At 39.7% G+C, this 142,025-nt stretch overlaps 8 protein-coding genes across 14 annotated transcripts; 3 read left to right on the top strand and 5 right to left on the bottom strand.

Annotated features, from left to right (window-relative positions):
* Positions 1-34,653: 34,653 nt before the first annotated feature.
* prpf38b (pre-mRNA processing factor 38B) lies at positions 34,654-40,412 on the bottom strand. 2 transcript variants are annotated; one of them, XM_059345147.1, is made up of 7 exons: positions 39,977-40,412; positions 38,857-38,925; positions 38,459-38,610; positions 37,975-38,035; positions 37,441-37,458; positions 36,536-36,771; positions 34,654-36,080 (listed from the first exon to the last, which is right to left on the bottom strand). In XM_059345147.1, exons 1-7 carry the CDS (start codon positions 40,184-40,186, stop codon positions 35,399-35,401), a joined length of 1,428 nt encoding a protein of 475 aa, XP_059201130.1. In that variant the 5' UTR covers positions 40,187-40,412; the 3' UTR covers positions 34,654-35,398. The 2 variants fall into 2 exon arrangements, with proteins under 2 accessions (XP_059201130.1, XP_059201131.1); XM_059345148.1 differs by lacking the exon at positions 37,441-37,458.
* A 911-nt stretch (positions 40,413-41,323) lies between these two features.
* Positions 41,324-49,338, bottom strand: LOC131980070 (EEIG family member 2-like). 2 transcript variants are annotated; one of them, XM_059344217.1, is made up of 11 exons: positions 49,172-49,338; positions 47,405-47,525; positions 47,082-47,111; positions 46,486-46,602; positions 45,937-45,983; positions 44,155-44,255; positions 43,730-43,825; positions 43,453-43,630; positions 43,208-43,344; positions 42,535-42,598; positions 41,324-42,285 (listed from the first exon to the last, which is right to left on the bottom strand). In XM_059344217.1, the coding sequence occupies exons 1-11, from the start codon at positions 49,315-49,317 to the stop codon at positions 42,243-42,245; spliced, it is 1,080 nt and encodes a 359-aa protein (XP_059200200.1). In that variant the 5' UTR covers positions 49,318-49,338; the 3' UTR covers positions 41,324-42,242. The 2 variants fall into 2 exon arrangements, with proteins under 2 accessions (XP_059200200.1, XP_059200201.1); XM_059344218.1 differs by lacking the exon at positions 49,172-49,338 and adding an exon at positions 48,788-49,084.
* Positions 48,643-59,295, top strand: LOC131980069 (mitochondrial adenyl nucleotide antiporter SLC25A24-like). Of its 2 annotated transcripts, none has more exons than XM_059344216.1 (10): positions 48,643-48,837; positions 52,302-52,428; positions 52,563-52,650; positions 52,782-52,893; positions 54,468-54,626; positions 54,732-54,884; positions 54,993-55,100; positions 55,243-55,410; positions 56,219-56,369; positions 56,607-59,295. In XM_059344216.1, exons 1-10 carry the CDS (start codon positions 48,778-48,780, stop codon positions 56,786-56,788), a joined length of 1,308 nt encoding a protein of 435 aa, XP_059200199.1. In that variant the 5' UTR covers positions 48,643-48,777; the 3' UTR covers positions 56,789-59,295. The 2 variants fall into 2 exon arrangements, with proteins under 2 accessions (XP_059200199.1, XP_059200198.1); XM_059344215.1 differs by lacking the exon at positions 48,643-48,837 and adding an exon at positions 50,650-52,136.
* Positions 59,296-60,129: 834 nt separating this feature from the next.
* Positions 60,130-67,011, top strand: prkab2 (protein kinase, AMP-activated, beta 2 non-catalytic subunit). Of its 2 annotated transcripts, none has more exons than XM_059345117.1 (8): positions 60,130-60,694; positions 62,173-62,352; positions 62,472-62,623; positions 62,821-62,914; positions 63,321-63,435; positions 63,547-63,680; positions 63,791-63,859; positions 64,894-67,011. In XM_059345117.1, the coding sequence occupies exons 2-8, from the start codon at positions 62,194-62,196 to the stop codon at positions 64,969-64,971; spliced, it is 801 nt and encodes a 266-aa protein (XP_059201100.1). In that variant the 5' UTR covers positions 60,130-60,694; positions 62,173-62,193; the 3' UTR covers positions 64,972-67,011. The 2 variants fall into 2 exon arrangements, with proteins under 2 accessions (XP_059201100.1, XP_059201099.1); XM_059345116.1 differs by having other exon boundaries at positions 60,131-60,694; positions 62,170-62,352.
* Positions 67,012-67,729: 718 nt separating this feature from the next.
* LOC131979968 (myomegalin-like) lies at positions 67,730-123,792 on the bottom strand. The gene is made up of 48 exons (XM_059344057.1): positions 123,573-123,792; positions 121,528-121,574; positions 121,358-121,425; positions 111,729-111,839; positions 104,153-104,229; positions 100,685-100,808; positions 100,445-100,602; positions 100,199-100,355; positions 99,430-99,483; positions 90,718-90,855; positions 90,503-90,622; positions 90,332-90,424; positions 90,000-90,224; positions 89,757-89,915; positions 89,563-89,664; positions 88,956-89,093; positions 88,568-88,747; positions 88,173-88,367; positions 87,500-87,682; positions 87,298-87,414; positions 87,138-87,206; positions 86,777-86,883; positions 86,551-86,690; positions 83,568-83,692; positions 82,737-82,888; positions 82,363-82,618; positions 81,269-81,473; positions 81,057-81,173; positions 80,697-80,956; positions 79,990-80,204; positions 79,742-79,859; positions 79,496-79,613; positions 79,314-79,368; positions 77,576-77,823; positions 76,339-76,500; positions 75,942-76,199; positions 75,647-75,778; positions 75,454-75,570; positions 75,173-75,362; positions 74,964-75,085; positions 74,082-74,312; positions 73,856-73,957; positions 73,410-73,630; positions 73,168-73,311; positions 72,732-72,870; positions 72,511-72,557; positions 71,630-71,696; positions 67,730-70,660 (listed from the first exon to the last, which is right to left on the bottom strand). The coding sequence occupies exons 1-48, from the start codon at positions 123,620-123,622 to the stop codon at positions 70,530-70,532; spliced, it is 6,744 nt and encodes a 2,247-aa protein (XP_059200040.1). The 5' UTR covers positions 123,623-123,792; the 3' UTR covers positions 67,730-70,529.
* Positions 123,793-126,788: 2,996 nt separating this feature from the next.
* Positions 126,789-127,602, bottom strand: LOC131979875 (uncharacterized). The gene is made up of 2 exons (XM_059343943.1): positions 127,500-127,602; positions 126,789-127,188 (listed from the first exon to the last, which is right to left on the bottom strand). The coding sequence occupies exons 1-2, from the start codon at positions 127,576-127,578 to the stop codon at positions 126,953-126,955; spliced, it is 315 nt and encodes a 104-aa protein (XP_059199926.1). The 5' UTR covers positions 127,579-127,602; the 3' UTR covers positions 126,789-126,952.
* Positions 127,603-128,484: 882 nt separating this feature from the next.
* Positions 128,485-135,457, bottom strand: LOC131980044 (small integral membrane protein 44-like). 3 transcript variants are annotated; one of them, XR_009395172.1, is made up of 3 exons: positions 134,680-135,457; positions 131,922-132,016; positions 128,485-129,268 (listed from the first exon to the last, which is right to left on the bottom strand). XR_009395172.1 is itself a non-coding variant. In XM_059344186.1 (2 exons), exons 1-2 carry the CDS (start codon positions 130,857-130,859, stop codon positions 128,970-128,972), a joined length of 558 nt encoding a protein of 185 aa, XP_059200169.1. In that variant the 5' UTR covers positions 130,860-130,920; the 3' UTR covers positions 128,485-128,969. The 3 variants fall into 3 exon arrangements, 1 of the variants encoding a protein (XP_059200169.1); XR_009395171.1 differs by lacking the exon at positions 134,680-135,457 and adding an exon at positions 133,339-133,725; XM_059344186.1 differs by lacking the exons at positions 131,922-132,016; positions 134,680-135,457 and adding an exon at positions 130,601-130,920.
* Positions 134,447-139,615, top strand: tm6sf2a (transmembrane 6 superfamily member 2a). Its single transcript, XM_059344181.1, has 10 exons — positions 134,447-134,897; positions 135,828-135,931; positions 136,016-136,113; positions 136,423-136,526; positions 136,609-136,691; positions 136,772-136,896; positions 138,060-138,161; positions 138,275-138,367; positions 138,462-138,581; positions 138,659-139,615. Exons 1-10 carry the CDS (start codon positions 134,806-134,808, stop codon positions 138,866-138,868), a joined length of 1,131 nt encoding a protein of 376 aa, XP_059200164.1. The 5' UTR covers positions 134,447-134,805; the 3' UTR covers positions 138,869-139,615.
* Positions 139,616-142,025: the final 2,410 nt, after the last annotated feature.

The following is a 142,025-nucleotide window of genomic DNA, read 5'->3' as shown; positions in this document are numbered from 1 at the left end:
AGAAGTGTGGATTAATGAGGTAAGTTTCTGGTTACTCCCTCCAGATAATAACACATCTTTTTTAGACCACTTCCAGTTATGTAACAAACCCGAGACAAGCAACGTGCTTTTCTTGACAGTACAGTGTTTTGCGATTGTAAACACATGAGAGAAATTGATGAAAGACGGTTTCACAGGATGCATCCATTGTGCTGCTTCACAGCTTGAAGGGTATTCTGTGACAGCATCACAAACATCCATAAATTGATGGTGACTCTATAGTGCACCGGTGTAACAATAGGTGTGAATGTTTTGAGTGGAAAATATAGACAAGCATAGGTGAGGCTGATCTCTATCTGACTTTACCTCTGGGACTTACACGTGTTTGTCTTTAAAACATGTGGAGAAGAATGAGGGATGCGTGACTCAGGTAAATGAAGATGGAGAGCTGCTGCAGGAACGTGACACTAAGCTGTTATTGTGTCTGAGATGATAGATAAGATAATGGATATTTAATAGCCTGACTCAGTATGACAAGGCTGAATTCTGCTTCTTTTTGTTTTGCACAAACAAAGTACACATAACAAGCAGTAACAGTGTGATGAATCAGTACTGAAGCTAGGATGAGATTTTTTGTAAGAACTGGTTTTTCCACCCAGTCCAGGTTAATAATTTCTGTCTTTCTCATCTTTCTCGCCCTGCAGTGAACACACCTCCTCCTCATCAACACCAACCCTCCGACATGGACAGAAAACTGTGTTTACACCAACGCTTACTGTAAAGATCCATTATACCCAGATGAAATATCGCTCTTGTTTAGGAATATCTTTGTTTTATTGCTGCTGTTTACATGAAAATCTGTATAGAGCCGTTTCCTGTTGAATTAATATGACAAATTAAAAGTGAAAACACTGAAATAAAACAATAAAATACACGGGAGTCCATAAAGTTGGAATAATTTGGTTAATTGTGATTTCATTTTTTATGTGATATGTTTGGAAGAGATTGATTAATAAAGTTTTGAGAAGATATACACTATCTGTCAAGAATAAATCACATTCCCACTATTACTTCACGGAAAGAGGCAAAAAAAAAAAAATGTATTCCAACTTTATAGGTGACCGTGTATATAAAAGAGGGCTTTTAAATAAAAAACTGGGCATTTATCCAATGTAATTGAAAATCAATCTCCATATTGCTGCATTTTGTAATAGGCTTTATGTTATTTGATCCTCTGCTCTGCTATTCTTCATGTTTAATTAACACAGTTGCCCTTTCATGATGACTTGATGTAACCCTTTACATGCAATTATGTCTATAAAAAAATGAATGAAAGGATGAGAAACTTTACAGTGAAACCTGCCACACAAATGTATCCTGGCAAAAGTTATTGGAAGACATAATTAATTTAAAAATAAGACTTTAGGATTTCCCCAAGTAGATGACCTCCATACAACGGCCCTATACATAAGCATGACATGTCTCTGGGTGGTAAAGGTGATTGTTGACCCAGAAATGAGTCGGTTAAAAGTGGGGCAGCAGGTATCCATCATGTTAGCCCGGAGTCATGCGTGGCAAGTCTTATGGATGATACGTCTGATCAGATTGCTGGAGATAGATTCAGTGTTGTGCTGCAGTGTTGCTTTCATTGGATTTGTTTTCGCTCCGTTGACAGACGACAACAATAAAAAAACGCATCAATTTGCATTACAACATTGTGTGCTGTCATTTTTCCTGTTTGGGTTTTCTTCATAAAGTAAAATGTATTTTGTTTGGGTCTGTGTGGAGCTATATTCATTCCTACAATATAATCAAGAAACAGATCAGAGAAAGTTCCTGAAATAGGTTTCCCTCATTCAAGAGACCTGTTGACTTGCACTGGTCAGAGTTGGATAACTGACCCATATGACTCCGCTCGGGCTTACTGCACATGCGTTATATGCAGTCATGGAAAAAATTATAAGACCACCTTGTTTTTTCATGCCTGGTACAACTAAAGGTACATTTGTTTGGACAAATATAATGATAACAACAAATATAGCTCATAAGAGTTTAATTTAAGAACTGATATCTAGCCATTTTCCATGGTTTTCTTGATAAAGATTTTGGTTATTATCAAGAAAAAGAAAATGGCTAGATTTTTCCATGGCTGTATTGATCCGCTGCTGAAAATATTTATTTTATTTCTTTATTTCTTTATTTCTATAGCACCTTTCAAAACCAGGGTTACAAGGTGCTTCACGAAATACAATATCATTGAGGCAATATAAAAAGTTAAAACAAAAATAAGAGAACATCATCAAAACAGTGAACAAGCATCAGATAAAATAGTAGAAAAAAAAACAAGAGCTGATATCTGGTTATCTTGGTCATAACCAAAATCATTATCAATAAAACCATGGAAAATGGCCGGATATCAGCTTTTAAATTAAACTCTTATGAGCTATTTTTGTTGTTATCATTATATTTGTCCAAACAAATGTACTTTTAGTTGTACCAGGCATTAAAATGAACAATAAAGTGAAGAAAACAATGGTCTAATATTTTTTTCCATGACTGTATATATTCCATTGGTGGAAGATCAAGTTATGATGGTGAAGACCACTCTGAAAGCAAAAGAGAAAAATCTCAACAGGTAGCTTATTATTGAATTTTACAAAGCACCAAATAATGATTTGTTTGGTTAACCACGAAAAACTCACATGCCCACCGGAAACGACCTCAAGCTATATATTATATATAGTTACCTCATATAGGGTACAGTATAGAGTATTGAGTATTGTAGAAAATTTCAGCTCAGGCAATGTTTTTACAACTGAATTATCACTGTATATACTGTACAATATCCAGTACAATGAAGCTTGATTTATTTGGTAGGCATTCTGATTTTTTTCCCTCCCAAACAAGCAGGGTGGCCCGAAATCCAAAAGGTGCACTTTCGAAAGTAATCACTTGTCTGGATTTACAAAAACGTGCATGTGTTCAAGAACATTTGGTTCCCACATGTGGCGTGTACGAGCTACTCAACACTCAGATGGATACATTTCAGTGGGAAATGTGCATGCTCCCTTTGGGACAAATATTTGCATACTCACAATGGGACGTATATTGCTGAAGACGAGCAGCAGATGAGAGGTCAGAGAGGAGCCAGAGGTGTGGAGCTATTGTTAGCAGCTCTCTTTGTCACACAATGCAACACGCAACATGCTATCACATTCATTTATGTAACAGCCTCAGCAGAATGCAAAGAGCTCGAAATTGGGAAAATGTATATAATTATGAACAAAAAACTAAAGGTCTGATCCATAATGGCATGTAGCCCAGATCAATATCTTAGCTTACAAAAATGATCTTTATTCATCATATAAAGCATCAAACTCTATTGATTAATAAACTTGTGAATAAAATAAATTTGACTGTTTTCTTTGGGTATCATTCCAAAGGATGTCTCTCTTTGCTACCATAATAAACAGTATAAAAACTATTGTAACTCAACTTTAAATAAAGTATAAATTAAATAAAATTAAATAAATAGCTAACATCATTTCTAAATAACTTCTGGCAATGTTTTCTGTAATATATTTTCATAAAAAATTTTTTTTAGTGCATATCAGACAGCATACATGTTGATACCTTTGATACATTGAAACTAATCAATACATCTGTCAGACTCTACTGTAAAGTGTTTAGTGACTTTAAAGAAATGTTTGCTTGCTTAATAGTAATTTATTGTTTGATGGCTTTAAACTGCCCTTAAGTTTTGTTTGTTGCATATTTTTTATATTATTTTTATTTGTATTTACAAGTTATTTTTATTATGTTTTTTTTAATTGAAAATAGATTTTTTTTTTTAAATCTCAGTGAGACACACCCTAACCCTAACTACTTACAATTAAAATATTGGGACTTTTTTTTAACGTGGCACAAGATTTATAAGGGCGGCTATGATGTAATATATAATGACGGAATATTTCCAAGAAGATTATTCAATCCAAGAAGGATGCAGCAGAGGATTCAGTTCTCTTTCCAGTCACTAGATCACACAAAGGAGATTGTATTCCATTACAGCCAGCAAATCCAGTTCCATATAAGGAAGTCAGCTTTAATCATTTTAGTATCTATATTACATATATTTACAGAAAAATCACCTCTCGGGTCAAGGATACAGATTATGTTTTGCCCTTGATTCACTGCCACCGACTCCAGATTCCCAGAAATTAAAATATTGCGGGCAGGAAGTACAGTTTAAGCGTAATTGGGTGGGGGATTGAAGCTCCTCCACCTCCACCTTACAGGCCACATAGTTTGTTTCCTTCTCATGATGACAGGGAGCCCACAGGCACTTACCTGTCCTCATTTAGGGCGACCTGATTGGTTCCCATGGAGTTGATCTACGGTGCTCAGCCTGTAAAGATTTCAGACGAGCTGCTGTGTGCAGAACCCACATATGGATTTAATGCACTGAAATGCTGACAATTACAATGGATAAGATGTGGATGCTTTATTCGTCAGTCATCCTATTGTCTGTCATACAGGTAACTATACTTTTGTTTAATGCTTTAAGTTCACAATTCTGTATTTTTATCATATTTTCTAATAGTTTCTAACTAATTTATTTTGTCTTTATTTTAGACACAACATGTTTTGGCTACAGGTGAGTCACTACATGCTGACAGTGATTTTTAGATGCTTACATTTTTTCTTTGCCCATCACTGGTATGGAGAAATAGATATACAATACCAATATTTGTATTTAAAACAGTTTCTCAGTGAATCTTTACATCTTTATAGTTGATTTTGACTTTTATATATTGGATGATGTATAACAGTGCACTTTGCCAGGGGGCCATGAAAAGTTTTTCAGATTAATAAATTAAACTAAATGGTGATTGTTTTATTAAAAAAATAACATTTGTAATTATTTATTTGTTTCAAAGGGATTCATAGTTTTTTACTCTATGGTCTAACAAATCTATACCTATTACAATCTGCATATATTTTTTAACATGTCTAATATCGCGGTGTAAAGTGCAAAAATAGGAGTCCTCGATATATTGTCCTGTAAGGTGTATTTGGCTGGAAAAAAGATTGAGAATCTCTGTTGTATAACATCTTATTTTCCTAACTCTGGCCTAAAAATATATCAGAAAAAATAGTTTTTGATCAAAATTGATTAAAGATATTATCAAAACTAATATTAGCTGCTGCTAACCACTAGAGGGCCACCGCCCCGTGACTGAGAGATCTTCTTATTGTAAACTTCTTTCTTTCTTAGTTAATCCATGGAATTATATGTGTACCTCAATCAGATAAAAATATATTTTGCAAGCACATACAGTATATCTTTATATTTATTTCATGATTATTATCACACAAGAATTTTCCCCCTATAATAAAATCAAACTAAAAAAATCTAAAATACCATGTATTTACTGCACCTTTTCATCTCAAAAACTATGAAAATTATATTCTAAGACAGATAATATTCTTGTTCTGCCTTTTTTTTCAGGATGTAATATTGAGTCAGTGACTTCACCTTCAGCATCAGCATTGAATGTAATATGGAGCGAATATGCTGGAGCTACGTCTTATTTGCTGGACTTGAGAGTTGTGAACTCCACCAATATCGCCCCAGTGGTGGTGTCGCAGCCTGCACCCAGCTCACAGAGACTGGTTCAGGGCTTAAGACCCGGACGTGTATATCAAGTCACACTGAAGGTCTTTCGGTTTTTTAGCATCTTGTGCACAGATGTTGAAACAACCTTAACAGGTAAACCACACAGTTTTTAAAAAAATGTCAAAAGTTTAATAAACCAGGAGAATCTCTTTGTCGAATAATGTTCTTTGTCTTACATCCCCACAGTGCCTCCTAAATCACAGATCACCTTTTCTGAAGCTATTTCCAGTACATCTATAAGTTTTGGGTGGTCCTTTGCCACCGGGGCAGACAACTACATCTTGTTTGTGACTGAGGCTTTTAGTTTGAACCCCATAACATACAACCAGACCTTCACAACTCTAACGGGACAGGTGGACGGCCTAACTCCCTCTACAATTTACCACTGTTACATTCACTCATCAAACAGTGCTGGAAGAGGTGCCAGAAGTAGTACAAAGACAATCCGGACATGTAAGTGCACGTGAGATGCTGAATTTGAAGCTTGATGGTGATGATCAAGTGTGAGCTAATCCCTTACACTAACACTTGTATTTTCTCTTGGAAGTGGTGCAGCCACCAACTGGTGTGAGTCTGGTTTCAACGGGAAAAAGCACAGCTACAGTGACGTGGAACCCTGTCAGTAAAGTCTTGCTTTACCAAGTGACTGTGAGTGACAGCGACAACCCCAGCAACACCCCGGTCATCAGGACTACTTCTACCACATCAATGGACATCAGTAATCTGGAGCCCTGCTCCACCTACACAGTGGGAGTATCATCAGTCAACGGCTTCCAAATTCCTGGGGAGGCCTCCAATGTTACACACACTACCTCTAGTGAGTATTGTAGCAAATATGTAGTTATATAGCAGTGGTGGAAAGTATCTAAGTACATTAACTCAAGTACTGTACTTAAGTAAAATGTTGAGGTACTTGTACTTTACTTGAGTATTTCCATTTAATGTAACTTTATACTTTATACTACATTCAGCTGCCAGCTTTAGTTACTTTTCAGGCCGAGATATCACATAAACATGATAAATTTAAATTTATTTGACATTTGAAATTAAACCTCATAACAGTACGTTAAGATGATAAAATGAATCCTACCTTGAGAAAATTAAAACCCTGCTTACATAAATGCACCAATAATAATAATAATACAATAATATATTTGGGATATATAAATCAATCTGAGTGGGTTCATTCTGCATAACGAGTACTTTTACTTTTGATATTTTAAGTATATTTTGATGCTGATACTTTTGTACTTTTACTGAAGTAAGTTTTGAATGCAGGACTTTTACTTGTCGTGGAGTAATTTCAGTAATTTCAGTACTTAAGTAAGAGATCTGAATACTTTTTCCACCACTGTTATATAGTTATGCTAATGTTAAACACATTGACTTCAATTCATCACGACATTTCTTCGTTAGGTTTAAGCATGAGAGGAAAATACAATTTTCTTCAAGAATTTAAGGTAACAGTCTGAATAACAGACACACAAATGGTCATTCTAGAGGTAAAGTATTCCTTTAAAACAGACGAAGCATATAAAAATCTAACCCTATTTTAGTGACTAAACAGAAGTAACAAGCCATTCTTGGTTTTCTGACTTCTAAAATATTTTTAATTTACAAAAAATGTTCCTTAAATAGGAAAAAATATAAAGTATTAAGCTGACAAAACAATTTTATGTGTGTTTTTTAAGCTACCAAAAAGGACCCAGGGCCCCGGGGGTGTGTCCAAACAGACCATTACAAATAAGATGAAGAAATACTTTGAAATGTATCTTATCATCTGTTTACACATTTCTGTTCAGCCATCAACCCGGTGACTACCATCTCTGTGGACTATAGCTGCTCCAGTGGCATGGTCACAGTAACTTGGGATTTGGTATTCGGGGCCAACTCGTACAGGGCCACAGCTGTCGATGGCACCGGCGCTTCCCTTGAATGTACATCGACCTCCACCAGCTGCCAGATCACCTTGCTCAAATGTGGCGAGGTGTACGTGGTCTATGTGACAGCTATGTCTGACGACTGTAATGCCACCTCCAACACCACCGCCTCGTTCGAGACAGGTGAGCATGTGACAACTACAAAACGTGGCTCCTATTGTCTATTATTCTCTTTTTAATGCCCGTACTGTCTCCACATTTCCCACATTGCCTCATCACCTGTCTGTAATTGTTTCCCTCATGCACACACGCACCTTCATCATGTTACCTCTCAATTCTGGACATACTCTCTATACGCTCTATATCGTCCCCATAAGTCTGTCCTGTGGGAGGCTGTTTAGGTGCCTCCCATGGTGTCCTATGGTCTTTTCTCATGATGAGCAGTGAAACACACCCTGTCATTAGCCACCAAGACCTGCCATCCAACACCCGCCAGTCTAAAGATCTTTACAGTCTATTGAAGTCAGAGAGCTATCTCAAAGGTCAGCGATCCCGTCAGTCTGGAAAGTGAGAAAGTGAAGGAGACTCATAGAGCCTGCCCAGAGATATGATCTAATGTCTAGCACCGCTGAGTGGTAAATGCTACAAAGCTTTACACACAAAGGGAGTCAAATCTCAAGTTCTTTGAAACAAACAATAGAAAGTGAATTGCTGGCCTGTGAATCTGCTGTAAACACCTGCTTTAAACAAACATCACAAACCACACCACAAATAAACTGCAATCTTCTTTCAGTGTTTTTCTTTTCTCCTTCTTCTTTTGGGCATATTCCCCCCCATTGTATTTCTTCGTCACTAATTGTGCTTTAATGTCTGATTCCATCCTCCTAGTCCCCTGTGCCCCAGCTTATCCTCACACCAGTCACGACTGCTCCAGCAATGTGATCGTCTTTAGCTGGCAGCACACCAACAACACCAACTACTATGTGGCAACGGCTGTGGACCAGACGGGCAAAGAGACAGAGTGCAGGACGGCAGACAACACGTGTTACTTCACTAATACAGGCTGCGGTCAGTTCTATACGTACAAAGTATACGCTGTCAGCGATGGATGCGACAGTGAAGTCAGCCCACCTGAGTTTGTCCGGACCTGTGAGTAGGATTTGAATTGTTGTGTTTACATATTTTTCTGACATTGTAATAGAATAATGTTGGTGATATATTTCTTATAATTTTTATGTCAACAAATCCCAGGAACAACCCAACCCAACCATAAATGAATCTCTATAAACAGATATCTGCATATAAATGCAGAATCTGTAGGCAACGAGGAAAGATTTTTAGTATCTTAATGTATTAATCCGCTGCTGAAAATAATCCCCAGAAAATGCATGATTTCCTTTTTTTTGGTAACCTGTGCTAAAAACTACAGTGCTCAGCTTTTATGTGGAAATATTTAGCCTTAGAACAGACATGATTGAATATAATTTAATAAAATGTCAACTACTGATGACAGCCATAAAATGATCAACCTTTATCTGCATAATCACAATATTTAAATATATTAGTACATATTGTATTAGGTCAATAGTTAGACTTCTACAGTACTGGCATACTTGTTCTCTGATAAGATGGTATGATTATGAATTCAAAGCTGTTGCAAAAAACTTTTAATATACACATGGAATTAATGTGGCATAATGTTGGAATACAAAATAATATAAATTAATTAATCTGTATTTATTTCTCTGCTTCCTTGCAGCTCCTTGTCTACCAACAAACATAAGGACAGGAGCTGGGTGTCACTCTGACAAGCTGATCACAACCTGGGACTCTGCTGCTGGAGCTCTCTCCTACACAGTAGAAGCACAGGGGAACATTGGAGAAACCTTCAACTGCAGCTCCTCCACCAACAGCTGTATGGTGACCGGGGTGCCGTGTGGCGAACACCTCAGTGTGTGGATCGTCGCCTCCAATGACAACTGCTCCACTAACAGGATATTGGGAGACATTGCTCAGACTGGTATGTGCTGGGAGCTCAGTGAGACACTTACTGACATGATGTTAATGTTGCTCTGTTATTTTTTACTTGTTTAGAGCCTTAAACATGTTTTATTTCACTCTCTCTAGTTCCCTGCACCCCCATCAATGTCTCAGCATCAGTGGACTGCAGCCTAGACTCTGCAAGAGTTAACTGGACGACCAGCATTGGTGCTATATTCTACATTGCGACTGCTGTGGATGAAATTGGGAATTTGCACAGTTGCAATTCAGTGGGCACCAACTGCTTGATTGAAGGCCTGAGCTGTGGGAAGAATTACACCGCCAGAGTTGTTGGCACTAATATGAATTGCAACAGCAGCACCAGCAATGACATCCCCTTTATGACAGGTAGGTCAGAGGGTTAATAACATCAAATTAGCTTTATGACATAGATTCCTGATGTTATCAAGAAGACACTGCAACCATAGACCATATAACAATAATGGGCGCACAATTATAGCCTATGGATAACTGTGATATTGTAATGCTACTTTTTTGTACTTTTTGCAATAATTTGAGTTTTTTTAGGTGACCAAAATGTTACAATTAACTTTCATGAAACCAAAACACCCTGAAATAATGACATATACACCTACGGCTGTTACAGAACTAAGGTCAAAGTGCAATTAAAGGGCCCATCCCCTTAATTAAAAATAAATAAAAATTAAAAGTTTAATCCCATACAGTTATTATGAACTGGGAAATTAATAACAAAGCCATGTTTTGTACCAGGCTGTAAACATGTTTATTTCAGCTACAAACTTGGGCTTTTTAACATGAGGGTCTGTGGGGATTTACTCCCTTTTGGAGCCTCAAGTGGACGCTTGATGAACTGCAGTTTTTTGCACTTCCACGTTGGCTTCAATTTTATCCCATTTGCCATTTGACAGGAAACTGTTGTTATTCATCTTGTTTAAAAAAGTTTTTACAATAATATAAAATGTAAAAAAAAGTCAGAGGCACCAGAGTTTCACCCACCATTTTTTGTGCAGCACTTAAGCTGTTTTGGGCACCACCTAAGTGGAAATAAATGTGGATTTAATGTGCATTAAATTCAAATGAATGATTTTTCCCACATCTAATGGTTGCCAGTGGACATGTTTTGTATTTAAGCTTTTCAGTTGTTGTTCACTGCTTGTCTAGCTTTTCCAAATTTTGTACACAGTTACATACATATGTGTGCACCCTGTTCATCTATCCAATTAATATCCTCTGCCTCTCCGTCAGCTCCTTGTCCTCCAACCAACATTGAGGCATTTAGAGACTGTGACGCCAACCATGCTGTGATAGTCTGGCAAAACCATCAGCCCACAGGCCTCTACACAGCAACCATAGAGGATCAGACAGGAGCTCAGCTCATCTGCACCAGCAACACGGTCAACAACTGTAAAATCACCTCTCTCCCCTGTGGAAAAAGATACAACGTCTCTGTCACCTACAGCGATGGAAACTGTGCGTCCACCTCCACAAGCATCAGGATGGACTCAGGTAGTAAATTAAGAGGGGTGAACCTGGGAATACGTCTTAAAGAATAGAGAAAGTGACTTTTGATGTCTTGTCCCCTCTTTTTTTAGTGCCATGTGGTCCTGAGGATGTGAGGGCCAGTGTTGCCTCCATTACCGGTGAGCTGGTGGTCACCTGGAACATCTCAGTTCCTGCAGAGAACTACACGACCATGATCTCGAGAGGAATGGGTCAGCCTCTGTACTGTAACTCCACAGAGACGCATTGCACCATGGAAAGGTTGCTGTGTGGAAGCTCCTACATGGTGACCGTCTTCTCCGTCACAGGGTTGTGTTACAGTCTGCCGAGTACAGTGGTCACCGTGCAAACATGTGAGAATTCATCATGTAGGATGTAGACACAGCAGCAGGATGTTCCTTGAACGCAGTCTCAAACTGTCTCCTTCCTCTTTATTTCCATTTAGTGCCGTGTCCTCCCACCAACGTCACAGCCATGCACATGTGTTCTCCAAATCCTGTTCCTGTGTCATGGGTGGCCAGTGACAGTGCCAAATCCTACACTGCTGTTGCTGTGAGCGGCGGAGGTCGTAGGTCAGAGTGTACGACCAATACAACTTCCTGCAGCCTCTCTGGACTCCACTGTGGAGAGGTCTACACCATTGGTGTTTCAGGAGTCGATGGCAACTTAACAGGTCAACTGAGTGACACGGTCTCTTTGAACACAGGTAACATAACTCTGACAAACAACAAGACTCGATGGAAGTGTTTTTATTAATTTCAAAGTGTACAGACAGTCATGAAGAAATAACGTGTTGTTTTCCTCTCCAGAGCCTTGTGCTCCCGTTAATGTATCCACCCAGCTGATGTGCAGCACTGCCACTGCCCATGTGTCCTGGCCCTCCAGTGTGAATGCAATGAGCTATGCTTTGAAAGCCACTAGCGGAGGAGATACCCTCCACTGCAACAACACCAGCCCCAACTGCACGCTGAGTAACCTGGTCTGCGGTCAGACCTACAACATCTTTGTCACTGCCACTGACGGCACCTGTGTCAGCCCATACAGTGCCGCCTTCAGACAAGATCCAGGTACTGAGAGCGTTCAACATTTGATCAGACTTACCACACATCTTCTGCAACCAGCACCCTTTGCTTTCCCTGAAATAAATTACCCTCTTGTTAGCTTGCTAAATTATTTGCCTCGGTGGCTTCCATATTCGCTCACAAATTAACCACTTGAATCTTCTGTCTCTGTTAGTACCATGTCCTCCAGAAGACTTCAATACGCAGCTTATATGTGGCACTGATGATGCGACGGCCAGCTGGAACAGTTTGATTATGCCCCACAACTACAGTGTCACTGCTGTGCCGCTGGCTGAAAGCATCAGCTCAGTCGCGTGCCAAACATTCGACAGTGCCAGCTGTCGGCTGATTGGTCTTCAGTGTGGACAGACTTATAACGTCTCTGTCAAATCTTCCTCTGGAGGCTGCAGTGGACCGTCCAGCCTCCAACAGACCGTTCAGACAGGTAATGAAGATGTTGATGATGTAAGAATGATGCTTTCCATTAACTTGTTACTTTGATTTAATTTTTTGCACTGTGATATCTTCTTGCAGCACCCTGCCCCCCTCAGAGCTTAACAGCAGTAACGGACTGCGGCACAAGCTCCCTTCTGGCCTCCTGGAACGCCTCTCTTGGTGCCACCTCCTACACAGCGACAGTGACAGGCCCCAACGGCTTCTCTAAAACCTGCTCCTCATCAAACCGGACATGCTCTGCCTCCGGCCTGCAGTGTGCCAGTCAGTACAACGTCACAGTGACATCCCAGGGAAACTGCACCAGCTCTCCCAGTCAAACCGTTATAACAACAGGTGACATATTTTGTACCTTTTATGTAAAGCGTTTTTTTTTTTTTAAACTTGGATGACATCATTTGACATATATCTTCACTCTATCTATTCCACCAGGACCATGTGACCCCGTCAATGTGACCAGCGTCCTCCAGTGTGGTTCAGACATGGCCTTGGTGTCCTGGGGAGCTGCTGCCGGGGCCGTGGCCTACACTGTACTCGCTCAAGAGCACAGCTCTCAGCATTACACTTCCTGTAGGAGCAATACGACTTCCTGTCAGCTGAACCAGCTGCAGTGTGGGAAAGTTTACAATCTGACTGTGATGGCAGAGGATGCCAACTGTAACAGCACTGGACACAGCAGTGCAACCCTGATGACAGGTATAAAAGTGGAAACCTGGACACACCAAAGAGAAAAAAGATTATTTTTGTTTCTTCAGAAAAGATGAACTCATTCTCTTTTTTATCTCTTCCTTTCAGCTCCTTGCTCTCCTTCTATCCAGAACAGCAGCCTGATCTGTGGCAACAATTCTTCCTCTTTGTCATGGACGCCAATGGCTGATGCCACAGCTTACGTAGTTAATGCGACAGCTACAAATGGGCACAAAGTTTCGTGCAGCTCAGTTGTTCCTACATGCACCCTGACAGATCTCCAGTGCAGTGAAACCTACACGACTACAATCATTGCACTAGGACGTGAGTGTGACAGTGCACCTGGCTCCAGCACCAACATCACCACAGGTGAGTGTATGCACGGTGTGAGAGAGAACATTATGTGTGAAAAAGGGAAATTCTTCTATACTGTTTCCTCTGCTTCTTTTCAGCCCCCTGTTCTCCAGCCATTGTATCTAAGGAATACATGTGTGGCACCAACACAGCAGTGTTCAGTTGGACTGATCCTGTGGGACGCCTCAGCTTCCTGGCTCAGGTAGCAGGAGGAGGATATCAGGATAGCTACCAGACCACAAATACCAGTTGTGGGTTCCAAAATCTTCCTTGTGGCTTGGATTTCAATTTAACAGTCCAGGCTCAGGGGGCGCAGTGCGACAGCATCCCAAGTGTCAGTGAATCTCTCCAAACAGGTAATCCTCACACCACTGTAGTGCTATTTTGGAAAATACACTTATTTCTTTGAAGATTGAAATAAAGGAAGCTGCCTTCACATGCAGCTGGAGATGTCAATATCATAAAAAATGCCCAGACAGAAAATAATAATTGTGAAATATAAAGTCTACTTGTGCTCCATTAGAGGGTTATTGCCACTACCGCACAATCCTGCAGTGTATCGCTGCACTGCCCGATCTCATGTAAGAAAAGACATAATCAATAAGCTTTTGAGGTTAAGACGCTTTTGAGAACTAGACTAGCTGTTTCTCCCTACGTTCAGTCTTTGTGTCAAGCTAAGCTAATCGGCTGCTCTTTCCATCTTTATATTTAGTGTCCATTAATTAATCACATTAACCTCAAAATAACACCCCCCCCCCCCCCCCCCCCCCCCCCCAAAAAAATGATTTATTTTCTAAACCTGACAAAATGTATGTATGTATGCAATACTGTATGTTGTTAACTAATTTGTCTCCTTGTCTTTTTTTTTCCTTTTCACTCCCCAGTCCCGTGTGCCCCGCAGAATGTTAGCGCCACTCTAGTCTGTCTCAATCACTCTGCCCTGGTCTCGTGGGTAGGAAGCACCAGTGCTGTGGGATACAATGTGACACTGACGGCCCAGGATGGACACACACACCACATCCACAGCAACTCCACCAGCGCTCAGCTACATGACATTCACTGCGGTGAAACGTACAGCATCACCGTCACACCATACTCTGAGACATGCACAGGACACCCAAGTGCAGTTTACAGCTTTAAAGCAGGTGCAGAAAGATTATGTTAGATATAAAATATCTTTACATTTCAGCTTAGAGACACAGCATTTAACCCTTTTTTTCTACTCTTCTCTCCAGGTCTTTGTGCTCCCAGTGATATCACCGTGTCTCCAGCTTGTGAGGACAGCACTGTCTCTTGGTCTCATGTACCAGGGGCTGAGACGTACATAGCAATAGCTACTGCAAATGATGGACACAATCACACTTGCAGCTCAAACAATTCCACCTCATGCAATTTCACTGATCTCCACTGTGGGGAAACCTATGCTGTTACTGTTGTTACTGTGGACAGGGGCTGCTGGAGCGAGCCCAGCTCAGCCATGGAGCTGAAAACAGGTAATAGGAAACTGTACTTTCAAAAATGCTGATGTAGCAATTGTGCAGAGTGACACTTTTCTGATCAATATCTATATATTGTATTCTCCTTGTATTCTTCTAGCTTTGTGTCCACCTACTGACTTGACGGGTTTGGTCAGTTGCGATACCAACACACTGGACCTCTCATGGTCCCCAAGTCCAGTGTCTGCGGTCAGTTACTCTTTACAAACAGAGAGAATAGGCGGCCAACTCCCTCCTTCAGTGCACACCCCTAATATCTCACACACATTAACCAACCTGCTGTGTGGACAGAGATATCGTATCCGCATCGCAGCACAGGACGGGAACTGCAGCAGCAGCTACAGTCCACACATAGAAATAAGCACAGGTAGGATGTGTTTCTATGGCAACATCTGCAAGAGTTTAACCTGCTGCACCAGAGTTAAAATCGATCATAATATAAAATCATTTTCCCTCTTTCAGCCCCGTGTCAGCCAACCAACCTCGCTGCTCGAGTGGACTGCGGCACAAACAGAGGGAATTTCTCCTGGTCTGAGAGCAGTGGAGCTGGCTTCTATACTGTTGAGGTGACAGGAGAGCACGGCCACGTAGCGTCCTGTTCCTCCAACGACACCTCATGTGCTGTTAAACTTCACTGTGGACGATCATACACAGCTACGCTGCTGGCTTCCACAGAAAGCTGTAACAGCAGCAAGCATGCTGACATTACTTTTGACTCTGGTAAGATTTAAGGACAGCACCTTCTTCCTATAGATTTTTAATAAAGAAACAGTCACAGATGAAAACTCAGTTGACTACATAGTCCCTTATAGATCAAGGTGAAGATGATGGCACTAAACATATAATGGGGCCACTTATGTATATTTTCTGACCAAGTGGTTATGACTAAAACTTGTTTTGTCACTCATGTAGCAAACAGCAAAATGTCAACTTAACATTTCTATGTATCTATGCATGTAAGACTTACTGAATGGGCACAGTGGCTTCCCTGGCCTTCACTTTCAAGTGGGCATGTTTGTGCCCAGGAGTCCACTGTTTTTATGAATATTGTTGTATATGCTGTGGAGTGTGCTCTTACCTGTAATCAATATCTCTCCCGTAGCTCCCTGTCTCCCAGAAGATGTCTTCGCCAAGTTACAGTGTGACACTAATGTGATGAATGTTAGTTGGACAGAGACCCCAGGCTCAGACAATTACACAGCCTGGGCCATCAGCACTGATGGACACAGAGCCTACTGTAACTCCACGTCCAATTCCTGCTCCATTCATGATCTGCTGTGTGGCAAGGACTACGAGGTGGCCGTCACCTCCTCCTCCGTTCACTGTAGCATCATTGCTGGTTCTGACTACCATGTCCAGTCTGGTCAGTGCAGCTCTTAATGTGCGCAACTTCAGTATATCATTGTAAAACTAAATTATGCTTATTTGATTTTAATGACAATTTTCCTCTTCTTTCATCCCCCTGTAGCTCCTTGTAAACCTGAGAACACAACTCTCGACCTGAACTGCAGCAGCAATGTCATGACAGTGAAGTGGAGTCAGAGCAGCACAACACAGAATTACACTGTGATGGCGACGTCTGCTGCAGGTGTTAACTCCACCTGTGACTCCACCCAGAGCAGCTGCTCCTTTCTGGACCTGAGCTGTGGACAGCTCTACACTTTCTCTGTGATGGGACACACTAATGTGTGCATGAGCGAAATGAGCGCTCAAATGATGAAGCTCACTGGTACGCTGAAAGCTAATAGGGATGGTTTTGGGTTGTTGTTTTTTTAATTTTTAATTTTTCGCTTTCCTGATAAGAGTTAGCTGAGTAGAGTGATACCACTGTCATGTTTGTATGCTAAATATAAAGCTACAGCTAGCAGCTGGTTATTTTAGCTCATCATAATAACTGGAAGTTGCAGGGAGCAGGGAGACATAATACAGCCAGCAAATTTTTTAAGTTATGTGGTACCTTTGTTGTTACAGAATTACAGAAATCTACTGTACAAGTTATTACAAGTTACAGAAAAAGAGCTCATCTGGCGACAGCAATATGGTTCTATTTATACTAATTAATCGGCAAACTACTTGAGAAGGGTCTAACTGCAGTCTTACGGGCTACCGGACAAGCCCACTTTACAACAGGACACACCCACTTTACGATATAACACGCCCCCATATATTAATTTTGACCATTACTAAGTAGTTTTGGTTCCTAAACCTAATCAAACTATGACAATTTAAAGGGAATAGGTATTTTCTGTTATTGGCACCCACATTTAGACCTACTTGGACTAGTTAGCTAGCTAGATTACTTATTCCACCATACTTGAGTACCAGCCAACTGTACAGTAAAAAAAAGTGGAAGAACTAGGCGTGAATTAATTACACAGAAGTTGCTGCACCAGGCTAAATTATTCAAGGCATTTTTACACTCTAGCTTTTGTATAGATTACACAAACAAGATATAACATGCTCATTTGTTAGCTTTAAATAGGCCAGGCTAGCTGTTCTCCATTTGTCTGTATGTTAAATTAAGCTAACTGTAGCGGTAGCTTTACATTCAGCATACAGATATGAGAGTCGTAACAATCCTCTCATATGACTTTCATCAAGAAAAAAAAATTATTTCCTGGAATGTTTAAAAAAAAAAAAAAAAGTGTTCCTTATCTTCACCCTTCACTTCTTCAAAACTGTTCCTCTCTCTCTTTCTAGCCCCATGTCCTCCCACCAATGTGTTAGCTGAACTGAACTGTACTACACGCAACACTCTGGTCAGCTGGAATACCGAAGCTGCAGACATGGCCTACATCGTTCAGGCAACCTCAATGAATGGACACACCGCCAACTGCAGTGAGATGGGCACATCCTGTCACCTCAATAAACTGGTCTGCGGAGAGGAATACTCTATTGTTGTGGAGTCAGTGTATAGTGGCTGTCCAGGACCCACCAGTGCACCTGCCAGGCTCAGCACAGGTGAGTATATAGCTCAAACCTGGCACTGTTTTAACACAGATCCAAGGACCACGATCTAATTACTGCTTTTGTAACCATGAAACAAGAATGAAGTTCAGAAAGATAAAGACTACAGTAATCCAGGCATTTTGCTTGAACAAAACTAAAACTGAAAGGGTTTTTTTTTCTCCCTCCAGAGCCCTGCGTCCCCTCAAATCTCTCTGTCCACTACAATGTGAGCACTGCCCGGGTGATGTGGGGGGCGGCAAGAGGTGCCAGCTCATACTCTGTCCAGGCTGTGACTGATCAGGGTTTGATGGCCACCTGTAACACCACCAACACCAGCTGCTCCCTGAACAGCCTGCAGTGTAGTCAGATCTATAACGTCACTGTGATGGCCCGAAACCAAGCCTGTGACCGTGTGATCTCTGAAACCCATCGCCTCATGACAGGTTTGATTTCTGATCGGGAAAAAATGTGTGTGCAAGTATCTGGTGTGGCTTTTTAAATTCCTAAATGAGTATTTTTTTAAAAACTTTTCAGAACCCTGCCCACCCACGAACATTCAAGCCAGTATGGCATGTGAACAACATACTGCGACTGTTTCCTGGCAGCAGAGCGACCTCGCTGTGGGTTATGTGGCCTACTTTGACAACCAGAATGGCCACGACACTTCATGTGTTGGCACAGACACAGATACCCAGTGTGTTGTCACAGGACTGATATGCAGTACAGTGTACAACGTCTGGGTCAAGGCACTTGGACAACCGTACAACAGCTCTGACAGCACAAAGACCACTCTTACCACAGGTGAAGACATACTCAATATATTGATTTACAATATGCATGGATGTTCATTCCTGACCTGTGGTGCTTTAGTAGGAATATATGGTTTTCTCTTCACTATGTATTGGTATATATGTCATGACTGTAAATGTAAACTCATGTTGTTCTAAATCCTGAAGCACCTTGCCAGACAAGCAGCATCGAAGCCATTATGGACTGTGAGGCCCACTCTGCTATCATATCCTGGCAGCCAAGTGATGGAGTCGAGTCCTACGTTACTGAACTTACAGCTTCTACGGGCCACACCATCAGCTGCACTACCAACTACACCAACTGTGAGCTGGGCTCCCTGCGCTGTGGAGAGGAATACAATGTCACCGTGAAGGCTGTGGGAGATACTTGCAACAACACTGCTCAAATGGAGGGACACCTGACCACAGGTATAATATGTTCACTTTTAGCATCACATCAGCCATTGTGTTTGTGGGAGACCAACTATTATACAACCAGTAGGAAGCCATATCATTGTCACATCCATCTCAAAATGTCATTGAATGTAACTGCCACTAAATTTACCTGTTCTCCTTCCAGAGCCCTGCGTCCCCATGAATCTCTCTGTCCACTACAATGTGAGCACTAACAGAGTGATGTGGGGGGCGGCAAGAGGTGCCAGCTCATATTCTGTCCAGGCTGTGACTGATCAGGGTTTGACGGTCAACTGTAACACCACCAACACCAGCTGCTCTCTGAACGGCCTGCAGTGTAGTCAGATCTACAACGTCACCGTGATGGCACGAAACCTGGCCTGCAACAGCACTGTGACGTCTGAACCCCACCGCCTCATGACAGGTTCGTCATCTGATTAGTAAATTAATAAATTACATGTGGGTATGGCGCTCTACGTGTCTTTCCCCAATGCTTAAATGTGTACCTTTTCCCCTCATCAGAACCCTGCCCACCCACCAGTGTTCAAGCGAGTATGGCGTGCGAACAGCTCACTTCAACAGTTTCCTGGCAGCAGAGCGACCTCGCTACGGGTTATGTTGCCTACTTTGACAACCAAAATGGCCACTATGCTTCCTGTGTTGGCACAGACACAGATACCCTCTGTGTTGTCTCAGGATTGATGTGTGGCACAGTGTACAACGTCTGGGTCAAGGCCTTGGGACAGGCGTACAACAGCTCTGACAGCACAGTGGTCTCCCTTACATCAGGTAAATATGGAGGACAAAAGCTGCCAAAAAATGTCATTATTTTTGCCATAAGCAATAAAATAAATAAGTAAATGTAGGCATTAATCACTTCATAACATGTGAAATGAATTATTAATGTATTTTGCACCGACTTGTATTTATTTTTTTATTATCTTATTATTATAAGATGTATTTACTAATTTTAAATGTATTATTTATATATGATTGCCCTTTTGCATTTTTCCTTATGTATTTTCCCAAACCTTTTTATTTCTAAATTATTTCTATATTCTTTATTTTTTGCATTTTGAAATTAAAGCATAAATAAGAAAAACATTTTTTTTTAAATGTGTAAAACAAAAACAGCAATGAATAAATAAAATGGAAAATAAATAGGTAAAAGAAAATTGTGAAATTAAGACAAAGGTAAACTAATCCAAAAAAGCAAATAAAAAACAACAATTTCTATGTATGTCTCCTTTTATCAATTCATTAATGTCTACATTTGTTTTTTTATATTATTTTTTGGTATATCTAATGGCATATTCATTTAGTTATCAAGTCAGTTATTTATTGCAGCTAATCAACACATATGTCATTTTCTTGGGAATTTTTTTAGTTGTTTTTTTTTGTGTGTCCCTTCATATATTTACTCATGGTGTTTCTCCAGCTCCATGTCTGCCCAGAGAGGTAAAGGCAGAGGTTGACTGTAGCTCAGACGGGGCCGCTGTTTTGTCCTGGAATGCTACTGATAGAGCAGCAAACTTTTCCCTGACAGCCATTGTCAGTGGAAGTCCCCAGACTCTGTGTAACACTCAGGAGAACAGATGTAATGTGACAGGCTTAAGCTGTGGAGAAACCTACAACATCAGCTTCACCGCAACCAACGAACAGTGCAGCCTCACAGCGCCAATGCACACTAACCTCACCACACGTGAGTGTCTACAGCAAATCCTAATAAGTAGCGCTTATACGTCTGGGCTGTTATTTGTTTAAGATCTAACCCTTTTCCTTCAATGCCTTTTTGTAGGTCCTTGTCCTCCTCAGCATGTTGCAGTCAACCTGCAGTGTGGCTCCCGCACAGCTGTCTTGTCCTGGGAGGAAGACTCGGATGTTGACCTGTATGTAGCAAGTGCCACCAAGGCATCAGGAGGGGCGGTCCAGACGCGTAACTCTACAGGTTCAACCTGTCAGTTTGACAATCTGGACTGTGGCGAAATGTACAACTTTACTGTAACAGCACGCAGTCAAGGCTGCCGTAGCCGGGCCAGCAGCACTGTGTTCATCCAGACAGGTACTGCAGGAGCTATACACTGTGATATGCCTTATTCAGGGGTAAAGAAAATAACTGAGTTCACTAAGTCTACTCAAGTACTACACTTAAGTATATATTTTTAAAATAAATTCTACTTGACTCTAATATTTCCACTTAATCCCCCTTTATACTAATATACAGTCATGGGGAAAAAAACATTAGACCACCCTTGTTTTCTTCAATTTCTTGTTCACTTTAATGTCTGGTACAACAAAAAGTACATTTGTTTGGACAAATATAATAACAAACAAAAATAGCTCATTAGAGTTTAATTTAAGAACTGATATCCAGCCATTTTCCATGTTTTTTTTTTATAATGATTTTTGGTTATTATCAAGAAAACCATGGAAAATGGCTAGCTATCAGCTCTTAAATTAAACTCTTATGAGATATCGTTGTTGTTATTATTATTTTTGTCCAAACAAATGTACCTTTGTACCTTAGTTGTAATAAATAAGTAAGAAATTGGTGAAAACAAGGGCGGTCTAATAATGTTTTCCATGACTGTATAAATGTTTTAATTTTTACTCAATTTTTTCCATTTTATTTTGACAGCTATAGTTACTTAAAAGATATATGCAGTGCTTCAATTAAGGCATCAATAATAATTAAACATTAATATTAAATACAAAGAGTTCCTTTGTAAAAACACAAAAGCCATTCTTACAATGAATAAAGGAGCACTGATCTTTTTCAGGACACATTAAAAAATATATTTTACATAAAAAAACGTTTTTAGATATCTTATCAAAACAACCCAATGCCAGTTTGATAGATCTCTGTTCCCTGGCTTGCACAAAAAAATGTTTTTGAAAAAAAGTGTTATTACAAATGAACCCTTCATAAGCATTTTTTTCTCAATTTAACGTTAAATCATTTGGCCTATAAAATGACAGCAAAACAATTAGTAAAACAAAGAAAAGCAGCAAATTTGCATCCAAATCCCAATAAATGAATCAACTTATTGTTTCAGCCTTAGTAGTATTTCTTTTAATAAGGCAAACCCTTTTTGTCTCTGGTAGACTGATGATCATCTTAATAATTTTCTTCTTTTTTTTCCTTGGCCTCCCCTCAGAGCCTTGCCAGCCTGTGATTGTGTCTGCTCAGGCGTTCTGCCAGAGTGAGCAGGTCCAGATCTCCTGGCACCAAGCAGGAGGCGTTGTGAACTACTTAGTAACAACCACTGGAAGCCTCGGATACGTGGAGAGTCAAAATACAACCCAGACCCTCCTGACAGCTGCTTTACCATGCGGACAGGACTACAATGTTACTATACAAGGAGAAGGCAGCGAGTGTTACAGCATGCCCAGCAGCCCGGCCTTCTTCAAAACTAGTATGATTTCATATCTCACACCACAATACACACATACCACTTTTGTCGCGCACTTTGAGTTCACCACCTTCCTCTCTCTCCAGCTCCATGTGTCCCCCGTGATGTGACAACCTACGTACAGTGTGAGTCTAACATGGGCTCTGTCAGCTGGGGACCCAGTGATGGCGCTGAAAGATATGTTGCTGTAGCAACTGGGCTTGACGGCCACATCCACCATTGTCTCACCAACACCACATCCTGCACCTGGAACGACCTCCACTGTGGAGAGGAGTACACTGTTGTAGTAAAAGCAAGAGATGGCAACTGCAGCAGCCTGCCCAGCAACAGCTCTGTCATCTATATGGGTATGTTATAGATGACTATTTTATTATTATTTTGTTAAAGCAAAACAAAATGTATTTGGTGCCAGTTAAAAGAGAAATATAGACAACATTAATTAACATGCATCCAATTTTTAACTCTAATTAATTGCTTGTGTAACCCAAGTTTTAAGTCAGTGAACAGAAGGTCAGCTGATGCACAATTGTGTAGTTTGTCTCAAGGCAAGCTTATAATACCATATATTAGGGCTGGGCGATATGGACAAAAAGTCATATCCCGATATATTTAGGCTGAATATCGATATATAATATATATCCCAAATTTTTTTAGCGCAAAGTGAGAGCAAATGTTCAGTCAAAGTCAAGGCCAAATATGACATGTCACGAGTAGTTTTATTGAAACTGTTTATTTAAGTTAACATAAATACTGTTTAATAACAGGAGTACCTTTAAAAAAATCAAAGCTCCATAAAGTGCACATTTAAATGAATAAAACATATCTTAAAAATAGCTTATGAAAAAAAATAGGCCAATCTTTTTCTGAAATAAATATATTTATATGAGAAAAGAATAAATAACATTACAAAATAACTAAATATGACAAACCCTATTAAGGGCAGCATTTATATATAAAGAAATAAAAAAATTGAACTATATCGATATGCGATATGGTCTAATTCCATATAACATTTAAAATATATCGATATATTTTTTATATCAATATATCGCCCAGCCCTACCATAAATGCATAAAATAATTAATAATAAATTAATATTTGCTTAGATTTGAATCACGTTTTTCCTTCAAAGGCGTTCCTACAGAGAGGATTAATATTATATAGCATAGTTCTTTTCAACAAACTTTCCAGTAAATTATTAGGAAATTACAGACGCATAAAATGAAGCGTCACCTAAGAAATGTTTAGAAAGGGTGACCCGGTGGCTCACCGGTAGAGTACATACCACTAAGGCTTAGTCCTTGAATCAGCAGGCCCAGGTTTGTCTCTCTGCCACTATAAAATAAATATTCTCTGAAGAACATACATTTACAGACTTATTGAAGCCAGCTGGTACTAAAACCTAGACGTGGACAGGGGTCTGTGTTTTAACATCAATTATCTTTGTTTCTTCCAGATCCCTGTGTGCCTCAGAACTTAACTGCCACTGTGAACTGCAACATGAAAGTTGTTTCACTGAGCTGGGATGCCAGTAATGGTACGACATTGTACACGGTGTCAGCTGAGGCAGGAAACAAAACAACTGAGCTCAGCACTAATGTCACCTCAGCTCATTTCTCTGACTTAACCTGCGGACAAGACTACAGCCTCACAGTCACACCTCTCCACCAGCACTGTCCTGGAGACTCAAGTGCACCGACTTCCATACAGACATGTACGTACCGGTCCGATATGAGTTTAGTTCACTTTTCAAAGTAAACAGATGAAAAGATACTAAAATTTTTTTGTAGAAATGAACTCAAACAGGTCTGAAATGACTTTTTTATGTTGCTTTTCACAGGGCCGTGTGAACCTTCAGGAGTATCCAGCATGCAGGACTGTCTTACTGGCATTGTCCTAGTAAGCTGGCAGGCCAGTAATGGATCAAACTACTACACAGCCAACATGCAGACTAACACTGGCATCTCCAAAATGTGCATGTCTGACTCTAATGAATGCAGCGTCCCAGGCCTGACCTGCGGGCACAACTTTGCAGTGTCAGTCACAGCCTCCAACCAGCAGTGTAACATCACCTCCAGTCAAACCACAAGTCTGCAGTCAGGTGAGGTTTAGAAAAGGGTCACTACACTTTGTCATTGTAATGAAAAGTTACTGATATAATGTATTTACTTTTCTCTTTTTAATTAATCCTGAAGTGTTTACGAACCAATGGATGCAGCACAAAGTCTAAAACCTGTTACATCTGACCAGGACAGCTTTCAGAATTATCTATCCAGCTACATATTTCACAACCAGCGTGTGCAGCATTTTCACTGTTTGTTGTCAAATAATTTGATTTTACTTAATTTGAGGATCATGCCATATTTTTAGGGGGGGTATTGTGTGAAAGAAAATAGATTTTTATTCTCCTTCTATACTTGGTTTGTGATTTCATTTGTTTAGATGATATAGCTTCAACAAAACTTAAGCAAGTTAGATCGACCATAAGAACTTATTCCAAAATTATGCAGTATAATGCAAAAAATGTGCAACTGCTGTATACAAGTAGATACACCTGTAAAGAATATGATTTATGGTCATTATATTTGCAAACAGTGGTACAATGGTATGTATTAAACTAAATATAACTTATATGTGTTCTAATTCAATTTAAAAAGTCTTGTAATATGGCCTTTTTAAAACTTAAAAATGACAATTTTAGTGAATTGTACTACTACTACTTATTAGGATTATCTAAATTGTATCACTAGTATACACATTAATTGAACACATGAACAAATACATGAATCATTTACATTTACATTTACATTTAGTCATTTAGCAGACGCTTTTATCCAAAGCGAAGTACAGGAAGAATAAAAGCAAACAATCAAGGTATAGTGCAATAAGAGCTATTAGTGCATCAATAAGTGCTAGTGACAATTCTTTGAGGAGTAGAATCATTGCAGAACTTTGAATTCAACATGACAAATGTTTTACCCATCATGCTCTTGTCTGCTTCGTACCTACAGTGCCGTGTGTCCCCACCAATGTCTCAGCGGTGATGGACTGTGCCAACAACACTGCTGTTGTGTCCTGGTCTGCCAGTCGCGGTGCAGTAGAGTACTCAGTGACGGCCAACAACAGTCATCACAATGTCAGCTGCCAGACCTCTGACCTCAGCTGTAGCCTTGAAAAGCTCGCATGTGGCACCCGCTACAGTGTAATGGTAGCGGCTATGGATGACAACTGCTCTAGTGTCCCCAGCTGGGCTATGATGCTCGACTCATGTAAGAGAAAAAATACCAACAAATATACTGTACATTTTTAAAAAACTATGTATTTGTTGATTCACTTCATCCATGCATGTATTTTACTGCTGTAATATTTTTAACTTAACAAATTTCCGTATTCACAGCCCCCTGCCCGCCTCATAATGTGAGTGCCGAGGTCAGCTGTTCGTCAAACGACATGACAGTTTCTTGGGATGCCATCAGAGACGCAGACCACTTTTTGGTGACAGCAACGGCGGAGAATGGAGGAACCAGCGAGTCCTGTAACACCACAAACACTGCATGTTCCATCAGCAACGTGACATGTGGAAATACATTCAGCGTTCAAGTCACTTCTGTCAGAGGGGCCTGCCGCAGCCAGCACAGTCAGACCCACAGCGTCCTGTCAGGTATGGGGTGGGCAATATATCGATATTATATTGATATCGTAATATGAGGCTAGATATCGCCGTAGATTTCTGATATCAGTATATTGTCAGTTTTGTTTTTTCCTGGTTTTAAGGGCTGCTTTAAAGTAAAGTCATGTTATTTTCTAAACTTACCAGACGGTTCTAGTTGATAAATGATTTCCCTTTACCCACTTAGTTATTATATCCACATGACTAATGATTATTTATCAAAAATCTCATTGTGTAAATATTTTGAACCCATATTCAACCCTTTAATATTGTTGCAATATCGAAATGGAGGTATTGAGGGAAAAAATATTGTGATATTTGTTTTCTCTGTCGCCCAGCCCTAATGGAAACTTCAAAATCTGTCCATGCTTGCATAAAGCCATCCACCCAGTCACCAATTTAAATCATATCGTGTTTACTTTGTAGCCCCCTGCCAGCCTCAGGGAGTCAGAGGCAGCATCGACTGTGTGACCAATTCGGCCTGGATATCATGGGATGCTGCTCCTGGGGCGGACAGTTACACTGTGTCAGCTGTCGGTGAAGGAGACTATAAAAACAACTGCACCGCTTCCTCCAACACTACCTGTGAGGTGGAAGACCTGGCCTGTGGTGCGCTTTATAATTTCAGTGTTACTGCTAAAAACAGTAAATGTGAGAGTCAGACAAGTGCTTTCATCAACTTGCAGACAGGTAACCGATTTTTGACTTTGTGAATATGCTGATGATTTTATGCCAATTCGAAATAATGCCCAACACGCTGCAATGACAGTTAATGATATCTGTCTCCTCCTCCAGCCCCCTGCTCCCTCTCTGCTATCACAGCGGTCTCTCAGTGCCACAATTCTTCCATCCTCGTCTCGTGGGATCTGATGGAGGGTGACGATGGAAACACTGAGTACAATGTGACAGCAGAAGCCAGCGACCACACTTACCTGTCCTGCAGCCACACTGGCACTAGCTGCTACCTCCTTGGAGCACAATGTGGGCTCCATTACACCATCATTGTTTCTGCTTCACCAGACGAGTGCAGCAGTTTGAGAAGTCCACCGCACAGAATTACCATGGGTATATAATCTTTTGTTGTTTTCAGTCATGCATTATGAAACATATTTACAAATATGAGCTAGTAATAAATGTAAAGCTGCATAAAGACTGTCAACAGGAGGAAACTGCTTGCTTGGCTTTGTCCAAACATGACAAGATCCACCTACCTACACCTTCCCAAGCTCATTAATTAACATGTTAAAGAGGCAATGTGAAATTTCTGGCCACATGATCCCAATATAGGGGGCAGCATTTCCTCTTGTGCAAGAATTGCATGATTTACTTACTGCAGCATTGACACTGTTCAAGATTTTGTACAGCTAGACTTGCAATAAACCTTGCAAAGTCATAGCTTACATATTGCAACCTTAAGTTTTTTTTACAAGAGGTTATGTAGAGGATTTTTATTTGTTTCTCTAAAGCCCCTGAAAATGTGGTTTAAAATCTTTATCATGTTGCAACAATATCAACTGTTCGTGACTAAATAGGCAAAGTTTTAGCACAGTTAAAAAGACATCTGAACGTAATTGTCATTAAAAAAGTGGTAACGCTTCATATTAATGTCCTTGTAATAACCATTAATTAACAAGTAGAAAGGCCCTTGTAAGTCCTTACAAGATGCTTATTAACATTATTGTGTGTTTATAAGCTTATATAAGTGTTAATAATGGCATTACAAACACCCATGACCCACCCATTATGTCTTTGCCATGCCTTTATTAATCTTATTTTGTTTGCTTATTGATATTAAAATATACTTTATTGCTCATCTATTATAAGTTAACTATAAGTTAACTATGCTTTTTGCAACTACCGGATCTAAAGCGAGAACAATGCCTTATTACTTGTTAATTAATGGTTATTAAGGACCTTTTTATAAACAAGAAAAGTTTATAAGTCAAAAACCCAATTTATCTGCATCATCAGATCTGTGTTGTTTAAATGCTGATAAATCCTGATAGGTGCACTGCAGTTCTAAACACAAACTATTCACAACTTTTCCACAGAGCCGTGTCCACCAGGGAACGTGGTGGTTAACGCCGACTGTGAGGACAGCAGTGCACTGGTGTCCTGGAGCCCCTCTGCTGTAGCTGAAACCTATCACGTGGTAGCTTGCGATGTTGATGGATGTCTTGATAAACATACTTGCAACACCAGCTCCAGTAACTGCAGCTTATCAGACCTCCACTGTGGCCAGCAGTATGCAGTGATTGTGACTGCCAGACACGAAAACTGCTCCAGCAAGGCCAGTCCAAATGTCACACTCAGCACAGGTATTTGACTTTTTATACAAAGACGCTGAGCATAGGTTAACAAAACATTACTGAATATGAGTTTCAGCAGCTTGTTCATTTCTTTCTGTCCAGGTCCCTGCAAGCCTGATAATCTCTCCGTTAGTGTCCACTGTACCCATCAGTCTGCACTGTTATCATGGACATCGAAAGATAACGCTGTGGGCTATTATGGCTGTGCCCAGGCTGAAAATGGAGACATGCTGTACTGTCACAGCTCAAGTCCCAGCTGCACCATAGAGGATCTTGATTGTGGAGCAGTTTACAATTTCTCTGTCCAGGCTTCAGATGGGACATGCAACAGCTCCTTCAGTGACCCAGTGGAGAGTGGAGCAGGTATCAGAGCTGCATTAAGACTAAATAACTTTGTAACATGTGCACCTACATGGACTAACACTTTAAATCTCTCTCAGCTCCCTGTCCTCCAGACGCTGTTGAGGTGCAGCCAATGCCAATGAAGATGGAGATCCAGATGTTGCACTTCAACTGGACACAGATCACCTGTGGAGACACTGAGTACATGCTGGAGTTAACAGGAAGTCTGCTGGGAGATGACCAGGCCCAGTTCCAGGTCTCTTCCTACTGGACAAGTGTGACGTACTATGAGATTCCTCTCCCCTGCGGTTCATCCTACTATGCTACAGTAAAGAGCAGGAACGCTGCCGGTACCAGCGACCCATCTGTGCCTCTCAATGACACAACAGGTGAACTACACTAAACACTCAAGCTACTGTACATGTTACACTTCAGGCACTTTCTAACATTGGAGTTATTGTAAACCAGTGCCTGAAATGGGCCAGTACTCACCAGTAGTGAAAACTTCTGATTTCTGCCTACGAGTACACTTACTTCTATTTTTTCTTAACAGTATTATTAATAGGCTGATATTTATAGAAAAATAAGTTATATACCATGATTTACTGGGAGAAATGCAGCAATTCTGAGTGAAATCAGACATACGTAGTCATCAGACTATTATTTCATTATATTATTTATTATATATTATTCATTATTTTCCCATCACTGCAACAATTAACCTGCAAGGTTGGCAGTCAGCTCAGGCTCCCTAAATTGAATCATCGAATATTTGACTATTCATGTCGCCCCTAGAAGACATTATGTGTATGCCTTTCTATCATCTCAAACCAGTCAGGCTATACTCCTCTGACCTCTGGCATCAACAAGGTAAAACCTTCTCTGTAAACCCTACACATGGTTGTGAGTGAAAATCCCAGTAAATGAGCAGTTTCTGAAGTACCCAGACCAGCCCGTCTGGCTTCAACGACCATGCCACCTTCAAAGTCACTTAAATCACCTTTCTACCCCATTCTGATGCTCACTTTGATCTTCAACGGCTCCTCTTCACCTTCTCTACATGCCTAAATGCAGTGAGTTGCTGCCATGTGATTGTTTGATTAGGCATTTGCTTTAATGAGCAGTTGAACAGGTTAAAGTGCCCAGTGAGTGTAAATACAGTCATGGAAAAAAATATTAGACCACCCTTGTTTTCTCTTTGCTTTCTTGTTCATTTTAACTCCTGGTACAATTAAAGGTACATTTGTTTGGACAAATATAATGATAACAACAAAAATAGCTCATAAGAGTTTATTTTTTAAGAGCTGATATCTAGCCATTCCCATGGTTTTCTTGATAACGATTTTGGTTACCATCGAGAAAACCATGGAAAATGGCTAGATATCAGATGTTGTTATCATTATATTTGTCCAAACAAATGTACCTTTAGTTGTACCAGGCATTAAAATTAACAATAAATTGAAGAAAAAACGGTGGTCTAATAATGTTTTCCATGACTATATATCCTAGACACATGCAATGATCATGTCATGCAACTGATGGAACAGGGTACTGGCACCTTTTTTGGTCCAATTCAGGCTCTAATTTTACTTTGAACATCAGCTGGATTCTCATGATATCACAAAATCATGTAAGAATCTTGGGATTACGAGTTCCCAATAAAATATAAAAGTTTTTATGATTATAAGGAAAAACATGAAATGTTTCATATGTTTAATTCAAACTGCAATTTCTCTTCTCCCAGCTCCTTGTCCACCATCAGGAGTGGTGTACAGTGGTAACAGCTCCTTTGCCACAGTCTCGTGGAATGCCTCTGTGTTTGCCATGACGTACACAGTGTACGACAACAGTGAGACGCCAAAGGCCCAGCTGTGCAGCACTACAGGGCTGTCCTGCTCTCTGTCCAACATCGCTACCAATAACATGGTGATGACAGCCAGCAACACAGCTGGAGAAAGTGAAGAGACAAGTGTCCCTATTGGTAAGAAGTGATGTATATGTGTATGAAGATATGACTCATTTAAGGAGACATTTTTACTCTTTTTCTTTTTTTTTTAAAACAACTTAATTAATCCAAGCTTTTTCTTGTTAGTGGGAACACAAGACCGCAGGAGGAGAGATCTGAGGGAAGAAGGGCCAGACAGTGGTGAGTTTGATGAGAAGTTAAAAAACACAATTGTATTATAGTGACCCAGTCATTCCTCCTTTATTGGACGAACAAGTCTTCAGTCAACACAACTGACTTGTTTTTCCCCCCCAACAGCTCCTGTGCTGGATGTCCTAGATACAACGTCGTCAGCTATTGCCGCTGAGTGGTCTAAAATAGAAGATGCTTCTTATTATATGCTGGTTATCATCAGGCATGGCAGCTCTACAGAGTCTCAGGAGATGATGGTGTACGGTGAAAGCATCATTCTCACTGATTTGAGCCCGAACTCCATCTACTGTCTGTCTGTGTCGGCCTCGTACTCGGACGTCTTTAGTGGACCAGAGTCAGAGCCTGTATGTACACAAACAGGACCGTAGCTTCAGCAGAAGGAAAACACTTGTGTTGACGAGTCTAGAGGGCTGCACACGTCTCCTGGTTACAATGTGATGGTCTTACTATGAAAGTGGCAGTGCTTTAAACATTTGAAAGGACAGGTCTGATTTTTTTGTTGTGGGGTTGTATGAAGTACTCATCCAATGTCAGTGAATTCCCTACAGTAGATGGTGGTCGACCAAAAGCTAAGAAATGTACGACAGGTGACATAATGACTTAAAAAACAAACAAAACATTAGACCACCTTTGTTTTCTTCATTTTCTTGTTCATTTTAATGCCCGGTACAACTAAAGGTATATTTATTTGGAAAAATATAATGATAACAACAAAAATAGCTCATGAGAGTTTAATTTAAGAGCTGATATCTAGCCATTTCCCATGGTTCTCTTGATAATAACCAAAATCATTATGAAGAAAACCATGGGAAATAGGGAAATACAACCCCATTTCAAAAAAAGTATTCCGTTAAGAAGGACAAATTGTGTCTCAGTTACCCATAGCACACAACAACTTTAGGTCTGGTAGAACATGGGAATTAGCATGGATTTCTCATGCTTGCTTAAAAAACAATTCTTAAATGAACTTTTGTCTGCTGTTGGTTGAGGTTATATATTTTGTATCTGTGGTTTTGTTTCTCTTGTTTTTTTTTAAATTATATTTTAATCACATTTGTAAATTACGTGTTAGTCATCTTAAATTTAATATATCAGGAAGTGTTTGACTTTTTACCATTTCTAAATTTGTATTTAATATGGAGATTATTTTCAGATTACATTCTAATAAAAAATATCAAAAATATTGTTTGCTTTGTTTGGTTCCTCTACCTTTTTCCAGAGTTTAATTCAAGAGCTGTGGTAACATTCACATGTACACTAGTGTTCAAAATAATAGCAGTCCAATGTGACTAACCAGATTAATCCAGGTTTTTAGTATATTTTTTTTATTGCTAAATGGCAAACAAGGTACCAGTAGGTGCAGTAGATTCTCAGAAAAGCAACAAGACCCAGCATTCGTGATATGCACGCTCTTAAGGCTGTGCAATTGGGCAATTAGTTGAAAGGGGTGTGTTCAAAAAAATAGCAGTGTGGCATTCAATCAGTGAGGTCATCCATTTTGTGAAAAAACAGGTGGCCTCTATTTAAGGATGAAGCCAGCACTTGTTGAACATGCATTTCTCTTTGAAAGCCTGAGGGAAATGGGTTGTTCAAGACATTGTACAGAAGAACAGCGTACTTTGATTAAAAAGTAGATTGGAGAGGGGAAAACTTATAAAGAGGTGCAAACAATTATAGGCTGTTCAGCTAAAAGTATCTCCAATGCTTTAAAATCAAGAGCAAAACCAGAGACACGTGTCAGAAAACGGAAGACAACCATCAAAATGGATGGAAGAATAAGCAGAATGGCAAAGGCTCAGCCAATGATCAGCTCCAGGTTACCTGTAAGTGCTGTGACAGTTAGAAGACGTCTGTGTGAAGCTAATCTATTTACAAGAATCTCCCGCAAAGTCCCTCTGTTAAAAAAAAGGCATGTGCAGAAGAGGTTACAATTTGCCAAAGAACACATCAACTGGCCTAAAGAGAAATGGAGGAACATTTTGTGGACTGATGACAGTAAAATTGTTCTTTTTGGGTCCAAGGGCCGCAGACAGTTTGTGAGACGAGCCCCAAACTCTGATTTCAAGCCACAGTACACAGTGAAGACAGTGAATCATCATGATATGGGCATGTTTCTCCTACTATGGTGTTGGGCCTATTTATCACATACCAGGGATCATGGATCAGTTTGCATATGTCAAAATACTTGAAGAGCTCATGTTGCCTTATGCTGAAGAGGACATGCCCTTGAAATGGGTGTTTCAGCAAGACAATGACCCCAAACACACTAATAAACGAGCAAAATCTTGGTTCCAAACCAACAACATTGATGTTATGGAGTGGCCGGCCCAATCCCCGGACCTTAATCCAATTGAGAACTTGTGAGGTGACATCAAATATGTTGTTTCTGAAGCAAAACCAAGAATTGTAAATTAATTGTGGAATCTTGGAGTGGAATAACAGCTGAAAGGTGCCACGAGTTGGTTGACTCCATGCCACACAGATGTGAAGCACTTATAAAAAACTGTGGTCATACAACTAAATATTAGTTTAGTGATCACAGGATTGCTAAATCCTAGAAACAAAAAAGTTTGTACAAAATAGTTTTGAGTTTGTAAAGTCAACGGCAGACACTGCTATATTTTTGAACACACCCCTTTCAACTAATTGCCCAATAACACATCCTTAAGAGCTGCATATCACGAATGCTGGGTCTTGTTGGTTTTCTGAGAATCTACTGCACCTACTGGTATCTTGTCTGCCATTTAGGGTTAGGGTTAGTTACATTGGACTGCTATTATTTTCAACAATACTGTATATTCACAGTACTTATCTGCATAATTTGTTCACTTCACATTAAATTACATTATCCTGCTAACCCAAAATGTTCAAAAAAAAATTTCCAGCACCCATAGGAATTTTCAAAGTTGGAAACTTCCCATGGGAATTAATGGGAATAAACCATGTATTTATCAAAATTGAATGTTGGCCCTTAACAAGGAACTTAAATATAGTTGGGGGAAAATATATTTTAGCAAACTCTTGACTAAAAGAACCAGATTTCATGCAAGTAAACTTGAATATGTCTGCTATTCCTCAATCACATGCACATAGCACACTGCTTACTGTAGGGCTGCTGAGGCCACGCCCCTTACATGCACTGTGCATTCCTCCATCACATGTTCAATTCAATAGTTACATGTTGGGATTTTTTGAGGGGGAACACTCAATTTACTTACTTTTTGAATGGGTGGGGATCAGTCATTTTTATTTTGATTGTACTGATGCCTTCTTATGACAAAACAAAATTTTAATATTCATGTTTGGATATTTGTTTAAATTACACCAAATTTTCAGTTACTTCCTATATATTTACATAACTCCCATGTTAAGTTCCTGGAAATTTATCAGACATTTTCCACCCCTCTGCAACCCTAATGGTGATATCCTTCCATTTATTTAGTAATCAGTGCTTGTATGATATTTGAGTGTCCCTTCATTTCAAAACAAGTGCAATATGTGTTGTTTGTAAAAGTGTTTTTATTAGAAAACAAAATGCAACAGAGCAATAACCCAAACACATCACAGGCAGGGCTCAGTGTGTGTGGTAAAAAAATTACCCTTTGCAGACTGCCCTTTAGAGGATTAAAACATTCTCAGGCTGTCTACACACGACCATGGACAGAATTGCTTTTTTGCTGAGCCATTGTCGATCCACATCGCTGCAACTCTCAATTTTGTACTTCAGCATGTTCAATCAGAATACAGCTGACCAAGTCGCTTAAATATGAATAAATTGCAGAAATATGCACTGTAACATTAGTTAAATTTAAAAATGTTTGGGGTTTTGTACCTCTTGAAAATAAGTTAGTCTTTATACATTACGTAAGTTATATGAAGACCATGTTGCGCTGCACCTGACCCAGGGAGCAATGCATCTCGGAACATTTATCGTGTGTAGACAGCCTCCGAAACGGTATGTACAAACCCACATTTTTCTGGGGCAAATGAACGCACCATAGAAAATTAAAATGCCATTTTTTTCCCACTTTTCAAATTCAAGTGAATACTAACAATGGTCTAATGGGGAGCGAAAAAGGCAGAAAAACATAAAAGTAAAGCAACATTACATTGGCCAAAAACAACAGCTCCAGATGTCTAATGTGCTGACATTCCTTCTCTTTAGCACGAGGGATGGACCAGACAACTGTGTAGAAATAGGGAAGGAAAACACAGGAGTAGAAGTAATATTGCTGGGAGGCGACATTTACTCAGTGCTCTGACTCCTTCTGCGTTCACTATGTTTACTGTGGTCATTACTGGACTGATGATGGCTTCTCTCTTTGCTACCACTACGTTTGTGAGAACGCTGATCTCCGTCTCTCTCCCTGTCTCTGTCTCTGTCTCTGCTGTGGCTGCGATCTCTTTTCCTGCTCTTCTCCTCTCCCCCGCTTTTGTGCCTCCTCTCCCTGCTTCGGCTCCGACTCGACCTTTTGGCCTTCCTCTCATCTCTGTGCCTCTCCCTGTCGTCTTTATGCCTCCTGTCATCGGTCTCTCCCCTGTTCTTTTTATCCTTGGACCTCTCCCTCTCCGCGCCTCTATCTTTATGGTGTTCCCTGTCCTTCCTCCTGTTCCGGTCTTCCCCGCCGTCTCTATCTTTGTCTCTGCGTTCCTTCCTTCGGTCCTGGCTGCCACTGCGACTTCTCCTACGTTCTCGCCGGTCTTGGTTCCTGTCTGCACTGCGGGACCGCCGTCTCTCCCTGTCCCCTCTGTCTCCTCTATCCCTATCCCGGTCTCGGTCCCTGCCCTCCCTCTCCTTCCTCTGGCGGTCACGCTCCCTTTCCAGCTCTCGGTCAAAGCTGGGGCCGTGCCGTTCTTTCTCGCGGTGGTGGCTCCGGCTCCTCGACCGTTTCGGCGATCTTCGGGGGCTTGGAGTCCGTCTGGGTGTCCTAGATTTAATAGTAATAATGATGATTATTATTTGTATATCACTTTTCAAGCTGGGAGCACCAATGGCTTCCCACAGACAACAAAAACAACCACAAATAAAACAAAAAGCAACAACAGCAAAATACAAGCACGTATTTCAAAGACTCACTCACATTACAAATAAATCATCTAAAATAGAACAAGTGAAACTACTAAAATAAACCAACACACAACAGACCATTTATCAGGAAAAAAAGGCAGGTCTAAAAATAAGCCTTAAAAAGAGATTTTAAAGGAGAAACAGAGTCAGCTAGCTGAGTATGAAACAAATACTATATGCAACATTAGCTTCAAGTAATTAAACTTCCATGAACAAAGCAATGTTCCATATTTTTCCGTTTTAAATAGTTGAAAACTGGCGGAGCTAGGCAAGATTAGTTGACACTAAAATAGCTTGAATCATTTACTGGGTTACCTGGAGCGACGTCGTTCTCCTTGCCTTGCCCCCTCTGCCACTGCGGGTTCCTCCTCCTGCACCTCCTTCACAGCAACTTTACGAGGCCTAGCCTTCATCTGCTGGTCAATTATCTTCTGTACAGGCACTGGGATACGGGGGAACAGAGTGGAGAACCACTCCAGTTTGGTCAAGAATGAGCGCAGCATCTCTCCGACTGTCATCACACAGCCACCTCCTGCCTTCACGTCCAGCTCCTAGAATCAAACAGCGAGAGAGAGCCACAGAAACACACAATTAGCACACAAAGGGAGGACGCTGGCAAATGTGATACCGCTTTTTCAATTTTGCCTCAAAAAGCAATTTGTGATGACCAAGTACTGAACCTTCACCTCTGTTCATCTAGCTTAATCTCTCATATCAATCAAATGTGTTCTAACTGTATTTTAGTAATTAAGAAGAAACAAAACTATAAATATACAGAAAAGCTTGCCTCATCTAAACTGTATGGAATTTCTGGAATCTGTATTGACAGTGTGAGCTTTAATTATATTACATTAGGAATGTCCACCCCCCAAACCTTCACATCATCTGCTCAAAACAGCAGGCTCAAAAAGTGCTTGCATTTATTTCTTTTTTACAGACCATAAATGAAGGGGAGGGAAGTGACCTCTAAAAACATAAAGACATATCCTCATTGAGCTGAAGAGACAAAGACAGAGAAGCCATTGCTTCGTTCTTTAGTCTCCCAAAAGCACAATGGGCTCTTAAGGCGTCGTAGGAACATAAATAATTGCCCACAGTGTAAACACAGATTGGAGCAGGTAGACAAAGTGCACACCAGATGAAGAGTTATATGGTAGAGAACAGCCGCTTTGCACTCACACACGCAACCCAACAGTGCTGAGATACAATATCCAATTCACCTGCTGCACAATGGGCATCTAAAGAAAAAAACAGGGGAATTAACCAGATGGGTAGGATTTCATATGATCAATTCAAACATAATGCAACAGAATATGAAAGGAGACCTGGCTGCACAGCCTGGTGTTATATCAAATGGTGAAAACACAATAGATTTATGCAACAGTTGACACGTGTTATATAGTTTGTGTTTGCCCGTTTGTGTGTGTATCAATATGAATGTTACAATTATCACACATTTAGTTTTGTGCAACAAGTCCTAAAAAAGCTTGTCAAAACAAAGGGCATGCCTTAATATTACACTGACTTAAGAGATTTACTCAGCATCATATATGGTACTTACCCTGATAAAAATCAGCAGCTCAGCAGTGAGTAATCTAGCTACTTGGGTTTACAGGACAAAAACTGCGGACTATTAAGCCAAATGAAGGCAAAGGTGAAAAATCAGCTATGAGCATCACAAGGGGTGGAGTGTTGTGTAACTGTGTGTTTAATGGAGAGAAAGAAACATCAAATTATTACCCGAGGTGACATACCTCCTCATCATCCAGGAAGTTGTCGTACCATTCTATCAAATCTGCTGGGGGTTGAGTGTATCTGAAGCACAACAAAACAGAGCACAATATGAGCATTTTTATCAGAGAATCATGTTGCACACTCAAAATTAAATTATGTTGCAGGGACGTAAGGTGAGGTTAATACAAGCAACGAGTGCTGCATTAGATTTCACTTAAACATTAAAATTACATTTCTCTTATATATACTAAAATTGTCTATGACAATGTCTGTTATCATCTATTTACTGATAATTTACTAATGAGGTCCTGCCCCAACAAGATATTTCCAATAAAAATATAGCCGTGAAAAAAAAAATCTATCTTCTGCAACAAGTGGCTATTTCATCAAACAAAATGTCTTGACCAAATTGTGCAAAAAAGCCAGAGTCTAAAAGAAAACTACTACAGAGAAATTATGGTAGTCAAATTTGAGTCTTAAACAAAAAATAAAAATAAATCATACCTTATGTACATGAAGCCAAGTGCTCTGATGTATGGAGAGTCTGTGTGAGTGATCAGACCCATCAGCTGTTTGCGAGTCAGCTTGAGAGTAAACAGTTTGTACAGAAGACAGAAAGCAGTAGACACAATACCACCAGTTCCGACGCCACGCACCTAGCAAGGATGAAGATATATTTGTGAAGCACATCATTGTACATAATTCAAAGCAACCATATTCACAGTGACTGTCCCTTTGGCAGCAATTCTCAGTGGGTACAAGTACAGCACAAGAACTCAGGACCTAATGAATCACATGAATGTGTCATACTTGTAAATCATTATCCTCCAGAATGGTAAGGGAAATGTAGAGGGGGGGACGGGGAAGACGGGGAATATAAAAAGCACGTACTTCTCACTTACCCCTCCGCACATTCCAGTTTGGCCTGCGGTCTTTCTGCTTCCTTTTTCCCAAGGCTCAGCATGAGTCACCTGTAGACACACAACAGTATTAAGCTAGTTCACATAAACTCATACATGTCTGCAAGGCCTTATTTTAACTGCCATACACAGTGACACCACACAGCTGAAACATCCAATCCATCTCTCTGATAACAGTTTGGAGACAGCAGGCCACTGGGCCTAGTCTTATTGTGCTCTTGCCTCTGGAATAATCTTCTTGTGGACATCAGACTTTTAAATCAAAAACTCATCGTTTTGCCTCAACTTTCAATTAGTTGCTACTTTTAAATTATCTGCTTGGAAAGTCTGTCTCAATCCCAATGTATACTATTATAATGTGAAGGGTAGGTTATGTGGCTCGGGGGTCTAGTCGTTTGGAGCTGCTCCTCATTTTCCTGGATCCATCTTTTTCACATACATTCACATTCTATGTATCACTTTCTTGTGTCAGAAATGTCTAAATTCAGTTTACTATGTTGGTCTATTCTGTACACACAACATGTATTGAGTGTGATGTGTTATACTTATTTTAAAGCCGCTTATGGCAAATGTGTGCTTTGGCTGTATACATTTTTTTTTAATAACACTGACTTGAATTGGAGGCTTCTTACAAAATACTGAAACTGTCGCCTCTTGTCAAAATTAATAAGATACCTTGCAAGTATAATTATGAAGTTTGCTGATACGCTTTTCAGTTCTGGTGTATTGTTAGAATCAAAAGAACATTATTTACTGCAGTTCACTCATTCTTAGTAAACCAAGCGGGAAACTATTCTGAATGTATAACGGCCACCTCTATGTACCGTATTTAATTTAAAGTTAGCTTAGTCGCTAACGTTACCCTAGCTTAACGCTGCTATTACGAACACACACGGTACATGTTGGCGGCAATTAACGTAATGTGAAACAAGCGGACATCTATTTTGGACCTAAAGTAAGGCTAGTTAAAACCATCTCCGTCTGTTTCCAGTTTCCCTCGTTATTTGACGACTGCAGTGCAGTGCTAGCACAGTAGCGCTAGCTAGACTCGACAGTGGTTATCTAACCAGCTAGCATGCGGTTTAGCATTTGCTAACATTACCTTAAAGTAGATTTCGTCCACAACTTCGTGGTAGGTCTTTAGTTCATAAAGCTGAACTTTGAAATACGGCGAGGACAGCACATTTGTAAGAATCATTGGGTTGAGGTTCATAGTCTTTTCGTTGCCCCACAGGGGCAATACATTTCCATGTTTTCCTGGTGCAGGCTTGCTGACGGCCTGTGCCGCTAACTGGTTTCCTTGGTTAGCCATGTTAGCTGGATCCCACGCCGCTCCGCTCAGTGTACAGTTAGCGTATCTCCGATTACAGATCCATCAATATACGATGGTGAAGTATCGATCGGTAACAATTTCGTCCGTTGGCTTGTTGGTGATTTTCCTCAAAATAGATAATAACAACTTCCCGCCGTCGTTGTAGCTAAAGTGCTGTTGCGAGGTGGAACCGGAACTGTAACGTTAGTGGTGCAGTGTGAACACATAGACCAGGGAGGGGCAAGTGGAGGCCCGGGGGCCGCAGACGGCCCGCACCCTTACTTGAAGTGGCCCCTAGTATGACTACATGCATTTGAGCATGAAATCTTTAAAAAGTGCATTGTAAAAATGAAAACAAAATTACTTCTTGAAATTAATGTTGGTCTGCTGCTCTTGCACTGAAAAGAAAGATATCACAGTAAGTGGTTATTTTTTATTTGCTTCAAACCTTTTGTATTCCTATTTATACTGTTATACATGCATTTGAGCATGAAAAATGTTAAGTTACTGCTCTGTAAACATATTTAAAGTTGCAGTTTCACCATATCTGGTTAAGTGCACTGTCCTATATGTGGCCCTGTGGTAGTGTCGATGAAAAATTGTGGCCCCCTCCAGCATTTAAGTTGCCCATCCCTGCCATAGACACACATATATATATATATATATGTGTGTGTGTGTGTGTGTGTATATATATATATACACATATATATATATATATGTGTGTGTGTGTGTATATATATATATATATATATATATATGTGTGTGTGTGTGTGTGTATATTTATGTACACATTTATCTCAGGTTTGTGTAAAGATAATGTCTAATTATTATATCAGTGTATTTCAAAATATGTCAACTTCTCTCGGTGTCTTTTTTTTATGCTTTTCATACTAACATACTCAGTACTGATTTACTTTGAAATGTTTGTTTACCTAAACCGGAAATCAAATTCTCAAACTTTTTCAGTTTAAATTCCACTTTCTGACTTTAAAATGTTCCATGTTTCTATTTCATTTTCTGTTTTGGTCTGATTATTTTTTAAATAATTTGAAAATTATCTTTTAATTTACTATTTTCTCTCATTTTATTGCTGAATAAAAAACTTCTCAACACCCCTTCTGCAGAAAGACTAGTGAAGTACATCACAAAAGTAGCTTTATCCAGTGTACACATGCTTTAAATTTACTTTTTTCTTTGGCATTAAATACAACATCAACATTCTAACATCTTAAAAACATATGGATACATATCTTAAAAACATCATTGGATTTACACAGTAGACTTTCAATGCATACACAGTTAACATTCTTAATATATGACTTATTTAGTGGCAGCAAATGTACATTTTTTACTAAGTTTGGCACATTTACAAAATTTGTGTTAAAAATAAATTCATTACTTCTGACTTTACAGACAACACACATACCCACAGGCACACAAAAAATAGACGTTTTGAAGGAACAAAACATAAAAATGTCATGGTATTTGAAATGCAGTCATCCTCCCTCACAACCAGGTGAACGAGCTATAGACACACAATGGTGTTGTACTTTTTTACAATGTCAGTTTTCTATTACTTTAAATATATTGGACTTCAAGGAACAGACACAGTCCACTCCTCCAGCCAGTTTACGCTACAGTAAAAATGGTGAAACAAAATCAACCATACCAAAGTAAAAGCATGTTGAATACTTAAACATGTTTTTTTAAATAGCAGAGAACAACCTATCAGCTTAAATGTCACCAAAATGGATGAACAATTTGTGTAGTCTTACAGTATTTGTCTTACAGCTTTCATAGTAGGCCCACAGAAATGTCAGTACACCAGTCATCTCAGTCACTAAAATGTTCCAATAATAGGGCCTTCACCTCCACTTCTTGAACACTAGGGGGCTCTCCTGGTCAACAAGACACTGCAGGTCAGATGTAAAGGGATTGCGTAAGAGAAAATAAATCTCCTGGAGTGATTTCTGTTGGCCTCGCCACAACTCAGTCTTGTGTTCCCCGCATCAGTGTAATATGGCACCCTTTATGACAGGCACATGCTTCCCGAAGCCTAGCGCTTGATCACCACCTGCTCAAAGGCTCCAGCTGCGACCCTGAAAGAGAATGCCACAATGTGTTGCATGACAGGAAATGAGGCTCATTATCTGATTTGGCTGCTGCTGTGCTGCATTCTTCAATATGCAGAACTATCACTATGTTGCGAAATTAAAAGTATCTGAACATGTGGTGGTTAATAGATTCCATGCTAGAATCCCAATTTAGCTCATGTGCAATGCATTTAGATTAGTAGTAAATGCTTGCTGCGTGGCGCCCACAATCCACAGTTACATAATCACACCCACCTCATATGCTGGCTTCCTAAAGCTGTACTCCCACCAGGACCAACAAACAAGCTGAGTCCCTCCTCTGCAGAATTAGACACACAAACACACACACATAAGAAAAAAGGATACTGCTAATCAGTGCACAGTCAGGGTTTGAAAATGGCTCATGCTTAGTTTCAAGAAATTCTAAAACTAAATGATAATTGATAGGAAGACACTGTAGCCAAGCTTAAGCTGATGAACTCCGTGAAAACATCCAGGGAAATAGGTGGAAAGATGCACTTTATAGGGAGAGTCACCATTTTTTAATAAACAAATGAATGACCTCCACATAAATTTAACCTTAAATGTTAAGGACAGAGGTTTGTAATAGGGCAGCCACAATGTGTGCTTAGCTATCAGTGAGGTTAAACTGCCCTTGTGGTATTCATAGAACCAACTAAACCTCTGTAATCCGTAATCAAATAAATCTTAATATTTAGGCTGGTAAGTATGTTCTAAATGTATGTCTAGTTTATGATTAGCCATCATAAACATCTAAGCATCATACAACATTTGAAGGAGGTTCTTAAAGGCGTTCTGTTGTTGCATTGCAACACCTAAAAGTAATCTGACTCCATCAGCAGGATGGCAGGCATTTTTCCAAGTCAGCCTTCATAAGTCCACTAAGTTACAGATTAGTTGTACACACCCTCTGCACTTGAGTCCAAAAAGCCGTGGCTGAAATCTTGGCTCTGGAGGATTTTCTCTATTATGTCATCCGCATCCACCCTGGTGGCATCAACTCTCTTTAGCTGATTCTCCATTGAGTTCTGCTTAACTGGATGTCTGATGGAGAATCAGAAATAGCATGGAATATCACACAAATGTCCTTCATAGAGAAAAGAATAGACAAAGTATGTTACAAGGACAGGTGGAAGAAAATAAAAACACTACCTTGGGTTTTTAATAGGGGTAGAGGGATGTTCAGTTGCAGAGACCGGGGGAGTGGTCCGGCTCTCCCCCTGCTGATCACTAGGTTCCAGGATGCTGCCGATGCCTGTGGAGGCAGAACCTCCTGACGCGCTCCTCCGATGGCACAGATCTGTTAAACTGGAGTGATTTGAGCTGTAACCTACAATAAAGGAGGGGAGAAAAAATTTTAAGGTTATGCTTATGATTTGTGTAACTGTGGTAGTAATGTTGTGAATAAATATGTCTCTGTGTTTGGTACCTGAGATTTTTGACTGTTGACTTGTATGGCTGGGTGTTCTAGAGTGACCATACGCTACCAGCTCCTCTGGAACTGATACAGACTTTACTGGAGTCCCTAAATGAAAAAAAAAACACACACACTCAAATTTTAAAACAATAAGTTTTGTTTTTAACATTTTGTAAATATGTACTCAGTTTAGTTTCTGTATGATGATTTTCATTCTGAGGTTTGTTAAAAACAAAGATAATGATATTTTTTTTAAAAGTTACATTGACTCCTGAATAATCATGGTACCTCATGAGGGATGGATCTTTGTCGAATCTATTGTCTACAACAAGAGCTTCTACTTTGTTTCTTTTCAAGAACTGAGAAACTAAAATCAAAATATTACTATTGTAAGGAAGAGCAAAATCTTCTAAGCCTTGGAGTCTGTAAGTACATACCAGTGAGTGAATGGGATATGTGTATGCCACCCTTTCTGTCCTCAAGGAGACACTCTGCTTCAGACTGTGGGATTCCCAGAGTCATGGCTGTAGATGGGGGACTGAACAGAACAGACAGAGGAAAGACTGAAGTTAATGAGGATCAGGATGGTTCCTAAACTATCACTTAGTGTTGTTGGAAAAGAGATCCTGCTGCTCTGATCTTTACATAGACATTAAAAACTGTCCTTAACCCAATTAAAGCCTCTATGTGTAGGAATGACAATTTTGCACTTTAGCAAATCCTTGTGGTAGAATACAGAAAGACATGGCAGCGCACAGCAATGCATGATGCTGCCCTGAGAATGACTCCTATACACATGAACTTTAGCCCACTATGGATGTTCCTGTTGACTAATTTACCAGATTTTCAAAAATATATTTAAACCTAGACTAGTTGACAAGTATAAAAGTAAAAAAGACAAATTCATCTATAAAGTTAACCATTTCCTAAAAATGTTGCATGTTTAAGTCATTTGGCTCACACCTCATGAACCTGGTGTGTGGTGTAATATTTAATGAAACGCCAGCAGGGACGCTGGTGTAAGGAGAGTCATGGTTTGGCATCACTTATATAATTAGTGCCTTAGCGAGCAAGTTTGATTCATTAAGCTCGCCAGTGTTAGCATAGTTGACTCATGGCATGCTAAGTCCCTAGCTTTATGCTTGTCTGTAGCATATGTTCTCGCTGGCTGGCTAACTAGTAAGCTAGTTTCAGGGTGCTGCTGGTCAATGTCAATCAGGACAAAACCAGACTAACTGCTGGACCCAGCTGCTTGGAAAGATGAGGTTGAGGCATGCATTGGTCAGGAAAACGCAATTAATATTGCAAAGGCAAAGATGGTGATTATTGCAATATTAAAATCAATACATTGGACTGATCCACAGTTAAAATGTGGTGAGCCTTTAGCTGCAAAAATACTGGGTTGGTTTTAGCTTGCAGTCTTTTAACATAATTCAATGTATTTGATGAAGTTATACATTAGTTAGTGGATAAGTAGTAAGTCTAATAAAACAGAGTAACAATACATTTTTTAGCAACTCCTTGACATTAACACAAGATACCCCACTTGTGTTACTGAGAGTCGTTGTTACACACAGGAATGAGGGTGGAGAGGCAGACAAATAGTAATAAAAAATGAGCGTCATCACTCCTGTTCCGTCACACACACACAGTGAGTAACACCACGTAGGATGAATGACTAGACAATCCTTGAGTTTACACTTTAGGCATCTCCTAGGCAGCAGTGTGTGTATTATGAGAGGGAGTTGGAACATTAAATAGTGCAGGGAGGAACTTGTGTTGGTCAAAGAAAGTTAGCTGTTTGCAAAAGGCACAGGCTTTGGCAGGAGTGGGATGTTACATCACGTCCTTCGTGATAAACTGCTTTACAAACAGCTCTTTGCAAAAGAGAAATAATACAATCTCTAGGCTGATCATGTATTGATGTTGTTGATTAAATGTCAGCAGATTAGTGACTAGGTGAGGTGTTATTAGCTCTCTGATAAGATCTCAGCTACAATATAATACTTCATAACTTTAAACTGTGTGTGTGTCAGTTAAAGCAGACACGAGAGTGGGTTTTTAGTGTGGTGACAGACAGGATGTTGTGAGAACACCTTCCTGTGTGGTTGAATGTAGACTTTTGACAGTCTGAGACACTATCTTTGTAACCACACTAACATTTCAGACGGACTTTAAGGATGATTAATAAAATGAAAAAGGTCAAAATGAGCTCTTACGTTTTAAAACAGGGGTCTCCAGACATAAGCTGTGTAGTGATGATAACCTGGAACAGAAAAAAAAGAGGAATAGCAATGTCAGTTTAGGTTAGGCAGAAAAAAGCTGCAGTTTTCCTGTGAAGTGTGGTTTAATAGAGTTGCTGTTCACTTAAGTTTGTAGGAACATTTTGTTAAATGTAAGCCCATTATAGAGCTGTGCCTCAGGAAGAAGCAGCACATTTAAAGAATGCCCCCTATTCAGGCAGTTTATGGATCACAGGCTCAGACATGTACAGCATCAACAGTCAGGGCGTTCAACTTTGACTTACAAACTTTCTCACATAGGAGTGTCTGCTTCTGCTGATGAACTCAGGAACTGGTGACTTATGACTTTAGAGCAACACAGTTCTGTAAGAACGGGGTGTAGGCTTATCAAAGCTTTTTTAATGATATACATTTGTATATATGTAGGAATAAATAACTACGACTATACAAAACAATGGCAGACACTTAATTTCCAATAATATTTAAAGGAGGATTGTAGAGCTGTGCATTAAAACACTAACACACCTTCAGAATTGAGTTGTCCTGCCTGGTGTTCTTGGTGTCATAGCCCTCTAGGAGACACCGTCGGGTGGTGCTGCCTGACCCGGCAAACTCAGACAGGTTTAAGTCAGCAAAGCCCAGCTGCACACAGATAAAGGATCAAACAGTTAGAAACTGTGACAGTCTGTTTATCTCTTCTTAAGTCCCACCATTAACAACCTCCAGTATTTGTGCATAAATCATAATCATATGATTATGTGGTGTTATAAAAGACACAGTTATCTACATTTGAAGAAATCCAGCCCAGGCTTTTTGGAAACACATCATACGTGACTATTAATCCTTGAGAAATCAGATAACTTTATTCTTGAACTCATCATTAAAGTTATTGGTTAACATAGCATGGGCTTTGATTTACAGATTTTTCAATCAGTAACCAAAGCCGGAAACTAGAAGTAAAAACATTTCTTGTTAATAGAGTCACCAAGAAGTCCTCTAAGGGCAGTCGGAGGACAACTGTTATCGCATAAAATTCACGATAAGCCTGTTCTAATGGATATACTTCAGCTGCTATGTTTACAACAAATGCCAGTCTACAGATGTGAGAACAGAATTATTACCTTTGCAAATGTTTTTCCACCCTTTAATTCCTAAAATGACAAAAACACAAAAATCACAGAGGTTACATTTGACGGTTTCATTACAATCAATGAAAACAAATTATTTTTATTAGAACCTTTGTGAGTCGTTTCAATAAGACCACTGCCTGCACAAAGCACTTGAGATATGGTTACAAATTAACAGTTCTCCTGGTCTTATGTACACAAACATTTTCTTAGCACATTCAAGTCTCAGTTAACTATCTGGACTCTGCAATGGAAAACTGTAACTGTGCATTCCTGAACTGTCAACAAATAGGACTTGATGGCAAAATGTCCCGTACCTTGCGTACAGACACTCGGCACACACAGGGGTCGAGTACACCTGTCCCTGCATTGGCACTCATTTTACACATGAAAGAGAATCTCTTCCTCCATCGTACACAGTTGGCTTGGACTGACTCCCTGTAAGAGAGGCATGTTTAGAAACACTTCTTCATACAGAAACAAAAAACATGCACAGACAAACCTAAAAAGCAAATATTGATCACTAATCTGCCAGATCCATGCATGGTTTACCTAGAGTGTGTGAGGCAGATGTGTCCTCATTGTGTAATTTAGTCTATGAATTTAGTTTATGATTTATTCATTTATGATTTGATCTCCTAGAAACTTGGATGAAGTATTCACACCTCCTTTGCAAACATTTGCTTATTCCAGCTGTTGACGTATGAATCCTTTGGAAGAAGACATCCCTTTTAGGCACATTGATTTTGGTCTATAATTGTACATTTCGACTTCACATACAGAATGTGCAGAGAGAGACAATGCTGGTCACTGCCAGCAGCAATGTAGTATAAATAAAAACAATACATTTAAAAAAGGATTACCCTCATACATTATACACCAGATTGTCAATATGTTTTGAAGGAGAGAATAATGTAATTGGAGGAGACTAAGACTAAGAATACAGTGTTTGGGGAAAAGACAGTTGCCATGGGAAAGTAATGAGGGTTCGTGGTTGACATGTGCTAGCCTGTATCCTTTTTTCCACAGTGACTCATTTAAAAGCTAACGTTGCAAGCAGTTATAATCACAGGCCCGATCGGAATAACCTTGTGTGCTTCTTTGTTTGTTACAACTTTATTTTTGGTCATCACTTATAACTTATAACAATCTCCAAATGATATTAACAAATAACAATTATGCATGTCCAGTAAGAGTTTTATAGAGATCCAAGTTGGAGTTTTTTTTAAATGTATTTATTTATTTTCTATTTAATTAATTAATGTATTATCATCATCATTATTATTATTATTATTATTAGCCTATTATTATTATTATTATTATTATTATTTTAAATTGGATTGCAATGTACCTTTTACTTTGATCGGACTGCTGTAATTGTTTTGTCTTTAAAAGCAATAAAAAAGTTGTTCACAAAAAAGCTATTATGGTTAGAACAATAATACCTGTATTTTTAAATAAATATATTTATTTAGGCTCAACTGTTGACTGGAGCAGTTACAACCGCAACACGTTTACTCAGTACGTTACTTGTTGCTTAGCAACTGCTTTGATCAACAGTATACAGGAGTTTAAAAAAAATGTAATTTCCTTCTATAAAATTACGTTAAATCTTGCGATAAGATAACTTGTATCTTCTTGGGCTGATTACCAGCACTTGCTCTTTTCAGTCTGCGTTGATATTGATGTTATGGTCGCACCGTTTCTGTCTCCGTACACATGGCAAGTCTTCAACTCCTGGCTAACTTGGGTAGGACCTACGTCAACGTAACACTTTCCTGCTCTCCTGAAAAAAGATAAGTTCCCTGGTGTTCGTTAAATATAACGTTAACCAACCGGATAGTTAACGTTAACTCGCTAACGTTAAACGTTTACTCGCTACACAACACGTTAAGTCCTGGAATCACGTTGCCAACAAAGAAGCAAAACCAAGACGACAATTGTTCAACAGGTGTCCCTCTAAAACTTGACTTAAAAAATGCCAGAAAACAAGTGTGACTAAACGTTACTTTAAGCTTTAACGTTACTTTTAGCCTGTTCAAAAAACAAGTGAACCGTCGCTAAAAATAGCAAAACATTCTTACCGTGACGACTCTGCGGCAAAGCCTCCATCCACGAGTCTAACTTTACAAAATAAAACTCCGTTTACGAAGGGAACCGATGACAATTCCTCCAAATCGAAGTCTACTCTAAATTTAAATCTCTTTTTCTTCATAAGAATGAACGACATGGTTTCCTAGATGACGGTGGCGCAACACAAGTAGTAAAGCTGACAAGACAACTGTACACTTTCGCTACTCCTCTTGCTGTCACTGCTGCTCACTCAGCTGTTGCTGTATTGCTGTAGTCTTCAGGCACGAACCAAAGTTCAAATCTCCTCCTTCCCACCCACTGAAAAATATCATTCATGACGTGAGGGAAATTCCAACGTTTGATTGGACACAATGGCTGCGTGAAAAAAGAGAAATACTGAGGGTACGGTTGTAATGGACACACACTGAACGGCTAAAACTCATTCAATGTTAATGCAATGCAGTGATATTCTTCCCGTGACCACAAAAGTAGAAAAGAGAAGTTGGGAAAAAGAAGGGACATCATCTTTCATGTGACCAAAAGAAGAAATGCAAGAAAAGCATATGACAACTCTGGCTACTATGACAGTAGGCTACTATGGTTGAAATAACTGACTGCTTGAATTAAATTTGTAATCTGTAGTTGGAAGGAATTTCCATAGTCCAAGCTAATGGGCCATATATGCTGTTTATTGTATTAAGCAAGAGCTATACTCATAATTTGTATGAAGTTTATTTTTCTTACTTATGTCTTAACAGTGCTGGAATACCTATTCAGATCATTTACTTACGTGAAAGTAGAAATACTCACACTCACTTCAGGGATATATAAGGCTGTCAGACTACAAGTGGAAGTCTTTAATTCAACCCAATATTTAAAAGCACAGGATCTGTTAAATATTATGCGTCTCAAATAGAATGGGCCCTCATATGGGCTTTATCATATATATTACAGGAATATTGTTACTGATGTATGTAACATTTAAATGCTGGTTGAGGTGGGGAAAATGTTATGCTGTTGCATAGTTTATCTATAACAACACACACAGAGGTGGAATGTAACTAAATACATTAACTTAAGTAGGCCCACTAAAAGGCCACAAATTTGAGGTAGCCTCACTTTACTTGAGTATATTCTTTTCATGTAACTTTAGTGTCATATCACCAAATTCAGATTTTTAGGTACAATACATATGAAAAGCATGTCAAATATCACATTTGGTTATAGATGAATTACCTAACTGTATACACAGTATAAGTACAACAGAAATGTTTAGTTGATTAATCAGTTAGTTGATTGACAGAGAATTGTTTTTTATGTAGAAACATTTAATGGTTCCAGCTAATACTTTTTAGGTTTGGACTATTGTTTGGACAAAACAACATTGTGAAGAGGTCACGTATTGGCTCTGGGTAATATTAACATATCACAAAAGTGATCAATTAATTGATGAAAAATATCAGGATAACAACAATGACAACAATTAACAATGAGCTGGAACAGGAAAATCCTGCTTTTACATTAGTGTATGAGTAATAATAATATGATGACATGACATATGATAGTACATAGTCACACTGAACATTTTTCTGCATTGAGTATTCTTTACATTTAATGCCTCAAGTAGAATTTCCTTACATACTTTTATTTAAGTATATTTTGAATGCAGAACTTTTAATTGGAACAGGGTATTTTGGTGGTACTGGTAGGCCTGCTTTATTTAAATAAAGGATCTGAATGCCCCCTTCACCACTGACCATGCATCTTATAGCATTGTTCCATATTTTCATGCATGTAGAATCTTAAACTTGAAAGTAGTTGCAAGTTACAGCCCAGTAGGAAAAGTACAGAATAGATAGAAGATTGATAAATTATATGCATATGAAAATTGTAGTTAAAGGAAAGTCACACTAAAATACTTAATACTAATTAAAAATATATATATGTTTTTCTTACCTGTAGTGCTTTCTATCAAACTAGATTGTCTTGGTGTGAGATGCCCCCAAACAAACATTTCAAAAACTTAATAGCAATGTCTCTTTCCAGAAATCATGACCTAGTTACTCAATATAATCCACACTCTACTTTCAGGCCTAAATATATCCTGCTCAACAAAGGCAGGGTCTAAAAATGCTCACTGAGCTGAAAAATTTCAAACAGTCAGTACTGCCTATTTACATGTCAGATAAATCAGTCTGTCAGTTTTGCTAAGGGGTCCAGAGATGCCACTCACAGGGCCACCGATTCCTTTTATTATGAGCAACACCATTTGTGAGGAAACACCGCCCTCTAGTGGCGCTGAGCGCTGCGGCATTGTGGGTAGGAAATACAACGCTATGTGTATTTCTACTGACACGTCCTGCTAGATGGAGAGATTAAATTTCCTCTATAATACACCATGACATATCACACGGAGCAAGGGTAGAAAAGCAGATGGAGTAGTTCACTACTAGGCGCATAAACCGGATTATGCACATGGATAATCCGGGGGTTATTTATTCCATCCTTTTCTATTTTATCATCTTCCCTGTTTTTCCGTAGAAAACGCGAGTTACGTAGCCAGCATTGCTCCGCCCTCGATTACTGCAGTTAGCCTGAGACGTTACGAAGGAGTCCACCTCTGCACGGGACAGTCTGCAAAATAAAGTACCGGGAAACCTTATTTTTTTAAATCTTGGACGCAGATGCTCACAACTAGATTTTAGCAGGGTTTGGATGTTTTTCAACATGGATTACTAATGAGATCCTGACTGCAGGGCGGCTCGTGTCGACTGCTGCTTCCACATTAGCCTTACAATGTATCAGACCATACGGGCGCTTTTACTATCAAATGCCCGGTGCGTGGATGCCAATAGCGGGAGGTCATATGAGGACTTGTTTGAGAGGCTTGATACCAATAAAGATGGGAAGGTGGACGTCGCTGAATTACGAGCGGGCCTCAAGGCAATGGGTATATTCCGCCAGGGTGCTGCACAGGTAAGACCTCAGGAGCCATGGGGTCCTGTGTAGACAGGAGTTTCGGGCTTGGCCTGTTCGTGTTTTGCATGAAGTTGCTTAGCAGTGTGGCTGCCAGTGTGTGCCCTCATACTACCGGAGAAGGCAAATGAACCATTGGATTGCATGTCCCTTTTTTTCTTTCAGAAAATTGTGTCTTCTGGTGATCAGAACAAAGATGGTAGCCTGGACTTCAAGGAGTTCAGCAAATACCTGAAAGAGCACGAGAAGAAGCTGCGGCTGACATTCAAGAGTCTGGACAGAAACAACGATGGTAGGAGTTGAACTGTAGAAATACTTGGCACGAGTGTTTACATATAATGTCACATGCCAGTGAATGTTTACTAAACCACATTTCCTCTGTTTATACTGCAGCATATTTGGGTAATGCTTTATATGTTGTTGCAGGGCGCATTGATGCATCAGAGATCCAGCAGTCCCTTGCAGAGCTGGGCATGGACATCAGCAGAGAGAATGCCCAGAAAATATTACACAGGTTTGACCTCCACTCTTATGCATCTTCACTGTAGCACATTGCATATTGTAGCTTGAAAGCTTTATATAGTCAGTAATATGCTTATTATAATCATGGATCAAAGGTTAAGAAGTTCCTGTGTGTTTCCCTAGTATGGACATTGATGGGACCATGATGGTGGACTGGAACGAGTGGAGAGAACACTTCCTGTTATGCCCTGCTCACAACTTGGAGGAAATCATACGCTACTGGAAGCACTCCACGGTACAGGGCATACACACACACACACACACACACACACATTATTCTGCAGACGAAAACAGACGTAACTGCAGTGGAATTAATCACATGAGTTCTCTTGTGTTGGATGTTATGGATTTTCTCTGCAGTCCACATTTTGGCAGCAGCTTTGAAAGATTAGACAGTCCAGTATAATTAGGTCACAGCAGCATACTAGTTCCCTCAGCTTGCTCCTTTGCTTCTTCTTAGTGCAAATAAGGATGTCATTGTCAAGATATTTGCTCAGGGATGAGCGAAACACTGCCCCTCCTTTGTATGTCAATGTTCTTAGAATGTAATTGCATTGCGTATTTTTTTTGTTGCGTCTTAGGTAACAAAACAAACAGTATTGCATCTCATACAATACATGTGCCACTGGAGTGACTACAGGACACATGACTAGCTGCATATGCCCTCGTGTTGCCCTGCAGAGTTGCCTTGACTTGCTGCTACATGTGTCACTACCAGACAGCTTTATGCTTTTGGGAAAACATTGGATATGTTTATCTGAAACAAGCATGCAAGATCAGGGTTCAGCCAGCTCAGTGATTATGATTTCACAAGAAGTTGAATAAGAAGCTCAATACTCGTTTGTTGCTGAAATAGTTGCAGCCCCTTCAGTTTTTCAGACTTTTTTTATAATGTGGCCCTTTCTTTGCACAAATTTGCATTTAATTTGTTTACTTCCTGGCTGCAGCCTTACGTTGAAGGTTTTGTAAATGTTGCCCTCTCTCCAGTGTACTAACTGGTTGTTTGGCAAGAATGAAGCAGCAGTTGTGTGTTTCTGTGAAAAAAGACCTCAAAAGGAGAAGTGCTTATAGGCTTGTGAAGTTTTGTTTGTTACATTGACCACACAGATTATATGTGACATTTGCCTTCCTGAGAGAGATCTAATCTCTCAGGCATAAACATTTTACAGTATTTATTATGGCTGTAAACTGACTTTCCACAGTTTGGATTTGTACGGGTGGTGGAAATCCTTGAAAACACTAGAATTTTCATGTGCTCTTTTCAAAGTTTGAAAAGTACTTGGATTTTTAATAAAGTTTCTTTTTACCAGTAAACTGCTTGTAATTGTAATTGCAATACTTTCATAATAAATCACTATCAGACTGAATTGTTTGCCTTTAGATAAAGAAGTAAAACAAGTCTAGATTGTACGGCTGTGGCCTAATAAAGTGACCATTGAGCATGTGTACTTTGTACACAGTTGCCCATAAAGTTGGAATGATTTTGTTTTCAGACAATCCTCTGTTAATTGTGGTTTCATTTTCATTGTGATACGTTTGGAAGAGATTGATTAACAGGTTTTGAGAAGATATATACTTTATCTGTCAAGAATAAATCACATTGTCACAATCATTTCATGGAAAGACATAAGAAATGTTTTATTCCAAATTAATGAGCAACTGCATTTAATGAGTAGATATAAAAATTTACTGCAGCTGTAAGGTGCTCGAAAAGCTTGTAAATGCTTAAAAAGTTCTTGAATTTGACTTTGCGGAAAGGGTCTGAACGCTGCACAGTGATTTGAGCAAATGTGTTTTTGTGACCTCTAGGTACTGGACATAGGTGACAGTCTCGCCATCCCAGATGAGTTCACAGAGGAAGAGAAGAGCTCTGGTCATTGGTGGAAGCAGCTTGTTGCAGGTGCAGTGGCAGGGGCAGTCTCTCGCACTGGTACTGCCCCTCTGGACAGAATGAAAGTCTTCATGCAGGTAAAATATATGAAAGAAAATGGACAAATGCATTATTTTCTGGGGGAATAGGTTAGAAATATCTGTGTGAAACTGCCTTGCAAACCTAACATATTTGTACTGCAGGTTCATTCTTCTAAGACCAACCGGATAAGTCTGGTCGGGGGCTTCAAGCAGATGATCATGGAGGGAGGTCTGTCTTCACTGTGGAGGGGAAATGGGATTAACGTTTTAAAGATTGCACCTGAGACTGCAATCAAATTCATGGCATATGAACAGGTGAGGTGTAAAATGCACATTTTATACATTTGATGTTATTTATCACAGGTTAATAACATTACAACTAGTTGGAATCATATAATTTTTATCTTGCTGTGTGTTCTGTAGTATAAAAAGCTGTTATCATCAGAGGACAAGAAAGTTCCGACACACATGAGGTTTATGGCTGGCTCTCTGGCTGGGGCCACAGCACAGACAGCCATCTACCCAATGGAGGTAAGTTAACTGTTGCATTACTCTTTCATCATAAAATAAATGAATGTCAGCTCCCCCCCCCCCCCCCCCCCCCAAAAAAATACCACACAAATGAAAAGAATCTGTTCCTCAGTTTTCTTCTTTTGTACTCTCTCTCTCTAAGGTATTGAAAACCAGACTGACCCTGAGGAAAACTGGCCAATATTCGGGAATGTTTGATTGTGCCAAAAAGATCCTGAGGAAGGAGGGCGTCAAAGCTTTCTACAAGGGCTACGTTCCAAACTTAGTGGGCATCATTCCCTATGCCGGGATAGACCTCGCTGTTTATGAGGTCTGTATTCTGCCCCTTCAGTGATATTTCACAACAGAGTGCACTTTGTTAAATTAACCCATTTGCATGCGCAATAGAGCAGTTAATCTTGGATTGTAAAGCTACATTAACCCTCTTAACCCCAAACAGTTTCGGGGCTGGTTTTCCTCCTGTCTCATTTTATTGACTGTGACCTAGTTTTTCACTTCAATATAAAACTCCTGCACCGCTTTGAAAACAGCACAGTCATAGCTGGAGGTAGGGATAAATCAAACTGTCATGTCTGCAGTATAACACAGTTATAAAGCCATGAATCATATAAATAAAGTTAAACACAGGGGAAAAATGGGGGCTCTACATGTTATCCATATAGCACAATTTACATTTTTAACATTTCTACTTTAAACCTTAATCTTCTTCTCTCGTCTTTGCTCCGTATAAACAGACTGTGGGTCAAGAATTTCTCTGAATTCTTGTCATGTGACTGTTGGTCACAGTGGAGTCATTTCTGGCTTTCTAGTTACACTGAAGAAGACTGAATTTATTGTTGTTTTTTTTACAGGATCTGGATAGTGCAAATGCTTTATTTTTGGCAACATTTTAAATGAGACAAGTAGAATTATATCACAATTTTAAGCTTCAGTTTGGTCATTTTTACTGACAGAAGTGTTTGTCACAGTTTCTGGGTAATAATAAATGGCGACATATTTTTAAAAAAGTAAAAAAAAAAACACATGGATTTTCTGGTTCAGAGGGTTATATCAGAGCAATTATTTTTTGTTCTATGCTGTTATAATCTAGTTTAAATCATCTTCCTCCTGTGTCTCAGACTCTGAAGAACACGTGGTTGTCGTACCACCCCAAAGACTCAGCCAACCCTGGCGTGCTGGTGTTGGTGGCCTGTGGGACCATCTCTAGTACATGCGGCCAGCTGGCCAGTTATCCACTCGCGCTTATACGCACACGGATGCAGGCACAAGGTAAACTCAGTCAGACATTTGATAACAGTGATGCTTACATTACACAGTGCATACTATTTTCATGTTGGGCAAGATGTCAAAACACTGGAAAGGTACCCAATATTTTCTGTAGACATACACTTGAGTTAGATCCTGCATAATTAAGAGGCTGGAATGGAGAAATGCTGGCTTTAACACACAGTAGAGGAGCATGCTTTCAGATGTGACACACCTCCCTAACATACTTTTTCTCTCCAGCGTCTCTGGACCCATCAGACCAGCCCACCATGAGTAGCCTGATGAAGAAGATTGTAGCCAAAGACGGCTTTTTCGGACTCTACCGGGGCATCCTGCCAAACTTTATGAAAGTCATTCCGGCTGTCAGCATTAGTTATGTTGTTTACGAGTACATGAAGACTGGCTTAGGAATTTCCAAATGATGCTGCAAGCTAATGCAAAAAAGGACTTTGTCAGACTTGAAAATGACAGACATACAGAGCATGACGTCCACCAGCTGGCAGGAGTTCAGCGGATGCAGAGCTCTATGTGTCCGACACAGGGTCATCTGTCAGTAGCTAAAGCATTTATTGTTTGTGCTGAGCATGCTTTAATTTCATCCTATTGTTACACTTAAGACACTCCCAAAATATGAACACCATCCAACATGATATAAAGATAGTACTGTACTAAATGCATAAAAAATAGAAAACAATACATGTTGGGTTGTTAAATTCATCCCACTGTAAAAACTGTGATCATACCAAAAAATGGTGACTCATACTATTGTGCTTTTTTCGTAACAAAAGAAATATTTTCTGTATAGAAAGAGGTTATCTAGCAGGAGAAGTAATGGGTTTCATTTCAAGGTGAAATGCCTATATGGCAGTTTAAATGTTCAAGTCCACACCCTTTAGAGGTAATTTAACACTCTTCTAAGTTGTCTGCCCCCTAAGGTGACATCAGCTCCAAACAAACACTGCTCCAGTCAGCAGCTGTCAGCTAAAAATAACTTGCCCTGAAAAATCAATAACTTGTTAACACTGGAATACTGCGTGCATGAAGACAAATGCATCTTGTGCAATATGAAAATCACTAATTGTGTGTGTTCTTTGATAATAATTTAAATGTGCCTTATAGCCACTTTGTGAACTCAACAGATGTATTTTCGTCCTACGCATTACTGCATTTATGTACTGTATACAATCATTTTTCATTCATGACTATGGTTTTTAATTACTGCTTGACATGGCAACTCTTTCAAATAGTAATAACTCGTCATTGGACTGAAATACTTGCATGTGCATGTTTTTTTCTCATGTCATTTCTCATTTCAACACATCAAGACCTCCACCCCTAAGTGCACACATACACACCCACTACAGGATACGGTTACCGTTGACATTTTGTTACTGGTTCTTCCACATAGACCAGTGGTGGGACATTTGTATCTACCATACAAGATGACAATCAGTCTATTGTCTTTATTATAACTAACATCTGTGTAGATTTTAAACCCTTAAAATGGAGTCCTGATTCATTGATTGTTAAACTGAACATGTGAAAACTCCCCCTACTAGTTTACCATGGTCTTTCCTGGAGGGCTTACTGGAGAACAATGGCTCAGTGGTGTTATGTTCAGCCCCCAAGGGTGGAGCTCACTGATCACTAGCTCCACCTAGTGGTTTAGACAGACACAACATGGACACATTACTGCTGAACAGAAATTTTCATTAGAATACAAGTGAAGCAGATCTTAATGCAGGCTTGCTACAGGTGCTGGAAATCCTTGAAAACACTTGAATTTGAATGTTTTTAAGGTTGCAAATGCTTGGATTTTTAATAAAGTGCTGTGAAATTTTGATTATATAGGACGCCAAGTCTGCTTTACAAACAGGTGACACATTTTTAAATGCTTTGTTGTGTTTTAATTTGTCAGCCTTCTGTAGAATTCTGTCACAAAGCATTTTTTATTGTTTGTAGCATAATAACATCTCACTTTATATGACAAATAAGTGAAATAGTATACTGCATGCACTGTATTTAAATGTGTTAGTTACCACAGCTGATAGGTGCTAGAAAAGTTTGAAAAGGTATTTTGGAAATCCTTGAAAAGTTCTTGAATTTGACTTTGGAAAGGGTGTAGAAACCCTGTGATATTATTTTAGAAATATGTTTTTTATTTCTTTAATTATTTAAGTTAGGGATATTAGACGTGTTTCTTCCTCTTAAGGATACTTGCTGATCTAATAAAATGCCAGGTGCATTTTAAATGGGCAGCAATAGATGTTAGAGCTGTTATTGTAAAAGGAAAAAAACACCTCAAAATACAGACTCAGTAGAAGAACTAAGACGGAAAAATAATTCCATCAGCTTTATTTGTTTTTTACCCTCTGATTTTGATATAGAGTAGTTTCATCCTTGTGTCCATCTCAACTTCTCAGAAATGTCGTTCTTTATTCAAAAGGGATTGAGATATTTGTTTATATTTTTCAATATAACTAAAAAGTTCTCTCAATATTAAGAGGAAAGAATGGTTTATATCGTAAATAAACAATTACAGATTTTGAAAGAATTGATGAGATATTTGACCGTAGAAAAGACAATAACAGTAAAATAGGAATTCAATGAGACATGGAAGTACATAAATGAGGCCTTAAAGACTAAACAGTAACAGCATTGCAGCATTGGCCGGGAGGAGAGGGGATGTGTGTGTTTGTGTGCATGTGTGTACTCTGAGGTATATGTGTTATGTGAAAGATGAATGAATGTGATATGAAAATACTTTTGTCATGCATTGTATTTGTGAATGTATTAATGTTTCACCACATGTCTGACACCATCCCAGAATAGTATACTTTATACTCTTTTAGCCTACATCAAGGTTGGTATGTATGAAAGCATGAAACTAAATAAAGATTATTTTATAATATATAAATCCTTATAGTATTATTATAATTCACATTAAAAAGTTCAGACCGACCAAGAGACCATGAACTCATCACTCCACACGGCACAATACCATTTATTATCAACACATTGTCTGCCGGAGCCCATAGGATACTGTACATCCACTTGCTTTATGGTTCACATAAATCTGCATGCACACGGCTGCATTCGAACAAGTTCTCAGCCCTCAGCATCTGACACCGACACACACACACACACACACAGGGTGGGGTGTCATTTTCCGCTACTTACATGCATAGTGGCTTTTCAAAATAAACTTCTGTGTTCACAGGAAATGGTTAACTTTACATAGTAAAACCATCTGACTAATGTTAGGGTGAAAGGACAGGATTGTGCTTAAATGCAACAGCTGCATTACAGTCATTGGATAGCCTGGTGCGTCTCATACAGAATGTCGATATCTGACAAGTTGGGAGCAAGACCAGGTTGTGCATTCATACACCCCAACACACTGGTGGACTCAAGGGGAAATCACCCTGGGTGCCCTAATGCTTGAAAAAAATTAGGTGAAAGTGCCACTAGATAAAACATGGTAGATAAAACATGATGAAGTGCCCACCAGGGTGTCCTTCCAATGGACAGAACTTGATAAAGTCTGCTGGTGCCCCACTGCATACAGCAGGTGCCATTTTTTTTTATTATTCTCGCCAACCCCTCAAACATCCTGAGTCCGCCAGTGCTCCAATTGTCAAAACTTGACAAAATCTTTTTTAAAGATACATATTTCCAGTCATAAATATTCAGTATTTGTTGTCAGCACAGTTAAAATAATTTAATTACATTTAATTTCATTCAATTAAACTGACTTTATTACATGAGTCACCCAAAGGTTTCTACTTCGGATTGAATGTAATTTTAATAATAGCCGATTTATCCAGTTTATAATTCCTCGGAGTAAAGTATATTGTCAGTGTATCTGTATTGTATTGTAACAATCTTCTTGTTTCCTCCTTCTTGCGCCGTGATGCTAGATATATTCCATAGACTGTACGGTATATATAATTGAAATCCTCCTGTTCTAATTCTATGGGCTAATCTCACTAAGTTTGTCCTCTCCGCACGCCGTAGCTGGGGCACCCCCACTCTGCAGTTGTTGTAAAGAGGTTGGCCCCCTCCGCTGAAAACAAAATAGATAACACAATATCAGCTGGTATCGGTTAGTTTATTCGCTCTGTGGTTGCTGCATGGGGAATGTTTTCGTCGCGTTGTGATAATTTACACGGACGTCGCAAATAAGACAAACGGCCTGCTAAGCTAGCTAGTTAACTGTTAGTTGTTAGAAAGTGACAGCTAGCAGCTAGCTTACTGTAAGCTAAAAATATTCTCCTGCCGAAGTGATTTGAGGTGGGCGCAGCTGAACTGACAGAGAGGACACTTTGGTAGGTTACAGCGAGTACGCTATGTGATTACTGCTCCTAATTATAATGGTTGAAATATATCTTTAGGCTAAGCTAATTTGGGAAGTTTGAACTTGTTGCTAGTTTAGCTAGTAGGCGTTAATGGTCTTGTCTGACAGCATGATTGTATTAACGTTAAGCGGCTACGGCTGTCTGATGTGCTGTTGAAAGTCAAGGTTCACAGTGCTGCCACTGTTTGTGTTTTAGACTGTCCTACTGATAAGCCTTTTAGCCTTTCTGAAAATCCGTTGAGCATTTTGATGAGCTCATTTTGTTTGCATTTATTGTATCTTGAAATGTTTACCTGTTTGAAATGTTTACCTTTTTTCAAGTGTTAGGATCGTGTCACTACTGTCAATAGCCACATATCACACCATTGCTGTCATAATAGGCTGTGACTAGCCCCATTTTGTGCATGACATTGTTTGTCATTCATTGCATTGTCATAGTAAAATAATTTTTAAATACTGGTAAGCGATAAATACCTGTTTTTTAATACTCGATCCAGATAAGATTACAGATAATTTCTTTCCTTTTTTGATTAGAAAATGTTGATTACCTGTAGCTTATGTACACTAGAAGGTAAGAAAGGTTAAGATGTGGTGTAGTGAACAAAGATGGATGATTTAATATTCCATAGCTCATAGAACAATTGATAGGTGGGTCAAATATATTGAAAAATTAGGGAAATATATTGAATATCAACGTTTTATAAACTTAGGCTACAATGTAATTATTTGAATATCATGATTTTTCCCATTATCACCAATCATGTATTGGGTGATAATGCTTATTATACAGCATGCTTATTATACAGTATTATACAGTACTGTGTTAAAGTCTTAGGTAGGTGTGGAATTTAATTAGGTTATGTAGTTTAATAATACAAATGTTAATGGTTTATTTCTATCAATCAACAAAATGCAAAGTGAGTGAACAGAAGAAAATCTACCTAAATTAAATAAATATTTGGTGTGACCACTCTTAGCCTTCAAACCAGCATCAACTCTTCTAGGCATTTTTTCACACCTGCCTAAGACTTTTGCACAGTACTGTATATTGTGGTATTTTAATGAGTAACCCAAACTGGGGCTTGTCTATGTCTAGTATTCATGGTACTTGATATCTTCCACATATTGTTTTCTTATTTGTCATCTGTTGTCAATCGTGTGTTCAGATTAGTGTCATTGTTTGTACGTGAATGCAAGCAAATACATAATGAATCATCTTGGGGTTCTTCAGGCTACTGCATTATTAAGATTCATTAATGAGTTTGTGCACATTGTGGTTGCTCCGTATCACATTTACAGACCTTATAAAAGAGCAGGAAATCAACACCAGATATCATGTTGTTCAGTCTGATTCATTTAGTTTCTGAATGACTAGATTACAATAAAGTTATTCCTTTAGTTTATGGTTTGTGCCTGAACATATAAGAAGTCGTGGTTCCTTTCCAGCAGCACCATAGATAGTGAGGCATCATGGGTAACACAAGCGACCGGGTGGCTGGAGACCGCCATGGAACCAAGGCCCACCGCTCAGACAGCAGTGGCAGTCACAAAGACCAAGAACCCAGCAGCAAGATGGTGGACAGCACAGACGACCCCAACATCTTCAACACCCATGGGCCAGACTCCAAGGTACTGCTCCGAAATACAGATTATTGTACAGAATTGTTCAGCACATTTCTATGACATTTGATAGATATGCCTTTCCAAAGTAAAAGATCATAGATGAGATATGAATTAATTGCTTCTAGGCGTTAGGAGAGAAAGAGTCAGATCAGGGTGACCAGGTGAAAACTGGTCCACAGGCTCGACCCACGGTCATCCGCTGGGCTGGAGGGGGAAAAGAGGTCTACATAGCAGGTTCCTTTAATAACTGGAGCACGAAGATACCACTAAATAAGAGGTACACATGATTTTTGTGTGTGTTGTTTTCATTCTATAAATATCATTGGACTTTCACTCTGATGGTCTCATGGGGAGCCTTGAAAATTATCTCAAGTTGTCCATCTTTGTGCCAATCGTACGTGACTGGTGTTGAGTTTTAGATGAGAGGAACAACCAGTATATCATTAATAATCATATTTTTTTCTTTCTCCAAAGCCATAATGACTTTGTGGCGATCCTGGACCTGCCAGAAGGAGAACACCAGTACAAGTTTTTTGTAGATGGACAGTGGGTTCATGATTCCTCAGAGGTACACCAGCATCATTGTTATTTTTTTTTTCTATTTTCCTTAAACCCAATTAGTTGCTCTTTCACACTTTTTGGCATGTTACAAAGATACATGATGTTATAAACATGAAAGCTTTGGAACCTCTGAAATTCTGAAATGGTAAATTAAATCATGAAGAAATTTACATTTAAATCTCCTCCATTCCAAAGCCTAAGATGCTGACTGATATTGTCAGTGTTGCTGTTGTCATAGTATTGTGGTGGACTTGGTCAGCTAAGACCACAGAAGAACCACACAAACATTGCTGTATGTTGTTTGAAAGTCTTCAGTGTAAATGCAGCTGTACTCACAGCATCATCATCAAAGTCTTTTAAACCCAGTGAAATGTGTTATAAATAATAATTATAAAAATGCTTGCTCATTACAGCCGGTTGTAACCAGCCAGCTCGGCACCATCAACAACCTGATCCAGGTGAAGAAGTCTGACTTTGAGGTGTTCGACGCCTTACACGTGGACTCGCTGGAGTGCTCAGACACATCAGGTCAGCAAATGTCCAGAATGTTCTTGCACCACAGTAAACACCCATAAAACTACACAGCGATGGAAAGTTAAATCAAGCCTTGTCAGCTGTGTGATTGTTGTGTGTTTGCAGACCTGTCCAGCTCCCCTCCAGGTCCATATGGACAGGAGCAGTACGTCTTCAGGCCTGAGGAGCATTTCAAAGCCCCACCTATACTCCCTCCTCACCTCCTCCAAGTCATTCTCAACAAAGACACCAATATATCTGTCAGTGCCTCCATCCATCTACAATTCTGATTTAATACTACAATTTCCATAATATCATTGGATTTGTTTTTGTTGTCTTTGTAAATTTTCCTCTCACTCTGTCTCTGCAGTGTGACCCTGCCCTGCTGCCTGAACCCAACCACGTCATGCTAAACCACCTTTACGCTCTCTCGATTAAGGTAGGTTCCCTGGATACAGTTAAAATACTCTTCTCATGTTTCCAGATGTTATTGGCATCTCATGAAATACACATCCCCCCAACTCTATTAACGGTCCCTGAGAAACCCAGTTCTATAGATGGGTTTCAATTTATCTAACTTCTCAGCCAGTTAATCGAATGGCCGGGCAATAGCAGCTATCTTAACATAAAAGTCGTTGGCTCCCAAACTGTGCTATCTAGACCTATTTTATCTCAGTTTTCTTTTCTCACTATGAATCAGTTGAATATACCTAAGGACTTCATACTGTTTCACCATTTGAATTATTGCGTATGCCTCCACACGCTGGTGACAGCTGTCTGTAACTCACACACCATAATGACAAAATTTCATGATGGATTAAATGATGAAGTGATGACATTTTATGTCGGTCAAATTTCACTGTGACATCATAATGTTCTGCAAAAACACTTTTCTTAGGGACTCGTGCTCTGTTGCAAATTAAGCTCAAGTGCAGTTGTTGGGCCTTAGGGCACACTTTTAACGGATAAACAAGACCATGGGCCAAATTAAAAAATTTAAGTATAGGAATAAATTGAAATAAAATGGCTTGCAAACAGTGCGCTTTCTGGTCAGAGGCCAAAAAGGGCAGGTGCTTGAGCACAACTTGGGGTCTATTTGTGCACGTGCATCCACTTTTTAGAATTTGTAGCTTATCTGCAGCAACACTCATATTAAAGCATTCTCCACTGTCATGACTACTAATGAGTCTGGACAGACATAGATGTAAACTGCAACTTGACTGGTTGGTGGGGGCATACAACCGCAAAGTAATTTTTTTGTTAAGATATTTACAGAGCAAATATGTGCAACTCAGATTAAGGGACTTACACCTGAATAACGTTTGATATTTTCATTTATTCGTGATTTCATAATTGTCTGTCATGCTTTGTTGACCAGTTGGTGGTTTCACAAAGTTAAGCATCTCATGTTTCTTTGCTCTGTGGGTTTGGATCCCACTAATGGCAGCTTGTGTTGTATTTGTGTCTGTGCAGGATGGAGTAATGGTGCTGAGTGCGACTCACAGATACAAGAAGAAATACGTCACCTCTCTGCTTTACAAGCCGATCTAAACCTCAACTCGGGCGCTCTGCAGTGCTTTTAGAGAGAAGCATGTATGTATTCTGCTGATTTTTTTTTTATTCTGTATCATCACATTTAGCCAAATCTTGCACTGAAACAAGTTTACAGGTGAGCTAAAGGCCAGTGGCTGTGACTGTGGCTTGGTTTTTTTTAAAGGGTTGCACTTCTGTCTACATAGGGCTCTAAACAAAAGTAGCAAAGTGCGTGCGTGTGTGTAGGGCATCAGAGAAAGATGAAAACCGTACTGTGGCTTTTACCTGTGACATCTACGGACAGATAAGACTCTGACTAAATCACTGTGTGTTTTGATTGTTTGCTGCACATTGTGAATATATGCATGTCAGTGTGTAAAAAATATTTTTTTTAAAAAGTGAGGAGTAGAGGAAGAGGATGAACAGACTAATTAATGGTGATTTCAAAAACGTTCTCTTCAAATGAGGGCTTTTGAGTGTTATTGATGTGGATCAACAGTTTGATTTGTGTGTTGTGTCGTCATAGCCTCCTGGAACTGATTTGAATTAAGGTTTGAACTAATTGACTTGACAGCATTTATGGCATGTGCATTCAGAATAGCAGAATGGCCCAAAGCCAGGGTCTAGATGCAGATGAGAGTGGCATTGGTTAAAGATAAAGTGCAATAACGTGCTGTGAAGAGAACTTAGCTAAAGATAGACTCAGAAATATAATATTGTGTCAGTACACACATATATTACACATATTTTATATCATTCAGTGGAATCAAAGTGAACTAACAAGTCCAGGATGTCGGTTTTATTAATGTAATGGTCACTATGGATGGAGTACTTAGTATAAAGGTCATTGTTTAGTTCTGCTGTTGCCTTTACCCCGACATAATTTTGCGAGCACTTTACCATCCTGTGAGCAGGAGTGTTGATATAAGCTTTTAACTATGCAGCAGTCAACTTTTTCTGAACTGTAGCGTCTCTGGATTATAGAACACAATTAGTGCTTTTTTTTAGTGCTTCTTTCCTCTAGATATGAACTTGCAGTGCTTGTGTGTGCAACTGTATTGTGTTCTATTTTCAAAAATAGAAATGTACTGTATGTATCTGTTACATGTGTAGTCATACACAGGTGTGTACACCTACACAGTTTTTAAGGAATACATCACTCCAAAAAATGATTTTGTGAAGAAAACAGAGGAATTTCTTGATGAATTGAAGTGAATAGGGACTACGTTTAACAAGAGCCAATAAACTATATAAAACATCTGTTTACATTCTACAACCTGTGAGTCAGACTGGTAAACAGATGCTTGTATATAGTTTTCTGTATTTTAAATTGAGCCTTAAACTCTTTAATCCGTCAAGAATATTCTTTGGTTTTTGTATTCTTTGTTCACTGTGAAGACATGCAAGTTTTCTTCATGAATTCAAAGTTACACTGCGTGAGTAATTGATTTATGATCATTTGGCATTGAAATAGTAATTTACCTTGCTGCTTTGCATGCATTGAATGTCTGCAATATTTACTGAGTGTGGTGCGGCTCAAAGTGTGATCAGAGGCTCATTTTCAGATGACTTTACAGGGCTATGAGGATATATAGTTGCCATAATTTTAAGAATTGTACAGTTTGCTCACGTGTGTGTTCTTTAAGGTATAACCCTTTAAGGGGATCTGTATTTTGAGGTACAGTGGTTTTGAAAGTTATTTTTGTCAAGTATTAAGTCGTGCTGTTTAATCGTCTGCACTTGCAGTACAGTATATACCCACGGTTGATACACTCTTCAGACTTATAAAAGGTGCTTTCATAAATCCTGTTGGTGTTCAACGAGACGCTCTGAAAGTATTTTGTGAATGTCGAGCCTAGCCATGAAGTTTTGTCCAAAGAGTTTTTCAGATTTACAGATATGATAAGGGAGCGAGGACAAGCGGCCATGGACGTGATGTTTTAAGGCTAAAACCAAAACTTGAATTTTACAACCGTTTCCTGAATGTTTTAAAATGCTTTGCAGAACCAGTGTGATGATTAACTGTACAAGGTTTTACTTGTTTGCAAATAAAAGAGAGGACATGCTGGTCCTAACTCCTGTCTGATTGTCTTTTTTTCTAAGAATCCAGTATTCTGTTTTCTGGGTCAGACACTTTTAAAGATAGACTATGCAGGATTTTCCTAAAAAAGAACAATGTATAATGTCACACAAAAACAATCCCTCTTATTCATTACTTATGACTCTATAGAAGTTTGTGGCGGTGTCTGTATCTGTGGAGACTGTATCCTCTGTCTCTATTTCCTTGTTGCGTTTTATTTTTCTGCATTCAGGACCTTTCTGTATTTACAAACAGTAAGCAGCAATTCCTGTAAAGTATGCCTTTAAACAAGTTTCAAGTTTATTTTATCAGTCAACACTTTTAGTTTTATGCATTTGTCTTAGTGCTTGTATGTTTTGCCTGAAGGAACTATTTTATTTTAATTTGTTTAAAAGCCAGATTGACAATTTGATTGAGATTGAACAATACCTTCAAGTTTTTGGTGTAAGTTTATGACAGACAGACTAATGCTCTCTATGCTATATATCTATACCATTTCTGTTTGTCAATAACTGACCAGTGTAGTATTTATCTGTTTTTTCATACCTTCCTGACATTTCACTGGGATCAGTGGTGGAAAAAGTATTCACATTCACAAACTTGTATCTTCTTGCAGCAGCACAGGCGGAATGTATTGGGGATCCAAATATAAAACAAACTGTGTTTGAACAAAATTCAAAAATAGTAAACAACACAAGCTTTTTAAGTGGTTTATTTATTCTCTCCCAAAATCTTTCGTTGATAATACTTTTGCCAACACAGCAAACTGTTAACTGTCATCAGAGACAGGATCCATATGAGTCCTGCATCGGCTTCCTAGTTCATTATGCAAACTCAGAAAAAGCTGCTGTCCAATCACATAAAAGCTGCACCAATCAAATAGCACTATATACATACGCAACTCAGGACCTACAATACATTGTTTCAAACTGCCGTTTGATTCCCTTCTTAATAACAAATAGCAAAAAGGCTTTGTTTACGCTCATACAAGGTGCTTTGTGGATCCAACGTTTCACAATCTTGGCTCTTTTTCTTTTTACAGTATACAATTCATCAATACTTTTCCCTTTAACTTCTTAAATTTCAAAAAGGACATATCAAACTTTTCATCTCTATTGAAATACTTGGCAACTTTGGGCTTTTTTTCTGAAGACTCGAGCGCAGACAAAACCTAATTTGGCAGATCTCAGGTAGACAAGCGCTAGTTCAAGGCCATTTCTACCTCTGAGAGCAAAGTGAAGAAGCTCTTAAGCTAAATTTTAAAGGCAAGCGAAGCAACAATAATCAGAACTTTGTTATAGGTGGACAATATTGTGACCAGTGACTTAGATATCATGAAGGCATAGCTTGTGGTTTCTTATCAGACACAGCCTATGTGACTAACTGATTCAAAGTGACACAATCCTCTAACACACACTGCATATAAATAATACATTGAAGGAAGTGAACGCAGCGAACATACTCGTAATACAGTGATGTTTAACATCAAAATAAAACATATAGAGCTATTGCACAGCTACCCAGAAAATCAACTTTGCAAAAAGCAAATGTTGGATGTTTTTTCACACACACAGACACACACACACACACACACACACACACATGCACGCACACGCATAAACACACACACACGCTCACACAAACTTCATACAGAAAAAGCAGGTTATTTACAGCGTGTAATGGCAAATGTACAGCAAGAACACATCAAACTTAATGTGAACTGTTAAAAATGAGTGAATTAAACGAACAATGATCCCACCAGTAACCTGCCAAAGTTTGCATCACACATGATAACCTATATTGCCATTGCCATGGGAATGCTAAGACGGCCTGAACCAAGAGCAATAACATAAAGACAATAGCATATGGCCACGTGGGTTTTGGTCCAAAAAAGGAGCTCATTTCTGTCGCACAATTCAAAATAAATTGAACCAGCTGTCTAATGGTTACCGTCTCTGTGGTTCTGGAGGCCCTCTGGAAAACAAAAGACCCCTCGGTATCCCTATGGTCTGATCAGACCTGGGTTTGTCATTCGCATGGATAAGGCAAGTCAAAGTAAAGTGTTCAAAGTCCAAACTTTGGCAAGTATTGGCAATCTCCTGTTCCATAGCTTAGAATTAACAATCTCTGTCATGCATAAACACTCTGGTAAAAAGTACAATCGTAACACTGATTGTGTCCTAACGTTATGAGTGAAAATCCAGTGTCAAGCAAAGAAATAATGGTAATAATAACCCGGTGCATCATGATCATTCAAGAAACAACATCATTATTGCACATGCTCGTATGAGAACTCCTACAGAGGAGCTTTGAATACGCGTGTTTAGCCTGGTTCCATTTGAGCACATTAACCTCTTATTTTTAAAAACTTTTTCTAATGTACATCCTGCTCAGAAGTCACAACCAACCACAGTGAGTATTTAATTGACCATTCTCATGTTTTTGAATTATTCAGTACTTTGTGTGTTTGTAGATGCCAAATAAAAAGCATCTTTCCGACCCTAAAAGAGGAGGCTTGTGACTGAAATGGAACCTTTCTCTGGCTTTTGTTCTGCTATTCATAACCCTTGGCTGATGGCTGACAATGCATTCATAAGCTTCCTCCACAAACACAGATACAGCTAGTACACGACTACTGAGCAGTGATCGCCTACCTCCTCTACATTCCTCCACTGTGTGTAGTCATACATCGTGGGTGTCTTTGTTGTTTGCATTGCATTTTGCAAAAAAAAAGTCCTTTTCAATAAAAGTGCCACAAGAAGTAAACTTGCATTTCTGTCTGTGGCAGTAAAAGTTAAGGGTGTCTTGTCTTTGAGTGAGCCGTTTTTGATCACACATACAGTGTGTGTGTGTACGTGTGTGCAGAATTCCTCCCTCAAGCCACGATTAAACATACATGAACATATTTTCCGTCCACAGGCTGGCTGGCTCTCAAAAGAGGATGCTCTTTGATACAGATCTGGGGAGTCATTATAGAAACTTTTGATTAGAACTCAAGTTAAGTTCTCTCAAAATGTCTAAATCAGGTTTCTGTAATACAACCCATGGCACAAAAATGCCCAAAATGAACACACGCCTGGTCTCAGATCAGTGTCTAGGAGCATCTTCAACCAGCTCCGTCAGTAGGACGCACGTCTCTATAACCACCAGAGGCACATTTCAAACACCTTCTTCTGTCACACACACGACGAGGCAAACTGCCGACTTTGTCACTCAAAGACAATAACGTTTGTGATGGGAGGGGCTAGAGAGTGACAGAAAAATTTGCAAGGCTGTGAGGGGAGTTTGGTAAGGCTCAAGGTGCAGATTATACTGTGCACGTATTGCCTGGAGGAGGAAGGGAGGGAGGGGTGGAAGCACTCTCACGGCTGGACGGAGGCTGGGTAGGTTGGTGTGGGGGATGCTGGAAGGCGGGTAAGGGGAGGTGGGACTTGGCTATTTCAGCATAGAGGTTAGAGGTCAGAGGTGGTAGCGTTGAGGCTGGTTCTTTAAAAGTCTAAAGCAGGCATTGGCTGCTGCGCTTCCTCGCTGCTGGACGTTGATTGGCTGCAGCTCCGGAAGCACCGCCGCTCTTCAGGAAACTGCAATCAGCAGGCTGCTCTCTGGAAGCACCTCCTGGGTCCTCAGCTGGGTTTCGGCACAAAAGGAGAAAAGGGGGAAACGAGATGTTAGTTGACATTCAACAATTCTCAAACAAGCTGATAAAACTGACGGCGAGGTTTACTGCATGATTGTTAGCTGTAATAACATTCCCAAATTATAAACACTTGCAGATGAAGAAGTTGGGAATGAGTGATTAGAGAATAAGCAATGCTGTTACTCAGATCCTCTTTCCCTTACACACACACACACACACACACACACACACACACACACACACACACACACACACACACACACACACACACACACGGCTTCATGGTGGTGTGAAAGAATCTACATGTAGGTGTTTATCACACCACTCAATTTCAAAGATTAACAAGAGCACTGAAACCCTTTTTTTGAAGCCGTCACACATGTTTTTGAGTGTATCTACTATAGCGACACTGTGACAGCATACACACAGAATGGAAACTATGCAGCGTGTGGTTATTCTGGCGATAACTGCGTGGGGTCCGAAGCTCAATACAGGGGACGTGAAGAAGTAAAATACTCTTAAGTGCTGTGGCGGCTTCGTAGAAGGGTGTGTGTGCAATTTGGTGTCGGTGCAGCTGAATAGTTGTAGTGGGATTTTAAGGTCCGGTGAATACACACCAAATACATAGGTGCTGTTTATGGTAGTGTGTCGTTTAGAAAACAAGACCACAAACACACAGCTTGAAAACTAAAAAACCCTGTAATGAGGCAGAAATGTCATAAAAAGTAAGTTAAACCAGGATGCAGTTCGCTGTGACAGGATGGTAAAGCAGTAATGTCAGCATGGTTAGAAAAAAGCGAAAAATCCACACAGAGGTAAAAGCTGCCCCAGACCACAGAGTGAACACTTTTACACCTAGTTTGACCACTAGTCCTAAACTACTACAATCGGGTTATTGATATACAGCATCTGGGACAACATCCACCTGTTTCCAAGATCACAAGATGTCAAACAATTACCAGCATAAGGAGAGGAGGAGGAGGAGGAGGAGGAGGAGCTTAGAGAGGAAAGTCTCAGCTCATTCTTCTGGGGGGTTTAAAGAAGGAGAGGAGAGACAAATGCAGGACGAAGGAACAAGTGAGGCAGAAAAGCCAAAAGTGATGAATTTACATCATAAAGACACCAGAAAGACACAACATACAATAATTATGTACATAATAATGTGACCTATGGAGAATGCACACATAACCTACATTATATATGATCACAGGCTGTATAAAAGAAGTGGATGCATGCACTGTGGCGTCACACGTTGGTTTGTGGACTACCGTTCTGAAGCCTCAAGCTTGGCTTTTTGGCTGTAGCCATCTTGGTTTTTTGGAACCAGAAGTGACCATATTTGGTGTGGGTTAGCAGCTATCTCTAGAGCTAGCTTGGTTAGGAAGGTGCATCTGTAATTCAAAATTAACAGCTGACTCCTTAGAGTGTCTTTTTATACAACCAAAATCCCAACAATACATTTTTAGACAAATAAAACGTTATTATTAACTTTGATGAACTGAAAACAAACTGTGAAAGTGTCAAAGTTCATGTCATTTATGTTTTGTATGTCAAATGGAACCATGATTTACAGAATGAACATTATGTTGTATTGAAGAAGACTTGAAACCTCGCAATTGAGACCATGAACTCATTAGGAAAATGAGAGAGACTATAGGGTCATTTTCTCCTATACAATGAGACTTCTTTTTGCGACCAGTGGAGTCTCCCCCTGCTGGCCATTAGAAACAATGCAGGTTTAAGACATCAAGGCTTTGATTTTCCGACCTGAAGGCTATATCCACATCTTTTATACAGTATATGTGTATGATATCCTGGATGTGATTTGATTTTTGCTTACCTCTAAGTTTGTCCTTGCTTTCTTCAGCACGTCACGAGTCCTTGACACTGCAGAAAACAAAAGAATGGTTCTATAATGTTACTGTGTATGAGAAAACAAAATGAGCACATAAATGATACTTCCACATCAACAAAATTAATAAGCATATCACAGTAACCCCCCCCCTCTCTCTCTCTCTGTCTGTCTCTCCCTGACACACATGACTGTACAGAAACACTCACACTGGTTGACTATGAAGTGCTCCATGTTCTCCTTGGTGCGGCTGGTGCTCCTCAGTCTTTGAATCGTCCCCTTGAGAACTTCTTCCTGCTCTGACATACGCAGTTTCAGGGACAAGATCTCCTCCTGCATACCTTGCTCCTACACACACACACACACATACACACACACACAAAGTGATTTGTTATCAAAGCTTCTTACCAAACATTTCACAGCTCTACACAGGATAGTAGTTTAGCCCTTATGGCCTAAAATATGTGATTCCTGGGAATTAGATGGTTACAAAGATGGTTTACAAACAAATTATTAACAATTAACAAAGTGTTACAAATATGTGGTCCATCTGGGAGTTGTTGGCAATAACACAGATATAGTGTATCTCCAGGCTTTTACTTTGAAAGATCAGACTAGTCATAAAATATCATAATGGTCCCAAACCTTCTTCAGGTTCTGGATGGAGGGGTCAGTGCTGGGCAGAGCAGCTCTCCAGAACATCTTCAGCAGAGAAATAGCCTCCTCCAGGATCTGCCTCAGAGTCTTTGTGTTGGACAGCAGACTCTTCACACATCCATAGTCCAGGACCTGCATATAGAGCGCAGTTAGATATATGTGCCTTACAGAGGTGATTTGTCATCATAGTTTTCTTAGAAAAATCTATCTTTTGGCCTTTCAGCTCTCACCAGCTCATTGATCTGCTTCTGGTTGCCCTCCAGCAATGGTGGGCCGAGACAGGCCTGCAGGGTCGTCTCCATGCGCTGCACGAGGCTCCGGCCCTCAAGGACTTGCTGCTGAAGAGCGCTGAAGTCATCAACATGACCGATAGCGTGTCGGCCATTACGGTTCGCGAACGACCCGTCAGGGGCCTCCCCCTCCAGCTCAGAGTGAGGGTCTAGAGGGTCTGCTGGGGGTGAAAGAGCTGAATGTAGTTTGGAATTTGATTTTAAATTATGTTATTGTGTTTCATTGTTTTGTAAAAGTGAATTTTGTGAAGTTCAGAGGTGATGAAAACAAAATTATGTCCAGCTCATTAGAATAAAAATGTATTATTGTTACAAGGCCATACAATCTTAGTACACAAATTAAAAACAGATTAAGTTGCAGTCATGCAGTGCAGTTTAAGTCACACCATTGGCAGTGCTGTGGCTGTCGTCCAGGTCTGAGTATGGAGGACCAGGAGAGCCACAGTTAAACAGACCGATGTCCCTGACTGGTGGAGACGGAGCTGGGTCTGTGGAGCACACAGATACACAAACCAGGCTTGGACACACAGCAAACCACACCACAGCACACTGACTACACAAACACTTGGTCTTGTTATATGTTATTGTCGAATCTAGAAGCGGCAGTCTCACCGTGCAGCAGCTGTCGCCTGTAGAAGTTCTCTCTCTGAGGACTGGCAGTGAGGGCGGAGAGGGACGGGGTCCGAGGAGAGCCCAGCTTCTGCTCCAGCTGCTTGTGGAGCTCCAGTTGTTTGAGGGCACTGTTCTCCTGGACGCTGTTCTGCAGCTGGGCTCGCAGACTCCTCACCTCCCCGAGCAGCTCCCCCAGCTCCACCGGTAGACCTGGGAGCTCACACATGTAGCCTGAAGACAAAACACAGTCACTCCAGAGTCTGACTGGACACGCTTCTGCTTAAGTTCTCTACAGGGATTTTGAACAAGTCATCCAAACTTTTGATTACATTTTTAACCTTATTTTTCATATATGTTTAAAATTACAATGTAGAGAATGTTTTAAATTAGCATCTTTCAAGCTGCTCTGATGGCATAAGTGAAATGAAACAGAAAATTTGAATAATCTGATTTTTTAGCCCATTCAAGTCAGTGTCCCTGGTCTACCACAATGCCATTCTTAATACTATCACTAGATGGCGCCAAAGTATTTAATTTAAAAAGGGAGGCAATCTCGTTGGTTTTTCATGCTCAGGTCAATATTTAGAGGGTCATTTTGTTTCCATTCATGTCTTCTGTCAAACTAGTGGAAAAAAAGATCCAAAATACACATTTAGATGTTTATTTTACTGCATTTTGTCTAATTGCGTCTGTAGATTTCTCCTAAATTCACCAAAAGTTACAATAAGATAATGCTTCATTTGCATATTGAACATACCATTTCAGAAAACTTGTAATACAGAAAACAATCATCTTAAAATAAGTAATTCACTTGGGAAGTTTCATGGTAATAGCTACCTTATTCACCTGTATGCATATGTGGTCTACAATGAAAAGACTGACCTTTGTTGGCCTTTGTGCTGGCACACACTCGATCGTACACTTGTAGTTCACTCTGCAGAGAGTGGATAAGCTCTCTGCTCTCACATAGCTGCTGCTGCAGTAGAGACACTTCATGCTGGAGCCTGAGAACACACCACAGCATATTAAAGTCAGAGAATAGATATGTATACGCACAGACAAGCACAATTTCTGTATACACACACACTAACCTGTTAGTTTTCTCCTGACTGGCCTGTCGTTCCTGCCTTAATATGTGTATCTGTTGTCCCTGCTCCTGACTGTGAGCCTGAAGTCGTCTGAGCTCCTCTTTCCACTGCTCTGCCTCCAGCTCTGCTTGTTTCAGGCGGGCGCGTGCTGTAAACACCGCCTCACGCAACTGCACCACCTCCTCACATGTGTCTGAGGCAAGAGGACAGTTCAAACAGGGTTAACATGCATAAAATCCAGAAGAAAATCCTTCATAATTTCAGCTGGCTTTCAGGTGAAGTACCTGTGGTGGCCTGTAAGCGTGACTGTAGACCCAAGTTTTCCTCCTTCAGGACTCTGATCTCATTGGACAGTTGGGTGACTGTGTCCAGTCCCTGAATGTAGATGTTTGTTGGCGCCCCTGGATGAAAAAAACAAGTTAACTTATGTAATTCCTTACATAAAGAGTACGAATGTTTCAGCAAGGGCTACGATACCTCCATCACGCCCAGTCGAGGCCAGTCTCTCTTCCAGCTGCTGTCGGAGCCTCTCATTTGTCCTAATGGACTCCTCCAGACGCTGGCGGAGACACCTCACCTCCCGCAGGTGCTCCTCTATCAAATTTACCCCTAGCAATAAAAAGCATAACAGTAATATTAAAAATATAGCTGCAAGCAGCACAGAAAGAAGCAGCTGATATTCCAAAATCAAAGCTACAAGCAACATAACTGAGCAGATAATTGCCAGCATGGCGGTTGGGAACGCGTTATGATTACTATTATGGAGTCACACCTGCATGGCTGTTTCCTTGCTGGTGTCCCGGTGATGCAGGGTAGCCTCCAACTTGCTGACTCGTGTTCTCCATGTCCCACAGAGTCCCTCCCGTCACTAGACCTGAGTCAGACTTCAGCGAGTGGCTTTCGGGAATGCCACCCAGCTGATACTGTTGAAAGGCATGATGGGATAGCTGGCTGTAGCTGGAGAGGTCGTGCTGGTTGTGGGCACCAGGTGAGAGAGTGAACAGGGCCTTGTCATGGGGAACTGCAAAACCTGGAACCACACACATGCACAAAAGAGTGAAACCGCGGACAAGTTAAACTGCGAGTGAGATTGTAGATTACAGGAGGTATTATGTCTTTATTTCCACTTTTCACACATGGCACACAGACCCCCCCTCCCGGCCCCTCACCCCTGTTCTGCTCATTCATCTGTTTGTACAGCGTGTCCAGCTCTGGGCGAACAGCGATCACAGACAGGGCCCTGGGCTGGGGCTCAGAAATCACTTCTTTACCCCAGACGTCAGGGCCACAGGGGACGGAGAGGGAGAAGGAGACAGGCTCCCTGAAGAGGGCTGGAGGAGAATGACAGGAAGTGACACGTACAGAACATGAAGAGGTGTAATGTAACTAAATACACTAACTTGTGTATTGTACTTAAGTTAGAAATATGTACTTACATTAGTATTTTCTTTTAATGCTACTTCTATTTCCATACATTTCAGAGAAAAATGCTGCTTTTTTACTTCACTACATTTATTTTACATTTGCCTTACAAATTAAGATATTTAGAAAAAACCTTAATATTATGTTTTGTTAAAGATTAAACTTCCTAACAGGGTATAGAAATACATTTTATCTGAACAGATTAGTAGATTCATCTTTAAGATGACTGACAGAAAAACAATTCATGCAAACAGATTTCATTGTTTCAGAGATTCAGAGAAAGATTTGCTGCTTTTTCTTATTATTATTTTCAATTACCAATTGTTTGGAATATCAGTTGGACGAAACAAGCTCTGGGCAATTGTCACATTTTGTTTTTAAATTATTTTTTTTTAGAATTTTTACATTATTTTAAGAACAACAATGTAGATCAATGAATTGAGAAACTAGTCAGCATATTGTTCATGAAATCAGATTTAAAATTAAAATAATCATTAGTTGCAGTCCTGTATAAAACAGTTCAAATTTAGCTGCACCGCAACCAACTGCATAAGTTAAACTGTAATTATATCTTATATATCAGTACAACAGTCAGAGGGGACCTTTTTTGCATCGAGTATTTTTAAGTTAAAAAAATTAAGTACATTTTCCTGATATGTATATAATATTATACTAAGCCCCATATTTTACAGTGTGGCTTTGGTGCTTTTACTTAAGTAAAGGATCTGAGTACTTCCTCCACCACTGAAGGAGGAGGAAAGAGAAAATGTGATTTTTGGATTCCTTGCCTTTACCTCTGGAGGACTGACTGGTCAAACCCACTGGGGCTGAGCAGTGCATGTTGGGACAGCTGCTGGAGGACTTGAGGAAACCATGAGGAGGAGGAAGGAGAGATGGACGGACTAAAGGAGGGGAATGGAAAGTGAGCGGATAGAAGAGGCATTGCACAGATGTGGAGAGGTGGAACACATTTATAAACTTTACCGTCTTGTTCTGATCCGTGTCGCGGCTGCTGCAGCCTGTGCTCCTCCTGATATTCTCTGCCGTCTAAATCCGAGCACAGCTCCAAGTCTTCATTGGTTCTGTACTCATCGGACACCAGGGACGTTCTGTCTGATTGGTCGGTTGTCTCTGAGAGGGCATGGCAGCTGGACGGGGTCTCCGGACGCTGATGCAGCTTTGTGTGGAGCGACTCGATGATTTTATCTTTCTGCTGAAGCTCTTTGCTCAGCCTACACGTGCACACAAGAGAATAAACAGTTACAGTCTGAATTTATAGATATTGATTTAAAAAAGCAAATCATTGTTTGGTCTTGCAAAAAAAATACATTTTAATACATATTTCAATGAAAAGGAGAATAACGATGCAAAGTCCCTCCAATATGTGAGTCATAGCACAATTGCAAAATAAGTGACCGCAATCACAATAACATATTTTTTTCAATTGTGCTCTAATTTCAGAAAATTCATTATCCATCTAATCCATATTGCAATGTATAAATCGTTGCATATAGTATAAACAGATCTAAGTCTTAGTAATGAAGCAGGTTTTTCCATTTCACATATCTCACTTATGATGATTTCAAGTCAATCATCTGCTCTAGATGGACTGATTTTAATTATTAAGTAACTAATATGTAATAGTGCTACAAAGTTAGATACAGTCTCTGCATTTCAACCCCATCATTTAGAAGCAGCGGTCATCCACACGGAAATCAACCTCACATACATGTTATTTTAGCGGTGAGAGGAAAACAGAGCACACTCGGAAACCCACGTGAAGACGGGGAGAACATGCAAACTTCACACATGTCCTGTCCTGACCGGGGATTGGACCTACACACCCTCTTCACCTTTTTTTGGAGCTCTTGAAATAAATGTAGCTCTGTGAAGTAATTTCTCTTACTGTTTTAGTCTCTGCAGCATGAACTCCCCGTCTCTTGCCAACAGCATCCTAAGAAAAGCTGCCTCTCTTGCTTGGCTTCGAGCCACAGAAAAAGACCACAGAGAGTCCCTGTATATTGAGCTGTTCTTGGAAATCATAGATTTCCACAGAGGAGCCATCACATTGCCAGAATAGTCCAGGAAACAAAGACAAACAAGGTCCTTGATGCACTGAAGTCTGAGCTGGGTAAGCCTTGTCTGTGAACATCCAGTAAAAGAAAAACAACCTCTCTGCTGTCTTCTGATTTGACCAAAACTTTTACCTTCTAAAAAAAATATTCAGAGAGGGGATTTTAGACAAAATCTCCAAAGAAATAACAGTAGTTATCGATGCTGCGACATAGGTAAAAAATAACAGAAATCTATAAATAGGTGACTCAGTATAGATCCAACAGAGAGTCTCCCACGAAGCACTGAATGACTGAAAAAGGCGAGATCAGAAAGAGACCCTCACTCATCACTGAGCCTCTTAGGGCCGGCTGCTGGGACACCTGTACTGTAAATCTGTTCAGCTAAAGCAACTTAAGGCTAAAGGAACCATGCTGTGGATTAACAGCAGCCTTCTGTCTCCTCTCCACAATGAAGAGCCATGTGACGAGCCGCATTGTGTCACATGACAGAGTAAACTAATCACTAAGACAGAGTAAGTGCTCTAGAAATTAAGCTAATAACTTCAAGTGAGGCTCACAGGTGATCCTGTAGACCATTGCTTTGTTGTTGCAAAACTTTAAAGGTTAAAGTTTGTCAGTTTTTAAACCACTTTAGCAAAATGACTCACCGCAAAGCGAGTAACTCATGGCCTGACTTATCCTCATGGCTTTCTGCGCAGTCGCCTGTGGAAGTAAAACAGGGAAGATAAAGCACAAGATAAAGAAAAATGTTGAACTTTTAATTTGGGCATGAAAGGTAAACATGAACCATCTTTCTGTGCAATTAAAGACGTGGAGATAAGATCCTTACGTCCACTGATCTTGGTGAGAACTCTTTGTGCGAGGGCTGAGTTCTGTGCCAGCTGCTCTCTAAAGCTCTGACCCATGTAGTAATCTATATCATTGGCCCGCAGCAGCTCCTCAAAGGTCTGAAAGTGTAAGAATAAACCAAAAACTGAACATTCCTCTGGTTCATATTATTTCAACTCTTTGGTAATATACTGTGTATAATGTGGTTTCATGATGTATTTAGTTAGTAGAAAAGTGCTTGCAGTACCTTGGTGGTGTCACCCAGGTGCTGGGTGAGGATATGGCAGACTCCTTGCCCCTCTCTCATCCTCTGCCTCAGGTGGGACAGCTCACGAGCTTGTGCCTGGATCAGATTGTTGTACTTCCTGTGGACGGAGTAGAGTTATAATTAGAGGGCTGTAAGTAAGTTTCATTATCATGTGCGTCTCTCTAGATAAATTCAAGGTGCCGTAGGACAGTGGAGGCACAGTGTCCTCTCTGTCTCTGTCTTCTCACCCAGGCCAGGTGGCACATTTCCCCTCCTCTGCTTGGCCTTTGCCCTCCAGTCTGGAGCTCTTCAGTTGTGCCTCCAGGGACGCGACTCTTGCCATCAGTTCTTTCAGTTCCCTGCTGGGCTTGGACCCTGAGCGGATCCCCTGGGTGTCAGACATCCAGCCTTCATCCTCTTCCACACCACTGGGGGCTGGTGATGTCTCAAAGGCCCAGTTTACCTGAAATGTGAGGATAAAATGGTTAAAAAACAAACAAACCCACAACAACCATGAAAGATTGATTGAGTTTATTAAATGTGTTTATTATAGAGAAAAAAAGATGAAACAGAATACAAATTTACAAAATAGAATAATGTGGAAAGTGCAAGCCTACTAGGGATTCTACAATTAACCCTTTACTTATGCTGGTCTGCTCATTTGCGTTTGAGTTTTATCAAGCTCTTCAGCAGGGGTGGAGGAGCATTATGAAGTATCTTATGCATGAAATGAACATGTGAAAATTGTTTAAAAAAACATTTAATATATACTAAGCCTAGGATGTCCTATGATGTTGCTGTGGTTAGTTCCTCTCCAGGACTTTTAGGGCTTGTTTATAAAGTTATCTAATAGGTTTTAAGAGTATTTTCTGCCTAAAACAGGATATAAAGTAATGGAGAAAAAAAGATGAAAGACTAGTCAGTAATGTACATTAGCTGGTTAATGTGTCGTTACCTTGCGTGGGGTTCGCTCCAGGCTGGAGGCGTAGTCGCTGGTGTTGGACAGAGAGCGCACACGCAGCTGCAGCCCACGGATCACCTTGTGGCAGCGGGTCAGCTGTGAGCGCAGATCCTGGACCAGATGCTGGAGAGACACTGACTCATCCCCCATTTCATAACCAGCTGTGTTACTGCTGCCAGTGTACCAGCTGCCAGCCGCACCCTCGTAGTCCTGCTGATGGGACAGGGACGTGCACATCTCCAGGTCGTCAAACTCTGAAGGAGAAAGAGAGATGAAGACACATGTTGAGGGTTAGTGAGTGTTTTTTGCAGGAGAGGACTTGGGCTGTTATAGTTTGAGGGAAGTTTCTGTCACCTGGGCTGCTGGCGTCTTCTCTCTCAGCTTCGTTCTCACTGCGACCACAAGTCTCATAACCCAGATCCTGGAGATCCACCTGCACCTGCTTACTGGCCTGCTGGACTGATGTCTCTGCTGCAGAGACAAGAGAAAGCAATCACATCAATCTTGGGTTTTGAGCACTTTTCATAGTTCTTACATGTGTCTAATAACTCGTCTGCATGACTCACTGAGCAGATCTCTGTAGTCCTTCAGCTGTTCAGCCTGAGCGTGCACTGTGGCCTCAGACACCATCAGCCTCTCCTGCAGCTCTCTGTTCTCCTGGTGGCTCTGAGCCAGATCGGAGCTCAAGCGGACGGTCTGCTCACGGAGACCCTCCTCTATATCCTGCCAGAGTGCTCCCACCTCACTGCTGTCAGCGGCTGGCTCCACCTCCTGCAGCAGCAATAACACGTGACACACAAGAATGCACATCACTGTCATCATTTTAACACATGAGAACTTGTTGGAAACAATGTTTTTAATCGACAACCTTATTATCACATATGGCAGGACACTTATAAAGAACAAAGTGTCTGCACACACAGACCCAGTGATGAGAAGAGGAGAGCAGGGCCAGGAGGCAACGCTGCTCCAGCACCTTTTACTGAAATCTGCTTTGTAACCGTCAAAGACATTATTCAAAGAGGTGGAACAAAGAATGCTTAATACATCTGACTGCTGCAGGTCTATTCCAAAATATAACATAGTTTCAAATTAAAAATATCTGATAAACATAAACACATCTTAAAAACATAACTCAGGTTACTTATTGGAACCTGGATTATTGGCAATATGAAAGTATTTTATACAATTCATTGCAATATTATTATATACTTGCAATACTTCTTTGCCAGTATGTTAACAATATTCTTTAGTAATAACCTTTAATGGGGCATTTTTTCATTCTACTGAAATGTGGCACTTAAACTCAATAATTTGAGCTCCTTTTCACTACCAAGTATTAGATTGTCTACCATTTAATTTTGTGTCAAATGTGTATGTTTTTCATTATAAAATTTACACAGTTTACACACTATATTATGCAACGTTAAAGTCCTTTTTTAAGACATTTTTACAGACTTTTTACTGAATCTTATTTTATTGTGAAGTGTTCCTTGTATGTTCTTGTGTATTTTTAAGATGAGTTGAAGGGGAAATAAAAATAAAAGAAGCCTCAGTATAATACATTTGCAGCAGCTGCAAAAAATACAATAGATAGACATTTACAAGCTGCTTTTGTTAATCACTTAAAGTTGAATTTCTGTTTAAATTAATGTGTTACCGTCGGCCTCTTGCAGTGCCTCTTCCCTCGATCGTCTGTCAGACTAACACATGGATGACCTCGCTTCCCCACTGGCACTGGAGATGTTTCCTCCTCTTCATCCTCTTCCTCAATATACTCCTCCTCTTCTTCGTACTCCTCTTCTTCCTCCTCCTGGTTCAGACTTTCTGGGTTTGTCCTCAGTCCGACCACTCCAGTTCTACCAATGGTCTCTTTAAGTGCCTGGTTCTCCTGCTGCAGCCCCTGCAGCGCACTCCTGACAGAGAGAAAGACAAATGGACACATGCATGATGAAGCTGTGTGGTCTAAACCTAATCCTACAGCTCAGAGGGGAACATCATCAGTGATAAAAGATCTCTGAAACAAATATGCACCTCATCTGAGCCACGGAAGTGTAGCCATCCCTCTCCAGTTGTGACTTTATTTCTTCAAGGTGGCTTTCAAGAGTCTTCTTTGCCTCCTCAAGCTGCTTAACATCAGCCCTCTGGGGCACCAGCGGTCCAGTCACACCCTCAGCTGCACGAGCCTAATCGAAGTAAAATAAAAAAAAGATGATGCTTGTTACAGTGCTACTATTTAAACTCACTTTTTGAGTGCTTTGTGTATTGCCTATATCAGAAAGCATTGCATTCACTGTGCTGTACAGATTTGGCTCCCCTTCCTATGTCACACAGGCTCATTAGAATATATATACCACCCTCTATCTGAGCATCTCCACCCACGGCTTGAGCACATCTGAGAAAATGCTTTCTGACAGAGGAGAAACAAGACTTAGTTGAATTATTATTTTCTGGGGCTTTTTTTGTGTTTTCCTTTAAGTTTCTCAGTAAAAGTTCAGTTAGGTTTAGGGAAACATAGTTTGGGTTTAAATAGACCCTTTCAAAACATTAACCATGTGTTAGAAAGGTTTTCTAGCAGAAGTGATTTCCTTTGGTAACACTGACAAATCAGAGCAGACTGGGTGCTTAAAAGAGACAGGTGCTAAAACTGAGCAATAAGACAGGGTGGCTAGGTATATTAAGACAGACCGTATGTTAACATGTTCTACTAGAAACTGTTAAGTATGAGCCTGAAAATGAACATAATATGGTGCTTTTAAGTCATTAAAATAAAGGGTTTTCTCCAAGGTAAACATTAGTAAGACAGAGATCCATAAATCTGTGGCTACACACTTTAAGTTTAAGGGAAGTATAGAAGTATTTTACCTGAATGGAGGCCAAAGTTCTGGCTGTCACTTTATCATCATCGTCCTCTATGCTGTCCGTGAACTCATCACTGCTGCCGTCTTCATCGTCTCCCTCCTCTTCCTCCTCCTCCTCTGTGCTGAGCTCTGGAAACACACTTTGGAAGTCATGGGACTGAGGGGAAATGTTATGTCATACATTGCCTGCTGGCCAAAAACACACTCAAGGTAGTGCAACCCAGGATGAGAGAATGTGTTTGTCTATGAGACAACTGAAGACAAATGTAACGGATTTAGACTCATATGCACTCACATGAAAGAGTTTGTGGTGACTTTGTGCCAAAACTAAATATGTATGCAACATGTGTGTTATTAAAGCACACACGCAGAGGCTCAGTGGAAAGTGACTGGCTGGAATTTCAAAGGAAAATTGTTTTACATAATATGCCCTAATGATACACAACAGACACACATGCTTCACATTCAGTGTGTAGCTGTGGGTGTGTATGGTTGTGCATTTTTTAGACTTATTATAGGATAACTTCATAATCCGGATTAAGTTCAAAGGCACTTAATTACTACAAATGTCTCCACCCTAAAACAGGTATTAAAGTGAAATATATGAAATGTCTTTGTGCTGCCAGTGAAAGGGCAGGCAGTTCATGCTGGGTTATTATATATTGAACAATGTGCTCTGTAAGCTGAACTGCCTGAATGTGGGGCCCTGTTGTTTACAAACTGTGGCACTACATATTGTTACCACTCTCATACTGGGGACATATAGAAAGGGGCACTCCTTGAAACTATGTATGTTGTCGGGTGTGTTTGTCTTTTAAACTAACGTGGATTTTTTTTTAAAAGGGACGGGAGGTTGAGTAAAAGGGCTCACATGAGCTTCCCTTATTGGTATTTTAGTGGTGTTAATATCCAACTGGGTATTATAGCAGGACAGCCATGCAAACATGAAAACCATGCCACAATATCATGCATGAGGAAGGACATGAAGACACTCTGGAAATGTCTGATACACATTTTAGTTTTGTTTATATTGATGAATTATTTACAGATTTCTGTTGACATCTTCAGATATTCTAACCAAACTTTAGACACATTTATGACATGTGTTTTCTTATATTACAAAACTGCATGTTAGGACAAACTAGGAGACTGAGGATGACATAGGATTGGTTCAGAAAGATAAAACACACTGGGTTGATCTCTGGGGAAAGAAGGAAGGTATATTAAAAAAGGACCAAGTCGGGGATCTCAGGTTTGGGATATTCTTAAGACAAATTCCCAATTAAACACAACAAACAGAAGTGCTTTTGACAAAAAGCCAGCACATTTTTATTTCTGTTGGATTAAAAGTACAAAAAGAAGTGTTGACAAGGATTCCATGTCTGAGGCTAGATCAGAGATCAGGGCACAGAACTCAAGAAATGTACTCTACCTAATATAAATATTTAACCGGCAAGTACTATTTCTGGCATTCACATCTCATGTGATTTATAGAGAGCACAGTACAGTGAAATTACTTGATATTGTATTTTCCTGCTTTATTGGTACAAAGCTGAACTCAAAGCATGGTGATCGGCTACTTATGCCTCCAGTTTGGAGAAGCAGACAGGTGTACTCTATATTAAAAATATTTTCATTGCCTTACCTTGCTGTCAGACAGCCCTGTTTAAGGTAACATGGCGGGAGCTGTTGCCGTTATCTGTGTTCTCATCAAAGGAACCAGACTCCATTGACAAAACCCCTGTTTTAACCTTGCAGACCATGGGAGTTGCCGTTCTACTGTTGCCTCAACCAATTGTTTGTTGCTGTAATTGTGTGACTTTGACTAATCTGAACAAAGCCTTTAAACAACTAGGGTTGCACAATAACAAACTAACTGATTGAGGCAGTGTTAGAGCAGCAACTATTGTGTTCTGCACAGTAAAATTACTGTTTTGTCAAAGTCTAGTAGCTTTGACGAGAGCATGAAATGGCTTCAGTTATTCTCATGTAAAAATATAATGTACATGTAAAATTATATTGAAATTTCCCCTCTGTCCCCAGCAATACATTGCTTATCTTCCATGTCTACTCCTGCCTTCTTCTCCAAACTGGGAGCATGGCGATCACCATCTACTGTAGGTGATACACTTACTAAGGATAAGTTCCTTATACAGCCCATTTTAAATAACTCTGAACTATCCCATTAAGTTAAACAAGCAGATAAACTATAAACAGCATGTATACTAAATTACCATAACACTAAGTAATTAGTGCGCACCTACCATCTTATATCTAAGGCAGCTGAACTAATGTTTCATGCACATCTGTCTGACTGAAATGTAACAAGTGCAGAGCAGGTAAAGCAATCCTAGGTTACGCTGAACTGAAGGAAACTATTCGGCCATCTTTTGGGATTTAGCATCTTGGGCCTTGTTAAGTGTGCACATCCTGTTCACAAACAGATGATATAAAAACAAATGATGGATGGTGAGACGTTTCACTGTAAGGCATGAGCTTGAGTTTCTCCACAAGACGTAACTTCACTGTGACAGTAAGGCTGGAAGAGTGACACCGGTGAGAGACAGTACACAGAAATGGCAATACAGAACAATCGCACTGCAAAGCAATACGCAGGCTGTTTTCAGAGACAATACAAAAACATGTTCACACCACACTCACAAAATATATTAATAAATAAGACTCTGGGTTGCACATTGCCACTTCACACCATTGAGGTTAATCTGAATGGGTTTCTGCTACTGTGAGTAGTGCTTGTGCTATCTGGATGAAGCTGCATGAAAACTGATGGAGAGATTTGGATTTTTTTCCACAGTTAGAGCAGACGTTTCTTATCATATTTACTTTTTTTCCCATCAGTGGCCACAGACAGCTCCATCTCACATAAAAAAGTGTCACCCAGCAGTGCTGTGGTCAGACAGAGCATCACACATAATTAGTGACAGTGCCCCCTGCAGCCCTGGAGGCTGCACCCTGCCCATCCCCACCTCCAAAATCAGGCTGCCTTTTAGCTGCCTGTTCCAGCACCAGGGCCATGTTACGGGTCCTGGCCAGGACCTCTTCCAGCTGTCTGCGGAGCGCCTGAACTGAGTCGAGCTCGGTGTGGAGGGCCTGGATCTTCTCCAAACTGGGGGAAAGCAAAACATGTTTTAGAACGAAAAAAAAACTCACCAGAAACTGGCCTGTCTCAAGACCTGGCTGTTGTTTTCCTACCTGTCACTCTTGGTGTTAATTTGTGTGAGATTTTGATATAATCTCTTCTCTGCTCTCAGGGCATCATTCAGCTTGTTGTACTCTGACACAAGCTGCTCCAGGACACACTACATCAGAATGGCAAACAGGACAGAGAAGGAGAGACAAAATAAATGCATATTATTAAAGGGGTAGTTCAGATTTTTTGAAGTGGGGCTGTATGAGGAACTTAGATGTCTGATGGCACACAGACAGTTTGCAGAGGGTTTTTTCTTGGGGTTTGCCAACAACTTCCCCACTTGAATAAATCCCAACTATCCCTTTAATCATCACAAACAAGCTAAATAAAGTCTAACTGGCTAAGAATAAAGCAAAATCCTACTTCATGATTAGTGCCATCCATAGCATCCTGCTGGTGAGCCAAAGATACACGCAGAGCAGAGAGCTCCTTCTGCAGGGAGGGGGCACAAAATACAACTTGTGAGACAAAAGAAAAAGAAAAAAAAGGATTGTTTCAATGCATCATCGCAGTGTCCACACACCTGAGCCTCCATCTCCTTCTTCAGTACCAGCTGCATCTCGTCCTGGAGAGCCTTCATCTCTGCCTCGCTCTCTTTTGATGCCGGCTGCATCGCCTCCTCCTGGTTGTGCATCAGCTCCTGACAGATAAAGTGCACTGTGAAGATCAGGTGTGCAGGATATGGAGCAAGGCATAAAGCCTAGGGGAAAAGGATGAACAGGTACCTTTATAAAGGCTTCCTTCTCTTTGAGCAGACTCCGCAGATGCGCCGTCTCTCCTTCCATCTCTCTCTCTTTTTCTTGTTTGAGCTCGCACAGCTCTTGTTCTCTTGAAGACAGCTGTCTGCGTAGCTCCTGCAACTGGCCAGTCCGCTCACTGATCACAAGGGAGAGCCTGTAGGAGTAGTCCTGAGAGAGAGAGAGTGAAGGGGTTGAAAGCTTTTTGTTGTGCACAGCAAAATTAGGGCAATGGCACACTTATTTTATCTAGTGTACTCCTTCTTTTCTTTGCAGTGGTGTGCTTTTGCCCATTTCTGCTGAGTGAAATATATCAAACATAATTTACCAAAATATTGAATAGGTTTTTCTCATTTGGCAGAGGCAGTGCACTACAATTTTTTAATATACTTTATTTTGGTCTAATTTATTTTTATATATTGAATATTTGGTATTTGTCTGCAGTCGAGTTACAACATATTTGATATCATTTATTTTGGTGAAATTTATTTGTATTAATTATTTTTATATTGTTTATTTAAATGTATATATAATATTATATTATTTCTATTTAATTAAATATTAGTATATATTTTTTTAAACATTTTCTAGTTTTATATATATATATATATATATATATATATATATATTTTTTTTTTTTTTTAATTCTATTTTTATCTACCTGCAGATACTGGTCTTTGGAGCTGAGAGTGTTCAGCATGTCCTGGACCTGTGCTTGGTGTTCGTTAGACTGCCGGCTGCGGTCGGACAGCAGTTCCTGGAAGAGTTTTTCTTTCAGCGCCAGCCGAGCTTTCAACTCTTCAACGACATCAGTGGGACCAGCCTGAACTCTGGCAACGAGGGCGGCTGTCAGATCCTGTAAACACAAACAAACACAAAACACAAAACAACATACACCATGAAAATCCTGAGTCAGCACACCTGTCGTATTTGCAAGAGTGAAAACAAGTAGCACAGGTTTGTCTACATGGACTGGTTTCCAAAGCTTTCAGTATAGCACAGCCAACAAATAGAAGGCATGACAATAAAGGTAATAAACGTGTGTGTGGGTGTTACCTGTGCCTCCTGGCTGTGTGTCTGTAGAGCTGCCTGAAGCTGACTGATGATGGTGTCTTTCTCTCTCAGGGTGTTTCTCTCCTTCTCCTCGCTCTGCTGCTTTAGCCACTGGAGGTTCCTGTAGGCCTCTGCTGCCTGCTCTAGCTCCAGCTCTTTCCCACGCACCAAGGCGTCCAGACTCTGATGGTCACAACCACAAGTGTCACCACACATAAAGACAAATATAATACCTCATTTATGTCTGAAATGTTCACAAATTCTACTTGAAACAGTTTAGTAAAAAGTTACTTTCCAATACTATATTCTCCACATTACTAGCACATGCCATTGGTAGAAGCCATCAGGTCTGACAGACGTGATATGTTTGTGCTGTGTGTGATTTGTGTACCGTGATGGTGTCCTCGTTGTTGGACAGGATGCAGCGGAGTCTCTCCAGGTCACGTTCTTTCTCCCGGAGGGCCAGCTGCAGCCTCCTCACCTGGGCCTCGCGCTCTTCCACACAGCGGAACTTATCATCGATGGAGCGCTGCAGATGGCAAAGAGGGAGAAAAAAAAGAGTCACACTGCTGCTATTCTGGGCCTCTCAGCTGTGATATTCATCATGTTCTGAGCAGGTTAGGTGCTATATCCAAAGCTCCTGTTTCTAATGAACCAATTAAATCAAATGAGTATGAAATTAGAATTTTTTTTCTTTTTAAAAGATGATCCTTTTTCCTTCTTACCAACATTTTTTTAACATTGTTGGTTGCAAGACTTTATGCTGACCGACTGATTTAGGAGAAGTTTGCATTTCTGTCTACCACTGGCTCTTTCTAATACTATAAAATGCATACTAAGGTCTTTTCTCATTTCAGTGAGCATTAATCACAGTATATATATATGTGTATATATATGTGCACTGATTCACATGGAGCACTAGCTGGGGTCCTATCGCTATTTCTGCAAACCTGCCATTTCTTTATGACCCTGGTGTGTATATGAATGTGTGTGATTACCTCCAGAGCTCTGTCTCTATCTTTAATTCGCTCTCTTAGTTTCTCCAGCAGGGCTTCTCTTGGTTTGGCGCTTCCTGATGACTCCAACATTTCTGAGTACTCCTACAGGTATAAAGATTTTTAGACAGGATCAGAAATGTGTGTGCATATATATCACCACATACTGTATGATTTGATTGATCGAGGACTGCTACCTCTAACTGCTGCTCCTTGTCTTGCAGAGAGTGTTTGAGCTGTGTGATGCTCCTCTCCTTTTCCTGCACAACAGTGTGTCTCTCTGCCTCGGCTTCCTTCAGAGCTGCATCTTTAGCCTGAAGCTCGGAGCGACTCTTCTGAAGGGCACAGCGTAGGTCCTGCAGCACAGAGATCAGAGGTTACACAAGCTGCATCCTTCACACTTTAACACCTCTTTCGCACATTTACAGAGACACACCAACCTGATTGTGCTTCTCAGTGACTTCTCTGTGCTGCTGCACCTCCTGTAGATCAGAGTTGAGCCTGTCCTTGAACCGCAACAGATCATCTCCTTGCCTCTGGCTCTGTCTCAGACTCCTCTGGCTGGCTTCCAGCTCCAGACCAAGAGAGAACAAGGAGCTCTGCACCCCAACAAGCTCGCCCTGCAGCTGGGTGAGTGTCAAGGACTCGCTGACCCTCTCTGGAGCCTAAAGACAGTCAGTGCATTATCAGCCTGGAGACAAGACTCCTCACTATCGATAAGGAAGGATTCTGGATCAGGATTTGCATCACTAATATGTGCAGCATGTCTCACCTTGCATTGAGCAAGCTGGTTGCGATGGACCATCTCTCTCAGCTTACACAGCGTGGTGTTCTGCCCTTCGATCAGCTGGTACAGGTCCTGGGCCTTGAAGCAGAATAATTCATGGGTATGGGCACCTTCTCAAGTATCTCACACTGGTTGACAACAAAGACAAACACTCACCTCACTGTCTTTGGTGCTGATGGACTCTGTGAGACCCTGAATGGTCCTTTCCTGACCGTGAGCAGCCTGGCGGATTGAACGCAGCTCACACTCCATCTCATTCAGCTTCTCCTGCAGTTTCTACAAACGCAAAAGAGGTTACGATGTTAGGCTGGCATCAGATGTGGACTTAATAAACATATCCAACTATAATGAAGCATTTTTATGCGCCATACCATATTGTTGGCCTCGCTCTCGTGGATCTTGGCCTGCAGGGATTGGACCTGGAGCTGGGCCTTCTGCAGCTCGCTGACACACTGACCGGCCGCACACTCATACTGGTTCAGCTGACTCTGCTGCTCCTCAACGAGACTCTGTAATGAAGAGAGTAAAGGTATGATGTCACTGTTTTGAGTTATAAAAAACACGTCTTACCCAATCCAGCAGCTGAATTATTTGTGAGGAGAATATTTTGTTTGTTACAAATTCATGAAAAATACAGACCTGGCTGTAGGCTGCATAACTTTTACAGAGGATTGTGTAATATGTGTACAACATTTACAAACTCTGCTCATTCATGTGTGTACTTTGTAAAGAGCTGTGATGGGGGCGAGAGTCTCTGGAGTGCTGTCAGAGTGTCGGCATGCATGATTTAGCACGAGTGAGTGTGCCCAAAGTGCCCTCTGCCACTATTATCTTTACATAACCTTGTTTCCAACTTTCACTGATCCAAAGAAAGGGTGTCATTAAGATAGACAGACTTACACTTTGATTCACCAAGATCAATTTGTGATTTAATAGAGCTGAGATTAAACACATTTAAAATGGATTTCTTTCTAATGGAATCTATTAACATATCTTTTTAACAGGGTTATTGTACTAGCCAACCAGATTAGAGATGATAGGGTGGTCTGACATTGCGTGGATCACTTTGCCTCAAGGGCTCTGAGTGAAAATAGGCCAATAGTGGAGTCACTCTGTCTTAATGTCTGCCCACATCTAACCTACTTCAGTCAGCAGCCCCGGCTCGAATCATTTAGAAACAAATACACACCCTCCCAAAACTATTGCTGAGGATTGTTGTCTTGAGGAATTCAAGCGTTACACGCACGCAAATGCAGAGGCACACTCGAAGAGCTCATTTGCAAAAAGAGATAAAAACCCATTGTACAAATGAATAAACCAACACCATATAGTTGATATACCTTTGAGTGTCCAATAAAAAAACACATGATTTAGGAAAATAAAAAAAGAGATACCTTGTGTAAACAACTCAACACAGGTCCAATTTATATTCCCTGGTTTGCACAATAATAAAAAAATAACATGATTAAGGAAAAATAAATAAAACTGATATATTTGTTTTTGCAAATGAACTCATCATTTGTGCTCAACCACTTGCAGAGCAGAAAAGCCTGTGTTACAACACTAGTTTTCAACTGGAAAAACTGGGAGACTGAAGCATGAACACAGCCTGAAGACAAATTGACTATTTGGCAGCTGTGATCCTCCAAAAACCACAACCTAAAAAATACTTAAGTATATAAACAACATATTCAATTTGTAGATATTCACATGCACTAAACTGTCAATAACAGCTGGGCTTTGATTATGGTTTCTACTCTGACATGACTAAGGACTTCTGTGCGTGCATACACACACTCATTACTAATTAGGCCATGTCAAGTGTCACAGCTTATCCTTACCTAGCTGCTCATGTAATGTATTCCCACACACACACACACACACACACACACACACACACACACACACACACAGTAGCTCACATCCTCCTGGGAAAAAGCTTGTTGGAGAAGCTGTGGGCAGGATTTAAGTGACTGACAGTGGGATTATGAGGCTAATTCAGCTAAAAAAAAAAAGTGGTAAGAATTCTGGTTTTGTGCACAGGCTGCACTGTTTGTCTGTCAAACATCAAAGCCTGTTGGGTTGGTTCACTCATAGTGCTGCAGAAACTGCAAATTTGCAGAGCATAGGCAAAATTCACTACCCCACTGTGTGTCATCATGCTGCTGCAGTAAAATACTGGTATTTATCTCCATCACCATCCTTGTGGAGGATTTATACCTGGTGAGGACGTGGGGGAGGATACTCTTTGTACGAATCTTCCAACAACGCTTCCATGTAAGCCAGGTTCAGATCCTGGTCCACCAGCCTGATCAGTGGGGTCTCCAGCTCAGGTGTTGGCATGTGGCTGTCTCTTTCTCCCTCTGGAGTTGTATACGACATTCCCAGAACAGGATCAGTAAAGCTCAGCCGTGAACCTCCATTACTGGAGCTTCGTCGGAGCACTGGCAGCTTGCTCCCCTTTGAACTCAAGACAGGCCGGTAGACGGCATAGCTCTGCAGTAAACAGAGGGCCAAAGAGAGGCTGGGTCCCGGTGAGGCTTGGCCATGGGGGGCTCCCATGTGCTCCTCAGAGAGGGAGTCAAATATCCGGTCATCTATTAGTTCCCGTGGGGAGCTCAGCGGCCCATCTGTTATGGCTCCAGGCTGAATGTATTCCTCAGTTGTCTCCAGGGACGCTATAGAGGGGCTGGAGCTGGCACGTCCAGCCAGTGTACGATCACTGTCTGATGTCCTCGAGGGGTCCTGAGAACCAGGAACCAGAGTTAAAGAGGAGGGGGGTTCTTCTGAATCCTCCACATTATGTATTTTTCCTTCTCCTCCTCCAGTCACACTCCCCCCAAGAACACTGGCTGAATATCTGGTTGATGGCCCACAGGAAATGCTCCGTGCCAGCTTTCTGGGCACCTTACAAACAGCTTCATAGTCAGAGTCCGCCACCCGCCAGTGGGAGCATCCCCGACACCTCCTGGGTGTGCTGGGAGCACAGCGATGTGAGCCTGCAACTGTAACCTCTGACCCTGGACCAGCAGGACACTGAGGGTGGTGGTGTTGTTGGCAGTCCAGGCCGTCTTCAGCCCAGGACTCATACAGAGAGTAGACCAGGTCATCCTGGAGCAGGGCGCAGTACTTTGCATGGGTGAGACCTGAAATGTCCACCATGCCATCTCCTGGTCCCTCATTACCACCAGCACCCTCTTCTGAATTTGTTTTGCGGTAGAGCCCACCGATGCACTGCCTCAGCCGGTGTTTCTCCTGCAGGAGCCGCTGCAGCCTCTCGATGGACAGGGCCTCCACGCGGGCGATCACTGTGTCGAAGCGGTACATACGGTCCAGCATGAAGGTGCACTTGGAGCAGGCGAACTCTCCTCTGCCATCCCGGGTCAGCTCTCGCCCGAGAGCGTGAGACAGCAGCACCTGCAGGTTGAGCTTAGGGGTGGGGTGGAAGATCCAACGGCGCTGGTTACCGCAGAGCTCCCGTCCACAGATGCGACACGTCTCCTTCATCTTGAGATCAAGCATTCCACAGGTTTATAATTATCCTTATTTACTCTGACATGAGGACACCTGAGTCCTTATGATGCATTTGATCCCACGTGAACACAAAACAGCATACTGTTTTAGAGTAAACACATGCCTTTAGAGCACAATAAAAGCCTTTTTCATCTGAAATTGATCCTTGCTATGGCATTAAATTCAATGGCTTGAAATTTTATGAAATGATGAGGTAGATATGCTTGTAGAGAATGGTTCCACATTAGGTTTTTGGCAGGACTGTAACCCATGAGGTAAACTGTCATTAAAAGATATCCATCAGTCCAGGATAATTTACTGGAGGAGCAGGTGCATCGGGAATATGGCGTACACCCCCACAGACGCACAGTCATGTGAATTTCTCATCAATTAGATGCAGTATTTATCTGGAAACCGTCCTCGCGCCGTCACCATACCGTTGTTTCGCATTTCCCAACAGCACCGCACGCGCCTATGCACCATCAGTAGGCTGTCACAGACACACGAGCCGCACCGCTCGCCTTCAGGTTAATAATGACCGGTGTTCGGTAATAATCCGGACACTGACACGGAAGAGAAACCGGCGTCCCGGGACGGTCCTCTGAGTCTTTCCCCGGTGTCCGAAGAAGAGACTTTTCATTCATTTCAGAGCCTTGACGGACAGCCAGAGAGGCAAACACGCGCTCACCGGGCTCCGTGCTTCGTGCGGTCTGAGATCCTCCGGGCTGATAACGATGTGGCTGCCTGAACCAGACCTGCAGCGGTGGAGCGCACCATTCAGAGAATACAGGGGGGTGGAGGAGCACGGTGCAGCCAGGCAGAGATGCTCATCATTTTATATCCTCTATGGTTCCGATTAAAAACGGCCATTTCCACTTTAAAACACACAGTACAATGTAAACCCAGAGAATATTTGCTATATTTGGGGTTTATTACTAAAGAGACGGAGTAATGTTCCCCTGGGAGTCTGTTACTTCCTCCTGCCCGGTTTACTAAGCTCTGTTCGCCTGACTGAACAGGTGAAATGCTCAGTAGCATGGTAACATTAGTGACGCTCTGTAAAATTAAAGAGTAGAGACAGAATATATTCTATTGTATTATTTTTTTCTTTTATTTAAAAAAAATTCTAATTCATTCCTGTATGATTGTATGATCATACAGTTTTCTCATAGCATTTTCCAAAAACGATTACAATGCAAGCCTGTGTATAATATTTCTGATAAAATAAGATTATTTATAACAATTAAAACAATTCTGTATAAGGTTTACACTTAACTTCACTCTATGCACTGTACAAAACTAATATCTTATCACATACAGTAAAAGAAGAGTTTAAGATAATAATAATAGAAATAATAATAATAATAATAACAATGATAATAATATCGCCTGTAGTCTATTCAATCAAATTCTGTTTATAAACTGCTTACATTTTACGCTCAAATGTTAATTTCTGTTTATTATGAAGATTTTTTTTTTATTTAATTGGTGCACAATGTATTCTGATACAAAGTGAGACATACAACTTATTAATGTTAAACTGGCATCAGTCGATACACAAAGCCCAAGCAGTCTAAAAAATCCTTAATGGGGAAAAAAACAAACAAATAAAATACCCAAATTATAAAACACTAGATGGGCAAAACCCCCCAATTACATAAAAATTTAAAATAATAAACTAAAAGGCAGAAGACCACTGCCTGTTCAAAAGGAATCAAAAGGTTAAAAGATTATGTAACTGTAGTCTGACTTCAGTTGATCACTACAAATAGTTCAAAACTACTAAGCCGACAAATTAAATTAATCCTTTTCTTTCTCTCTTCTATTTCAATTCATGAATCCAGGGTCACCTGCCTTATCGTTAGTCATTAGTTTATTATTGGGAAAGAGGCTCTGAATCATCAAGACAAAAGTGTGTTGTCAGTGAGCAATAAAAATCCATGACAACATGGCAGTTGAAGATGTTAAGCTGCTGTGTGGTGAGGTAAAGATTGCCTGACGTTACATATGAAGTTAAATGTTGAATAGAGGTCATCATCGTACTGGCAGTATAAATCGGTTCTTCACAGATTATCAGTTTAATAATGGATACATTGTTTGAGTCAGTTTTTATATTTAAAAGGTTTCAGCTGCGTTACTGCTGCTAAAAATGCTGTCTGTCCTCTATCAAGTGGAATTCATGATATTTAAGGCATGCCAGTAGGTTTTGTTTATTACAAAGCATTAATGCTAAATTAATTAAAATTCTATAAATTTGTTGGTCACAAAGATCACTTAGTTGACTTGCTAACTTGCAGGCATGTAACTGAGCTTACTAAACTTTGTTAATCACACTGATATGGTGGTTTTTGTCCTTTAATGGAGCCGTCATCAGACCGACATTACTTGTCTCAAAACATGCCTCTTCCTCAATATAAGAGTTGTTTGTATAACTCGTTGCCCTGGTGCAGATATTTCAACAGTGATCTCACTGTGATGGTCACACAACCGATCCTTTCTCATTCATTTGACTGTGCATCTCTGCAGTAACCACAATTTTTGTTTACCCGAGGGCACGCAAACAGATGGTCACACTGTCGTGCTGTCTATGTAGATATGCAGTATAAAATACCCGGTCGTCTGTCGATATACTCTCATGCTCAAAGCAGATCTGCTGCTTCAGACCAGAGCACAGAACTGGTGCATCCTCATTAATGTGTGAGTCTGACTACTTGTTTCTGCTTCTAGAACCTTGATTGCTGATTGTTTTAATGAGTCCTTTTTGCTCAATCAGATGTTTGTTAGAATTTGCCTCAAGGATGTTGCAGAAAGCATAAAAACACATGGGAAGAATGTAGCTGAATACTCACTCTGGACACAAGATATTTCTTCTTTTTTGATTAGATGTTTAGTGTGTGTTGTGTGAATTAAGTTGTGTATGATGGACCAGTTACGACAATTTATTCCTGAAAAGGAAACCCTGGAAATAATTGTCTTAAGAGGTTTCAGATGTTGTTTCTTTCCTGGCTCTTCCTCTCTCTCCAGACATAGATTGGATCTGAATGACTGTGGTGTCTGGGGAACTAATTACGAGCTCTTATTGCGGTTGTCTGTCTGAAGCAACACAACTTGATATCAGTGTTGGGGGTCGCTCAGCACTCAAAGGTCAACCTGACCTATCGACAACCCGGCTGAAACCAGACACGCTAAACCGCTAACCAGCAAGATGCCTGCATTCACACACGCACGTATGAAAAAGGCACCTCATGGGAATGTACACACACACGCCACACACAATACGACCCCTGTAACATTAATCCTCGCATGCTCTTGATGGGTATATCCAAATGCAGAATGAACAGTTTCAGAATTCCTTAAATAAAAAAAAATAAAAAATATGTTTCATGGTGTATGGGATAATACGGAATCATTGTCATTCTAAATTGTCTAAATTGGCATGTCTATATGCTTATTGAATTCTTGTGCATACATATGCAACACATACAAACGACTGTTAACTGCATTGGCAAATGTCCTCTGCACTGCCCCAAAAACCTGCATTTCAAAAGACTGCTATTTCACACATCCTGTCCTCGTCACACTCACATAAAGGCTTCCTCTTTCTTATCTTTACAAACACTCATACACAAAATGTTGCATATCATATGAACTTATATATCATATGTAGTCTTGTCACACTAGCTCACTGTTTCTTTGTTGAATAAATATTTCGTCCAAACCGCGTAGTTGTCCATCACTGAACATACTCAGCTTTGTTTAGGTTTGTGCACACTAATCGAGACACACACTCACATATGCACACATTTACACACAAATGCATCCAGTGTGAAATCTGAGCAGAGAGCATGCCTGCCGAGCACATTTGCATCCTTTATCCACAACTGATTTACAAGTTAAAACACCTGACCTCACCCAACAACAAACGTGTATGCAACAATTATTGTGACGCATTCAGGCTAAAGATAAATAACACAAAGCAGCACTGCACTACTGTTGGGCCGATGGCGAATGGCAAAATTGTGAATTACAAGCAGTTTGGATGACTCAGTCTGAGTCCTCAGCACTCAGTCAGGCAGTGCCTTAAAGAGGAGACAGACCTATACAGTACAGATGGGAGCACACCAGCTGCAACACCAAGGGACATATAGTGTGTGTGTTTGTTGCACCCTTGCCTGACCTTTGAATTTGGCCTTTATTTTGATCTCAGCTACACACAGTTTCATGACTGCATCTTGCACAGTTGTGACTGGTAAAAAAGGCAGACAGAAACATACCACTCTCTTCCATTGAGTCAGCCATGTTTCACCCCCATGTTTCTACAGTAGTGCATACCGGACAAATCGAACACCAGCTTTAAAGAGGTCCTATTTCCTTTTTTTACGGTTCCTGAAGGCCACTGTGGTTCCTTGACATGCATGGAAAGGGAGTGGTGAGCAGAGGGGTATTCAGTTGGTTGCAATCTGCACCCTCACCACCAGAGGCCACTAAACCCAAAACACTGATCCTTCAAATCTGCTTATGATAAAGTAATATACTGTATATAGTTTGTTGTAGCTACCAAACAGTGGGCTTATTATATTTTGTATATTTGACATCAGTTTGATCTCATATGGCTCTGAGTGCATCCTGTCCAGCAATATGTCTGTCAGAGGAGGTGGAGAATTTACAACAAACCAACATCAGGATTGACTCACTGCACAGCACCGGAAGGATGAATAATAAAGCTGACCGTGGTTATGATTATTGATTTACAGAACTACAAATTGAGGGCAAAGATTCCCTCTGGGTAGAGGGAGCTGGCATAAAGGTAATGGTCTCTCCATTTATAGTTTCATTCAACATCAGAAATGTGTCCTTGGGGATAACAGTGCAGCTAAAGCCTGTAAATGTAATGAGATTCTGGCACTTTGTGTGATGAGGTAAACCCCCTATAAGATCATTCATTCACACGATGCTCCATCCATTGCAGTATTACACTCCTAAGCACTTTCTTTCTGCTCCATGCTTCTCAGTGCTGTTTTTTTCATCAGCACAGATCTATGTCGTTTCAAATTGAATTAAGCTTCTGTTCATGACTAATGAAACCTTCAGGGTTGGAGCGCACAAAGAGAAGCACTTCAGCTCACCACAGGATGTTTCACTTGATGTTTACTCACTTTTTCCATGACAATATAATTCAAAGAGCAGTTGTATTGATTTTATTATGTTGATTTCTGTACAAAACATTCTGCAGAGTATTTTTAGTTTGGAACATTTGAGAAAAAATGCTCAAACAACATTTGGTTGTTTCTGTACCACAAGCTCCAAACAAGCCATACTGCAAATTTTCTGACCTCTATCTATCTTAAACACTATGGTACATTTTTAGTTTTTAAAATGTGTCATGTTTTATCGACAGATGTTGGCTCTTGTGTAGAAATGCTGCGTGTCACTTCTCCAAAAGGAGGCAGAGTCTGTCTGAATGAGAACAATGGCAGCTGTGATGCTGCTCTGACACTTAGTGGAGAAGAATATAATAACATGTGAGGACAAAGGAACCAACACACTTAGAAATGCAGAGCTTCACGTACCTGCATCTCCTGTTCTATGCGCAGCCTCTCTCGACCAAGTTCCTCCTGATAAAACTGAAATAAAGGAGAAAGCGGAGAACCATTACAATCACTACAAACAATCTCAAAATTATGGAAAAGAATAAACCTCCACAGAAATTTCTTATTTTCTGTGGATGACATCATACTTCACGAGTGTCAGTATTTCTGTATGTGAGCCCCTGCAGTGTGTGTGCTTGTTGTTGTTCACTAATAGCTCCTGTGACCTACATGAATAGCTGTTAAAATAAGATTTGGGAATGTCACATATGCTGCTTCAGGAGCCTGTTTCTAGAATAGAAGTCTGACCAGAGGAGACATGGTGGTCCAGAGGAATGCAGGGATATATTTTCCATGCATATATTAAGGGATAATTAGCTGATACAAACAAATTTACTGGACACTTCCTCGGTTCAGAGAAATTCCTCAGAATGCCACCTCTAAGGATTTTTTGTCATTCTGTCATTGAAAACTAAATGTATATGTGATGAATATGGCATAGCGTGTCTACCTGCATTCTTCAATTAATTTGTAATTGATTTGTAATTGATTTTTATTTTCATTTTATTTTTTTAATTGTTTGTTTGTTTTTCCCGTGTTTTGTTTTGTTTTTTAACTGTAATTATGTATATACATTGTGAAGCACATTGAGTCTGTCTTGTGCATGAAATGCGCTCTATAAATGAAGTTGAATTAAATTGAATTGAATTGAATTGAATTGAATTGAAACAGGAATAAAAAGTGTACATACATCCACATCCTTGTCCTTCTGCAGCAGAGATGAAGACAGCTCGTGAACCTGCCCCTCCAGCTCTCCCACCCTGAGCGTGAGTGTCTTCTTCTCTCCACTTAGCTCTGTGATAAGCGCCTCCTTGGAGCAAAGCTCTTTGGTCAGCTGCTCTATTAACCTGAATACAGACAGGGACATCAGCAGTGAGACCGGGAGGTGGATACAGTGTGTTTGATATTGATGGTGGCTCAGGAGATTTCTTTGCACCTGTCTTTGTTGGTGTTGGACGGGGACAGGATGCTCGGAGGCCTCTCATCCTCTGGGATGTCCTCCATGGGGGTGTCTAGGGAGAGGAGGGAGGCGTGGGAGTGCGATCCAGCCAGCGAGGCCAACCGCTCAGCCTCGCTGCGTGCTAGCTGGGCCTCCTGGACACAAAAAGAGTTATGATTAATAAATTGGAGTCACTTGTGTGTCAGAATAACTAGCTGAAGGTGTGAGCAGACGAACCTCCTGCAGGAGCTGGAACTTGGTCTCAAGCACTTGTTCCATGTGGTCGATTTCCTGCTGTCTCTCCCGACATCGTCTCTGCAGCTCTGCTTCATTGTGATTGGTCAAGCTCTCCGCTGTTGTGCTGTCCAACAGGGAAATAGACAAATCAGAATTAATCAATGAAAAGAGCACAAATTAACCCAGTCTGTATGCACATCAGGGCTGTAATAAATATTTCAACCCTTCAAAACTATGTATTCAAATTCTAAATCAACATTTGAATACTGCACAGTTATAGATAAACGATTAGGCCACATTAATATCATTTGAAGTAAACTATTTGCAGAATTAGATTTCAGCAGTGGCTGTGTGGGATTGCTTCCAATCATTTATAAAAAATTCATTTTCATTTTTTTATCCAACAGAATATTTTTTTGCTTCAATCCATATTTTTGTTTTTTTGGCTTTTCAAAAACAAAATTTTTCGCTCGTGGCACACAAAGGGTGCTCTGACAGCAATCTAACAGCACCAATATTAATTAAATCAAGTTGATTTAATAAAAAAGACTAACCCATTTAATCTGATGAATCACTTTTTTCAATGAAAGGATTTTGTTCAGGTTTTTTAAACGGTGATGATGATGTCATAACATATGATGAAAGACATTCAAAACTGCATTTAAAAAGAACAATAAAAGCTTTGAATGTGGAAACAAAATGACATTAGGTCCAGCCCTAACGGACACACAGATGTAGTCGGATCGTTCAGCATCAGAACATGACGGAGAGCCAAGAAACAATGATGTCATCACTTTCCTGTCTGCTACGGTGCTCATGGGATACTTGACACCCTTCCACTTTTAGCAGAGATCAAATAAGTTGCCCCACCCATGATGTAGGCTTATATTTTCATTGTTAGTGAGAGTCACAGAGTCTAAAAGTGGGGATAAGCTTGACGTAAACAGCAGTGGATGCAAATTGGGTCCTTTTCCCCTGTTTTAATGACCTTCACTTTGTGGTGTCACACTCAGTTTATACACACTGTGAAAGCTACAAACATCTGTATGTACATGAACATTTGAACATTTTTGAAATGAGAAATTCCTGTCATTCCTGGTTTTTTTTGCATTCCTGACTCATGACGTAAATGCCCCCCTCACCCCTTTGAACCCCAACTGTGTGAGTATCTGTCTGAATCACTTAGTCAGTCAACAACACTATCCCAGAATTTCTGCTCCCAGAATGGCACACGCCACTGTGTCGCCATGAGCCCTGCCCTGGACCCTCTCTACATACGTTTTTAACTCTGTCCACCGCATGCAACAGCTCAAATAACTAGGATATTTTGAACCAGTCTGAGTAATGCAAATGTCTGTCTCGTGGACAAATGTGTAGTGGACGTGGGAAGCACCAGCCTTTCTGGGAGACGTCAGAAATCTTGGTCTGTTAAACGCTGTTAGGCTTCAAGTTCATGAAGCTGTCAGATAAGACTGATCAGTGCAGGCAAGAACAAGTGCTGGTCACACTGTAACAATACGACAGGATGTGTATACAGGGAGTGACAACAGCAACAGAAATAGAGACCAGTAATAAGAACTGATTTATCCTTTCCAAGAGCGATGAACTATACCAATTAAAGGTCAACAGCCCTGACCTTTAGGCAGCACCTCTGTTGATTTCAGCAGTAATGCAGAGCCATCTGCAGGGCTCAGCAGCTGCAACTGTTAAAAGATATGGGCATCAGCGTTTGGCTGCCGAACCTGAAAATATGGTTGCTTTTTTAATCCACCTTTTATTTCATGTATTGAAATAATGTATTGTATCGTTTTCATGCACTGGTCAATTTTGAGGTTTTGGTTCTTTATTTCTCCCATAACATGTCTTCTTTCAGAATACTGGAATGAAAACTTTGTTTGCAAACAAACATTTAGGTGCATATTTTACTATATTTTTTAGATTTCTCCTCAATTCACCAAAGGTTGTGTTCTATTGCAACAAGCAGTACCGCGACCTAGTCTAAACCTCGTCATCACAGGCATCGTTAGAGAGCTCTCACTCTCCTGCACAATATTATACATGTTCTATATTCTTGTTGTTATGTGTTCTTCAAAGAACATTTTCTCAAAATGAGAAATGACAGGACTCTGTGGATTCAGGAAGTGCATAATGCCATACTATTTCATTGTGAGACGTTATTGGGAGCCATAAATTAAAATAATGGCTTTGGCAGAGGAGTAGAGTTAATTTGTATTTTTTAAATAAAATGTATTCTATGTTTCATAAAACATTGGGGGACAAAAATCCAAAAGTCCAAAACGAAGAACAATAAACTTCTCTCACTCACACAGTATTTCCTTCCTTCCTAAAATCTTCTGTGATAGTCTAGTAGGAGAAATAGGTTCCCGTGTATCAAAATGGCAATGTGGCAATGAATGTCACCTGTTTTTTTTACTTTGTTGTGAATTCATTTGAAGTGGGAAGTGAAATGCCACCATGCTAACAACCCACAAAAACCTCCTCGTGTCAACATTGAGAAAGCAATCTACTAAACTCCAGCAGCAGGTTCAAGCTCTGCCCTTTGGATAAAAAGAGCCCTGCAGGTAGAGGAGGACATCTGCTTTATCTAAATCACCAGTGTTCATAATCAACAACTCTTCCATCAGCAGTTTATTTTGAACAGACACGGAGCTGGATGCTTCATGGATGAATCCCCTGATTAAAGGAGTTTCTCTCCTCATCATGTCACATTTACAACAGCTGCAGTTGTTACAGCCAGTCCACGATAATCCTAAACAAGACTTTTGCAACATGTCGGGGGGTTTAAGTTGTGGGTTTCATTCTCCATCCACGAAGGTTTGTGTGTGTCCGTATTGCATGTGTGTGTGTTATCGCTATCAGCTGCTGCATGACATATGAGCTGTTAGAGATATGAGGTGTTACCGCAGTTAAGACTGGGCCCGCACGGAGCCAACAGCCATAGATGGAGGTGTACACACACACACACACACACACACACATACACACACGCACATCTTACATAAGTCTGACAGGTGAATATTGAGCATAAGAGAGGAATTATATTTGCAATCAAAGGCCAAAAGTCAAACAAGCTTCAGAGTGTAAAAGCTCTGAATAAATTACTGGAGCAACATGTGTGTCTGCCCACTGGTACACTATGTACTGTATAAATCAAATATATGTGATCAAAGAAAACAAGTGTATTTGATTCAAGGTAGACAGACGATACCTGCCTGTTTCATTACTGATGTTATAGTGCAGAAGGAACCTTTTAAAGTACACTTTGACACTTTCAAAGACAGTCACCTATTGTCAATTCAGTAAAACATTGTTTTTGGTGCAATGTATCTATAATTAGTTGATCTGACACCAATATTTCCACTTATGAACTGGGAAACCTTAATTCATTAAAGGTAATTGTTGCAGATTAGAAATATTTATGATGAATTCAAGTATATGTTGACTTACAGTGCTTTGTCCAGAAGCTGCTGTTTCTCCTGGAGCTCCTGCTTCAAGCTCTCTACTTCCACCTTCAGCTCGATGTTCTGCAACAGAACAAACAGTCATCAGTCTTCTGTTCACCCGTCATCATTACAAATCATCAACACACAGCCTCTTCTCCAACACCAGCATAAAATCTTGACTCAGATGAATGACCATTTGGTCTTAATTTCATATCATTAATTACATAAAAACAACTGAAACTATTACAATGACATACTTGCAGATCTACAAAGACCACCATGTTTGGCTTGGAACTAACCCTAACACAAACAATGCTTCATACAGACTTGTTCATTTCTTGTGCTGTCAGTTTTAAAAAGAAAAGTTATGTAAAGTTTCGTTATAATGAGATAAAAACACAAAATTAAAAGTATTTTCCTGTGAGATATCTGGCCTTGCACACTGGAGTTGTCATTGCTGCAGCAAAATATATAAACAATACACAGAGAGGGCAGACCTCCACTAAGGCCAATAATGTGTTCACATGCTCCCAGTTATCAGGTTCTTCTGATTTCAGTGTGTTCATGAGCTTTAAGTCGTAATGGGAAAACAACATGAACGCTACAAAGAAGATATATTGAATTGTCCTTTGAATTGTGTTTAAAACAACGACAAATGTTTTCCTAAAGAGGTATATGGAAGAAGATAAGTGTTAACTGTGTGTTTATATAGGTATTGTATCCTGTTGTATGTAGAATTGGGATTGTCATTTACATGATATTGTTTCGAATAATATATAAAGTGAGATAAAAATTTATATTTTTTGTACTGAGTTAGTTATAGCAATCACGATGAATGAGTGAAGAAGGGAAAGGAGCAAATAAGTCTAAACTTCTTCCTGCTCCTTTTTGAACATATAGTATGTTGTGTTTGATTGTGTTAATTGTATGTTCTTTTTCTATGTCTTTTATTGATATCATTTTCTCATATATATACTGTAGGCTATATATACACACTTAGAAATGCGGGTTCCTCGTACTCGTGTGTTACATTATTTATTATAAGGGAACTTGGTGAAGTGCATGTCTGGTCATGAGTTACATAAGTTGTAGTTGCTACTGCAAATTACTATAATTTTTTGCCATCCCTTTTTCTTACTTACATTATGATCATAAGAAGCAAGATGTTTTCTTAGGGTTAATATATATATATATATATATATAGATAGATAGATATACAGATACTTTTTTACATGTTCGAAATAAAGAACTTTATTTATTCATTAAACAACACATTGACAGCTGGGATGGGGTGAGTCATGAAATATGATTAAACATTTGGCACATTTTGTCTATCTTAGAACCATGCTGGAAAAAAAAATCTATTAGAATTTTGGGAACAGTCTGTCTCTGTGTCTGCTCTCTGTACACACACACACACACACACACATATATATATTTTTTTCTTTTTAAAAAAAAGTTTGACATGCAGTATTTTGTCGCGTATATGTTCATTGTATTTGTCAAAAGTATTCTTCCCATCTCGAGCACCTCCTCACATCTCTTCCTCACATGCTGATCTCTCTGTGTCTGCTGTGTGAATCAGAGCTGAGTGGTTGTGTATCATCAGGACAGAACATCTGACCGTGCTCTCATGGCGGGTATATTTAGAGCTGGAGAATCCAGGGCAGCTCAGATATTCACCCTGGGGCCAAAGGCTGAACTCCACAGTTTGTTTACCTGCTGGGGTCCATGGGGGACATTTCAGGGCCAATCAGAGCTCTTACATTGGGCTGGGCGACAGAGGCCTTAAACAGTGTGATTGCTGGGGCTAATTCTTTCCATTTCGACCTTAGAGAGGAGAAAGAGGACAGCTTATCTGTCTGCTGGACTCATTAGATAGCTGGTTTTATCACTATAGCTTGGCTGGTGTTTGTTTATCTCAACAGATCGTTTACTTTCTCTTGTCTGTCATCTTGATTTCTCTGTCCCTGTGTCCCTCTCTGTCCCTCATCCCTCTCTCTTTCGGTTTTATAAAGGTTTTAGCACCTCTTTAAGCATGTCTATTGATGTCACCGCCAGAGAACTTTATGTCTGTGAACCTCACAGAGCTGCACGTGCACCAACACACGCAGCCTGAAACCTTCACACAAACATGTTCGTGAGAAGCTCCACAAGGGCTCAACATGCACACACGCACACTTTCACTTTACCAATGCCACAAATGCACATGTGACCAATTTATTTTATTACGTGTGAAGTAAAAAACAACATAAGAACAACATAAGAAGCTTCTCATGATCCTATTTTAGTAAATCAAAGTACAAATTATTAATGTGGAGTAAGAAAAAAGGAAGGCACAACATAATTGTATGTAAAGGATAAAAGATATGCATTTTATGAACTATTTCTATTATGTGTACACTTATTTTCAGTGTGTATTTAGGATCTTTGATTACATTAACACAACACTCCTATTGATAATTAATTTTCCATAGAGCCAATTAAACTTTTAAGAACTGTTCAGTACTAAGTTAGGTAATATGCAGCAGCAAGTACAACTTATGTAATGACCAGACATGTGCTCTGCATCACTAATCACAGTAAATGGTTCACCAACTTCCCTAATAATAAATAATGTAACACACAAGTAAGATGAACACGTATTCCTCAGTGTGTGCGTGTGTGTCAACAACTTGGCTTACAGTAAGAGAGACGTTTTCCCATCTTGAAAACAGCTCTATATATAGACACCCATCACTGTGCACCTGCTATTCTGGCCCCTGCTGGCCTGCCGGCCCTCAGCAACAGATCCGCTAATAACCAAACTGTGCACGATGAGGGAGACACTGACAGGAGGGTCACTCACAGACCAAACGCACCTGCAACTTTGTGACAGATCACTTACTGACAGATACTAGAATTTACACCAGGGCTGCACTATTAATCAAAAGTTTATTGTAACTGCAATATGGAATAGTGCAATATTGAATCACAAGAACCCAATATATGCTATATTCAAATTTCCCAGGCTACAATCTCTGTCTTTGTTCGTCTTTGCTCATCTTTGTTTGGTATAGATCCTTGCAAAACGATCCAACCATGAACATTTAAATATATTTTTCAATGAAAATTAGAATAATGATGCAAAAATGATTAATTCCAATACTGCAAATCATATAGACCCCTTATCAGAACACGTCACTCTAGCATCACACACGATTGTGCACGCTAGGGATGGGCGTTTGAAAGAAACCTGCCAACTCGACTATCTATAACGTTAACGACCAATTAATCAATGAATCGCTACATGCATACATGAGCAAAATAATATATATATATAGAGTACTATGCAAAAGCCTGTGGACGCTTTTATTTTGAAAGGATGTAAAGAGACTTGATCCTGTCAATCATAAAACTAACTCAAGTTAGGTGATATTGTAAAGATAACGTCAAGGAGTTCAATGTTTTATGTTTTAGCCCCTGAAATAGGCATGAGGTTAGTTTTCACATAAATCTTTCATATTTAAATGTGTTTTGTGTTAAAATAAGTTCTGGATCTAATTAAACCTAGTAATTGATGCTAGCAAGGTTTGATACAGTAAGCTAGTTTTGCTCAATTTTTTTCTCAAATTAATTCTCTGCGTTTTATAATTGTTATTGCAACTTTCAGTTTGCAAACTGTAGCTTTATCCAACTTAATTCTCAGCTCATTGGCTTATTCATGTACGGCCGCAGAACTGAACGCTCAGCGTGTTTCAGGTCAGTGAGTACTGATACGCAGTCACAGATAAAGGTTGCAGAAGGAATCAGAATCAGCTAAAAACACAAGAAAACTTCAACATTAGTATTTGGTAGACATTAGACATTAGTATTTTATACATTCAAGTACACATATATCTTTTTTTACTTGCCTATACCCATGTGACAAGTTTTTATGATATCGAGACATCATTTCAACAATAAAATAAAGAAAAAGTCCTGTGAGAAAGTATTCTTTCTTGCCAGCTATTTTTTCTTGCGATTACAGTATTAGTAGCGATTACTAATAGCTCTTATTGCACTATACCTTGATTGTTTGCTTTTACTCTTCCTGTAAGTCGCTTTGGATAAAAGTGTCTGCTAAATGACTAAATGTAAATGTAAATGTACAGTGTTCTTATTGGCGGTCTGCTTTTTTGCAACCAGCATGCACGTGCATTGTCAATGTTTCTATACAAATAATTAGTCCAATACATTGGTCAAAATAGTCGCAAATAGATTTTTTTCTTTCCTAATCGTGCAGCCCTAGTTTACTCTCAAACCATCTCCTGATGATGTTAAATTCCAAATTAAACCATTTATATGCTCTGCCAGCATCAATGACAACAGTGAAAGCACAATTTTCAGTACAAGATTCTCAATATGTAACCAACAATTATTTTCATGATTTGAATGATTTGCAAATTATTTTTCATATGAATGAATTGTTAGTTTTGTCTATAAAATGTTATGAAATACTGAAAAATAGCTGAATTTAAAGATATTTTGTATACTATCTCATAAAAAAAAGAAACATTTTTAGTTAGAAACATAAATCAACATTAATTTAAAAAAGTTCTAATATCTAACACACAGATTTAAATGTAAGATGGATGTTTTTTAAAAGATCTGGGCACCTTTCTTTAAATATGCTGGTAAAAGACTATTGTATTGTATTGTATTAAAAGGGATGATAGATGGCAATGAGGAAAACCAGCTAACTGATGTTTTTGGGTTACAAGGCAGAACAATAATTTACTTCTTTTTTTTCCTTTCAAAAAACATAGTATTTTCTCTCGAAATGGAAATTGAGATTATTGTAATTTTCTTAATTATTACTCTTCTTTCTTTCCAGATATGTATTTGCTGCATCGCTTTCAATCGTAATGGGACAGAGCATTTTCATTGTATTGTCTATATTACATAATAAGTAGTTGGATATTTGTTTTTTGTGGCGACGGTGTTTTGTTGTTTGTGTCTATGTTGGAAAATGTAATAGAAATATTATTATAAAAAAAAAAAGTTCTAAATCTTTACAGTGTATTAAAGGACTGACATGACTGAATTTAAATGCTTTAAAATTGGTCTCGAGAAACAAGCAAACTCATACAGACACGTGTCAGGATGAGTTGTGTCATATGGACACTTGTATGAATGCATGTGATAAATAAATCAGTGCACTCAAGCCCACTTTATAAATAGAGTCTCTGGGGCTCTGAGAGAGATCACTATGTGCCCAGGACCCACACACCTATCTGTACTGTATTACACTGAAATGCTTTGGAGAGAGATCAGGAACACTGTCATGACACTCAACCAGCAGAGAAACGCTCAGATCAGATAACAACTACGGAACAAAGATTTAGTCTCCAAACAGTGATTACACCGATTAACCTTCAGCCGCTCAGAGTGAGAGATTGTGAAGTGCGGGGATTAAAATCCAGTTGGATGACGTGGGATCAGTTTACTCAATCACTGCTGGTATGCAGTAATTGTGTGAGGACGCTCCGGTTCTGTTCGGCTGGATCAAACAGCCATTTAGTTTGATTTGTTGATGATCAGAAGGGATTTGGAATGAAGGCAGAAAAAAAAGGGGCGTGTTTTAAACGACGGCTGGCTCATTAAAACAGACAACAGCTGAGCCGGGTCACCTTATTGTAGGTGCAAGCTTCACACGCAGACACTTTTCAGAAGCCTACAGGTATGAACACATGCAAAGAAAAGACACACAGGGAGATGAAGAGGAATAAAAATGTTGCTTTTAAAATGCTTTTTTCATTATCAATTATTCTATGTGTCTTTAATTTATTGATCAATTGTTTAATAGAAAACTGTGCCATCAACAAATGTCCAGGGCCCAAATTAACTGAAAAGCCCAAAACCCCAAGAGATATGCAATTTATAAAAGAGGTTGCTGGAACAAGATAATGTTGAAAGGCTCAAACAATTAACAAAGACAATTACTGTCAGTTTCTGTTCTTGGATCAATAGATTCTTTCAGCACTAAAGCCAGGCAGCACAGCAGCACTGTAAAGGCAGAGCATACTGCAGTATCATGGGATATCAGGGCTAACACCAAAACAATACTTTAAAAAATATGTTACTTATCCACATTTGTGATCTCATTCAGTCACATAGTATTTCCTAAAGAATCCTGGAGGAGACTGCCAAAGGTTATTTTGTATCTTCATAGACTGTCTGGTTGAAATGATCAAACTTTTGATATAATTTAAATCCAACACCCACAAGGCGTATTAGCTACTGCTTGGGTCTGTCACAGTTGGTGCAGAAAATAACTGGATTTAAACGATGGCTTTGCTTAAAGGCCAACATTTCACCATTTTGGCCAAAAAGTAGATTATCTGGGATCAGGGAAATATATTTAATGTCGCGACTTTCTTCAAAAATAGATAAAAAATAAGGTTTTGAAAAAGAAAGAAAAGAAAAAAGGAGGAGCTGGAACAGGATAATGCCAGAGGACTCGAACATTTAATAATAAGGTTTTGATTTTTGCACCGATCCAACTTTTTCTCTCACAATACAGATTCCAACACCTCAAACTCAAGGTATCCAATATCAGGGCTCTCTTTGTTCCAAATACAAATCTGTTAACCACACTGCCTTAAACCTATCAATAATTTTAAACATTGACTACTGTGGCATTAAAGATTGAGTCAATGTGACTAAATGAATGTCCCTGATAGCTGAAACACATCATTCAATCATTTTACAACACTATGACAAGGAAACAGTTTAAATGTGGATCGTTCATGTCATGGGCGACACCCAATCACCAGGTCAGAAACTCTGTTACAGCATATCAGGCTGGTACATCTGTCCATAAAGTAAACAAGGACTCCAATCTGTCCATGGTTTGATGTCAACTTTCAGTAGTTTGACATTTTTAGGTATTACAGAAACATTTTGATCTGTACTAAAAAAGTAATTAAGCTCTATAGAAAAGCTAATCTTTTTTAACTTCTTATCAAAGGAATAAAATCCTTTTACTGGCATTTACGATTCTCGGCCCACAGGCGTATCTCACTGGCTCTCTACATGTCCAGAGTTGTAGTGTAATATAGTTTAGTGTCTCTGGGCTGTGGGGCAAAACTGAATGCACATTTTCCTATTTAAGGGTATAAAATCTCTCACAAATCCCAGCATAAGGAAACAATTCACAGCAAAAGAGAGGTGCTGCTGGAGTGTTTTCAGCTACCGAAACTGTATCAAATATATACATTCCTGAACAATGAATGTGTAGTCCTTCACAGGGGAGCCATATCTAAAAACAGCCACTTAGTAAAACAAACACACGGCAGGTCTCATCACCTCAACCACATAAGTGCGACAGCTGGGTCAACAAACAGTGGAAGTGCCTGAGTAAAGCAACTCTTCAGGATAACATACTGTCATGATGATATTCACCTACTGTGACTGATTAAGACACAAATCAATGATTCTGTTCATTTTGTTGTCAGTAAAAGGACCCTTGGCCCTTAAAGATCTCCCCCACACACCCCTTACTGTCCCATTCATCACCTGGCAAAGAGCTTTCCCCTCATTTCTTCCCTCGTACTCACCGTACGATAGACATCCTCACTGCTCTCCTCGTACTTCTGCTGTATCCTCTCCTCCAGGAAGTAGATGCGGAGCTTGAGGCTGAAGTTCTCCTTCTTCAGGTCATTCAGGTGCTGTGACAAAGTACGGTAACCGTTAGACATGACGGTCACAGGGCACCGACACGGCTTGACATGTCCGTTATAGGTCAAAAATTAACAGTCGTCTTGGACAGCGACTGTCATGACGTGTCCGAGTTTTAGAGTCCGGTAACCATTAGACATGCTACCTCCTTCTACAAAAGAGCATAATCTCAAAATTATTTACAAAGTAGCATCCCAGCCTCTAACAGGCCAGGATACTATCTACAAACACACACATTCACAACTAACACATTCACACACACAGACAGACACACACTAGAGTCTATAGGGGTGTTTGCAGTGCAGAGGGCGACTCTGCAGCCCGGCCGGTCAGAGGTGTATCCATGTCTGCTCCATGGTGAGTTCTGGGCTGCAAGGGGACGGGACAGGAGCTTATTTTACAGGAGGAGACATCCCTGGAATCCCAGACTGCCGGGGGAGATGGGTGGAAGGGGAGGAGAGGGGAGGAGGGGGGAGGTAGGAGGCTCAAGGCTCACAGGCAGTTGTGATATGAAGGGAAATCTCACCCCACTGCAAAACAGGAGCGCCAGAGGGAACAAACAGGGGCACGAAGAGAAAAAGAAGGGGTGAGATGTGAATCCCCTTCTGTCCTTTTTCATTTAACCTGCCGTCTTTCAGATTTCCTTTTTTTTCCATTTCAGTTTAACCACTTTATTTTCTGTTTATAATATATATTTATCAGGTTGATCCCCATTGAGAGAACAGCAGGACATTTCCACAGTTTTTTGTTATATAAATGAAGCTGAGTCACTGTTATGATCATATTACACATTCTATCAATTAATAAAGACCATTTTTATTATACTCTTTAGTATACAGTCATGGAAAAAAATTATTAGACCACCCTTGTTTTCTTCACTTTCTTTCATTTTAATGCCTGGTACAACTAAATGTACATTTGTTTGGACAAATATAATGATAACGACAAAAATAGCTCATAAAATGGCAAGATATCAGCTCTTAAATTAAAATCTTATGAGATAATTTTGTTGTTGTCATTATATGTTGACATATTAATTTATTTATTGAGTCAATTATTTAGTTATTTACTCTATTATGGCAGTTTCTGTCCTCCAAGTCTCTGAGACAAATACATTTTTCTTTAGTTACATGCATAATATTATTGAAGGGTAGGGCTGGGTATCACCACTTTTTTTTAAATCAATCCAATTCCAATTCCAATTCACAATTCCTGATTCAATCCAATATCGATTCAGTTGCATGTATTCAATTAACATTTTCTTGTATGTGGGAGAGGTTTTCAGAAACTTAATGCTGTAATTTGTGCAAGGGACCCTCTGCATTATTAAAAAATACTAATTTTTACATTAGGAATAGTGTTCAGAAATTTGTGGTATCCAAAATACAACCAGACTTCTGCCTTTAGGTTTTGCGGTGCTTTCAGTTAAGCAGCTCCCAACCAGGGCTTGTGTTAAAACTCAGCCCTATTGAAGGGGAAACATCAATATAATCTGACATTTAAAAGGGACTGTGTTTACTCACTCCCCTGCCTGACTCTTTTCATATAGTCAAACTCCCTTGACAAAGACTAACCAGTATGGGAAGACAGAGGGACTAATGGGAGCGGGACAGACAGGTGAGTGGAAAGGAGTTGGGTGAAATAGGAGACCTGGGAGCTGTGAGCCACAGTGCTATTAATAGGGAGGTGTCCTGAATCTCACAGAGCGGTGAATCCCTGAATGTCCCACAGAGAGACGAGTGAACAGAAAGACAATAAGAGAAAGGAACTCGGGCTCCACTCAGCCTTTTTTGTCTCATAATGAAAGCTAAAATCAAGTTTCAGTCCAGTGCAAAGAGCATCAATAATTAAGTGACTGAGACATGTTAGCAACATGCAGTTACGTCATTATTAGGTCTTTATGCATTCAGTGAGTGTGCCCATTAAAGTGTCACATTACATGCTGTTAATAAATAATTCTGAGCAAAGATAGGGCAGGCGCCAAGACAACATTAGGGATGACATCATGTACATAGTGTGTGTTTTTAAACTCCACACATGACACAGCTCACACACGCTCATATCAAATACAAATACACAAGTAAATGTGTGTAAGTACAGTCATGGAAAAAAATATTAGACCCTTGTTTTTTTCAATTTCTTGTTCATATTAATGCCTGGTACAACTAAAGGTACATTTATTTGGACAAATATAATGCTAACAACAAAAATAGCTCAAAGAGTTTAATTTAAGAGCTTATGTCTAGACATTTCCCATGGTTTTCTTGATAATGATTTTGGTTATTAACAAGAAAACTATGGAAAATGGCTGGATATCAGCTCTTAAATTAAACTCTTGAGCTATTTTTGTTGTTATCATTATATTTGTCCAAACAAATGTACCTTTAATTGTACCAGGTATTGAAATTAAAAAGAAATTGAAGAAAACAATGGTCTAATATTTTTTTCCATGTCTGTATATGCACGCTGTGTGTTTATTTCTGTGTAAAAGCTTCCGTGACTAGTTGGTGACACGTCTTGTTTTAACAGGGCTCAGCAGAACTGTCAGAATAACATTAAAGGCCCATCACTGCTGGTGAGCTGTCAGCTACAGTTATAGTGCTTGACTTGCATTTTATTCTGATCTGGTATGCATCTGAAACATCCACAGTTTTAGATAAGACTCAAAATTGACAATACATACAAAGTAGACAACTGGATGTGCTGCATTTACATTCACAAATACACTATACTGTATATATACTGTATTACCTACTCTGAACTAATGTGACAGCAATAAGAATAGCAAAGCATAAAGACTGGAAACATGAGCAACAACAATCCTGGCTGTGTTGAAGTTAAAAAAAAGTCTATCAACCAAAATGTTAAAGACTATGGAGCCCCCCAGGGGACACGGGGGAAAAAAAAAAGATGGGGGAAAAAAAAAAAAAATGATGGGTGAAAAAAAAAAATGATGGGTGAAAAAAAAAAAGGGACGGACTTTTGCGAGATCCCGAGATACTTTTGCGAGATCCCGAGATACTTTTGCGAGATCCTGAGATACTTTTGCGAGATCCTGAGATACTTTTGCGAGATCCCGAGATACTGACGAAAGAAGAGGAGCAATGGAGGAGCGATATTCGCTTATTTTCCGGCCTTCTAACTGGAATAGCGTCACGAAAACCGCACCAATTTCCCCCAGGATGGTTTTATTTTGTACAGAAAACTAAGACTGACATTTCACAGGCTTGATCAACTCCCCAAAATCAGCGAGTCTGGCGAAAGATTAAAGTAACCGGGCCGAATATACGTCCTAGTGCCCAACGGCAGCCAGAGTGCTTAGGGACCGTCGCAAAAGTGCAACGTCTTTCTTTTCTATTTTTAATAACTCACTGGAAATTCATCTAATAAACACCAAACGACTTCTGATGTGTTCATGAACTCACTGTGGACTTCCCACACCCTTTATTTTCAATACACACCTTTTCAATTCCTTTTATTCAGTGTGTACAATATTTAAGCCTTTTATTTTGTAATAGCTCTCTTGTTTTTATAGATATCAACACCAAACCACTTCTGATGTGTTCATGAATTCATTGTGGATTCCCCACATCCTTTATTGTCGTAAAACAAACACTTTAAATTTCAGATACCATTCCTTCCAGTGTGTCACCAATCATAAGACATCTGTAAGACAATGAATAAAAATGTAATTTACGTATTTAATTACTGTGCAGCCCAATTTATATATGCCTATGTTCAACAAAAGACAAAGACTGCTCTTAGTATTTTAACTCCTCACTATTGCTTGCTATAGTTGTTCTCGATTTTCTGTTTTGGAAAGCATCACGAGCTGATGGTCAAGTACAGATGCATACTTGTGGCTGTAGTAATCATATTTTTGTTTATTCACTTTGCTTTAACAGCTTGCAATTAATGCTAAACTACCTGAAAGGTTGTATGTGTCATGCTTGAATGACAATTTGCATGCTTGACCTGAATTAACAGCAGCAATTTTGAAGAAAAAGAACAGTGAAGTCAAAATAAAAAATGAGAAATGTAAAGAAATGAATGATGTCTAAGAATCTTGTAAGGGTTTTAAAGGAAAGCAAGAAGCTGTGGAAGCTTCATAGTGAGTTCATGAACACATCAGAAGTGTTTTGAAGTCGATATGTAGAAAAACAAGTGAGTTATTAAAAAATAAAAGCCTTAAGTATGAATAGAATATACACGCTTATTGCTCCTTATATCTAAACAACTTGTAAAGGTTTTGCTTGAAACTAAAGGGTTGTGACTGATTCAAACAGCTATCAAATAAGAAAGGCCTTATATATGAAAGAACTATACACACATATTACTTGTGCCTTTAAAAAGGGGGTTTATTGAAAATAAAGGGTTGTGGGAAATCCACAATGAGTTCATGAACACATCAGAAGTGGTTTAGTGTTGATATCTATAAAATCAAGTGAGCTATTACAAAATAAAAGCCTAAGATATGAAATAATTATATATACTGATTACTTATGCCTTTTAAAAAAATTGAAAGAGTTTTTAATGACAATAAAGGGTTGTGGGTAATCCACAATGAATTCATGAACACATCAGAAGTGGTTTGGTGTTGATATCTATAAAAACAAGAGAGCTATTACAAAATAAAAGGCTTAAATATTGTACACACTGAATAAAAGGAATTGAAAAGGTGTGTATTGAAAATAATGGTGTGGGAAGTCCACTGTGAGTTCATGAACACATCAGAAGTCGTTTGGTGTTTATTAGATGAATTTCCAGTGAGTTATTAAAAATAGAAAAGAAAGACGGCTGCCGTTGGGCACTAGGACGTATATTCGGCCCGGTTACTTTAATCTTTCACCAGACTCGCTGATTTTGGGGAGTTGATCAAGCCTGTGAAATGTCAGTCTTAGTTTTCTGTACAAAATAAAACCATCCTGGGGGAAATTGGTGCGGTTTTCGTGACGCTATTCCAGTTAGAAGGCCGGAAAATAGGCGAATATCGCTCCTCCATTGCTCCTCTTCTTTCGTCAGTATCTCGGGATCTCGCAAAAGTATCTCAGGATCTCGCAAAAGTGTCTCAGGATCTCGCAAAAGTATCTCAGGATCTCGCAAAACTATCTCGGGATCTCGCAAAAGTATCTCGGGATCTCGCAAAAGTATCTCGGGATCTCGCAAAAGTCCGTCCTTTTTTTTTTTTCACCCATCTTTTTTTTTTTCACTCATCATTTTTTTTTTTTTTTCCCCATCTTTTTTTTTCCCCCGTGTCCCCTGGGGGGCTCCGTAAAAGACCATTGATCATCAGGTTGTATGCAAGTCTGTGCATATAATGCCAGTGTGTCATAGGGGCCAAACATTGGAATTACAACTTCTAGGTCCATCGTGTGATGCCATGGGGCCCAGGAAGTGTAAATAGGTGGATATGTTTTTCTGAGCATCACAACAAAGTGACTCATTTCACCATCAGAAATTGATCTTTTCAGTCTGACAACATTGGGGAAGTCTAGAAGACCAGCACTATTAAATTATTTTATTCAATCAGACTCCAGTCTCTGGTCTGCACGTTCTATGTGCCCTACAGTGCAGCAGAGCCATGGCAGATTTGGTCAATTTTATACCTGGAAGCAGTGGTGTAGTGGTAATTGATGAGTGTACTACTACATAGAAGGGTAGGTTAACTAGGGGGGAGTGGGTATACTCTCCTTTATATACTGAGTATACTGTAAACTGCCAGAAAAAGAGGTGGGTATGTCCTGTATACCTGTGTATACCCTCAATTACACCACTGCATGGAAGTCAAACTTTTTTGGCTTCATGCATCACTGTGCAACTTTCATAGGAATAAATGGGGCTGTGCCTCTAACACTGTATCCATCTATGACTGTATGTGAGTAAAAAAACAGGAATGTGAAAAGATCATTTTGTAGCTAGTTACTTATTGCAACATTTTACAGGCTAACTGTTTACAGACTACCTGTTTCCAGTCATTATGTGAAGATAAGCTCACTGTCCTCCTGGCTATAATTTATACTGAATGCACAGACACAATATCGTTCTTCTAGAGCTGAAACTACTCGATTACGTTGTTTAATAAATAAGACCGCAAAATCTGTTTCCGCACAGACAATTATAAGTATCGAGCAACAGGTTTAGCTGTGAGGAGATAGAAACAGGACAGGGGCAAAGAGAAGAGACCGGGCCTGAGAAACGTGTCAGAAAGTCCCTAATTTGAGATTATTTCAAGCCAAAATAAAATGAAAACTCTGTAAAGTGTTTCTATTTGCAGAACCGAATTATCTTACTACATTAGCATGACGTTAATGCTTCAGCCTATCAGCAGAAAGCATCCCGTCCACGGAGCGTATCTGGCACAAGGTAACGTTAAGGTTAGCATGTGCCGACTCCGCGTTACTTCCGCGCATGCAGCTCTGTGCCCAGATCTCCGCTCACTTTATATATGATACAGGATCTCTGCTTTTGTCTGTAAATTGCCCTGTCTGTACTGACACAGAGCGGGCCGAACCGCCAAAGCATCGCACAAACATGAATTAGTACGGTCGTCACGAACGCATGCACAAATACCGATTTACCTTTCTATCTGACCCCTCACAGTGATGCATAAATTACTATCAGGTGGTGTAATGTAGCCTATTAAGGTTTATTAGTTTGACTGCAATGAGAAGGGTTGTAAACATAGTAAATAAGTGTATATATTAGGGCCGGGACTTTAACGCGTTAATTAAGATTAATTAATTACACAAAAATTAACGTGTTAAAAAAAATTGACACATTTTAATCGCACTTATTTTTGCACCGCGGAACGTTTGTCACTGGATGAGTTTCAGGCGGACTGATTATACTGGAGCACCAACTAGCGTTCATGAGTTCAGACCAGGTTCAGACAACAACAAACCACAGTGAACATGAACGATGAGACTGCTTTGGTTGGCCCCGTGGATGGGAAATTTTGTTACAAAAAACGAACGGATGGAAGCATCGATAAGAGCATGTGTTGCACCCTTGCAATGATGACTCAAAGTTGTCTCTCTTGGCAACTTTATTTACTTAAAAGCTTGGTTCTTTTACAGGAGCATGTTGCGGACAACAGGTACGAAGATCTTCTACGATTCACAAAACAGCGCACTCTAGCGTTTTCTTTAGACATTTTTTCAAAGATCATCTATTGAGGTATAACAGTCCACTCTAATATTTTCTGCAAAGATCATCAATTAAAGGAACTGTGCCACAACAAAACAAACGAAAAACTACAGCCACTTTATGTGCAGCCTATAATACATGCATTTTTCAGGGTGCAAAACATGGTTGTGTGCAAGCTATGACCCTAAAACCAAAGTATTATAGTTTACAGAAGGTCTACCTACCTAAAGGCTACCTGAATTTCTGAAATGTACTATATTTCTATGCTATTGCTACACTTAATGGCAAAAATTGCACTGGTCTGTTGGACTTGAACAAAAATAAACAATATTTTTGTTGCTTAAGCTTATGTATTCAGTCATTATTCAGTGGTATACTAAAAACCCATGTGAAAAAATTACTTCTCACTGTTCTCAGGTCAAATATTTATATGCGATTAAAATGTGATTCATTTTGATTAATTAATTACAAAGCCTCTAATTAATTAGATTAATTTTTTTAATCGAGTCCCGGCCCTAGTGTATATGTATAAACCCCATATTGAAAGCCTTGTGACAAAACTAAAACTAAAATTAGGATTCTTTTTTAGAAACAAATCTTATTTCTCCTATCTGACAAGGAAATATTTGATTTCTGCAACTTTTTTGCCTCTATTGGATTACGGTGATATGCTTTTCATGAATGCAACAACTCAAAAGCCTAAAGAAGTTGGACTGTGTTTATCATTGTGCTCTGCATTTCATTACTGGCTTGGGAAATCGTACACATCATTGTACTCTGTAGGCCACGGCTGAAATGCCATCTTTGTATGTTCGCAGGCAGTCTCATTGGTTAGTTTTTATCTATAAATGTATTCTTGGGCTGCTTCCCTCTTACCTGTGTGCATACATGTGTCGAAACCAAACTAAACATGGTCTACACTCACAAATCATTGTACAGATGCTGGTGCCAAGAGTGAGAACTGAATTAGGTAAGAAAGCTTTTAGTTACGCCGCCCTTTTATCATGGAACAATCTGCGAAAAGAATTGAAATTGTCTGAGTTGATCACAATCGGTGAATTTAAATCGATTCTAAAGGATAAAGAAATAATTTCCCTTGGTCGGTGTGACTGCTCCGTATGAGTCTCTACTTGAGGCTCTTTCACTGATGTTGTGATGGCTGTATTTGTATTTAATTATATTTAATTGATTATGTTAACTGTGTTTAAATGTTGTAACTTGTCACTTTGTATGCTGCTTTCTTGGCCAGGTCGCTCTTGGAAAAGAGATTTTTTAAATTTCAACGAGACTTTTACCTGGTTAAATAAAGGATATATATATATATATATGAGCCAGTATTATTCCCTTGCATATTTAGGCCTGGTTATAACAATTTATTATGGAATATGGCACTTAAATGCACAAAATGGGTTTAATAACATGAATTAATGTATTAATTGCACACTGCTGGGAAGTTTGCACAGCTCATTTAAACCCTCATTTAAATAACATCATATTTGTACATAATGTTTCTACTGTTCCTGCTTTTATATGTTTTTTTCTTTTTTTAAATGTATATTTTTTGTATATTGACTTTTTCTATTCTTATTTTCTATGTACGCTTATGTTTTTGACTTGCAGTACTTGCCATAATTTCTATTTCTATGTTTAGTACTTGTACTTGTTTTATGCACGGATATACCACAGCAAATGCATTGTATGTGAAAACCTACTTGGCATTAAAAGGGTATGGTTCTGATTCTGAATTAGGGTCTTTAAACACAAAGATCCTTTAGTTGGTGAAGAACTAGTGCCATGTTAAACTACAGTTTATCAGGATAAATGATTACTGTCATATCTGGGTTTGAATTTGGGTCAGTAATGTTCCCCATGCTCGTTACAACACCCTGCTGCCAAACATCAAAAATAATATTTAATATAGTCATTTTGTAGCTAACAATGCGATGGGTTCTCAGTAATAGTGCAGCAGAGGAGGATGAGAAATCCTAAAGTGGGCCACTCTGTGCCCAGAGGCAGACTTTCACCAACGGGAGGTTCAGGGTGTTTTCCATCTTATATCATCATCAGCAGGTGTTCTCCTTCTCTGTACAATTTACTGACATGTTCCAGAATTTGGAGCATATATTTCTGTATTGGACTTTCCTGATTTTCTCAACATTCAGTGATCTGATCCTGAGGACTCTGCTTCATAGCAAACCAGCTCATTAGTACTTGTAAGAAGACGTGATGCCACAAGGTGGCACTGTAGAGCAGATGTTCATTGGGTATATTATTACACTCTGGAGTATTGTTCATGATGCTGAAGGACAAGTAAGTGTCACACACAACAAGCTTAATAACATTTCAGAATAAAGGCTCTCACCTGTTCAAACTCCTTGAGTGTGTGAAGTTGGAGAGGAGGAGAGTTGTCTGTTTCATCACTACACAAATCTAAACAGAGAAAAAAAATACATTTTTTAATCAACAAAACATATGAGTAGAGCAGTTAATGTTTTTATACAAGACTAATAGTTTGACATGAGAGCACTGTACCTGTCATGTGACCTGTGTTCTTGGATGAAGTCTGCTCTTCGACAGAACTGAAAGTAACAAGAAAGCAGCTTTGTCAGCACATGTATAACAGATGCAGGGCTGCAACTAACAATTATTCTTATTATCAATTAATCTGCAGAATATTTTCTTGATACATTGTTTTCTAGTCGAAAACATGGAATATATTCAGTTTATCGTGATATTAAACAGAGAAAAAGAGGACATTTTTTTCTGCCATTTTTGCTTGAAAAGTAATTAAGCAATTATCATAATAATGAGCAATCAGTTTTCTGTTGATTAATGAACTAATCATTACAGCTTTACACATAAGATAGAGGGAGAGAGATTTTAAATAAACATTTGAAATAAAATAAAAACTACAGTAGCCTATCCTTCAAAAACATTTAAGTAGATTTGAATATCATGAAAAATAATTAATTTATTTGTTTTATTTATAATTATATCATGCATAAACAGTTGCCAAGCCCAAACAGGCTTTTACAAGACGACATTAATTAGAAGAATAGACAGGAAACCTGAGTAGCAACATAAATAACAAATAATACTAAACAAATGATACATCCTGACGTTTTTTTCCAAGCTTAAACAAAAGTAGAATTTTAAGCATTACAAGGGAACAATAATTCACTTCAGTGGAATGGATTTCAAACATTTAATTTAATATTGATATTCTTAACTCTTCCTACAGAGGAATACAGAAGAAAATGTGATTCATTCCCAACTTCTCCGCTAATTCACACAATTAGCTTAAAATGTTTGTAAGCAGAGAGCTCTTCTGGAAATTAAAAAAAAAACCACTAAAATCTTTTAACTGGAACAGCATGATCTCATTTGCACCTCTGTGGGGAATAGAGGGTCATCAGGGAGTCACAGCAGGGGAGGGTGAGCATAGGAGGAGCAGCTCGGGGTCAAAGTTCAACAGAGCCTCACAGACTCAATTACCTGCTAAGCAGAAAGGGGGTGCTTAGAGGAGCAAGTCTTCCCTTTAATCTGGTTATAACTAATTGATTGGCAAGCAAACAACAACAACAGAATACTGAGTAAAGCATTATAGAGCCACTATTTTAAAAACTATTCCCACTACTCAGACAGGACGGCCCATTAGCACTCCCTCTCCCCGTCTCTGTGTGTAAATTCCTCAGACAGCTGCTTCATCAGAAAATGTAAAGACAGTTGGTGCATGCCGGAGGTTTTAAAACTTCACCAGGAGAATAAATAGTTTACATGCTGCATCATTGTGCTGGGCAGGGTAGCTACGTTTTCACTACTGTTTTCTTCAGGCCTGTTCAAATATCAGTGGGATGGTCCATTTATAGTTACACTGAGCGTCCCTGTGTGGGAGGGATTTGGTGATGCAGTAACCTACATACAATAGCAAACACTGCATGAATAGTTTGAACTGTGGGGGACTGCAATCAATAAAAAATAAGTAGGCAAACTCATACTGTGGGCTATTACATGCATATGAGTTTTGTTTTTCCTAAAAAAAAAAAACGTTTTATTTTTTATTTTTGAAAGTCGTGCAGTCAGCTATTATTCAGTCGTGCTCTCTTACTCGGTCTGCACCTGAATAGGGATTTAATTTAAGTTATTACTTCTGGGCCTGCTAAATGTTTTCTACTGTATCGCAATGTAAGTTAATTTGAGCAAAGTAGGCCAAAATTAGCCTCCTGATTCATCCTCATCCATATATGTCTTCACAAATTATATTATGAATGTATTTGGGGGGAAATCCAGACATAAAGACCAGTATTTGTGTCGCCAGTGGCCTCAGTAGCTTCACAAAGCATGCAGATGGCTACTGTTGTGTGATACAGCCACGGCCTTTATTACAACCGGAGGATGCGCGACTGCTTTATGATAAAACACTGAATACAACATATGGTGAAAATAATCGTATTTCAACCGGAAGGAGGGTTTAATTCGCCCAAACATCTGTCTAAAAGCCCGGGTCGTGTTTTGTTAAATCACCCAGTGTTCCGCTGCGGTGTCCCCCGCACACAATCATCTTAAAGCCGCCTCACCTCTCAGGCTCTCCCCAGATTTGTTCCGGCGGCGATGAGCTCCACTCCATATAGGCTGTTCCTTCAGTCAACGGGCATCCATGCCGGTTAGCCGCTGCCTTCAAATCACCCGTCCATTATTCATTTAAAAAAGCTAAAACAAAGACAATACAACCACATAGGAGCACGTTACTGTGCGCGGTTGTCGCACCACACACCGCTCAGGTTTGGAGGGTGTGTGTGTGTGTGTGTGTGTGTGTAGAGATGACAGCAGGGATGTTAGAGAGCCCCCATCCCACAGAGCAGAGCCCTGCTGTTCAACCTGCCCACCACCAGATGAGCTGAGAGCAAAAATATGCTGCAAGAGCAAGAAAGCTTTCTAAGGACACATTTAGCTGATTTAACTTATGATAGCTGATTTAAAAAAAAAGTAAGGGAGATCAGGGGCAGTTTTAACATTTTTGGGTTTGGTAGCTTACAATGTCTTTGTAAGTAGCTTGTATGTGTTCTACTTAACAGTCCTCAAATGCATATGGGGGTAAATCCATGCAATACCTTTATATAAATACCAAGAACCACAATACATTTCTAAAGACATAGTAGTCAAGGTATTATTGTGAATTGTTTTTGAATGATATCTTGTGAAATAAGATACAGTTGTCCTGATTTAATACAGCACCTACTTATTGTGACTTACTGTAGTGGCCTCCATGTATTCAACCACTTTTTATTTATATTTGCATAAATAAATTATAACACTCTAAACAGCAATAATGGAAGAAGCATTTAGATATTTTTTTTTACTAAAGTATAAGTAGCAATACCACACATATACTCCATTACACTTCAAGTAAATGTAGATACAGTACATAATATAGGAAAAATTTAACAGGCCTACTTTTGCAATAAATAAAAGTAGTCATTATGCAGCAGAATGCTTCCTGCCAGACTTTTGTTATCATCATTAGTATGTATTTAATTTTTTACAAAGGATGCATTAATGTATAAGAAGCATTAAGCAGATGTTGAAGGTGAAGCTAGTTTACTGTTTGGCAGTTTACTCTATAGCAATGTCTTGTATTTTATAAGATTCTAAGGTTTGAAAATTCATCAAAAGCTGTCAAGCATTGTTAAAAACAGTGCCATACGACTTGTCCACCTGAATTTAAGTATATAAATACAAAGTAGCCGACTCGTATAAAGAACACAAAGCTGTATATGTATGGTACAACTGGTCTACATTGTTCTGAATCACAGAAATAATATTTGGTCGCCCTGCAAAAACACATCCTCTAAATCCCTTATGATCTCTCCTCTAGTTTCTGATTTCAGCAGAATTATTGCATCATACTTGGAAAACTGTTTCAACACCAAGTCTGCATTCTCAGGATACATCCTTCGAAATAATTCTCTGAAGCTTACAAAAGAACCACAGTCTTGTTTTCAAGATGTTCTAAATGTTCATATGATTTGGCTTTATTATATGTATTTTTATGGGCTGACATTTGAGTTTTCCACAGTGACTTTTAGACAGTTATGTTCTGTGAGATCACGTTCAGCTGCTGCAGAGGTTGCTGATTGTCTCATCCATCTGAAGATGGTTACATTGACTCAGGGGTCCTGCGCTGAAAGAGAAGTGGATTAGGGGAGACAAAGTTAATAAGATTATGTCATTGTTTGCTCTAGCAGTCAGTAACAGCAAGATGATGTGAAGAGGGAAACAGCTTCAGTAATCTTGTTAGAGGCGCAGGGGGAAGTTTTCACTCAAAATAAAACTGAAGCAACATAAACAGGTTTAGATGAGAAGCGTGAGCTCTTAGCTGAGTCTGTGGCAACACACATGAGCCTGAAGCAGGTAAGAGAATTACTTTGTGCTAAAAAAGGACATAACATTTCAAATGTAAGAACTTCTGTTTGCTGTATGCTTGGTTGGTTAACTCTTTGTAGCCTACTCATTACATTCAAATGAGCCTGAAAAGATTCCTGTGCTTCCATGTCAGGTGTGGTGACGTGGAGCTTGTGGACACATTTCTTTACTGTGGCGCCCCCTGCTGGAGCGGTGGTGTTACACTCCAGTTTTGCAAGGTTTAATACAGTCTATGGTTTAAACAGCCCAAGCTTTGACCTTTGTGAACACACCTCTGCTGAAGAATACTGCTTGTGTTATAGTTGAATATAGAAGAAAATCTATAATGGTCAGGGTATATATAAATGCACATTCAGATACTTAGAGGTGTAAATGAGAAAGAAAAAATATTTGAGTGAACTGACCCTTTAATGTTAAGTTCATGGCAAACCTGGTTAAGCTCAAGATAAGATATTTTCCATGGCTAAAATTCATGAGTTGGGCATTCAGCCGAGACAGTTGGAGGTGAAACAGAAAAACTAGTACTGCACAATTTTAGTGGCAGATTGCAAAATTCTAGTTTTATCTCCTTCATACTTTATAGTTCATCTCCAAATGTCTCTGTTCTTTTATTTATGTGGGCATGTAACCGAATGATTCAGACACGAGCAAATGGCACTTTAAGCTGAAATGAAGTGCAACTGAATCAGACTGCTCTGATTCAGTGTGTTTTTTGTGACTTAAAACCCCCCAGAAAAAAAACGATCTCAGACCATTTTAATGTCTTTAACATCTTATTTCAACAGAATTATTTAGAGACTTCATATACATTATATGTATTTATACACATATAATAGGTTGTTCTACTGTTTTTGTGCATTTAAAACATCATGTCAGTTATATTTCTCTGATTATATTTTTCCATCATTTATACAATTATTATTGAACCTGATGAACTGACTGCTGAGGATAAAGCTTTTTCCAAATATACTGCAGGATAAGAATGGAGGTGAAACACAATTACCTGAGGACTTTCCACTACAATTAGGCAACTCTGCAACTTCATTTGTCATCTAATCTTAATAAAATTCATTGATGCACTATAGAAATATAACCTAAATGTTTTCTTATCAGTCATTATGATCTTAAGGATGTTATGCAATCTTGAGCAGAGATGATTTAAGGCATATTAATTTTAAATTTAAATAATAATTTTAAATGTATTTGTTTTTATTTTTTTTAACTTTATTTTGCTTTTAATCACTGACAAACACACTTGTGCTGACATTTATGTGTAATGTGGTTACTGTTGTTGCAACTCAGCTGCAATGACCTCAATAAACACTAGATGTCCTCATAAGACCACTGTGCACTCAAAACATTCAGCACCTCAGCAACAGACACCCTCCTGTGTCTGTGATCACACACTTCTCCAGCTGTACACAGTCGTGCTTCATTACAGCCGTTCACTTCACTTCTCAGTCATCTCAAAACATTCAGATACAGAAGCTCTACATCAACAGCAAGTCCCTAATAAGATGCCGTCTTCTTTGCCCTAACTCCTCTTGTCAAAGACCACACGGGGTCCCGACTTGGTGCCCTGAGGTTCTGTAGAGATGATCCAGATGGCGGGGGCTTTTATGAAGTCCCTGTCAATAATCTTGTTCTCCTCGGCCCGGGCCAGTGCCTCGAGTTCTGGGGAAGTTTCTGGGCACCAGTCTACCATGAACTTATCCTTGGCTTCACAATAGTTCACCACTACTTCCTCAGGCTGCTCCCCAAACACCCAGTCTGGAAAACAGAAAGAGTGGAAGCAAGGGAAAAGCTGTGAGTGATCTTTTTAATAGTGGAAACATGCACGTTTAATATCTTCTGGCTTAAAGGGACAGTTTGGATTCATTGACGTGGGGTTGTTTGATATCCACAGTGAGTGTATTACCTACAGTAGATAGTGATCAGCATGCTGTCTGCTTCTCCAAACTGGGATCATGCAGAGCATCATTTACTGTAGGAAATACACTGAATGTGAATGTACCTCATACGACCCCACTTAAAAAATGCAAACTATCCCTCTAAAAAAGACCCACAGTACAGTTACAAACCTGCCACGTCATGGATGAGGTCTGTGATGAGATGACCGATAATGGCATAAAGAACACCCAGCACAACGAAGACTGCCATGATCAGGTAGAGGACATAGGTAGGCAGGTGGACAGCATCCCGAGAGGGGGGTATGTAGCTCTCAAACAATACCGTCCCATCATTGTCCCTTGACCGAATGTTTAAGCTGTTCTTTGGCAACTCCATTGCTGTCTGAGAGTCTTCAAAGCTGCAGTCGGCCCGGGAGTCCACTTAATATCTCAGAATCCTTATTGCTTCACATCATGCAACACAATGAACCTGCATTACAGTTTTAACAAAAGTTTAGCAACCCGAAAAAAAACTTCTACATACAGGAAGAAGGCAGGCAATAATCCTGCAATTCACTGGGTGTCTTCACATTCCTGGAAACATTAAACAAAATAAAAGAACAACTCTATCTCTCACCCTGACAAGTTTGTCATTTTGTCTCTCTGCACGGACTCCCTATTGGTCTGCTTGTGGAGCTACGCAGACGGAAACTAGATTAGCTGCAGCGGCTTGAGGTAGTCAAGGTCAGAGGAACAATGCCATGAGCACAGTTTGCTAATGAGGTCGTAAGAATTTACCTGATGCATGTAGAAAAGCGGATCTATGTATCAATATTTATGTAACTATCCCTTCTATCTATTTATCGATCTAGCTGTGGTAAGCTGGCTGGCTGCTAGCTAACGGTAGTTATGTAGTTTATCTGGCTAACTAGCTAACTACTTAGCTTAAATCTTATTTTTTAACAAAATTTTGTACAATGGACATCTATCTATCTATCTATCTATCTATCTATCTATCTATCTATCTATCTATCTATCGTCATTATTGAACAGTATTAATATTTCAAATGTACAGTAATCCTCAGCATTGACACATAAGGTCACCTGCCCTGACGTGAGCAGGTATTAGACAAAGGTAAGATGGATTAAAGGACACACACAAGACATAACAGCACTCTTGTATTATTAAGTTGTTTACTGGAGAGAAGCTTAGTCCAGCACCAGAACAGTTACAAGTTACATGTTTCTTCTTCTGCAACACATATTACAGCAACATTTGACGTGATTATAACATGCATTTTAAGACGGTTTGAAATCATAATTTTAATTGAAGTTATACATATATAAATTGACATATATATCTATATATACAATCTTTGGTTGTTGGCTATTGAAATAAAATGTATTTTCACAGCTCACATTAACATCTTTGAAGTTTACAAGGTACATACTTTACATTGAAGCATGAGAAATTGATGGGCAACACACGATAATTAGTTTTTTAGCAAAATTTTTACAAACTATAAATACAGAGCGATGAGTGTTTTATATAAAACAAAAATGCGTTAGCTTATGCATCACTACAGCAAAGTCACAACATTGATCACTGCACTGAAATAAGATCTGCAATAAGAATAGATCTGAACAAACTGCTGTGAAAACTCAAAGGGAAGTGGCATAAGGGGTCACGGGGCAGGCAAAGGTCACACTATGAGCAGATATCCTTTTTTCTCCGAGGTACGATAAAGCCAGAGAGCTTCTCAGTGGAGGAGGGGAGGGTGGATAGTGGAAGCTTTCGGCTCCTAGGTAGAAGCCGGGCAGCGGCATGTCCTTTTCCTTCTCCATCATGAGCCTGTCTTTCTCTATCAGCTTACTGCAAATGCTTAGTCGGCGCCCTTCTTCTATTTCTGCTCTCCCTGCCTCTGAATCATCCTCCACTGGTTTGGGGCCAAGAATCCAGTCTGTGAGGAGAAACAAACAGGACAAAATATGTGAGAATTAAATTAATCCAATATCTGTGACTCCTTTTTTTTTTTTAAAGATTATTTTTTGGGCATTTGTACTGCTTTATTTGATAGAGACAGATAGAAAGGGGGAGACAGAGGGGAAGAAATGCAGCAAAGGGACCTCAGGCCGGATTCGAACCCGGGTCCGCTGCAGCAAGCACACGGCCATGTGGTAAGCACTCTACCAGTGTGAGCCACCGGGATGCCCCATCTGTGACTTCTTAAAGGGGCACTCCACCAATTTTACATATACATTTTAGCCTCTTGAAAAAAATGCACTGGAACTCGTAGGAAAACCACAGAATTATTAGCCAGGAGGTGCTGCTTATTTGTTTGGTAGTGACATCTAGTAGCTGTAGCGAATATGAGGGAGCGAAGCTATAAGAGATAAATACTGAAAAAAAATTTGTTTAAGATGAGTGGATATATCAAACAAACACTATAGGTTTACTCAGGAGACTGATGTTTGTGTCCTGTTTGAATCTAAAAGTCATTATGTCATCGTGTTATTTTAAGTAAACTTTTAAATAGTCTTCTGAACGTGAATATATTGCAGTCCATGTCAGCTTTTACAACACCTACGTCACATTTATAACCACGTCCAGCAGTGTCATATGAAAGTAGTTATTTTAATCCAAACTCTGTTCTTTTTTCCTAACCTTAACCAACTACTTTGGGTGCCTAAATGTAAACAAGTGTGCCACAACGTTACTGACGTGTTTTGGATTTTGTATATTTCGTTTATACTTTGTTTATACCATATTAACCTGTTCATGAGAATATAATGCATGAAGCCTGTAAAAAAGTTATATAATATTTCTGTAGCTCTGGAAGGAATGCTGTTAAAATAAATAATAATTGTTAAAAAAAAACAAAAACAAAGGCATGTAGTTTAAAAGAAGGTTGGGGATGTCAAATAAAGATAATATTGAGTTTCATTTGTGAAATGTAAGATCCTGTGCTTTGAGGACTAAAAGTCTGCATATCTTGGCCTCCAAATAATGTGGAAGTGCAGCATAAAATCAGCAGAGTACCCCTTTAAGGTGTTACTTTAGCAGCAGTCATTCACTTTTTCTTTAATTAAGGAAACTGTAGGGAAGGTTGACCTCTGCACACAAACCTCAGGGTGAATATGAAGGAGAGCCACCAAACAACATGGTCACCCAAAAGAGGAAAAGACAAAACACCGATGCAGCCCTGGCTCCATGAGCTCAGGAAGGGAAAATGAGTCAAAGACACCAGAGTGGAGAGAGTGATAATATGGAGAGGACACCAGCCAGGGGTTACCTGCTAGGTCATGCATCAGATCTTTGATCAGATGTCCCACTATGGCGTAAGTTGCCACAATAACCAACACCACTCCGACTAGGACATAGACTACATTGCGCGGCAGAGTTATAGCATCTCTTGCCGGCGGTATGTAGTCCACGAAATATGCCTCCTCCTCCTCCTTCTTCCTGGACAGCTGGAGGAGCTGCCGGTGCTCAAACACCAGCTGTGTGAGGTTCACAAGCAGAGCTCCTCCTGAGGCTGATTGCTGGTTCATTGTTTTACTTGCTTTGGTTTTGACAAGTGGATACTTTCTTTATAGGACGGTGTGTTCGAGGAACTTGGTGAAGCTGTTTCTTTGGTTGATTTATTGTCTTGTTGCAGATCCTTCGCAGCACTGTAAAAACTTGGGAAATGGGCGATAAAGGTGCATCAGAGACGAGGAGGGACAGGAAGAAGAAGATATTAAACACTTATTTATTTACTGAAGCTGGGATGAATGACAGGAAATGTCAAGATGGTAAAAAGAGAAAAAGAACATGGTCGCTTGTCAGTGACACAAATGAGTGCTTCAGAAAATGTAGTTCATCAGACAAGAAAAATGTGATACCATAAGTGTGCCAAGTGTCCTAATCTTTCGTCTAGACTTAAATCCCAGCATTCTTCCTTCTAGTATTTTGGACAGGGGCCCTCGGTCAAATTTCCAGGGGAGCGAGGAGTGTGAGGAGGTGAATATAGGACAGACAGAGTTAATAGGATTGAGTCTGTCACAGAGCAATATCAGCTTTCCATCTGTGGGGATTAGAGATATGAGCGAGGAGAGGTGGACAGTAATACGGCAAAGAGGCTTATGGTCCTCCATGACCACACTGGATATTATATATCTATCTATATATATAGATATATATACACACACACACACACACAGTATATATAATACATGATATATTACAGTAAACACACTTTCTCTTGGGTTTTACACTGGCATCACTTTATGGATATCCTGTGCTTTAAATTCATCTTAAGTACAGCCGATCCACTTGTTATATCATATAAATGTCCTGTCACATAATTCACTAATATGACACTTTATTTTCAAGGCTCATTTCTTGCTTGATAACAGAGCAGATGGCGAGTTTTTTAAATGTGACCAATAAATTTCCCCCTGGGAAGAATACTGTACGTCAAATGTAACTTGTGAAAAACTCATATGTTCATAATTTGATAAAGAACAAACAACTTCCTTTACAATATAAATTAATAAGATGCTGTTAGAAAGGAAATGTTGATGAAATGAAGAGGTTTTAAGGTGTTACGGTAAACTTTTACGACTCCTTACCTTGTAATCAAGACTTGAAACAGCTCCTCAGATCTCCTTCTTTGACTTGTAAATGAAAGGACTTCCAAATTGGCGCGTGTCATATACAGACAGCTCTGGAAATAACCACAAACACATGGCAGAAAGTTAAGGTCATGCAAACAAAAAAGGCTTACCTTACTTTAGTGGCTGCTCTATCGAAGCAAACCAAAAAAAGAAATCCCCACCATCAGTGATTCAGGTGGCATGTAAGTAGTGATCCAAAAATAAGATTTTCTCTGGAGGTAGATTTCTTTTCTATTCTTTCGACTCGTTGTCTTTTGGAGGCTCGGGAACTTTGCAAAACTGAGAAACGAGAAATTGCCATTCAAGGAGGGTGATGGCGACATTCGCAATGAGGATGAACCAGGAGACTGGGTGAAGACCCCAGTAGAAGGTGTGTGGCATGTTGTGGAGAAGCCAAAAAAAAGGTTGATAAACTAAAAGAACCAGGGGGAAAAGACCCAAGATGCCAAAGCAGTGTGAGGTCTCAGGCTGAGTGTCAGAGTGAGGCTGTCAGGAGGTTGTCCGTGTCAGCATCAAGGTGTCCTTTAGTAATCCATGACAGGATTTGCTTGACAGATGTCGCTGTCACCACATTTTATATTGAGTCAGCAAACATCTCATTCAGTTCATTTAGCGTTACATGAAATACCTGTTGATAGTTTTCATAGTGAAGTCTGCTGCTTTTTCAACAGCTGATTCAAACTTTGAGCCACAAATATGACAAGACAACACATATATGTTGGCATACATTGATGGTTATAATACCACCACACCTTGCTTATCTATTAAAAAAATGTACAATGTACTTATTATTTATTTATTTTGCACAAGCAGGAAATGTACTACCTTTCCTATTTATTATTTAAATGGAAGAATTTTTGCACATATTTCCATGATTCCATGGTTTTAAGTTTCAATTAAAATGCAATTATTTGTTCAACTAAATAAAAAACCTTTCTGTGTCACTGTAACTGGTAACTAATAACAATAATTTAAATAATAATAATGTGATATAGCATATTCAGTGACACCTTAAATCCATGATACTTCGTAAGGTTATTGTGGTGTGAAAATCTTAAAACCATTGCAACCTTTATCACAATTGGAAGATAAATCACAATAGGGCTGGGCAATATGAATAAATATATGGATAAAGGCAAATAACAAATAAAGAAATAACTACCTGGTAAGCCGAGTCTGCACTTTTACTCTAATGCAGCCTTTAAAGCCAGACAAGACAACTATCATGCCATATGATATACAAAAATTATATGTCTCATATCATGATATTGAAATAATATTGATATAACGCCAGGCCCTAAATCACAGAGAATAAAACATGTGATTCAGTGTATTTCCTGTGCTAAAGTCGTAGATAAATCCAGAGCATTACCTGTAAGAAGGACTCCTTTCTCATTCACTTGCAGGATCTATTCATGTCAGTAAAAAAAACTTTTTCAAGTCTTCTCCAGGTGAAAGCAGATCAAACACAAACTCCACAGAAAGCACTACAAGCTGAACTGCTCTTGCTCACTAGTCTTAAGCGAAAAAAAACGAAACATCCAATCATTCAGTCAGTCCATATTGACTGTGACTCCCTCAGGCGGGGACGACCACCTGCTTGGGTTTGTCTTCTGGCTCCATCAGCCATTTAAAGTAGACATCGCTCAGGATGAAGGCCCAGTAGATGAGGGTCATAGAGCAGTTCACGGTCATGATGCCGATGATTAAAGGGTGCAGCATTGTGGCAGACTCTTTGTAGAAAAGAATCTGTGTCACCTAAAAAACTGTGTGTCTGCTGTGTGGGCGAAGGGTTGTCTGTTTAATCAACTCTCTGTCCGCTGCTCCTCTGGACTCCCCACCCCTCTCTACTCTCTCTTTCCACTGGACGCTAAGTTTCTATGGCAGCAGCATAATCCTCTTCAGCCGCTTTGTTGCAGAAGATAACGTTGCATTAGATGTAGGCCTGCTTTATAAACGTCTATCCATAAGATGTTGTTGTTTAATGATCATTCTTTACATGCAGTAAAAGAGCGGTATATGATCATATTTTGGAAAGAAACTGCTCAAGAATTGTAACAATTATAATTTTAACAACAACAAAACACATAATCTTTGCTCTGAATTTAATGTTCTTTCTCAGATATAATCCAGAAACTAATCAAGACTGGAGACATCAGACGGAGGAGTTCTTAATCTTACACTGAACAGGACAGATGGCTCTTTAATCGAACCCCAGGGGCCACAGGAGCCCAGACAGCATTTCAACATGTGCAGCGTGACCGAGATTTTTTTTTTCTTCTTTCATCTTTCATCAGACTCATCTTGTGTCCTTAGAATTCCCAAACTGGGTGAAATTAGAAAGAAAAGGTACAAAGGTGAAATTCAATGTCCTGAAAAAGCCTCAGAGGAAAGACATTTAAGAGAAGTTCCTCCACCAGGTGGCAGTGTGTACAAGCAAACACGGTGACTGACAGGATGTATGATGTAAATGGTTTCCTTATTGAATCGCAGCAGATCGTTTAACTGTAATTAGTTAAAATACCAGAGTGATTGTTATCTAATACAAATTCGTATTTTACGCATTACGCACGATCCAGAAGTCCATGATCTGCACTTTGACCTGCTTTCATTAGACATGACTCCTGAGTTGAACTTTGAGCAGACGTATTGGAGCAGCAGCATTGTGTCATCACAGATCAAAAGCCAACAGGGTGACACTCCTTTTAATTACCTCTCTTCCACGGCGGCAGTGGAGAGGACACTAGCACGTCTCCCTTCACAGCCAGGCGTGTTTAGCTGGGAATATTTCTATCTGGACAATTCTTTCTAAAACAGGTCAAACAGTGAGTTTTCAGCCATGAGGCCGCCGGTGGAAGTCTGTGTGGTGATCATTTCCCTCTTGGCTCCTGGAGTTTTGTACGCCATGAACAACATCCCTGCGCTTCAGGAGTAAGTGTGCATGATAATTTCACTCTCATATTGGCCCGCTGCATGGAGGCACTGCACAGCAAAGCCGCTGATATTAATAGGCTTATGAAGCGGCCCACACCCCGAGGGAAAAGAAGGTTTAGCGAGGGCGTGTTTATCCTCAAGTAAACTCATTTAAAGTTACTGGTAAGATTTTTAAAGCTACACACAGAGAGAAGGACAAGTTTAAGCCTTAAGGATACAACTGAGTTAATTTAAATAAAATATAATACATTTGGAAAAGTAAATGTTGTAAATTAATTGATTTCCTTGAGTATGAGGCTTGTAAATTGTAACTATATTACAACTTCCCCCAGTTGAATACTGACTAACACAAATACAAAGTTTCCGAATTTAAAGAAATCTACACACACAAATACAAGTGCAGTAAAATAAACAACTAAATGTGTGTTTTGGCTGTTTTCTTCTCACTAATCTAAAAGATGTTTTATGGAAGTAAAGTATCTCAAAATCTCAATTAATAATGCATGAAACAAAGTGACTTGTTACTTATAAACTAAACTGAGAATTTAAATTGCATCAAAGAAAACTTTGAACTCACTAAGAAGTCTTTGAATTTGATGCTTAAAAAAGAGGCGGAATGGAGTTTAGGCCATTCGAGTGTTGAGATCATTTTTCTACAAAGAACACAGTAAATAATAGCTTTTGGAGTTAATGAAGTGGTTTCTAAGGGTGTCTATAATTGTCATTTCTAATGTTTTTTGTCTGATGGAAATATGATTTCTATTCAGAGCTGAAAATAACAGTTACATTTTGTTTAATGTGCGGATGATTTTCTCGATTAATTGAGCAATCGCTTGTTTACAGAAATGTTAGAAAGTGGAAGAAGTGATGATACTTTTTTTTAAAGCGCAGTCTCCTGAGGTATGAACTCTCCCTGTTATTCCTCAGACCTCTTCCTATCCTGGGAATGGGAATGGTGGTCCTGGGGCTTGTTCTCCTCCTCCTCCTCCTCACTGTGCGAGGCAAGAAGAACGTGGACCCTTTATTTTATGGTACAACCAGAGAAACACACACTTGATCATCTATTCGTTAAATGAAGGTGTTTTTTTATATTGTTTCTCCATGTATGTGTCCAGTATTTGCAGAGTTTTCCTTCACCTGCATGGTGGGCCTGATGAACGCTTTGGAGCAGGACGGCTTCATCTCCGGCTTCATGAGCTTCTACCTGAGGGCGGTAAGAGGACCCGCACTGAGCTAAACCTCCTTCTTCTCCGTCTAAGAACAGACATGTCCAAACTATTCCAGAAAGGGCCATGTGGCTGCAGGTTTTCCTTCCGCCCAAGCAGAAGCTCAACAGGCACAAGTCATTTAATCAACTGATCTCAGGGTTCAAACAGCTAATCAGTTGAATCAGGTGTGTTCTTGATTGGTTGGAACAAAAATCTACAGCAGCATGGCCCTTTATGGAATAGTTTGGACATGCCTAGTCTAAGATGTTCATATGTCAGAAATGAACATTCATCATGTGATGTGGTGTCTTCAGGGTGAGCCTCATCTCAGTGCGGCCTACGCTCTGATGATGTCATACTGGGAAGGCGTCGTTCACTTGGTCCTCTTCCTCACCATCATCCACCGCATGTTCAGAGGGTAAGCTGTGACATCACCGCCCGAAACCCCTTCACGGTGTGTCCATCATCTAATGAGAGCTGTCGATTTTCTATCTGTGCAGGAAGTCGTATCGTAGCCTGGGGCTGCTGTGGGCGGGCTCTTCAATCGCCCATCAAATTGTTCACATCCCAGGAGTGGTCATCGGTGAGAGCCGCCTGCATCGGATTGATCACATCAGCTGTGTTGTTTGTGTTTGGTTGTAATAGTGATGTTGTTGTTTGTAGGTAAATACGGGTCCAACATCCGACCTGCTTTTTGGAGGAACGTCCCCTTCTTTTTGGTGCCTTTCTGGGCAGCCTCCCTGCTCTTCAGCCGACCCAGAGAGATGCCAGTCGTCACAGCAGATAAGGTAAATCTCAGCAGTTAACACATTTATAATATTCTGTATTCCTTTTAAGATTGTATAAATCCAGCTATTGTAAGAGACGGTCTTTATTCACGTTTGTACTTATACCTACAAAAAGCACTGCATGGTTATTTGTATACAGCTGCATCTCAATAAATTAGAATATCATGGAAAAGTCCATTTCCAGTAGTTGAAGTCAAATAGCCCCAACCAAGTATTGAGTGCATATAGATTGACATCCTTTTCAGAGGCCAACATTTCCATATCAAAAATACTTCTTAAAATTGGTCTTTTGTAATATTTTTTTTGAGACACTGAATTTTAGGTCTTCATTAAATGTAAGCCATTATAATTAGAAGAAATTAAATAAATTAAGATTATTTCATTCTGTGTGTAATGGATCTATATAATGTGTAATTTCCACTTTTTTAATTTAATTACTGACATAAATAAACTTTTCTATGATATTCTAATTTATTGAGATGCACCTGTATGTTCCCCTTAATTGTGAGCCAGGAGGACCAGCTTATTGCAACCCATATTATTTTTGTTCTTTGGCAGCGACTTCTAATGGTTGTAGTAATTATGACGGGTAATTCAGGTGACGTATGATAAAGAGTGAAGAATCCCATGTAGGCAGGAGGTTTTGACTGGATAGATGGGTCAAAAAAGCCAAAACCAGTGTTTGTTTTTATTATCTGAAGTTATGTACGATATGTCCATATGAATGCAGAATCTGTTTGCAACAGGACAACATAATTAAAAAAAATATCAGCCCTTGCCCCCAGAGGCTAAATCCTCGACAGAATGGTAGCTGATGGATTCTGAGATTGGTATGATTATATCAAAGCCTGACAGATATTTGAGCCTTATTTGTTTACAATGAAAAGCCAGTAGCCTAAATTTGTTTTTGTTTTGTAAGAGAAACACATTTGACTGCACAAATTCGGATATAAAAAGGCTGCGAGAAAGAGTTGTAATAGTAAGAAACAGAATTTATTTAACAGTAACTATACAATAAATTAGCATAAATAGTAATAATAAATAAAATAAAACATTTTAAACATGAATTAAGATAAATATGCGTAAAAATGCAGCCTAGGCAATCAGCTGTCAAGTGATTGAATGTGTGGAGAATTTACTAAGCTCTTCCCTGTGTTGACTAGATTTCAGTGGAGCAGAAGAAAGGTCTGCTGTCTCGACCTGTTGACCTACTTCTGTCTCTCCTGTTACTCGGAGCGATGGCCTTCTCTGTCTTCAGAGGCTTTGTGAGTAAATCTACATGGAAGCTTCTGTATCTGACAAGCATTACTGCCTCTGAATGAACTCACTGAGACATGAGGTAACATGTGTATGGATGCTATTATAACTCTAACTGCAGGTGGTACTGGACTGTCCTCTGGACGCATGTTTCACCTACATCTACCAGTACGAGCCTTACCTCAAAGACCCAGTCGGCTTTCCCAGAGTCATGGTCAGTCTGGGGAAAAATGCACTGGATTGAACCAAATACATTGTATATTCTTGTTCAAAATGATCAGGGATCTCGTTGTGCACACTTCCTGCAGATGCTGGTGTATTTTTTCTACACTCTGCCCCTGCTGACTGTTTTCATCTATGGTCTGAGAACCCCTGGATGCAGCTGGATGTTGGACTGGACCATCTTTTTCGCAGGTGCCATGGCTCAGGTAACTGTGCTTATTATGTCTTTTCTTAAAACTGCATAATACAGCCTGAAGCTGACCCCCTCCTGCTGTTCTCTCAGACCCAGTGGTGCCATATCGGAGCATCTCTGCACTCCCGCACTCCCTTCACGTACCGTGTCCCAGCAGACAAATGGTGGCCCGTTATCACTCTCAACGTGCTGCTGGCTGCTGTGCCGGCTCTGCTGGCCCTCCGCTGCCGCGCCAACCCCGCTTATTTCATGAAACCTGTTCCCAAGGGACAGACCAGCAAGGAGAAGAAGAAAAACTAGACCACACACCAACCACAGACTGTGGAGGAATACTTCATGCTGTGACAAGGCTAATGTTTTCAGGCGACTCTCTTTGGCACACAAACTGCATTAAACACACATTTCTTTTTCAAACCTTAAACCCAGAGGAAATCTAAAAACGTTAAACTCTGAGTCGGTTGTTCGGCAGCAGCAGCAGCAGCACTCCCTGCATGGACTATTGGACCCTGATAAGACAGCTGTTGATGGAGTCGAGGACTGTGATCAGCTTTCAGGTGACTCAGGCAGAAACCCAATTGGTATCTTCTCAAACTGAGATTATTAACCTGGAGCACAGTTTGGCAACACACTACTGACACACAACTCCACAGTGTGATGTGCAATTTCACTGATCTGAAATTAACAGTCAGTGAAACGATTACAGCTTTTATTGTATAAAAACTGTGAATATCAGAAGAAGATTCACTGAGTTCTTAAAAGGCTGAAGAGTCGCTGATAAGGGAGATAATAGCTGATGCTATTCAAGTGGAGAATTTGATGAAGAAAAAAAGGCCACTTGGTGCTTTATATTGTGTAAAATACCAAACCAACAGCTCAAAACCCAAAGATTTCAGTTTTCAAATCATATAAATGGTGGACAAATAGTTCAGTCCATCAACTAATCAGTTAATTAATTTCAGCTCTAGTCGTGACTGCATCTCTGAGTGGTTTTCTGTGTTTCATGTTCCACTTTATTTTGTACAATAAAAACAAATGGAGCAGAGAATTGGGATTGTTTTTGTCTGACTGGTTGTTGTGCATGTCAGCAGAAGCCTCTGTGTGAGAAGATTGATCTTGCCAGTCATAGATAAAGTTGATCTGAGGACAGTAAGTTTGGCTTTTTTCGGAGTAGCTACCACATTCAACAACACTGTCAAGGACAGGGCTATGAAACAGCAGGATGCCATTCATCACAACAGAGTGAGAGGACGACACATCTGGTCAAAGTTGAACAGATGTTTTGTCATATGTCGACAGTTGACAGACATGAAGCATGTGACATACTTCTGTCACTCATGTTTCCTCATATATTGGCATTAACTGTGTGTGTCTTGGCTGATGATCATAAATCTACTGTTAGATTCTGCAGTTATTGGTTTAACAGAACTAACTGTTTCTTCAGGAGTCAGTACTGTCTCTGGGTGGTGATGTCATTGTGTCCTATGTGTGGTGGCCCAGTTAACTGCTGCAGCTGTCAAACTGATAAGAGGTGAACCCTGGATTTAGGTGAGGCACAACAACACAAATGATCACATGACATGTTGCTCAGCTGTCTGTAGCCCAGACAGTTCTTGATTTGGGTGCAAGAGTTGAATTTTCCCATTGTGGATTAGATTTGTTCTCAATTTATTCTCAGAGGGTGTCGGTTACTTTCTCACATTAAGTATAAGAACAAGTATAAGTTAAAGCAACACAAATGTGGCTTTATTAAAGGAGAGTATCAATGTTTTTAAATGCAGTGTCCTGAAATTTGACATTTCAGTGTAGGAGAAAATTACGAAGTGCTTGAAATTAATGAGTACAACAGTTCAAAGCATTTTCCCAAAGTCATGGCAGTGAGGAGAAAAGAAATAGAAAATCAGCTTTTAGACCCTCATGGAGAAAAAACAGATTAAAGTTTCCAGATAAGAGAAAATGTTAATTTTTCCACGTCTACCATACAAATCCAGAGTTGCTGCTTTGACTTTAAGACAGCTGTTATTAAATTCCTGTCTATGGCCATACATTAATCCAGTTTAGACAGAAGTGAAGAACCAAAGATGTACGTCCATGGTTGAAATTGAGCATCAGATTAAAATAAAATTGTATTTCATCAGAAGAAAACAGAATGGTTATTTTGACAGCAGGGTTTCTGTTGGTTTGTTAGTCATTCTGGCAAATAGTCTTTTATGTCCCACTCACCTGGTGAGCCATCCTTCTCTCTTAAAATATTCTGCTCACAGACACAACTGAGGAGAAAATTGCCTTGTGAACCAAACAGGATGAAACTATTTCTCGCTGTGTAGAGCGCAGTATGAAGTGAGCAGCAAGGCTCAGAAAGATAAAGCCAAAATAAAGGGGCTTGAATGAGTTTCCTCTGCTGGGGTACCAAAGTGACATGAAAGAAACAATCTCTGAGCACAACAGCACTTTTCTGTCTAAGAGAAATGGATTATAGGATCTGTACACTCCAGTAAAACAAAACTTCAGTCTACAGCGATGCCAGCGGCTCTATATGATGCTGCACAGTGGAATTACAAACTCAAACCCATTTGAACCCAAATATGCTGTTTATTAGCACTTCTCATTTATTTGTGTCTCATTAAATCAGTCATAGACACAGTACTGTCCAACTTCTATCTGTCGACATGTTGCCCAAAATACTGCACAATGCGTTGTTATCAACTGCTTACAATGGCTAACCTGAGAAAACTTAAAGTAGTTCAGTAGGCTGACGTTATTCAGAAAGAGCAAGAACAATACAGGATTTTAATGAGGACTCCATCTTGCTTTTCTGACTTGTACTGGAACGTGGCCATTCCCAGCCCAGACTTCCAAAGTAAATGAAACGCACCATGAATGCTGATGTCAGCATGCAAACAGGCTTACATGTTACATGTTCACAATAGTAGCAATTTAGGAAACGTCAGGAAATAACTTGTCATGGGAATTCGTCCTCTGAGGCTATGAATATCAACCAAATTTCATGGCAATCCATTCAGTTGTTGACCAAAAACTACATAGTATAGAATGTTGGCACATAGACTGTTGCCCATTAAGTTGTAATAGTTACTTTTCAGACACAATCCTCTGTTAATTGTGGTTTCATTTTCATTGTGATATGTTTGGAAGAGATTGATTAATAATGTTTGAGAAGATATTCACTTTATCTGTCAAGAATAAATCACGTAACAATTATTTCATGGAAAGAGGTGAAAAATAAAAAGATTTAATTCCAACTTTATGGGTGACTGTGTATAATAGTATAGTGTGTCCAAAAAAGTAAAAAATAAATACTATATTATGTTGAAAAATCTCAATAAAAAGCTCACAGTGTAGCTTTCCCAAAAATGCAAAAATATTAAAAAAAGAATGTCATAGTGTAGTATGTTTTATAAATATAATGCACAGTATGTCCAAAAAAGTAAAAAAAAAAAAA

This window comes from Centropristis striata, chromosome 11 (genome assembly GCF_030273125.1).
Source record: "Centropristis striata isolate RG_2023a ecotype Rhode Island chromosome 11, C.striata_1.0, whole genome shotgun sequence".
Taxonomy (NCBI): Eukaryota; Metazoa; Chordata; class Actinopteri; order Perciformes; family Serranidae; genus Centropristis; species Centropristis striata.
Note: the sequence above shows the minus strand (reverse complement) of the source record. Positions and strands in the feature narration are given on the sequence as shown.

Coding starts and splice junctions, on each gene's coding strand:
- prpf38b (XM_059345147.1), bottom strand. CDS start 40,186: ATGGCTAACCAAGGAAACCAGTTAGCGGCACAGGCCGTCAGCAAGCCT. Junction 38,926..39,976: donor TGGACGAAATCTACTTTAAG/GTAATGTTAGCA, acceptor GTGTGTCTACAG/GTGACTCATGCTGAGCCTTG. Junction 38,611..38,856: donor AAACTGGAATGTGCGGAGGG/GTAAGTGAGAAG, acceptor CATCCTTGCTAG/GTGCGTGGCGTCGGAACTGG.
- LOC131980069 (XM_059344215.1), top strand. CDS start 51,957: ATGTATCAGACCATACGGGCGCTTTTACTATCAAATGCCCGGTGCGTG. Junction 52,137..52,301: donor TCCGCCAGGGTGCTGCACAG/GTAAGACCTCAG, acceptor TTTTTCTTTCAG/AAAATTGTGTCTTCTGGTGA. Junction 52,429..52,562: donor TCTGGACAGAAACAACGATG/GTAGGAGTTGAA, acceptor ATGTTGTTGCAG/GGCGCATTGATGCATCAGAG.
- tm6sf2a (XM_059344181.1), top strand. CDS start 134,806: ATGAGGCCGCCGGTGGAAGTCTGTGTGGTGATCATTTCCCTCTTGGCT. Junction 136,114..136,422: donor TGAGCTTCTACCTGAGGGCG/GTAAGAGGACCC, acceptor TGGTGTCTTCAG/GGTGAGCCTCATCTCAGTGC. Junction 138,582..138,658: donor TCGCAGGTGCCATGGCTCAG/GTAACTGTGCTT, acceptor CTGTTCTCTCAG/ACCCAGTGGTGCCATATCGG.
- LOC131980070 (XM_059344217.1), bottom strand. CDS start 49,317: ATGTCGTTCATTCTTATGAAGAAAAAGAGATTTAAATTTAGAGTAGAC. Junction 47,112..47,404: donor GCCGAGTGTCTGTACGCAAG/GTACGGGACATT, acceptor TTGTCATTTTAG/GAATTAAAGGGTGGAAAAAC. Junction 42,599..43,207: donor TTTGGACTCAAGTGCAGAGG/GTGTGTACAACT, acceptor CTAATTCTGCAG/AGGAGGGACTCAGCTTGTTT.
- prkab2 (XM_059345117.1), top strand. CDS start 62,194: ATGGGTAACACAAGCGACCGGGTGGCTGGAGACCGCCATGGAACCAAG. Junction 62,353..62,471: donor CCCATGGGCCAGACTCCAAG/GTACTGCTCCGA, acceptor AATTGCTTCTAG/GCGTTAGGAGAGAAAGAGTC. Junction 63,860..64,893: donor TTTACGCTCTCTCGATTAAG/GTAGGTTCCCTG, acceptor GTGTCTGTGCAG/GATGGAGTAATGGTGCTGAG.
- LOC131980044 (XM_059344186.1), bottom strand. CDS start 130,859: ATGAACCAGCAATCAGCCTCAGGAGGAGCTCTGCTTGTGAACCTCACA. Junction 129,269..130,600: donor TCTGATGCATGACCTAGCAG/GTAACCCCTGGC, acceptor TTCTCCTCACAG/ACTGGATTCTTGGCCCCAAA.
- LOC131979875 (XM_059343943.1), bottom strand. CDS start 127,578: ATGGCAGTCTTCGTTGTGCTGGGTGTTCTTTATGCCATTATCGGTCAT. Junction 127,189..127,499: donor CCTCATCCATGACGTGGCAG/GTTTGTAACTGT, acceptor TCTGTTTTCCAG/ACTGGGTGTTTGGGGAGCAG.
- LOC131979968 (XM_059344057.1), bottom strand. CDS start 123,622: ATGGAGTGGAGCTCATCGCCGCCGGAACAAATCTGGGGAGAGCCTGAG. Junction 81,474..82,362: donor GGCACTGCAAGAGGCCGACG/GTAACACATTAA, acceptor TTGCTGCTGCAG/GAGGTGGAGCCAGCCGCTGA. Junction 79,369..79,495: donor TCTCACCAAGATCAGTGGAC/GTAAGGATCTTA, acceptor TTACTTCCACAG/GCGACTGCGCAGAAAGCCAT.